Genomic DNA, 101,957 nt, shown 5'->3' on the forward strand with positions numbered 1-101,957 from the left:
CTGATGGGTGAGAATATTATCAAGTGCTTGACAAATTGCGAATGAGAGACTGATGAAGTGTGTGCAGCCTGCTCAAGAAACAGAGCAGAGCGCATGCCTTTCATGCAACCTTTTTCAAATCATCATTACAGCATTTGTCAGCCTTTGGCTATATGTTTTGATTTCTAATACATTCCAAGGTTTGTATCACAACTACAGTTGCATAAATAACTCTAAATGAAGCATATAGGAGGACTTGTTTCAGGTTATCACTTTGTTAACCGCTCAACACAGAATAGGGAGTGCAACACGTGTGCACTCCCTCGGACATCGTTTTGGGGAAATATCCATTCTATTTTATTCACCTATGTTCAGTTGTATTCTTCTTACTATGAAATAATATGAAATAATTCCACAAGAATTCTAAGCAAACCTTGTGTGTTAAATGAACTAGTGCCACAGCCATATGGCATAGCCAGATCAGGGGCGAACATAAGGATGACTCAGAATATACTATTCTGTTCTTCTGAAATAGGCTACATCTTCATATAACTTCTTTAGACCTGCCTAAAATAGGCTATATTACATGGATTTATACAACTTTTGAAAATGTAGATGTTCCAAAGGTCCACATCGGTGGCTTGTAGACTATGCGTGGAAGCCCGGAGATGCTAACCGTGTTTATGTTAATTAAAGGTCATTTTAACGTGAACCCAGCAATTATTTGCATGGCAGTTAGGCTGACAAAATTGCATGACTGCCACTGCCCTACACACAACACAACAGATCTCCCAACAAACTGTCAATGTCCTCCACTGAACAGGGGGCCCGGTCCCAAATCAACCTCTAGTCCTGGACACTTCTCCTAGTCCCACTTCTCCTAGTCCCCTAGTCTTGGACACTTCTCCTAGCACCCTATTCCTGGACACATCTAAATGCCCTCTCATAGATCTGAAAGAACTAGAATGGATGTATGGAAATATCATGGTAACAACCCTCCTGAAGGGTTAGTTGAAGCTAGTAGGCCATCACTTTTAATTACACCTGTCTGTTTCTTTCACATCCAGGAAGGGCCATGAAGAAGAGTCTAGTCCATGGGTATGAGCGAGTGCTGGGGAAGAGGGCTTGATTTGGGACTGGAAATGAGGGTCAAAATCGATATGTTCACCCAGTCAGCTTGCAGGCCTTACTGTGTCAGTATTATCTTTCGCATCTTTAACTACCACCACCAAAAACCAGCTCTCTCATGAACGCGTACTCCCTCATCCAGCTGCTGTTATTACAACTGGAATTTCAAGGTTGACTTATAAGCTGCTTGTAAGACATTATTGAATAGTTTAACAAGTAATACAAACACTTTAGCACGAAGCAGAATGCACTTGGATTTCTAGTTGTGCGATCACACCATTGTTTTTCAAATGTAGCCATTTTTTCTAACTCACTGATATCCTTAATTTTGCCAATGTGTGTTGGATGCATACTTAGACTAGTGTTTGGGTAGTGTTTGTCAGCACATGCATGGGGGTATAGGTGGTTTGGCCACTGCCCAGGCCACCGCCTGAGTAAAGATCATGCATGCTATGATTTAAGGCTTATGTTCAGAGTAACATCCGTGCAGGGTTTGCAGAGGAAGGAAGAGGAGAGACGCTCCACAGATTTAGCTAGGCAGATTACCAGAAAAAAAACTTATGTACCCAGATGCCTGACTGAAAGTGAGAAGTAGTGAAAGAAAAGAGAGGTGGTTTTTAAAGTGCCAATCGCATCCCTGATTTCTGTCCTGCCCTCTGCTCTGTCCTACTCTGCTACAGATGTCGGGTGGTCTACTGTTCTGTTCAAGTGAACATGTTTGATTTACAGACACGGCACCATAACAGTATCTTCAGGTTTAAGGGTGTGTAATGGAGGGGGTATTTTAAAATGTTTATAGGAGAGGGGGAGAGGGGTTGTGGCTGTATTATTATTATTATTATTATTATTATTATTATTATTATTATATATTTTTTTCAATGGCTCATAGACTGTACAATCTTATCCTGCACCTATTAATTACTATTATTGTTATGATTGTTACTAGAGCCATTGTTCATATTGTTGGCATTGTTCACTTATTTGTGAACAGTGTAAGCCACCCCCCCTCCCCCCAAATCCTCTCTCCATCCCTCATGTGTGGTAGAATGTTTCAGAAGCTGGGGTCAAGTTCATGTCAATAATTCACAACTGAGGGTGCATCAGAAATGGCACCCTATTCCCTATATTATGCACTGTACTGCATAAGGGATAGAATGTCATTTGGGACAAACTTAGTGTGATTGACACGGGGGCAACTTTTTGGAACCTCTGCTATGTGTGTTTGCACTGGAGTGCTGTGTGTTACTGTGTGAGCCATCATCCATAGAAAACCAATGGTTGACTGTTGAGGTAGGGTTGAATTGAGACTCCTTCTGGCCAGTGTGGTTGACTATCATAAGCCTACATGAGACTTAACAACATGAACAAGATGCACAGTTTCAGACTGAACCAAAATGCAAAAGAAGCACCTATCCTTTCTTCATTCTTTCTCAAACTATTTCCCTTGCTCTTCTATTTGCTGCACCAAAACAATGAGTGGGAGTAGTCACTGGTTCAGAAATGCAGACATTTTAAAAATGTTAAGTAACATTTCAGATTTACTTTGTTTTATCTTGTTGATTATTTGATTTAGTTATATTTAGTAAGAAAGTAATTGTTTAGTGAAATTTATGTGATGAGTATTTGTGTGCCTTATGCACAATGTCAGAAAGATATTTATCAGTTTAGAATTGACTTGTTCTGGCCCTATAATAATTTTCTGATTGTCCGTTGTTGCAGAGAGATCATGATAGTGTTAGTCTCCACAGGCAGCAGGTTGAACTGGACATGACTCCGTTAGGCCCTCGAACTAGACCTGGAGGTGTGGGAAAAGGAGAACACCTTGAACATTCTGCTCTAAACAGACTAACTATAGTCAGGGTGTGGAGAGAAGAGGATAGCCAATGGTTTTGTACCCGTGTTTGATATGGCAGCATGCTTGGTACTGCCTTCCTCTTCTCTGCTCCGTAGAGCTAGGAACAGTGGATAAATGGAATAGACCAGTCCTTCAACTTGCTCAACTACCCCTCCCCCCTCCACGCCTGCAGTGCAGATATGGTGTCCGTGTCCTCTCTGTTTAAGTGTACCTGTTTTCAAGAGAGAGAATGTCTGAAATAGCATGTTGTCCACTAGGGGAGTAGGGTGTTATTTCAGCTTCAGCCCATAGACCACCTCATTTGAAGCCAATGCCTCACCTCTGTATGAGCTTTAACTCATTCTCAATGTTAAAAACCATGCCCCACAAGCCAGGTCAAGGTATGGCCATGTCTATGACACAAAGAAATATATCCCTTTCAGTTATTTTGAAGGGGAAACTACCTGAAGAATATACATTTCTCTTTCTCAAGTGTTTTATCTTTTTAAAGTTTTTTTTTTTAATACATCGTTATGTTTATTACAGACGGATGTTTGTAAGAAAATGAATCATGCATTTTAATATTTTGTCATGCTGCAAAGTGCACCATTTATTACATTTTTATTTAATTAAAATAAAGAATACATTTCTTTCTATTTTTAATCTGTAGTTTGGTGGAATACTTTTGCTAGTTAGAATTTTTTTAATATGGTATATTTCCAACATTGCTTCCTGTTATCATGTTAATAAAGTGTTCATGCAAATTGAGAAACACCTGACAAACTTTAAACAGATGTATATATTTGTACATGTATATATTTGTACATGTATATTGAATTGAGTAGGCTACAGTGTGTGGAAAACTTCTGGACCAGGCAGTGTGTATACTAATAGTAGCAACAAAATGTTATATTCTTTGTTCCTTAAACTATTTAATAAGATGTTACATAATTAATGCTGTCTATTGTCTTTATTGTTAGTAGAAATCAATTAATTATGTTTAGACCTATCTTACTATTTCAGCCTAGGCCTATTATAAACACAATAGATCTGCTGCACAACATCGTATATAGTCTCAAGTTCTATTGTTTAAATGATCCATTGTTTAAATGATCCTCTTTCAATTTGTCCACTCTCTCCACCCCTGAGAGTGAGTGTTCGTGATCGTGAGATTAAGCATATTATTGTGTCTAGTAACATCACACACTAAACCATCCTCTTTATCGACGTCAGGGCGTCTGAGCCGCGCAGCTAGAGCAGATGTTACTGAAGAGATTAGTGGGACATAGAGAAGAGAGCAGCGGAGGAGAACGCCACTTAATGGCGCCTACTTTAAATACATTTTATTGACTACTATGTTTAGAATAAGAGTGATTACATACAGCCTAGGTTACTGCCATACAACCCCACATATCACCGGAAATCAGTCAAAGCACATGAACATGCATTAAGGGTTAAGTACCTATAGGCCTAATGGTTTTAATATTGAATTTGACCTACACAGTTTTAAAATGAAGATTGCAACTCTCACTTTAAGTAGGCCTAACCCTTGTGTATGCGCAGTGGGTCTAGTTCTTTATCAGCCCCTATGCATGTGAATTGGGGGTAGCATTGTTTTCAAGATTCACCCTCCTATTCTATTCACCTATTCAGAGAGTGAGCAGTCAGCGCGAACAAAGCTGCGGTAGATCGTGCGCTGATTGGTTACCGGGTACGGTGCCAGAGGTCCACTACAACAGATGGGGTTCTCCTCTCGTCGCGCAGACGCCACGCATGCAAACCCCTGTGCGTGCATGCACCGATTGTTTCCTATGCCCGGGTAGGGCGAACCGAGCAGGGAACGAACAGACTGGGCGACTCACGGTTTACGGTTAACGACTATCCCACCCGAAACCCAGGGTGGCAGAGAAGAACCAAGCCCAGTTGATCGTTTGTAAACATTAACAACTAAAGCCCGAAGAGGTCCTGAAAATCACCACTAGCAACTCTGTCCGTAAGTAGGCTATATGTTAAAGCGACATTAGTCTGCCATGCCTATAACGATCGATAAACTCACAAGGCAAACACTTTGTTAATTGTATTTGCATAGCTATTGGCTATAGTTTCGCCAGGTAGAGCAATTGTGACTGGAACAAGAATACGTGTGCGACTAATTTAGATCCATAAACAGAGTTTAGAAGTAATCGGAGATGAACGTTCTTGCATTGATAATGCAATGCTATTAGCCCTCAACTAACAGCAATTAGTACCAAATTATACTTTTGCTGGGAAACAAATTCACATGTTTTTCCAGTTTTTATTATGCCATTGCACAGAAATGAAACCGATTAGAAGCCATATCTTTGCTCTGCCTATACAGTTTAGTAGGCTAGTCTATAAAACATTATGTGTCTGTCTGGACAGATTACATAACATCAATATCAGATAGGCTACTTAAGATTCTTCTCACACAAACTCACACACACACTGGCCAGTGGTAGTGCCCAGAGACTGATCCTCTCAGACATGGATGTCCAAGCATGTGGTCATATTTTCCACACTAAGTTGTGAGGGAATTCATAATATTGGCCTGTACCTTAAATGATTAATAGACTATTGTGCTTCCTAAGGTCATATACAATTTCACAATAGTGGTGTGATTCTGAAGAAGGCCATTGAAGGCTGAAACGTCAATCTTTTAAACGTGTCTAATATAACAAAAATACGTTTTATGGTGAGTGTTGCACCTTTTCCAGCCTAATGACACCATAATGGTGTGAGCCAGATTGAAGGGGCATCTTGTCTATTTACAAACACACACACACACACAAAAGCTTTGGCACTGTGTGATAGAGTTGGTTGTTAGACATCAGATGTTTTTAGGGTTGCTATGACAATTTGAATAATAGTGGGAGAGCAAAGTTGGGGTTGAGAGGGAGGAATTCAGGAAGAGTACAGAACTGGAGGTTTGGACCTGCATTCATCCCTTCGGCTAAAGCAGTTGAGGACAGGCACGGGGCAAGAGATCAAAACGTGTGTGTGTGTGTGTGTGTGTGTGTGTGTGTGTGTGTGTGTGTGTGTGTGTGTGTGTGTGTGTGTGTGTGTGTGTGTGTGTGTGTGTGTGTGTGTGTGTGTGTGTGTGTGTGTGTGTGTGTGTGTGTGTGTGTGTGTGTGAAAGAGAAGTCAGGAAATTGAGGTCAGGAGTTTTAATGTCAGTGGATTAGTGCCAGTCTGTGGGAGGCGGGGGGGGGTGGAGTCAGAGAGAGAATGGTAAAAGGGATGGAGGAAAACAAGTTAGATAAAGAGGAAACAAAGGGAAACAACAGCACTAATGAGAATAGATATTTTACAACAAGGAAGCAATAGACCAGGAGTTCAGCGCAAGAGAGTGAAAGATAGAGAGAGAAGAGGATAGAGAGAGAGAGAAGAGGATAGAGAGAGAGAGAGAAGAGGATAGAGAGAGAGAGAGAGAAGAGGATAGAGAGAGAGAAGAGGATAGAGAGAGAGAAGAGGATAGAGAGAGAGAGAAGAGAAGAGGAGAGAAGAGGATAGAGAGAAGAGGATAGAGAGAGGGGGAAGAGAAGAGGATAGAGAGAGGGGGAAGAGAATAGGATAGAGAGAGGGAAGGATAGAGAAGAGAGATAGAAGAGGGAGAGGGGGAAGAGAAGAGGATAGAGAGGAAGAGGATAGAGAGGGGGGAAGAGAGATAGAGAGAGGGGGAAGAGAAGAGGATAGAGAGGGGAAGAGAAGGGATAGAGAGAGGGGGACGAAAGAGGATAGAGAGGGGGGACGAGAGAGGATAGAGGGGGGACGAGAAGAGGATAGAGAGGGGGAAGAGAATAGAGAGGGGGAAGAGAAGAGGATAGAGGGGACGAGAAGAGGATAGAGAGAGGGGGACGAGAAGAGGATAGAGAGGGGGAAGAGAAGAGGATAGAGAGGGGGAAGAGGATAGAGAAGAGGATAGAGGGGGGGAAGAGGATAGAGGGGGGGAAGAGAGAGGGGAGAGGGGGAGAGAAGAGGATAGAGTGGATAGGGGGGGAAGAGAAGAGGATAGAGTGAAGGGGGAAGAGAAGAGGATAGAGTGAAGGGGGAAGAGAAGAGGATAGAGTGAAGGGGGAAGAGAAGAGGATAGAGTGAAGGGGGAAGAGAAGAGGATAGAGTGAAGGGGGAAGAGAAGAGGATAGAGTGAAGGGGGAAGAGAAGAGGATAGAGTGAAGGGGGAAGAGAAGAGGATAGAGTGAAGGGGGAAGAGAAGAGGATAGAGTGAAGAAGGGAGAGAGAAGAAGAGGATAGAGTGAAGGGGGAAGAGAAGAGGATAGAGAAGGGGGAAGAAGAGGATAGAGGATAAGAGAAGAGGATAGAGGGGGGAAGAGAAGAGGATAGAGAGAAGATAGAGAGAGGGGGAAGAGAAGAGGATAGAGAGAGGGGGGGGAGGATAGAGAAGAGGATAGAGAGAGGGGGAAGAGAAGAGGATAGAGAGAGGTGGAAGAGAAGAGGATAGAGAGCGGGGGAAGAGAAGAGGATAGAGAGAGGGGGAAGAGAAGAGGATAGAGAGAGGTGGAAGAGAAGAGGATAGAGAGAGGGGGAAGAGAAGAGGGAGTAGAAAGCAACCTGCTTTCCATGCCAATGAAGCTTATTTCCTCCAGAAAGTATTCATACCTCTTTACCTATTCCACATGTTGTTGTGTTACAGCCTGAATTCAGAATGGGTCTAAAAACATGTTCATCTACACACAATACCTCATAACGACAAAGTGAAAACCTGTTCTATAGAATGTTTTTATGACGTGCACTCCATAAGAATTGCCGTGATGTTGACAGAGTGGCATGGGAGGTTTATTTCTTAGACTGGGGTAAGATGTCAATTTTTGGGACACATCCTCAGTAGTGTGCCTTCGAATCAGTGGGTGTTTCGGCCTTTAATCACTAAACACCCTCATCAAAGGTGGCCAGCTAAAGGGTGATCAAGCCTTAGCTTGTGTCCCATGCCCAATTAAGATGTCCCACAGGACTGTGCAAGGCAGGGGCGTCCTCTTCTCTGAGCCAGCCATACAGCTGACCGCATACCTCATATGCCCTCCTCAAGTTGGAGGGATCTGAATTGAGTTCTCAGGTGGGGGTGAGGGGTCATGAAGTTATAGCCCAGCAAGGGTCCTTCCGTTTGATCCAGATCCACTGGCTACCTCTTTCAGCTGCTTGAGAAACTGCTCTGACGGTCTGCCGCAGAGCCTGTCCATGGATTCCAAGTTCTTTCAGCAACCTGATGATGGAAGAAGCCACGAATCCTCTGCATCCCACTTCAACTGGCCAGACTTTTGCATTCCAGCCACGCTGAGTTGCGTCTGCTGCCAACTCTGTGTAACGCAGTTTCTTACGTTCGTAGGCCTCTTCAACAGAGTTTTCCCATGGGACTGTGAGCTCTATGATGTACACAGCCTTTCGTGAAGGGGACCAGAGTACCATGTCTGGCCTAAGGTTGGTAGAAGCAATCTCAGGTGGAAAAATGAGTTGCTGGCCAATATCGACAAGCATCTTCCAGTCCCGGGCCATAGCTAGGTGTCCAGTTTCTGGCTTTGTAGGAAGATACTTGGGCCTTTTCTGTCCCTCCCGGATGAATGTTGTTGTTTTGACGGGATTGCTTGTTTTTGGAGGTAATGAATTGGTTGCACTCCTCTTGGTCTCAAGTGCTGCAGCCAGGCTCTTGAGGACCTGATTGTGCCTCCAGGTGTAGCGGCCTTGTGAGAGGCTGGTCTTGCAACCTGTCATTATATGCCTGAGAGTCGCTGGAGCTGGGCAGAGGGGGCAGGTCGAGTCCTCGCCATACCATTGATGTAGATTTTTTGGTGATGGAAGCACATCATAAACAGCTCTTATGATGAAGCTGATGTTGCTTGCCTCCATTTGCCAAAGCTCACTCCAGTTGATCTTTCTCCTCTCCAGGCCTTCCCACCGCGTCCATTGCCCTTGTTTAGCAAGAGAGACAGCCTTTGCACTTCTTGCAGTCTCCTCCTGTCTTCGCACCTCCTCGACCACCAGCTTCCTGCGTTCAGATGTTGTTGCCTTATGGAACGTTGGTTTGCTTGCTGCCAGGCCAAAGCCTCCTCTTCCATGCTGGATATTCCCCACAATGTCTTGGTGTCTCAGGGCTGATGTTGCTTGCTGCACAGCATTGGATGATGTCCATTTCCGTCCAGTTTGTAGGGGAGGTGCAGCCTTGCTAATGGTCTGGTCTTTGGAGTCCTTCAATGTCATCTGAAGTCTTACTTTAGAGCACTTGTACTCCTCCGTTAGACTTGTAAGAGGTAGTTCAAGGACCCCTTTGCCATAGAGGCCGATGTTACTCAGGCATCGTGGGACACCCAGCCATTTCTTCACGTATGAGGTAATGGTTCGCTCCATCTTCTCCACTGTTGTTATTGGGACCTCATAGACGAGTGAGTGGCCACATTACCCGGGGAGAAGTCCAAACTGTAGGCACCAGAGCTTGAGCCTCCCAGGCAGTAGGGTCTTGTTGATGTTCTCAAGACCGTCGGCGATGTCCTGCCTTACTTGCTGCACTTGATCTTTATCCCGGAGGCTTTCGTTGTACCATCTACCCAGGCTCTTGATGGGTTGCTCAGACACCGTTGGTATCGGGTCATCTCCAATGCAGAACCTCACATCTTTAAGCTGTCCCTTGACTATGGAGATGCTTCGAGATTTGCTTGGCTTGATTTTCATCCGTGCCCACTTGATGTTATCCTGCAGTTTTGCAAGTAGCCGCCTGGTGCATGCTGCAGTGGTGGTCAGTGTAGTCATGTCATCCATGTATGCTCGGATAGGTGGGAGACGGAGCCCTTCCTTAGTTCTCTCACCACCGACCACCCATCTCGATGCCCTGATGATGACTTCCATGGCCATAGTGAAGGCCAGAGGAGAAATTGTACAGCCTGCCATTATGCCTACTTCCAAGCGCTGCCATGTTGTTGTGAAGTCAGGTGTTGTGAAACACAATTGCAGGTCTTGGAAATAGGCCTTTACCAGTGTAGTGATGGGTTCTGGTACGTGGAAAATGTTGAAGGATTCCCAGAGGAGTTCATGGGGAACTGAGCCAAAGGCATTGGCCAAGTCGAGGAAGATGACATAGAGGTCTCTCTTGTCCTTCTTAGCTGTTTGGATCTGGTGCCAAATCATACTAGTATGTTCCAGGCAACCAGAGAAACCAGGAATGCCTGCTTTCTGTACAGATGTATCAATGTACTTGTTCCTTTCCAGATAAGTGGACAGCCTCTGTGCTATTATACTGAAAAAGATCTTCCCTTCGACGTTGAGAAGGGAGATTGGTCGGAATTGACTGATGTCTGTCGCATCCTTCTCTTTCGGGATTAGCACACCACCAGCCCTTCGCCATGCCTTTGGTATTATTTCCTTCTGCCACACTATCCTCATGAGCCTCCAAAGAAAGCGTAGAACATCCGGGGCGTTCTTGTAGAGCTTGTATGGTACTCCATTAGGCCCAGGAGCCGAGGCCGCTCTTGCTCTTCGGACAACGTTCTCTACTTCCCTCCATTTTGGAGGGTCAGTGTCCAGATTGAATTCTGGTGGTTGAATAGGTGGGATGTCATGTGGGATGATTATCTGCTCATGCCTTTTCATGTCCTGGTGGACCTTTTCCAGATGTTCTTCCAGTTCAGGCTTTGTAGTTTTTAGGATTCCGCACTTTTCCTTTGCGAAGAGATCTTTGACAAACTTAAAGGGGTTTTTATAGAACCGTGTTCTTGAGTGTTCCTTTTTCCTACGAAGTTTCCTTAAGTTTTCTGCTCTTCGCAAGGTTGCCAGCCGACATTTAATGTCTGCTTGGAGTAGCATGAGACCTTCTCTCTCTGCATCAGAGGCCTTCTTCCACTGCTTCCTCAGCTGCCTTCTCTCTCTGACAAGTATCTCGATCTCCTGCTGTCTCCTAGATTTGGCTGGCGCGGGAGGTGTCTTGCCACTTCTCCTTTCGTTTACGCCAAAGCGCTCTTCTCCGTAGTGGTAGATAATGTCTCCCATCCTTTCAAGCTTTTTCTCTGCTTTTCCTACCTGTTGTTCCAAGATTTTTGTCAGGTCGTTGTTGATTGTTTCCCACTCTCTCTTTTCAACGGCTTTGGGCCACTTCACACTCGGTCTGTGCCCTTTGATCTTTTCCTCTTTTAGAGGTCTCTGTGGTTGGGTGAGTTCATCCACCGGCATTTCTGTGCTTGTGTTATCCTCCTCAGTTACAGGGGTGCTGATGCTCTGCGAACTTTGGTTTGCGTCCCGTCGCTGTGCTTCATTCGACTGATTTGACTGGCTGCTTCGTAAGAAGTACTGGTCAATGCGAGGTCCCTGTCTCTGCTTCTCTAACAAACACCTTTTCCTCCCTTGATGGATCCTTAACCCCCTTGCCGATGTTACTCTCTCCCAACCACAGCTGCACACCTGAAGTGTGTGTCCTGCTGCTGTTATGGTTGTCTCATGTGCTGTGTTCCTACTCGTAGTCGTTTCCGTTCTTGGGTCCGTAACCGTGTGATCAGTCGTTGAGCCATCTTGCGCCCCAGCTCTCGCAGGCTCTAGGGGTATGTTCCTTTGTTGACTTTCAGTAGCACTTAGTGGGTGTCTCCAACATACTGAAACAGCGTCGGAGACTGCCAACATGGGTAGCTAACCCATGACAGCCCCAGTGGGGTCTATTCCCTCCGGTCAGCTGTCTCTCCAAGCTGTCACACAGACTTTCCTATGTTGTCAGCTGTCCTTTCACAGCAGTCACTGGACTGGTCCAGATAATCAGAATCATAAAACACGGGACGAGATGTTAAAAACTGTCCATTGTGCCAATAGATGGAATGCACTCGCATGAGATTTGCCGTGATGTTGACAGAGTGGCATGGGAGGTTTATTTCTTAGACTGGGGTAAGATGTCAATTTTTGGGACACATCCTCAGTAGTGTGCCTTCGAATCAGTGGGTGTTTCGGCCTTTAATCACTAAACACCCTCATCAAAGGTGGCCAGCTAAAGGGTGATCAAGCCTTAGCTTGTGTCCCATGCCCAATTAAGATGTCCCACAGGACTGTGCAAGGCAGGGGCGTCCTCTTCTCTGAGCCAGCCATACAGCTGACCGCATACCTCATATGCCCTCCTCAAGTTGGAGGGATCTGAATTGAGTTCTCAGGTGGGGGTGAGGGGTCATGAAGTTATAGCCCAGCAAGGGTCCTTCCGTTTGATCCAGATCCACTGGCTACCTCTTTCAGCTGCTTGAGAAAAAAAAAAAAGACCGCTAGACATTATGTTTGTCTATTATGTTGAGCGGAATCACCTGGTTCATTCATCTGTGAACGTTGTATTATGTTATTGAAGGCTGCTGCTGTAGACGTATGCATTGAAGCCTGCTTAATTACCTGCCTACCCGCCGTGCTGGATTGTCATTTAGATAAACGGCACGTGAGCACTTTAATGATGGCTTATTATCGGTGATCGGAGAAAGCCACATAACTTATACAGTGCCTTGAGAAAGTGTTCACACCCCTTGACTTATTCCACATTTTGTTGTGTTACAGACTGAATTCAAAATTGATTAAATATATATTTTTCAAACATCTACACACAATACCCCATAATGACAAAGTGAAAACATGTTTTTAGACATTTTAGCAAATGTATTGAAAATGAAATACAGAAGTATCTCATTTATGTAAGTACTCACACCCCTGAGTCAATACTTTGTGGAAGCACCCTTGGCAGCAATTACAGCTGTGAGTCATTCTGGGCAAGTCTCAGAGCTTTGCACACCTGGATTCAATCTCTGTGTTGATCATTGCTAGACAACCGTTTTCAGGGACTTTCAAGTAGATTTATGTCAAAACTGTGACTTGGCTGCTCAGGAAGAGTCACTTTCTTCTTGGTAAGCAACTCCAGTGTAGATTTGGCCTTGTGTTTTAGGTTATTGTCCTGCTGAAAGGTGAATTCATCTCCCAGTGTCTGGTGGAAAGCAAACTCCCCATTCCTTAACGATTACAAGCATACCCATAATATGATGCAGCCACCACTATGCTTGAAAATATGGAGAGTGGTACTCTGTAATGTGTTGTTTTGGATTTGCCCCTAACATAACACTTTACATTCAGGAAAAAAAGTGAATTGCTTTGCCTAATTTTTGCAGTATTACTGTAGTGCCTTGCTGCAACAGGATGCATGTTTTCAAATATGTTTATTCTATACAGGCTTCCTTCTTTTCACTCTGTCATTTAGGTTAGGATTGTGAAGTAACTACACATGTCAGTTTTCTCTTATCACAGCCATTAAACTCTATAACTGTTTTAAAGTTATCATTGGCGTCATGGTGACATCCCTGAGTGGTTTCCTTCCTCTCTGGCAACTGAGTTAGGAAGGACGTCTGTATCTTTGTAGTGACTGGGTGTATTCATACTGACTCGCCCTGATCTTTTTCACCTGTCTTTGTGCTTCTCTCCACCCCCCTCCAGGTGTCGCCCATCTTCCCCATTCACCCCTGTGTATTTATACCTGTGTTCTCTGTTTGTTTTGTTCGTAGAACCTACCAGCATTTCCCCCTTGCTCTTGTCTCGTCTTAGTTCCTGTTTTCTAGTTTTTCCCGGCTTTGATCCCTCTGCCTGACCTGAGCCTGCCTGCCATCCTGTACCTTTGCCCCCCTAATCACTCAGTGATCCCACCTTGTATCTGATGAACTCCGGAAGTCCCCGGCATCTACGTCCCCGAGAGAGTCCAAGCTTACCTGAGTTCCACAAAGAGCTTCCAAAGACTGCAGATTCACCTCTTCCCGAGCAAGGGAAGAGGTCGGCAAGGCTAGGCTGTCTCCAGCCGAACTCGTACGCAGACTTTTTGTATCTACCTGTCCCTTCAAGAGACCTAGCTCATTCGTTGGAGTGAGTACTCTGTTGGGTCTTAAAGATAATTTTTCTTCTCTCCTTACTCGCCCCCCTCTCCACCCCACCCTGCTGTGGTGCGACCAGTCCAAGTCTCTCCTGATACTCATCGACTCTAGGGCCCATGTGAGGCTTATGGACGTTACCCTGGCGTCCGAGCTGGGCATCCCCACTCAACCCCTCTCCGTTCCCATGGATGTTAAGAGTGCTGGACGGGTGCTCTGTAGGCCCGGGTCACCCACCATACCACACCCATCAACCTATGATTGTCAGGGAACCACAACGAGACAATCCAATTCCTGCTAGTTGAGTCTCCGCAGGTTCCTGTGGTATTGGGATTCTCTTGGCTCCAGCGACACAATCCCTCTATTGACTGGGCTACTGGTGACATCATGGGCTGGAGCCCGTCCTGCCACACTCATTGCCTGAAATCAGCTCTGCCAGCCCCGGGACATCTTCCTGGGGGCTTGGAAATTGCGCCGATCCTCTCCACCAGCCCGACGAGTATCCAATAAGGTCAAGCCAGATGCGCTGGCATGCCACTCTAGACCCGCGGCTACACCCGCTGAAGCCAAGATGCCATGTGGCATCCCTTGAGGAGGGGGGGTACTGTCACGCCCTGATCTGTTTCACCTGTCTTTGTGCTTGTCTCCACCCCCCTTCAGGTGTCACCTGTCTTTGTGCTTGTCTCCACCCCCTTCAGGTGTCACCTGTCTTTGTGCTTGTCTTTGTGCTTGTCTCCACCCCCCTTCAGGTGTCACCTGTCTTTGTGCTTGTCTCCACCCCCCTTCAGGTGTCACCTGTCTTTGTGCTTGTCTTTGTGCTTGTCTCCACCCCCCTTCAGGTGTCACCTGTCTTTGTGCTTGTCTCCACCCCCCTTCAGGTGTCACCTATCTTCCCTGTTATCCCCTGTGTATTTATGCTTGTTTGTCTGTTGTAGGTTCGTTTTGTTCGTAGAACCTACCAGCATTTTCCCTCTTGCTCCTGTCTTGTCTTAGTTCCTGTTTTCTAGTTTTTCCCGGCTTTGACCCCTCTGCCTGACCTGACCCTGAGCCTGCCTGCTATCCTGTACCTTCCATAGTGTAATTGATAACTTTACCATGCTCAAAGGGATATTCAGTGCCCTTCTTTGCGAGGCATTGGAAAACCTCCCCGGTCTTTTTGGTGGAATTTGTCTTTGAAATTCACTGCTCAACTGAGGGGCTTTCAGATAATTGTATGTGTGGGGTACAGAGATGAGGTAGTCATTCCAAAATCATGTTAAACACTATTATTGCACACAGAGTGAGTGCACATTTTTACTCCTTAACCTTTCTGGTGCAGGCGTTCCGCTAGCTACCCACCTCGACAACATCTTATGAAATTGCAGAGCGCCAAATTCAAAATACAGAAATAGTCATAATAAACATTCATAAAAAATACAAGTGTTATACATCGGTTTAAAGATAAACTTCTCGTTAATCCAGCCACTTTGTCAGATTTCAAAAAGGCTTTACGGAGAAAGCACACCATGCGATTATCTGAGGACTGCGCCCCGCTTACAAAAGCATACAAACATTTTACAACCAAGTAAAGGAATTACAAAAGTCAGAAATAGCAATAAAATTAATCACTTACCTTTGAAGATCTTCATATGGTTGCAGTCACAAGAGTCCCAGCTCCACAATAAATGTTTGTTTTGTTCGATAAAGTCCCTCTTTATATCCCATAAACTCAGTTTTTGTTGGCATGTTTTGTTCAGTAATCCACTGGCTCAAAGGTGGTCAAAACATGCAGACGAATACATCTGTTTATAATTAATCGTCAGGTTGTCAATTGTCTAAATAATCGATTATATTTCAACCTGACAATAACATATTCAATAGAAAGGAAAAACAACGAAGGGCGCGCACTCGGTCACACACGCAAACCAGCACTGCATGATTCTACAATCCACTGACCAGAAAGGTCTCATTCTTCTTCATTTTTCAGAAAACAAGCCTGAAACAATGTCTAAAGACTGACATCTAGTGGAAAACATAGGAACGGCAATCTGGGTCCTAACCCATTAGATACTCTATAGGCATTCAATTGAAAATACCCACATCAAAAAATCCCACTTCCTCGATGAATTTTCCTCGATGTTTTTGCCTGCCATATCAGTTCTCTTATACTCCCATACATTATTTTAACAGTTTTGGAAACTTTAGAGTGCTTTCTATTCAAATCTACCAATTATATGCATATCCTGGCTTCTGAGTAACAGGCAGTTTACTTTGGGTATGCTTCTCATCCAGACGTTGAAATACTGCCCCCAAGCCATAAACGTTTTAACTTTATTAAGGTTTGCCATAACAAAGGGGTTGAATACTTATCGACTCAAGACATTTCCGCTTTCCATTTCTAATTCATTTGTAACAATTAAAAAATATATAATTCCACTTTGACATTGTGGTATTGTGTGTAGGCCAGTGACAAAACATGTAAATGAGGTATTTACATTTAACCCATTTTAAACTCAGGCTGTAACATAACAAAATGTGGAAAAAGTCAAGGGGTGTGAATTCTTTCTGAAAGCACTGTAATTGTGCGGAAAGAGGGAGGAAGAGAGAGCAATGCTTAGACTAGAGAGAGACAGGCTTGGCTGCTGTGGTTGGTAAGGGGTGGAGGAGGAGAGGTATGCTGACTTGGCTGCTGTGGTTGTTTAAGGGTGGAGGAGAGAGAGAGACAGGCTTGGTTGCTGTGGTTGTTGTAGAGAAGGATTCAAGGGAATGCGGAGGGAGGAGAAGACCGGGGGGCTATTTTTGGAGCCCCATCCAGACAGAACAGATCACATTATCCCAAAATCCATCATCCCAGCAGGAATGCAGAACAGAACACAGAGCCATGGGCTGAGCTAGCCTGGGTCAATGTTGGGTCAATTTGTCTGTTTTTTGATACGGATGGTCGTTTCTCCCCAAAACAACAGGCATGGTACGTTTTCTGCAAGCAGCAGAAAGACTCAATTGAGACAGATCAGAAGTAGTGTGTCAGTGTAGACACATCATTATTAATCTCTAGTGGACAGCTGTACGTAACATAAAGTAGCTGATGCAGTTACGCAAGATTTTCAATCTAGGTTTCATTATTGATGTAGAAATGCCAGGCTAGACCAGGGGATCCCACATGTCCAGTCTTAAACCCCAAAGCCTTTAAGAGGTTTCTTGGGCCACAGGCCAGTCTTAAACAACATACCAGTAGTGGGTCCTATTCCTAGGACCTTTGGCTTGGACCAACATACTTCCGCCCTCAAGGACTGAGCCACAGCCACCCATCCCTGGTCTTGGTATTAAATGCCCAGTGCTATCAAAAATTTATTTTAGGACAATAACCTAAAATACAAATATACACTGGAGTTGCTTACCAAGATGACATTGACTGTTCCTGAGTGGCATAGTTACAGTTTTGACTTAAATCAGCTTGAAAATCTATGGCAAGACTTGGAAATTGTTTTTTTGCGATGATCAATATCCAACTTGACGGAGCTTGAAGGATTTTTAAACGGATAATGTGCAAATACTGTAATCACTGCCAAAGGTGATTCTAACATGTATTGACTCAGGGGTGTGAATACTTATGTAAATGAGGTATTTAATTTTGAATGCATTTGTAAAAATGTATAAAAACATGTTTTCACTTTTGTCATTTTGGGGTATTGTGTGCAGATCCATTTTGAATTCAGACTGTAATACATCAAAAAGTCAAAGGGTATGAATATTTTCTGAAGGCATTGTATATTTCCACACTATGAGTTTGGAATAATATTGTGAAAACTACGAAAATGCCCTTTTAATATATGAGCTATTTGAAAAGAACGCCTGACATTTCAGCCTGCTTTGGTGGGATGGAGTTTTGGCCTGCCTGGTTAATAGAGAGTTCCAAACGTCTCTCCCAATAACAGCTAGTTTTCAACTTTCCCCTTCCCACTCCAGACAGTCCTAGCTAAATTATTGCTTGAGAAATTGCTCTTTGCTAAGAAGCTATTTTAGTTTGTTTTTAATTTTTTGTTATTTAAAACAGTCACAGTAACGTACTTAATTATTACCCAGAAATGATTTGATATTGAGATAAAAAATAGCAGCATTGGACCTTTAAAAGCTAATGTCTCCTATTGTGTTGTTCAGTGGTGCCTGACAGGGCCTAATGTAGGTGCTGAAATATTGATAGTGCTGCATGGTGTGTGGGTTGATTATGACCATATGAAAAATGTAATACCAATCATTAAATGTGTTTATTATGGTTGTGAGGTGTTGGCTGGACACCTGAGGTATGGTGTGGTTGTTGTCTGTTGCTTCGTACCTCTCAATTCCTCTCTGTCTGTATATGGGGGTACGTGTGAGCCTTTCAGAGAGAAGCTGTGTGTGTTTTTGTGTGTGTGTTGGTGCCTTTCTCCATGCGTGTGTGGTGTGTGTGTATATGTGAGAGAGCGATATCATATTTCATGTCTGTAGTTTGAATTGAGGAAGTCTCACTCATGTCAGAGCGGCAGCGTCAGTTTCCGCTGTGACTGAGGCTCTGAAGGAGGAAGAGATTAGCGGATGGGGATCGCTTCCTTTTCACCAGCCCCTTCAACCGCCACTCTCTGGTGCTCTCTCCATCGCCTCTCCCCTTTCTCTTACAAACACACTGAAGCCTTAGACTGAGGCACTGGGTCATCTACCCTGGGTACACAGCCACTGAGACAGACTCTGAAGAGCCACACTTAGTGGTGAACTCTCACTCTCCTCCACAGAACGGACACAGTAGCTTCATTGGGCTCCTGCCTGGCTGTCTTCAGGTGAAATCCTCTGACTGGACCCTGAGGACTAACTTATTGTGTGTTTTGTGCAGCTAGCGGATCTCTCTCTTTCCTGGCCTACCAGCATCATACATATCTTAGCACGGTAAGCCACACAGCGGCCTTATACACACGCACACAAACACACACTATTTCAGCAATGAAATAGTGAGGTAGTCTGCCACAGTAGTTGTAGCAAGATACACTGGGTAGCATAACAGTGTGGGTTAGAGTGTATGTGCTAATGGCAGTGATTTAAGAGGTCTTTCAAGGAGGAGGAACTTAGCTTTCTGGTACCTGGGACAAGGCTGAGACACTGTGTGTGCAACTGAAATGATTCATGCACCTGTTCTTGTCCATCTGGAAGCTTCTGTGCTGCCCCCTAACATACACACACCATTTCAGCTGGGCAGGAAGGAAACATGTGAGGGTGCTGGCAGCATGCCATATTAAATTAACATCTGTTTGTGTGATGGTCACCATGGAAGCTTCCGTGTGTGCTAGTGGTTTTCTGTGTGCGGTGTGTTTTAGACAGATGGGAGAGGAGGAGGCAAAGAGGAAGAGAGAGAGATTGTGTCCTCCATCTCACACTGACAGAGACTTGTGTCACAGAGACAGTTTGTCGAGTCACACCAGGAAAAGGAGCCATAAAAACTCACAGACCCATATCACATGGGTCTGAGCTAGAGGTCAACCGATTCTGATTTTTCAACGCCGATACCGATTATTGGAGGACCAAAAAAGCCGATACCGATTCATCGGACTATTTTTATTTATTTGTAATAAATACAACAATACTGAATGAACACTTATTTTAACTTAATATAGTACACCAATAAAATCAATTTAGCCTCAAGTAAATAATGAAACATGTTCAATTTGGTTTAAATAATGCAAAAACAAAGTGATGAAGAAAGTAAAAGTGCAATATGTGCAATATAAGAAAGCTAACGTTTAAGTTCCTTGCTCAGAACATGAGAACATATGAAAGCTGGTGGTTCCTTTCAACATGAGTCTTCAATATTCCCAGGTAGGAAGTTTTAGGTTGTAGTTATTATAGGACTATTTCTCTCTATACCATTTGTATTTCATTAACCTTTTGTCTATTAGATGTTCTTATAGGCACTTTAGTATTGCCAGTGTAACAGTATAGCTTCCATCCCTCTCCTCGCTCATCCCTGGGCTCAAACCAGCAACACAACGACAACAGCCACCATCGTAGCAGCGTTACCCATGCAGAGCAAGGGGAACAACTACTAGAAGGCTCAGAGCGAGTGACGTTTGAAACGCTATTAGCGCGCGCTAACTAGCTAGCCATTTCACTTTGGTTACACCAGCTTCATCTCGGGAGTTGATAGGCTTGAAGTCATAAACAGTGCAATGCTTGACGCACAGCGAAGAGCTGCTGCAAAACGCACGAAAATGCTGTTTGAATGAATGTTTACGCGCCTGCTTCTGCCTACCGCCGCTCAGTCAGATACTTAGATACTTGTATGCTCAGTCAGATTATATGCAACGCAGGACACTATCTAATATCTAGTAACATATCAACCATGTGTAGTTAACTAGTGATTATGATTGATTGTTTTTTCTAAGATATGTTTAATGCGAGCTAGCAACTTACCTTGGCTTACTGCATTCACGTAACAGGCAGTCTCTTTGTGGAGTGCAACGAGAGAGAGGCAGGTCGTTATTGCGTTGGACTAGTTAACTGTAAGGTTGCAAGATTGGATCCCCCGAGCTGACAAGGTGAAAATATGTCTTTCTGCCCCTGAACGAGGCAGTTAACCCACCGTTCCTAGGCCGTCATTGAAAATAAGAACGTGTTCTTAACTGACTTGCCTAGTTAAATAAAGGTATATAAAAAATATAAAAAATAAATCGGCAAATCGGCGCCCCCAAAAAAATACATCGGCGCCTGATTTCCGATTGTTATGAAAACTTGAAATCGGCCCAAATTAATCGGCCATTCCGATTAATCGGTCAACCTCTAGTCTGAGCTGGCATAGCAGAGAGAACAACATTAACCTTGCATATAAACTGGCTGGCTAAAAGATGCAGCTAACTAGCTACAGTTGAAGTCGGAAGTTTACATACACCTTAGCCAAGTACATTTAAATGTAATCCTAGTAAACATTTCCTGTCTTAGGTCAGTTAGAATCACCACTTTATTTTAAGAATGTGAAATGTCAGGATAATAGTAGAGAGTGATTTATTTCAGCTTTTATTTCATCACATTGTCAGTGGGTCAGAAGTTTACATTCACTCAATTAGTTTTTGGTAGCATTCCCTTTTAAATTGTTTAACTTGGGTCAAACATTTGTAGGCCTCCTTGCTCGCACACGCTTTTTCAGTTCTGCCCACACATTTTCTATAGGATTGAGGTCAGGGCTTTGTGATGGCCACTCATATACCTTGATTCTGTTGTCCTTAAGCCATTTTGCCACAACTTTGGAAGTATGCTTTGGGTCATTGTCCATTTGGAAGACCCATTTGCGACCAAGCTTTAACTTCAGTCTCCATCTATTGGTCTTCAGTATCTATCCACATTAATGTTTAAAAGCATCTGATCACAATTTCTCTCTTTCTCTCTCTCACACTCTCTAGCTCCTCTCATGCTGACTGAGAATGGATAACATGCAGGATGGGGTTCAGATTGGAGACAACAAGTTCATCAGCAAGTATGCCTCACACACACACACACACACACACACACACACACACACACACACACACACACACACACACACACACACACACACACACACACAGCTCAGCATTTAACACAATAGTACCCTCCAAACTCGTCATCAAGCTCGACACCCTGGGTCTCAACCCCGCCCTGTGTAACTGGGTACTGGACTTCCTGACGGGCCGCCCCCAGGTGGTGAGGGTAGGTAACAACATTTCCACCCCGCTGATCCTCAACACTGGCGCCCCACAAGGGTGCGTTCTGAGCCCTCTCCTGTACTCCCTGTTCACCCACGACTGCGTGGCCACGCACGCCTCCAACTCAATCATCAAGTTTGCAGACGACACAACAGTGGTAGGCTTGATTACCAACAATGACGAGATGGCCTACAGGGAGGAGGTGAGGGCCCTCAGAGGGTGGTGTCAGGAAAATAACCTCACACTCAACGTCAACAAAACTAAGGAGATGATTGTGGACTTCAGGAAACAGCAGAGAGAACACCCCCCTATCCACATCGATGGAACAGTAGTGGAGAGGGTAGTAAGTTTTAAGTTCCTCAGCGTACACATCACAGACAAACTGAATTGGTCCACCCACACAGACAGCATCGTGAAGCAGCGCCTCTTCAACCTCAGGAGGCTGAAGAAATTCGGCTTGTCACCAAAAGCACTCACAAACTTCTACCGCCTGGTACGGCAACTGCTCCGCTCATAACCGTAAGGCTCTCCAGAGGGTAGTGAGGTCTGCACAACGCATCACCGGGGGCAAACTACCTGCCCTCCAGGACACCTACTCCACCCGATGTCACAGGAAGGAGATAAAGATCATCAAGGACAACAACCACCCGAGCCACTGCCTGTTCACCCCGCTATCATCCAGAAGGCGAGGTCAGTACAGGTGCATCAAAGCTGGGACCGAGAGACTGAAAAACAGCTTCTATCTCAAGGCCATCAGACTGTTAAACAGCCGCCACTAACATTGAGTGGCTGCTGCCAACACACTGACTCAACTCCAGCCAGTTTAATAATGGGAATTGATAGGAATTGATGTAAAATATATCACTAGCCACTTTAAACAATGCTACTTAATATAATGTTTACATACCCTACATTATTTATCTCATATGTATACATATATACTGTACTCAATACCATCTACTGCATCTTGCCTATGCCGCTCTGTACCATCACTCATTCATATATCTTTATGTACATATTATTTATCCCTTTACACTTGTGTGTATAAGGTAGTAGTTTTGGAATTGTTAGCTAGATTATTCGTTGGTTATTGGTATGTGACAAATAAAATTTGATTTGACAGACACACACACACACACACACACACACACACACACACACACACACACAGAGTGTGTTCAGGCGTGTGTAGTAATAACAAAAAGTATAATATTAATGTATGTAAAGTAATAAATTGTTGTCAAGAATAATGTACTTCTGTCTTCAGGGCAACAGTCCTGTCCCACCTCAAAACCTACAACCTCTATTATGAAGGACATAACCTGCAGTTGAGACACAGAGAGGTGCGTCTCTCTCTCTCTCATATTACTTTGATGTATAATTTACCACAAACTGACTGTTCAATTATTCACCCTGCCCCAAAGGGGTAATAACTGTCTGTGTGTGTGTTTATTGATTATGGTAACTCTATCTCTACAGGAGGAAGGGGAGCTGATCGTGGAGGGCTTGCTGAATATCTCCTGGGGCCTGCGTCGGCCTATCAGTTTGCAGATGCAGGACGATCACGAGCGAATCAGACCTCCCCCCTCGTCTACATCCTGGCACTCCGGCTGTGCCCTGGATAATCAGAGGTAGGGAGTGAGCTCTGGTTACCATACCAAGGCAACATATAGAAATGTACTACGTACTGTATGTATAAAAGATCTATGTTTTTACCAAGGGTGTATCTTTTTGTTAATACAGTATGTCCTGATACCATGGCCATATTGATATCTCTTTATTATAACCAGGGTCGGTTACGGCGACCTAGTTATAGGGTTTTTAGTTTACTTTGACCACACATATTGTCTCCGGTCAGTAGTGCTGAGCGATGAACCAACCTTTCTGTTATTTGAATTCCATTTAGTTCGTTTTTATTCTGTGAGCTCAATACGCACATTGCAGTTTCTAGAGATAAATCAGATCCAGCCTGAACTGTGCAATGTAGTAGGGAGTTGTAGTTTCCAACAGACCAAAGTTCTGAGTAGTTTAGCACAGACAACCTGCTAATTAACTAGCATGACCACAATCCATTGCATGCCTGTTTCTTTTAGGCCTGCTACTGTACATAAGAGACAGAAGAATGCACAATCGAGGGATAGAGAGCAGTTGTTCGCAAGGTATCTCTACCTGAAACTCTAAGTGATCTAAGTGATTGATAGTTTGTATTCAGTCGTAAAAGTATACCTTATTTACTTTGAGGAACTAGTACGGGATTTTGTCAGACAGGATAGGCAGCAGCTCTATAGAGATAAAATAATAATAAAGTCATTAAATAAACAAATGTAATATACACAACAACTCGCTACACCCGCAATAGCATCTGCTAAACACTTGTATGTGACAAATCAAATTGGATTTGAACTGAAATATTTTATTCAAGTCATGTGAATCAATTCTGGATAAGTGACAGGCACTAATGATTACATAGAGACCATATTTCACTGTTCCTCTACCCGTCTCATTTACACTTTGATGTAGAACAACTTTTAAGAGAAGATAATGTGTCATAAATAATGTCAAGCTATTAAATATGGGAATATTCCTGTTTTTCTCTATGTCAATAGCAATGAAGGTACCCAGCAGACCCTGCCCAACATAGAAGTGACAGAGCACGAGAGCCAATCCGAGGACAGTATTGTGAAGGCGGATGAGGAAGAAGGTGGATCTTATAGAAGACAAGTCTGAAAACCTTCAGCATGTTATTATGGATAACTCAATTATTTATCCTACATTAGATAGCCATGTCTGTTCAACACAATACATTTTTAGAACATCCTGTGACATTCATAGGAACGTGATTGTCTGACTCCTCCCCTTTCTCCTATCTCTATGCTCTGGTTGGACAGAGGAATATGAGCGCTCCGCCCAGCTGCTGAGGACGAAGAGCGATGCCGGGATTCTGAGGAAGGCCCAGCGCCGGTCGCCTAGCGACCAGAGGAGGATACGACGACACCGTTTCTCCATCAATGGACACTTCTACAATTACAAGGTACCCATGTGCACACACACACACACACACACACACACCATAATACTGCAGCTACACACTACTACAACGACAACATAATACGACAAATAAATTCATTTTCTCTCTCTCTGTCTCTCATTCCTCTCCCCTTCTCATAATTGTGCTCCCCCCATCGCCCCTTTAGACTGCAGTCTTCACTCCAGCGTATGGTTCAGTTACTAACGTGCGGATCAACAGTTGTATGACCACGCCCCAGGTGCTACGAGTGCTACTTAACAAGTTCAAGATTGAGAACAGCCCAGATGACTTTGCGCTGTACCTTGTACACACCAGCGGGGGTGAGTGAGTGCGGTGTCGTGTCGTGTGGTTCTGTGTCTGTCACAGAGTGTGAAGCTGAATCGCGTTCTCCCTTTCACAGGGTCAATGTGAGCAATATCTGTGTTTATCCTAGAGTAGAGTATGCATTATTAACTGTTTTTGTGGGCGTGTGCGCGGGTATGAGAGTGCTGCAGCTCTGTGGCAAAGCATGGCAATCTACTGGCGTAACTTAAGCACACCCGTTGTAATGCAGTGGAAGTTTAACAATGTTTCTTCTTTCAGAGCGTGCAAAGCTGAAGCGCAGTGACTACCCCCTGGTGCTGCGTGTGCTTCAGGGTCCGTGTGAACAGGTCAGCAGAATCTTCCTAATGGAGCAGGACCTGGGCGAGGAAGTCACCTATGATGTAAGACTGCTAATGTATAACTGCCAAATCACTGCCTACATACCACTGTGTAACTGCTAAATCATTCCCCACTTCTTAGTACACATAAACTTAATCACGTCCTCAGAATGGAATATTCTGTATGTCCCCTTATCTATTACAAAAGGGCTCAGTTCAATATAACCTGCAGTGGGCTATTTAGGCACTAGACTAGAATTTAAATAGACCTTTTACCATAACACAGTCCAGAGTCAAACCAAAACCATAATTTACTTACCGTAAGTTAAGCAGCTTAGGGGTCTGCAAGCCAAGCCAATTAGTTGTCCTCAACAATGACTTGCCACCAGCTTGACAGTGTGAAGTCACTGCCCATAAACTGAAATAAGCTTTTGTGACTGTATGACCTCCTTTATGTAATTGTTATTATTACAGTATTGTGACTTTTTAATAGTTGAGGGTTCAGGCCAAGTCTGTGTTTGTAATTGCATTTCTTCCTCACCCCAACCAGGTGGCACAGTATATTAAGTTTGAGATGCCAGTGCTGCAGAGTTTCATCACCAAGCTGAAGGAGGAAGAGGACCGGGAGGTGCAGAAACTCAGGAGCAGGTGAGGTGCCAGCAACATCTACCTACCTCCCCTGAACGGCTGTGTTTATGGTGTCATGTACTGTGTATTTATGTCTCATTCTCTTCCCTCCCTCTCTCTCTCTCTCGCTCTCTTACTTGCTCTCGCTCTCTCTCTCTCTATCTGTAGGTATACATTTCTGCGGTGTATCATTGAGAAGCAGCTGCGTTGTCTTCCTGAGGGGACTGCCTGTATGTGACCCGGTGTAGGGAGGGACCACCAGATCTTCCCAAAGTCTCTCTGACCTCCTTAGCTACCCCTCCCAACCCCAGACGCCGTCCCAAGCCCCAAACAGGAATGGCCCTGAACCACCCCAGGGAGAGGCATCCATTCTAACCTCGCTTTAATCTCTTCCAAGACCTCTATAGGGACAGTGTACTAATTCTGTGAGCTGGGTTGTGTGTGGTAACTTCCTAAGTTGAGGTTGGGGTCATTATGAAACATGATGTCTGCTCTTTCCGTCCATACCATGAACAAACAGTACATATCCTCCTTGCTGTCCCAATCCCTCTGACACACCTGCTTCTCTGTCGTGATATCTGCATATTAACTGTATCCATATCAGCAATAATAATGGTTAATAATGAAGGTAAGGTTTGGCACTTTTCTCTTGTGGGTCTGTATGGGGCATTTTAGACTGTCCCATGTCCTATACCACTCAGATGCAAAATAACCTAAAGCACATCTAAATCTCTTTCTTAGTTCTACTGAGTTAGAGATATCTCTTTCCATCCATTATTCTCTCGACCTCTCTCTCCTTGCATATTTGTATTTTCTATTTTTGGCCAAAGCCCCATTTTTGCCACCTGCAGATAACTGATTGTCTCCCTCTCCAAACCAGAACCTGCCTTAGACTCGAGTGGCATCCCACACTAGATGAGATTCTCACCCACCCAGTCAGTCAGTAGGGGGGGTTGAATGACTCCTGTCCTGTGACAATATGTGGTGTTGAAACATGCCTGTCACACAAGTGTGGTACAGTACTATCTCCACGATCAGCTCTACAGAGGCAGGAACTGTAATGTAACTTCATGACTGTTCTTGCCACAGTTAATCTAAAACTGTCTCCTAACCAATTCTAGTGGAATGGAAAAAAACATGTATTTCTGCTACCTGTGTGTTATTTTTTTCTTACCTTTTATTTAACTAGGCAAGTTAGTTAAGAACTAATTCTTATTTACATTGACAGCCTACCGGGGAACTGCCTTGTTCAGGGGTAGAACGACGGATTTTTTTACCTTGTCAGCTCGGGGATTCGATCCAGCAACCTTTCAGTTACTGGACCAATGCTCTAACCACTAGGCTACCTTCCACCCCATACCAGGGTTATGCCAGGGTTATAATCACATAGTGTAGTATAGTGTGATATGACCGGTGTGTCTGCTCTACTAGCATAGCTAGAGACTGAAGCACAAAACATAGAGAGGACCAGAGTTCCTTAAGATTGTGAATTATGTACATGATGAATCAACTACAATAGCTCAAATGAGGGAATGTTTTGTGTGTGTGTGTGTGTGTGTGTGTGTGTGTGTGTGTGTGTGTGTGTGTGTGTGTGTGTGTGTGTGTGTGTGTGTGTGTGTGTGTGTGTGTGTGTGTGTGTGTGTGTGTGTGTGTGTGTGTGTATGTATGTCTGTCCTTTCAATTTCTATGGCTCTTTCAAGACTGACACCATTTATTTCATAATAAAATATTTTAGCTGTTTTAATGTTGCATTCTGACTCTCTCTTCAAAGGCACATGCCACTATTTAGAAATGTAGCTTTTTACAATAATGATTATTTATTTGGTCTGTATTGTCTAGCCTTTTTGGGTCTGTGGGTAGAAACCATATTATCTTGGTTGTATAATACTTACTTAATACAAAGCTGTATGATATTACTCTGTATTATTGCTGTATGTTTTGGTAGGCTTACAGTAACTGCAGGCTAAACACACACACAGGTCGTTTTTTGTTTCTACTCTGTTGGTGGGTTAGGGGCTGAGACACACACACACAGGTTCTCTTTGCCTAAGTGTACTGCTAAGTTTGTAGGTATTTCTGTGTTGTTGGGGCATGGGCTTACTGTAACACTACAGTGTTAGCAGGGATGAGCATCATCTGTTTATCCTGCTCAGCCAATGAGGAGGTCAGAGAAAGATCCCCTCTCTACCTGGCTGAGACCATTTCGGAGGTTGAAGAGACCCGTCCCACACTCTCCCTCTCCCAGACAGTCACAGGAATCCCTGACGATCACACACACAAAGGAGAGAGCCAAAAGGACATCCTCTTGACACATCTGTGATTTTCCTCTGCTCTTTTGTCAACTTCTACAGGTAAGAGTTTCAACTCTACTGCTTTTAGCTTTGCAGTCAAATGTGCATTATTGTTATCATTCTGTCATTTCTAAAGATGTTTAAATCTGTGTTATTGATGATGTAGCATCCTGTAACTGCTATCTGGGATTTGGAAAATACAAATACCAAGATGCATTAATGCAGGTACATCACGTGTGTCAATAGTGTTATTTGCCAATGTTTGACCCAGTTGTATCCTGTATAACTAATTCTATAGTGGTCAAATGTTAGTCTAAAGAGTTTTATATAGACATTTACACCATGCCTAAACAGTTACCAAAAGCTATGTAGAGCTGCCCAGATCAAGTTAGTAAACAATCAGAATTGGATCATTAAGAGGCTAAAGACAAACTATTAGCATCTGTCCAAACTCATACAATGTGTGAAGTATGAGCAATATTTTAGAAAATAAGTCTCTCTTTTTTTTTTGAATGAAAAAGGATTACATTTACAACTTTCAAGAACTCTGTTTTCTGAATGAACCCAGAGGGAAGTTATAGATCTCCGTGTTCTGTATGAACCAGGAGGGGTGTTTTAGAACTCTCTGTTTTCTGAATGAACCAGGAGGGAAGTTATAGATCTCTCCATTTTCTGAAATAATATCTACCAGTGGAGGCTGGTGGGTGGAGCTATAGGAGGATGGGCTTAAACATGTGGTTTCTATATGTTTGATACTGTTCCATTAATTCCATCCCAGCCATTACAATGAGCCCATCCTCCTATAGCCCTTCTCACCAGCCTCCACTGATCTCCTAATGAACAATGTAGGTAATCTTGGAAACTGGAACGCTACTGTGTTGGATTTATCTACAGACAAAAGGTTCAGGGATAAGGATAGTCTTGGCGCCAAAGGACACAGATTACACTGTAATGCTGTGTGATGATGATGGGGAGAGAGGAGGACAGACAAACAATCTTAGGGAGGACAGATTAGTGGTAAAGAGGTCTGTGTAAGAGAGACCGAGACAGAGGAGAGAGATGCACAGAGAGATGAGAGGTACAGAAATTAGAGAGATTATGGAGGTAAAAACCATATGACCGTTATTGAGATGTAGTAACATGGTACTCGTGAAGTTAATCTGTTATGGCATTGGTCTAGTGGTCATCTCCTGACCAAGTAGAACATGTATCTCTTGGGTTTTGAAACACAAAAAAAAGGGGATTGACAAGGACTATTGTCATATCTCATCAAAAAAGAGTTAAAAGAAAAAATGTTGACAGTAGAAACTCTCCCTTCAATCCCCTCGATGTTTTTCATACTAGAATAGAACCAGAGTTCGTACCAACTTGAGTTTATATACTGACTTGTCAATCCACTGAAGACTTAAATCCTATGTTGAGTTGTTAGATCTTATCTATGCTATTGTGTGTTGACTTCTCACAGCTCGTGTAACACTCTTCTGTCAAAGCTGGATTAGCAGCCGCAGCTCGCTCTGCCCTGCTCTTAATTTGTCTCTAGCGTAAAAATAACCTTTACTTAGCACATTCTCAAATCCAGCAGTGACGAAAACTTTAGTGCGTTAGTGTGTGTGTACGTTGTGTTCTACCATACTCAAATGTGTGTGTGTGTGTGTGTGTATGTTATGTTCCACTGTGCTAATAACTGGACAGACTGTCCAGACTTGCTGATGAATGCAGGCATTACATCACTGTGTGGGTCTTAAGGTTTGCAGCTGACACTAAACACAGATCTGGATCAGCTTTCCCTTGTCAATCAACCCAGTGAACCCACAGGTGGTTTAAATCCTAACTGACACTGGATTAGCTCGTAGGGTTATCCCACTTCACACACACACAGTCATGATCATGTCTTGTTCTTGTCTTGATAACGACCCAGCGCTCGTGTGGAAATGTGGGATATTCTCATCAATCACAAACTGTTCATGATCTTGTTTTCACAGAGAATGAGGATTGTTGGCCAACGGAGACTTCTCCTCACTGTGGCAACCTGCCTGTTGCTCCTAGCAACCGTCTGCCCCATCTCAGAGGCTCGCCGTGGTGGGGGCTTCGGTCGTAGTGGGGGCTTCGGTGGGGGGTGGGGCGGTAGTAGCCGTGGGGGTTACCCTCGTCAAGGTGGAGGCACAGGATACCGACCAATGCCTGCCCAGAGTGGACATGCATACCGACCAATGCCTGCCCAGAGTGGCGGCTCCAGTGCGGGGAAGATGGCAGGGGCTGCTGCTGCTGGTGCCGTGGGGGGAGCAATGCTGGGCAGTGCGTTGAGTCGTCCTGGCTACGGAGGGGGATATGGGGGTTATGGAGGAGGTTATGGAGGAGGTTATGGAGGTGGTTATGGAGGCTATGGAGGAGGCTATGGGGGGTACCCCAGAGCTGGAGGGTATGGCCCCAGGCCTGGTGGCTATGAAGGTCCAGAGGGCTCTGGGGATATGGGGTACTACTATGGAGCATCCAGTGGGCCCATCTATAACAGCATCATCGTCATCATCGGGTCACTAATGTCATTGGTGATGGGGCACTGGGTGGGAGTGATGTAGAGATGGAGTGAAGATTTGGATGGAGTCACGACTAAAGCTCTCCAGACCAAGACCATATGTATATAAAGGATCTTGAGACCCAAACCAAAACTAGGCTCTGACCAAGATCCAGATCAAGACCTTGGGCATTGAGTCGCAAACCATGACCTCGTTGACAATGAGATCACAGTTCCATCTGTTCTGACTCACAGGTGTCGTGGGGCAAATACACTTCCGATATAGATCCCTGATGCAGAAAGACTCTGATGTGGATTCTTTGTCAACTGATTGCACGAAAAAAAATGTACTTTTTCTTTTCATGAGACATTACATAACATCAAATATCTGGTGTGTGATAGATGACCTTCCGGTCAAGCACTTACTACCTCCATGAAGCAGTAGTACATGATTTACTTCTCTTTACCATGGTTGTTATCAACAGTTTAATATTGCCATGCTGCAGTAACAGTTTACTTGAAAGACTCACGCTATAACTCATGTCTCACTGATTTCAACCCTTGGTAGAATACTGGCAGCTTTTGGATGTGGATTTGTAAATGCTGTATATTGTTCTAATCTATTAATTATATTTTGTGTCCATTACTTTTCTTACTTTATTGAAAAGGATGTGATTCTGGGTGAGAGGAGTGTATTAACACCATTGTGAAGCAGGTGGTTCGAGCCCTGAATGCTGATTGGCTGAAAGCTGTGGTATATCATACCACGGGTATGACAAAAAAATCATTTTTATTGGTCTAATTACGTTGGTAACCAGTTTATAATAGCAATAAGGCACCTCGGGGGGGGTTGTGGAATATGGCCAATATACCAAAGGGCTGTATTCAGGCACTCCAAAACTGCCCTTAGCCGTGGTATATTGGTCGTATAACGTAACCTTTTTGTGCCTTGTTGCTTAAGTATAATACACAATAACTAGCTCCATGTTCTGTATTGGTGTCATTTGATGAATCTGATGTAGTTTTCCTTTCTGGCTACTCCAATAAAAGCGTGGGAGACAGAGATGCGTGTATCCATTCATGATATTGACCATAATCATGTCTAAAAAACAATACTATCATTAGATCATGAAATGAGAAGGTGACAGTTCAGATAGTAGTCATATTTAAATTAGGCTTTTGAGGCCAGACAAAACATGCAGTCACTTCAGTACCTGTGCAACAATCACCAGTCAGTCGAGCATAGTTCTAGTAGACATTTTGGATTCTAGAATGTGAAATCTGTTTTGGAGAATTTGTGAATGGCTGTATATAGGCCATTCATTGAAGTGGATCTCAATTCAAATTTAAGATTAGGAACCTGACTCACACAGTGGAGTTATTCATAGCTATGGTAAGTGGTTTCAGTATTAGCCCAGATCATTAGGCTGTAATGCTATTGTTGTGACACACATGTTGACGTGCACCAGGTATGTTGGTCAGCACTCAATAATAAATAGGATGTCCTATGACTAAACACCCTCACTGTGAGATCAATTATATTACTGTGGGTCTCCTGGCTGTCAGGCTGTAATACAGTCACTTCGTCAGCAGGTGGAGACATAAGAGAACTGGAAGAATACTGGTTACCCAAATGTCTGTTCCATTATGGAAATTATCCTCCGAACAAGTCTGTCTTATTCATGCAATTATGTATGGTAGACCTACAAGTTGCGACTTCCTACTGCCCTAATTGAGCTAACTGGAGGAGCAGTATCTTGATATTTATTGACATATTAATAATGTTGATTTTGATCATATAAAATAAATATAGAGAGAACTTTTCTCAAATGTATTTTCTCAGAACGAGAGAGCAAGATGAATAGCTTCTGCTTGACTTGTAGCCAGAATGTTCAGGCATCCTAATCTATGCAGATAAGGGCATTCACTGTTTCCTCTCCCTTCTTTTCTAGTTTTTCCTCACTCCCCCTCTCCTTCTTTCTCTACCTTTCACATTTAATAGTCACGCTTCATTTCAGGACCAAGTTCTAGGCTACCTAGCAACACCATGCACTGTGCAGGCTGTGGTTGTTATGGATATATTCCCATGGTCCATTACAAGAGATGAAGGCCTAGCAACAATAGTCATTCTGTTTCTGTATTATTCCCAAGGCTACTGATTGATCAAACAAAAAGAGAAAATGATTTGACAACGTATCCTACAGATAAAACTAATAACATTCCTGATTCTCTGAGGTCAGACTTTTAGTACAGAAATAGATGTGTTTATCGTTGGAAACTATGTTAGATTTGTCCAAATATAGCCGCCTTCACACAGCATAAATTACGTTATAAAAGACGGCTTAAAAGAAACAAATCCCAAAGATTCATTTTGTAAAGTAAAACCCAATTGAGCTTTCACCATCTTTTAAACCACATGTGAAGGACTCTTTGGTTTGGAATGAGGCTGTGCAAGAAAGTGTTACATTTCTGAACATTAATAGTTCTAACCCAGAGTTTATTATTAGAATCCAATTAACCTTTAAGTGGTGGTGGAAAAAGTACTCAATTGTCATACTTGAGCAAAAGTAAAGATACCTTGATAGAAAATGACAAGTAAAGGTGAGTCAGCCAGTAAAATACTACTTGAGTAAAAACCTAAAAGTATTTGGTTTTAAATATACTTAAGTATCAAAAGTAAATGGAATTGCTTAAATGTACTTACGTATCAAAAGTTTAAAAAATTAAACCATTTCAAATTCTTATATTAAGCAAACCAGACGGCACAATTTTATTTTTATTAACGGATAGCCAGGAGCACACTCCATCACTCAGACAAACAAAGTTGTGTTTAGTCCTTCAGATCAGAAGCAGTAGTGATGACCAGGGATGTTCTCTTGATAAGTGTGTGAATTTGACTTTTGGGTCTCAGGGGAAAATGTATGGAGTAAAAAGTATATAATTTTCTTTAGGAATGTAGTAAAGTAAAGTACAGATACCCCCAAAAAACTACTTACGCAAAACTATTTTAAAGTACTACTTAAATACTTTACACCACTGCCTTTAAGTTAGTTTCTCATTGCTGTAGGAATGAAGGGAACAGCCATGGTATCTGAATGGTTTTCTGCTATCAGACAAACATCAAATGGAATATATGGGTTAAATATTACATTCAGAGAATATGAAAACACAATATCTGAGGGTAAATACACAATGATTTAATGAAGACAAGGAGGGACATTGGTAAAGTGCAGGTGAGCATTGATCATAATGTTCTCACATATACAGTACCAGTCAAAAGTTTGGACACACCTACTCATTCAAGGGTATTTCTTTATTTTTTACAATTTTCTACATTGTAGAATAATAGTAAAGACATCAAAACTATGAAATAACACATATGGAATCATGTGGTAACCAAAAAAGTGTTAAAGTCAACATATTTTAGATTCTTCGAAGTAGCCACCCTTTGCCTTGATTACAGCTTTGCACACTCTTGGCATTCCCTAAACCAGCTTCACCTGGAATGCTTTTCCAACAGTCTTGAAGGAGTTCCCACGTATGCTGAGCACTTGTTGGCTGCTTTTCCTTCACTCTCCTGTCCAACTCATCCCAAACCACCTTAAGTGGGTTTAGGTCGGGTGTTTGTGGAGGCCAGGTCATCTTGTGCAACACTCCATCACTCCCCTTCTTGGTCAAATAGCCCTTACAAATCCTGGTGTGTTGAGTCATTCCTGTTGAAAAACAAATGATTGTCCAACTAAGCGCAAACCAGATGGGATGTTCTACCGCTGCAGAATGCTGTGGTAGCCATGATGCTTAAGTGTGGATTGAATTCTAAATAAATGACTGTGTCACCAGCAAAGCACTCCCTTACCATCACACCTGCTCCTCCATGCTTCACGGTGGGAACCACACATGTGGAGATCATCCGTTTAACTACTCTACATCTCACTACGGTGGTTGGAACCAAAATCTCATTTTGGATTCATCAGACGTTTTGGCCATTGCTCATGTATCTTGGCCCAAGCAAGTCTCTTCTTATTGGTGTCCTTTTGTAGTAGTTTCTTTGCAGCAAATCGACCATGAAGGCCTGATTCATGCAGTCTCCTCTGCACAGTTGATGTTGAGATGTGCCTGTTACTTGAACTCTGTGAAGCATTTATTTGGGCTGCAATTTCTGAGCCTGGTAACTCTAACAAACTTTTCCTCTGCAGCAGAGGTAACTCTGGGTCATCCTTTCCTGTGCTGGTCCTCATGAGAGCCAGTTTCATCGTAGTGCTTGATGGTTTTTGCGACTGCACTTGAAGAAACTTTCAAAGTTCTTGACATTTTCCGGATTGACTGACCATGTCTTAAATTAATGATGGACTGTTGTTTCTCTTTGCTTATTGGAGCTGTTCTTGCCATAATATGGACTTGGTCTTTTACCAAATAGTGCTATTTTCTGTATACCAACCCTACCTTGTCACAACACAGCATATTGGCTCAAACAGATTAAGAACTACTTTCCCACTACCCGGATAAAGCACCAAATAAACTTCAGTTAGTGCTAAACACGGCTGCTAGAATCTTGACTAGAACCAAACATTTGATCATATTACTCCAGTGTTAGCCTCTCTACACTGGCTTCCTGTTAAGGCAAGGGCTGATTTCAAGATTTTACTGCTAACCTACAAAGCATTACATGGGCTTGCTCCTACCTATCTTTCCGATTTGGTCCTGCCTTACATACCTACACGTACACTACGGTCATAAGACGCAGGCCTCCTTACTGTCCCCAGATTTTCTATGCAAACAGCTGGAGGCAGGGCTTTCTCCTATAGAGCTATTTTTTATGGAATGGTCTTCCTATCCATGTGGGAGACGCAGACTCTGTCTCAACCTTTAAGTCTTTATTGAAGACTCATCTCTGCAGAAGGTCCTATAATTGAGTGTAGTCTGGCCCAGGAGTGTGAAGGTGAACGGAAAGGCACTGGAGCAACGAACCACCCAGCTTTTTTCCATCTACGTAACATTGCAAAAATCAGAAACTTTCTGTCCAAAAATGATGCAGAAAAATTAATCCATGCTTTTGTCACTTCTAGGTTAGACTACTGCAATGCTCTATTTTCCAGCTACCCGGATAAAGCACTAAATAAACTTCAGTTAGTGCTAAATACGGCTGCTAGAATCCTGACTAGAACCAAAAAATTAGATCATATTACTCCAGTGCTAGCCTCTCTACACTGGCTTCCTGTCAAAGCAAGGGCTGATTTCAAGGTTTTACTGCTAACCTACAAAGCATTACATGGGCTTGCTCCTACCTACCTCTCTGATTTGGTCCTGCCGTACATACCTACATGTACGCTACGGTCACAAGACGCAGGCCTCCTAATTGTCCCTAGAATTTCTAAGCAAACAGCTGGAGGCAGGGCTTTCTCCTATAGAGCTCCATTTTTATGGAACGGTCTGCCTACCCATGTCAGAGACGCAAACTCGGTCTCAACCTTTAAGTCTTTACTGAAGACTCATCTCTTCAGTGGGTCATATGATTGAGTGTAGTCTGGCCCAGGAGTGGGAAGGTGAACGGAAAGGCTCTGGAGCAACGAACCGCCCTTGCTGTCTCTGCCTGGCCGGTTCCCCTCTTTCCACTGGGATTCTCTGCCTCTAACCCTGTTACGGGGCTGAGTCACTGGCTTGCTGGGGCTCTCTCGTGCCGTCCATGGGGGGGTGCGTCACCTGGGTGGGTTGATTCACTGTTGTGGTCGGCCTGTCTGGGTCCCCCCCCCCCCTTGGGTTGTACCGTGTCGGAGATCTTTGTGGGCTATACTCGGCCTTGTCTCAGGATGGTAAGTTGGTGGTTGAAGATTTCCCTCTAGTGGTGTGGGGGCTGTGCTTTGGCAAAGTGGGTGGGGTTATATCCTTCCTGTTTGGCCCTGTCCGGGGTGTCCTCGGATGGGGCCACAGTGTCTCCTGACCCCTCCTGTCTCAGCCTCCAGTATTTATGCTGCAGTAGTTTATGTGTCGGGGCTAGGGTCAGTTTGTTTATCTGGAGTACTTCTCCTGTCCTATTCGGTGTCCTGTGTAAATCTAAGTGTGCGTTCTCTAATTCTCTCCTCTCTTTCTTTCTCTCTCTCGGAGGACCTGAGCCCTAGGACCATGCCCCAGGACTACCTGACATGATGACTCCTTGCTGTCCCCAGTCCACCTGGCCATGCTGCTGCTCCAGTTTCAACTGGCCTGGGCCCTAGGACCATGTCCCAGGACTACCTGACATGAGGACTCCTTGCTGTCCCCAGTCCACCTGGCCATGCTCCTGCTCCAGTTTCAACTGACCTGAGCCCTAGGACCGTGCCCCAGGACTACCTGACATGATGGCTCCTTGCTGTCACCAGTCCACCTGACTGTGCTGCTGCTCCAGTTTCAACTGTTCTGCCTTATTATTATTTGACCATGCTGGTCATTTATGAACATTTGAACATCTTGGTCATGTTCTGTTATAATCTCTACCCGGCACAGCCAGAAGAGGACTGGCCACCCCACATAGCCCGGTTCCTCTCTAGGTTTCTTCCTAGGTTTTGGCCTTTCTAGGGAGTTTTTCCTAGCCACCGTGCTTTTACACCTGCATTGTTTGCTGTTTTAGGCTGGGTTTCTGTACAGCACTTTGAGATATCAGCTGATGTACGAAGGGCTATATACATTAATTTGATTTTGATTTGATTTGCTGTCTCTGCCTGGCCGGTTCACCTCTCTCCACTCGGATTCTCTGCCTCTAACCCTATTACAGGGGTTGAGTCACTGGCTAACTGGTGCTCTTCCATGCTGTCCCTAGGAGGGGTGCGTCACTTGAGTGAGTTGAGTCACTGACGTGATCTTCCTGTCCGGGTTGGCGCCCCACCTTGGGTTGTGCCGTGGGGGAGATCTCCGTGGCTATACTCGGCCTTGTCTCAGGATGGTAAGTTGGTGGTTGAAGATATCCCACTAGTGGTGTGGGGGCTATGCTTTGGCAAAGTGTGTGGGGTTATATCCTGCCTGTTTGGCCCTGTCCAGGGGTATCGTCGGACAGGGCCACAATGTCTCCCGACCCCTCCTGTCTCAGCCTCCAGTATTTATGCTGCAGTAGTTTGTGTTGGGGGCTCGGGTTAGTCTGTTACATCTGGAGTATTTCTCCTGTCTTATCCGGTGTCCTGTGTAAATTGAAGTATGCTCTCTCTTTCTTTCTATCTCTCGGAGGACCTGAGCCCTAGGACCATGCCTCAGAACTACCTGGCCTGATGACTCCTTGCTGTCTCCAGTCCACCTGGTCGTGCTGCTGCTCCAGTTTCAACTGTTCTGCCTGCAGCCCTGACCTGTCCCAGACCTGCTGTTTCAACTCTCTAGAGACAGCAGGAGCGGTAGAGATACTCTGAATGATCGGCTATGAAAAGCCAACTGACATTTACTTCTTAGGTGCTGACCTGTTGCACCCTCGACAACCACTGTGATTATTATTATTTGACCCTGCATCTATGAATATTTTAACATCTTGGCTGTGTTCTGTTATAATCTCCACCAGGTTCTGGTCTTTCTAGTGAGCTTTTCCTAGCCACCGTGCTTTTACACCTGCATTGTTTGCTGTTTTAGGCTGGGTTTCTGTACAGCACTTTGAGATATCAGCTGATGTACGAAGGGCTATATACATTAATTTGATTTTGATTTGCTGTCTCTGCCTGGCCGGTTCACCTCTCTCCACTCGGATTCTCTGCCTCTAACCCTATTACAGGGGTTGAGTCACTGGCTAACTGGTGCTCTTCCATGCTGTCCCTAGGAGGGGTGCGTCACTTGAGTGAGTTGAGTCACTGACGTGATCTTCCTGTCCGGGTTGGCGCCCCACCTTGGGTTGTGCCGTGGGGGAGATCTCCGTGGCTATACTCGGCCTTGTCTCAGGATGGTAAGTTGGTGGTTGAAGATATCCCACTAGTGGTGTGGGGGCTATGCTTTGGCAAAGTGTGTGGGGTTATATCCTGCCTGTTTGGCCCTGTCCAGGGGTATCGTCGGACAGGGCCACAATGTCTCCCGACCCCTCCTGTCTCAGCCTCCAGTATTTATGCTGCAGTAGTTTGTGTTGGGGGCTCGGGTTAGTCTGTTACATCTGGAGTATTTCTCCTGTCTTATTTACATTTACATTTAAGTCATTTAGCAGACGCTCTTATCCAGAGCGACGGTGTCCTGTGTAAATTGAAGTATGCTCTCTCTTTCTTTCTATCTCTCGGAGGACCTGAGCCCTAGGACCATGCCTCAGAACTACCTGGCCTGATGACTCCTTGCTGTCTCCAGTCCACCTGGTCGTGCTGCTGCTCCAGTTTCAACTGTTCTGCCTGCAGCCCTGACCTGTCCCAGACCTGCTGTTTCAACTCTCTAGAGACAGCAGGAGCGGTAGAGATACTCTGAATGATCGGCTATGAAAAGCCAACTGACATTTACTTCTTAGGTGCTGACCTGTTGCACCCTCGACAACCACTGTGATTATTATTATTTGACCCTGCATCTATGAATATTTTAACATCTTGGCTGTGTTCTGTTATAATCTCCACCAGGTTCTGGTCTTTCTAGTGAGCTTTTCCTAGCCACCATGCTTCTACACCTGCATTGCTTGCTGTTTGGGGTTTTAGGCTGGGTTTCTGTACAGCACGTTGTCACATCAGCTGATGTAAGAAGGGCTTTATAAATACATTTGATTGAAATTTGCTTGAAGAAGGAAATAATTCCAAAAAATAAATTTTAACAAGGCACACCGGTTAATTGAAATGCATTCCAGGTGACTACCTCATGAAGCTGATTGAGAGAATGCCAGGAGTGTGCAATGCTGTCATCAATGCAAAGGGTAGCTACTTTGAACAATCTCAAATATATTTGGATGTGTTTAACATTTTTTTGGTTACTATATGATTCCATATGTGTTATTTCATAGTGTTGATGTCTTCACTATTATTCTACAATGTAGAAAATAGTAATAATAAAGAAAAACCCTGGAATGAGTAGGTGTGTCCAAACGTTTGACTGGTACTCTATGCCAGCACTCTGATGCACAACAATGTTGTGTCCACAGAACAGTCACAACATGATACTTAAGCTAAACCTCACTGAAACATAAACCAGGGCCACATTCAGTAGCCAAACGTTGTTGAATGTTGCAGATAGAAATTCCATGAATAGAGCCAAAATGATTCCTTGGTCTACATGACAGAGGCAAGTTTGTTCTACATTACATATTACTTTTTGAACATTACAAAAACATTGTATCCCGCTGAACACGCCCCCGAGCACAGAGCGGTAGGGGACAAGTGGAAAAAAAAGAACTAACACGAGTGCTGAAGAAAGCCTTGAATTAGGGCTGTCCTGTCGAGCCTTAAATAGAGTGGAGGCCAGGATGAAAACTGACAGATCATAGAAGATGAATGGACACAAACACATTTATCTTTTATCACAGAGGAAGTATTTGCATTAACAGAGTATGCAGACCCATACATTCAAGGCTCAAGACAATGTAGAAATTGTTTATGACATGATGGTAAACAAGGTGCCCCCCCCCCCCCAATCGTCTATCCAATATATTCCAAAAGTATTCGAACTCCATTAAAATAAATCTGTTTACACCCCAACGCATACAGTATAATAATTTAGACTTCAATCTAGCTACTTCTCTCTAGAACCCACATCTAACGTTATAGTTCAACTTATATCATTGTCATATGCTTATCATTTACCTTAATATTACCAGGTACCAAGTTGACTAAGACCATTACTTTAAAGTGGACAGTGTTTGTCTGAATCTGTATTCCTTGACTTGTCGGGCTGCCACTACAGTGGCCTGGTTCAAAGCCTGGTTGGGCCTAGACAACAAGAGCCCTTAGAGTACAATCTACAGTCACTTCACCACCCCAGAGAGGAAAGCAAGACACCAGAAAGGGGAAGGAGGGAAGAAGGGAATGTACAAAAGAGAAGGGCCTTGGAGTCGGAGCAAAAGACAGAAATCAGTGTCTTTGAGCACATGCAGCTTACTTGACATATAATAACAATACAAAGCAAACTAAATCAATCCACGGAATAGTATCAAACATATTAACCACAATGTTAAAGACACATAACATATAAAGATGACATCAAGCCCCGATACAGGATGATTGATTCAGACAGCCATCCATTACATAGGATATCAGCTGGGTGAAAGACAAGGGATCCAAGCACACATCTAACAAGAGTCTCTTTAGTTTCTAAAGAATCTAAATTCTAGATTCTAAAGAAGCAGCTCCCACTGCTTACGTACGAACCCCCCCTCCATTAACATTTCAGTCTTCGGACCTCATCAGAGCATATGACCAAACTGTTAGCCCCTCCATAAAAAGGTGAAGTCAAGCTAACAATGTTTGTCAAATGGATTCTCTTTTGCCACCATAGTAAAATGTATACATGCTTATGCAAAATCACAGCCACCATGTAAGAAAAAGGTTACGTTAGAATGGTGTAATTAGTAGTCTTACAAGCAAAAGCCAGTTCAAAGTGTACAGGTATGTGTATTGTATTAAGCTAAAATAAATACAAGCCATAGTCAATAATATAAAGCTCACATTCATTGTCATGCATACTTGACTGTCATATTCAACAATTCCCCTTCCCCGGCTGATGTTAATATGGATGTCATCTTATCTCAATCAATATTTACACGACAGTCCTATCTACTTACTTACACACACACACACACACACACACACACACACACACACACACACACACACACACACACACACACACACACACACACACACACACACACACACACACACACACACACACACACACACACACACACACACACACACACACACACACACTAGTATTTCCAGTTCATGTGATGTAATGGAGTAAATGGCCATTTCTCTTCAGTCTGTCTGCCATATAATACAGCATCTAAATTATCCTGGAATCCCTGTTGGTGCTGGGAACTGGGCGTGATCCAGCCAGTCGCTGCTTAACCTTAATCAATACTTATCTTATTTATGAAATATGCTGTATATAATAGTCATGCTGCATGCATGAGCCTGTAGTACTTGGCTACAGCAGGAGCAAACTCAATGCTTTGGGGACAGCAGGGTTGGATTTTAAAAAGTGCCAACATTTTAGTAACACACGGGCGCATGATTACAGATTCATATAATGCAAGTAACAGTGCATGAGAAACAACAATACAAAAACAGAACAAAAATCCATAGAATTGATCAATCAAAAAAGTCCACTTATTATGGAGAGTCCTGAGGCGTCGATCAAAGGAGGATGAGAGAAGAAGACAGACTGTCCCAGCATCCCTCCATCAGCCCCATTCTTGACTCACATAGCGTGGCAGCAAACATTGTGTCCTTTCTCCTTCTTCCCTCTATTTCCCTCTCTCTCTGTTTCTTACTCTCTCTCTGCCTCAGTGCAGTAGTAGCATGTTGCTGTTCAGCAGCAGTAGTGCAGTAGAGGTGAGAACAGCTAGCAGTCCCTGGTATCCTCCTCCCAGTCTCTCCACTCCTCCTCTGGGTCTTTCCCGGGGCGTGTTCTTCTTGTCCTCCTTTTTTTCTCCAGGTAGTGTTCGGCGTACACCATGTAAAGCTCCACACACCTCCGGGCCTTCATCTGCTCTATCAGCGCTGGGTAGCCAATCTCAGAGATGCTCACTATATTTTCCTCATCATCATCCTCAGGCTCAGCTATGGCTGGAGAGAGGGGCTTGGCTGCAGGAGGGGGGGTTTGAGGGTTTGGATTCAAGGGTTCAGGGGTCACAGGCTTCTCAGTCGCTGCTGTACCGTTACTCTCAGCTGTGACATTACTCTCACTGGAACTGCCCTCTGTGGCAGAGCTGTTACTGGGGCCACTGCCTGGTGCTTGGGTGGAACCGGGGTCGGTAGTATTGCTGGAACCTCCAGGAACAGGGGCTGGCTCTTCACTCTTCTCCCCGACTGCAGGGCCTCCTCCACTGGGTACGACTACCTGAGTGCTGGGGCTGTCTGCAGCTCCCTGTGGTGGTGAGTTCTCCCTGGCTCCTGTTTCCGATCCACCATTCTCCCCACCTCTCAGCAGGTCAGTCCTCTTCATACAGTTCTTCATGTAGTTATCATAGGACTGTGGAGGCGGGCTGAAGTGGTAGTCCCTGCTGTAGTCATTGTCATCAGTGGATTTGGTGCCGTACCTCCTGTACATGTAGTGGTTATAGTAGTACTCCTCCTGGGGGTTGTGAAAGCCAAAGTGAGGCCGAGGAAACCGGCCCAGTCCATAACCCAGAGCCATCCCAGCCACAACCCCAGCCCCGGCCGCCATCGCTGCATTACGCCCAAACCCCCTGGACTGCTGCGAGGGTCCCATCCCCATCCCCTGCACGGAGCGGGAGAACGGGGAGCCACCGGCACCACCATACCCCCCATAGCCGTAACTGCCCCCGTAGCCAGGGCTAAGGATCCGGTTGTTGGGGTTTTGGTTCATGTAGCCCCCTCCATAACCGCCACCATAGCCTCCACCATAGCCTCCACCATAGCCTCCACCATAGCCTCCACCAGCTGGGTATCTGTTTGGATAGCCTCCTGCCGGGTAGCCCCCTGGGTAGCCTCCAGCTGGATATCCTCCAGCAGGGTAGCCACCTTGGTTAGGGTAGCCACCTTGGTTAGGGTAGCCACCTTGGTTAGGGTATCCTGCCCTGCCTGGCTGTTGAGGGTACCCCCCTGGTTGCTGTGGATAACCTCCTGGTTGCTGCGGGTACCCTGCTTGGGGGTTCTGTGGGCTCTGGGGCTGGCGAGGGTAATTCCCTGGCTGGTTATTGGTCCCTTGGTTGGGTCTGCGTTGGGTGTTGCTGCCTCCACGGTTGGAAGTGGAAGAAGGTTTCTTCCCAAAGCCTATGCTGGATTTACCACCAAAGCCTCCTCCCCCTCTCTTGGCCAGGGAGAGGTGGGCATTGAGCAGCAGGAGAGAAAGGCACAGCACGGCCAGAGGAGAGCTGAGCTTCATCATTACTGCACTGCAGAGACAGAGAGAAGGAGAGAGAGAGCAATAAAGGGGGAGAAGAAGAAAGTTAGAATTTCCATTATCTAATTTCTGTGGATGACACTCACCGGTTCCTTTTTAAAAGAAATTCTTACAGTATAACATTTTTCAGATAACCATATAGGTCAATACTGTAGACTCTACACAACTGTAATTTAGAGAATAAAAAATAAGAGTCTTTAAATAAGTGTTTATTCCTCCAGTCCAAGTCCCACCAGTTCCATCTGTGATGATTAGTAGTTAGAGGAACTGGCCCAACTCAAAATGTTAAGACAAATCATAAACCTACATAGACAATAGGACTGTACGTACAACTAGAAAATCATTTTTAAAAGTAAGCTAGAGAGTTTGAGAATGTGTTCCCTCATTCGGTCTCTGAGGTGATTAACCGAACTACCAGATACAGTAAACACCAAGCCAACAGGGTGGAAAATCCCCAGAGTGCCCAGTGTATCCTCTGGGTGTAAATAATTTAAAATGAGTCACTATAGCTACTTGGTTAATGATAAGAGTAGCGCTGACTGAAGAATGGTGGGGACCTGGGTCACAAGACACATTAGTTAATTCCATTTCCATCCAAAATGTTATAGAACCAAAAATGCTGTAGAAGCCAAAGCCCTTCCGTACTGCCCCACACATTGCCAAACTTGGGTTAGGCCTGTATCTCAATATTCAGATCTGTCTACATTACATAATAATCATGTAGACCGAGAGCCATATACAGTATATATTTAAATATATGGTTCTGTGTAGGCCTACTGCATGAATACATAAAACAATGGGAGCCTTGCCCAAAATACAGTCTTAAGCCAGTGGTCAATATAGGGATGTATTTCTCTATTCATTCTGTACCATGCGCGCACATCAATGTGGATGTTATGAAACTGATCTAGACGGGCTCACATACGGCCTTCATTTGCCCACTTCGGTGTGTATGCTATAGTTGACAAAGTAGCGTAAATAGTAATGTCTTGGGAAATTCTTTTGAGCATTCATCGTAAGTAACCCAGAGTGCCCGATAGCCAATGTTGGCTGTCTAACCGAGAACAAAAATAACATACAGTGCTCTCAAAAAGTATTCATTTCCCTTGACGCATTGCACATTTTGTTGTGTTACAGCCTGAAAATGGAATAAATAGATTGTCACCCATCTACACACAATACCCCATAATGACAAAGTAAAAACATGCTTTTAGACAGCTTTGTAAAATGTATTGAAAATAAAATACAGAAATATCTTTTCTCAAGCTATGTTAGGCTTCATGGGGAGCGTAGGTAAACAGCCATCTTTGTGTCCTTCCTTCCACTGATCTTCAATGGGATTCAAGTCTGGGCATTGGCTGGGCCAATCAAGGACTTTCACATTCTTGTTCTGAAGCCATTCCAGCGATGCTTTGGCTGTATGCTTGGGGTCATTGTCCTGTTGGAATGTAAATCTTCGCCCCCAGCCGAAGGTCTTTTGTACTCTGAAGCAGGTTCTCAAGGATTTGCCTGTATTTGGCTCCATTCATTGTTCCCTCTATCCTTACTAGTCTCCCAGTCCTTGATGATGAAAAGCATCCTCATAGCATGATTCTGCCACCACCATGCTTCACGGTAGGAATGTTAGACGGGTGATGAGCTGTGTCTGGGTTTCTCCAGACATAGAGCTTTGCATTTAAGCCAGAGTTCAATTTTTGTCTTAGCAGACTACATAATCTTTTGCCTTATGCTCTCGGTCTTTCACGTGCCTTTTTGCAAACTAAAAGGTGCACTGTCATGTGCAATATAACAATTGATATGTGCAAACTATGGCATAAGGGAAACATGAGCGGATAAGAGGCAAATCGTAATTTCGATGAACGTCTTAGAGAGAGTAGTCGAAACAACTATTTGTTCAGCACTCTTGAAATGTACAGCGACAGAAATCAGAACATGGGCCGTTCTTACAGTATTATCCTTGTACACCAAAACCGTAGCATAAATAACGGGGGCAATTAAGCACACAATGAAAGCTTTTACAATATTCAATGATGACATTTCCCTAAAACAGGCTATAGGCTACAAGTGACACATAGGCTACTAACAGCTTACTACACAACATACACTTAGTATTACTTTCTTAGCTCCAGTATACATATCTCCCTGGCATATTACATCTTTTATGCAGCATTATAAACTGGGTGGTTCGAGACCTGAATGCTGATTGGCTGACAGCCGTGGTATATCAGACTGTATACCACGATTATGACAAAACATTTATTTTTACTGCTCTAATTTCGTTGGTAACCAGATTATAATAGCAAATCAAAATGAAATGTTATTGGTCACATACACATGTTTAGCAGATGTTATTTTGGGTGTATGGAAATGCTTGTGTAGCTCCAACAGTGCAGCAATATCTAACAAGAAATATCTAACAATTTCACAACAATACACACAAATCTAAAGTAAAGGAATGGAATTAAGAACACATAAATATTTGGATGAGCAATGTCGGAGCAGCATAGACTAAAATACAGTAGAATAGAAAACAGTATATACACGAGATGAGTAATGCAAAATATGTTAACATTATTAAAGTGACTACTGTTCCATTATTAAAGTGTCCAGTGATTTCATGGCTATGTATATAGGGCAGCAGCCTCTAAGGTGCTAATGATGGCTATTTACCAGTTTGATGGCCTTGAGATAAAAGCTGTTTTTCAGTCTCTCTGTCCCAGCTTTGATGCATCTGTACAGACCTCGCCTTCTGGATGATAGCAGGGTGAACAGGTCGTGGCTTTCTGAGGTTGAAGAGGTGCTGTTGCGCCTTCTTCGCCACACAGTCTGTGTGGGTGAATCATTTCAGTTTGTCAGTGATTTGTACGCTGAGGAACTTGAAGCTTTCCACCTTCTCCACTGTGGTCCCATCGATGTGGATAGTGGGGTGCTCCCTCTGCTGATTCCTGAAGTCCACGATCAGCTCCTTTGTTTTGTTGATGTTGAGTGAGAGGTTGGCACCACACTCCCAGGGCCCAGGGTCTCATCATTGTTGGTGATCAGGCCTACTACTGTTGTGTCGTCTGCAAACTTGATGATTGAGTTGGAGGTGTGTGTGGCCACGCAGTCATGGGTGAACAGGGAGTACAGGAGGGGGCTGAGCACGCATGCTTGTGGGGCCCCTGTGCTGAGGATCAGCGAAGTGGAGGTGTTTCCTACCTTCACCACCTGGGGGCCGTCAGGAAGTCCAGGACCCAGTTCCACAGGGTGGGGTTCAGACCCAGGGCACCGAGCTTAATGATGAGCTTGCAGGGTACTATGGTGTTGAATGCTGAGCTATAGTCAATGGACAGCATTCTTACATAGCATTCTCTTGTCCAGACAGGATAGGGCAGTGTGCAGTGCGATGGCGATTGCAGCGTCGGTGGATCTATTGGGGTGGCAAGCAAATTGAAGTGGGTCTAGGGTGGCCGGGAAGGTAGAGGTGATATGATCCTTGACTAGTCTCTCAAAGCACTTCATGATGACAGAAGTGAGTGCTACAAGGCGATAGTCATTTAGTTCAGTTACCTTTGTTTTCTTGGGTACAGGAACAATGGTGGACATCTTGAAGCATGTGGGGACAGCAGACTGGGATAACTTTGTCATCAAAGTCTGGCATTCTCTGGATTTATGGTTCTTCCAAGACAACTGAGAACTCGGGGAAAAAACAAGGTCTAATGATGACGTCACAGATCTTCAGGTCTGAGTTTTAGAAAGAGGCCCAAGTTCGCAACTTGGAAATCCGAGTTGGAAGACCGTTCAAAACGTATTGAGATCTCAGTTGTCTTGAACGCACTGAAATCTGATATCCCCAGTTCCGAGTTTCAAGTTATTTTGAACGTGGCAGAAGTCATGCTGGATTGACAGCATGGCCAATGTATTCAATCTTGTCTGCCCCATGGTGTTGAGTGTGAATGCTTATCCTTTTAAGCTTGGAAAAGTGACCCTTTCAGAAAGATGTTTTAAATCCTTAAACCCAGACTTGGACCACACACCCTCTCCACCAAATAGCAGGCAGGGGAAGCAAAATAGTGATTGCTTTGTGACGATTGCAGTTCGCCATTGATTCCTTCCAACCCACTCATGGTTGAATTCTCAATTACGTTATGTGATGTTTATGTCCAATGTCCAATACATTTTATCTCTAAGTTATCTTTATATCACAAGGATTGAAAAGGATTTGCCAGTAGAGTGTCGACATGATTCAGACTATTTGTCTAGCTTGCTAGCTAAGATTGTGAAAGTATGATGTTGACATGATCAATCCAATCAAAGCTACGGTTGATGTGATTTGACGTCCTTTTATCTGTGGCCAATGACCTTGAGCCTTTGCTGGCTGCCCTGACACCACAGAAAGCACTGAGCAAAGCTGAAACACCTGCATTTTGGAGCTGCCTTACTCAAGAAAGAGACAATGTCTGTATGCAGCTTTATTAACTCAAGTATTGTTTTTTGTTTTTTTATTGTTTGCAAACTGATATGTGACACGAATTAATGCCAAAATAACATGCAAACAGGTGGGTCTCAATGACGGGTCACCACTGGCTCTAGGCAGAGTCTGGGTAGTTCCATATTCATGCCCAATGGAGACCACTGTGCTTTTTGAAACGTTCAACACTCTAGAAATGGTTTTATACCCTTCCCCAGATATACAGTGCATTCGGAAAGTATTCAGACCCCTTGACTTTTTCTACATTTTGTTATATCCTTATAACGAGAAACAAGATTATCTGGTCTGATGAAACCAGAGATTGAACTCTTTGGCCTGAATGCCAAGCGTCATGTCTGGAGGACACCTGGCACCATCCCTACGGTGAAGCATAGGGTTTAAGAGGATCTAAAAAGAAGAATGGGAGAAACTCCCCAAATATAGGTGTGCCAAGCTTGTAGCGTCATGCCCAAGAAGATTCGAGGCTGTAATCGCTGCCAAAGGTGTTTCAACAAAGTACTGAGTAAAGGGTCTGAATACTTTTTTATTTTTGATACGTTTGAAAAAAATGTTTTTGTTTTTGCTTTGTCATTAAGGATATTGTGCGTAGATTGATGGGGAGACGACAATTTTATATATTTTAGAATAGGGCTGTAATGTAACAACATTTGGAAAAATATGCCTCATCACAATTATATCTTGGAGATCTACGGACAGTTCCTTGGACTTAATGGTATAGTTTCTGCTATGACATGCACGGTCAACTTTGGGACCCGATATGGACAGGTGTTTCTTTCTAAATCATGTCCAAACAATTGAATTGGCCACAGGTGGATTCTAATCCAATTGTAGTGACATCTCAAGGATGATCAAAGGAAATTGGATGCAACTGAACTAAATGTGGAGTGTCATAGCAAAAGGGTGAGAATAATTATGCAAATAAGATTTTCTGTATTTAATTTTCAATAAATTTACAGCCATTTCTAAAAACACGTTTTCACTTTGTCATTATGGTATATTGTGTGTAGATGGGTGAGAAAAAAAGTAAATTGAGTCCATTTTGAATGCAGGCTGTAACAGCAAAAGTCAAGGGGTATGAGTACTTTCTGAAGGCACTAATCACTTGAATCGTTTCAAAATGGCGCTACAATGTGACAGTCACGCCACCTGGTCACATAACCTATACTAGCGTACTACACACATTATTCTAATCTTTACATAGCATTTGTGTATGCGATCCACAGATTATACAAATAACGGAGTTTACGACGTTGTTTGGCTACATTTATGTAAGGCGCGTGCGCCCTACAATTTGGTGATGTTTATCTCTGCAAAGGAACGCGTTAAAGCTCACCCCAAAATTCAGCGCGGTACCGAGTTTTATCATTGCGTAGAATATTTAAAACGTCAGTGTTGTCTACTCTTAATAGGCTATAAAGGCTATAAAAAGTCCGGTCATCTATTTCGGAAACGTCTGCACCTGCTCCGTTCTATCAAATCAGACAAGCACAATTCAAAAGCCAAACGTTCCCTATTTCATTGTATTTTAAAACTACACATTTTCTAAAAGAAATAGCATAAAATGTAGCACCTTACCGTTATTAATGTGCCAATGCGACGTTGATGACGCTTGTTTTGTCCGTTAGGTTGCCGCCGCCCTTTCTTGGATAGCAGTAGTTGAATAGGCCTACAGCGACTATTATTCTGCCAGCAGCACAAACGATAACGTCACGTTGGTATGGTAATGAGGAAACCTTCTAAATAAAAGCTTGCTTTTCAAAACATTGCATTCAAAATATATTACATTTTAATCACTGGCCACTTCTATTGTGACAACAAGAAAATGCAATGAGTAATTTATGAAAACAAATAAAAAATATGCTTTCAAAAAGTAATAATTATACCAATAACGAAAAATGCAATGTTGTCACTGGTATGTTGAGAATATTGGGTAGTATATATAACTTTTCAACCTATCTAATCTAAAGTGGGGTGGAAAATATCGGCCTGTTGCTGACTTTTCACTCCGTTCCCTCCATGGCTCCAAATGCAACACACTGTAATAGACGGGATACATATTGGCTTGTAGAGAGAACTTGTCAACCTTTCTCAGCTAAAGTGAGGTGGGGTCTCTATAGGGTCTCTCAATAGAGTCTCTACTAACCCAGTATATTGCATTGGGTGCTACAGAGCAATATCTAGACACTCAACATGTGGTCCCGAGAGTGGACTCTACAACACTGAATAAAATGTTGCCCTCTTGCTAAATTGACGATGAAAGCCATAGGGAAACAGTGCAAAACGGCTGGCTGTCAGGTCAATTGGTTATAATGATAGCCTACACAATAGCTTTCAACATACCAGTTTAATATTTCTAAATAAATGCTAGTATCAATAATACAATATAAAAAATAAAATGTCAAATTATCGTTTTATTTTTTCAGAGGTTGTTGCATGCTGTGAAAAACGGTTTCACTGCACTAGAGTGCAACAACTATCGATAATCCCAAAGTTTAGCATGTCTTTGCAGGGGTACTCTTAATTTAGACAAAAAAATATGTGATCATCCTGACATCATAATATCCTGCTGCTAGGAGAACGGTACATTTTACAGCGTGTCCTGTTTTTAATGATCCAGAGATAACTGGCAGGGGGAGTTTCCATTGACACGCTTACCAGAAGTTACCAACATGGACGCAAATATAACTTGGAGCCAGCAAGTGATGTCAATGTTGGGATGACAAACGAAGGACAAATGGATAATTAGCCCACAGAATGACTAGTTTTCACTTTTTTTATTTTGTAAGACTGTTCTTTGGCCTTATTAAGAGACCAATATTCAGCTTGCCATCATAGTTTTCCATTTTTGTATTTATAACACAACTGTCTACAACTATCCAGTGAATCCTTATCCTATCCTTTTTGGCACTGTCTCTATTCCTGCTTTCCCTCGAGCTGCACTCTCTCTCTCTCTCACACACACACCTTTGCTACTTGGGGAGCTGCAATTGCTTCCTGCCAAAGATTGTTCCCTGACTGACTCACCTCACTTTAGGGTTTAGATATACTGTACAGCATACCAGTCAGTCAAGACAATATTGTCATTGCAGATTTGATTCTATGAAGTAGAGATCAGTGCTAGACGTATCTCCTCTAAAACTGTATTCAATCAATAAATCCAGACTGGGTGATTGAAAGGAAACTGCAAGATCTTTTTCCTGTTAAGTCGCATGTTCCAACAATAAAAAAACAGTATGATAAAATGTATAATAAACTATTTTATCTCTTTACTTTTTATTGACTCTATTTCAATACATGAATCTATTCAGGTCCTATCTGGTTCTGATCTCGTGAGAAGAATGTAAACTTGCGAAATCAGGATGGTTCGTACGAGGCTATAGCGAGACAGGATGGAAAGTGGAAATGTGATAGGCTAAGCAATATCTGCACTTCACTGTAGGCTAAGTGCCAATCAGTTTATGCTATCATGCCAACTCCTTGTCAATCATTGTCATGCCAAGGTCCCCCTATCAAAATCCATGGTGTGCCATCCATGGTGAGTAACACTCATCCAGTGATTGCCATATGGTGTAATGTGGTCAATTCTACAAACCTGTGTGGTTAGAAACATTATTTATGAGTATTTATCTGGTGGGTGGTAGGAACATTCCATTTTCTCTTGGGTCAGTTGAGTAGCTTAAGCCAGGTATTCCCAAACTGGGGTACGGGTACAATGCCGACGGGGTACACCAAATACAAATGTGATTCACATTTTTTTTTTTATAATAGTACAAATTTAAATAGATGGTTTTGAAACTTTCTCTTCACATTTTCAAACAGTCCATTTATATATTTCAACAAAGCTATACATTTGGACGAGTTTTTTCTCCCTCGCCTGAGTAGCCTCGTTTCACTGCCAAAAATTAAATTAAACCATCTAGTGTTCAGCAAAATAACACCACAATGTCAAATACAGGTTGCCTAGTCAAATAATTAACATCCAATCACATTAACCATTGCTCTCTTGCGGGAATTCCACTAACGGTCTGTATGTAGCCAAATGTAACTGCTACTCATGTTGTTATCTGTACTGATGGCGCAAAAGCTTTGACAGGGAGATAGTGGAGTGGTAACGCGCATGCAAGCAGTTGCTCCCAACGCCACTTGGATACATTGCAGCATCCACAGAGAGGCTCTTGCTGCCAAGGGAATGCCTGACAGCTTGAAAGACATTTTGGACACTGCAGTGAAAATTGTTAACTTTGTTAAAGCAAGGCCCCTGAACAATCGTGTATTTTCTACACTATGCAATGATATGGGCAGCGACCATGTAGTGCTTTTACAACATACACAAGTGCGCTGGTTGTCAAGGGGCAAAGTATTGACACGTTTTTTGAATTGAGAGACGAGTTTAAAGTTTCTTTACTGACCATCATTTTCACTTGTCTGACCTCTTGCATGATGATGAGATTCTCACACAACTGGCCTATCTGGGTGATGTTTCTTCTTGCCTGAATGATCTGAATCTAGGATTACAGGGACTCTCTGCAACTATATTGAATGTGTGGGACAAATTGAGGCTATGATTAAGAAGTTGGAGCTCTTTTCTGTCTGCATTAACAAGGACAACACACAGGTATTTCCATCATTGTATGATTTTTTGTGTGCAAATGAACTCAAGCTTACGGACAATGTCAAATGTGATACAGCGAAGCACCTGAGTGAGTTGGGTGCGCAATTACGCAAGTGCATTTCCAAAACAGATAACACAAACAACTGGATTCGTTATCCCTTTCATGCATTGCCTCCAGTCCACTTATCAATATCTGAAGAAGAGAGTCTCATCGAAATTGTAACAAGCGGTTCTGTGAAAATGTAATTTAAGACACTGATGCCCTTTGCAACCATGTACCTATGTGAGAGTGGATTCTCAGCCCTCACTAGCATGAAAACTAAATACATGCACAAACTGTGTGTGGAAAATTATTTAAGACTGAGACTCTCTCCAATACAACACAACATTGCAGAGTTATGTGCATCCTTTCAAGCACACCCTTCTCATTAACCTGTGGGTTTTCCCCCCACAATGTTCGATTAAGAGATAAGGTTTTATATGTAAGATGGTTAAATAAAGAGCAAAATGATTGATTATTATTATATTATTATTTGTGCCCTAGTACTATAAGAGCTATTTTTCACTTCCCATGAGTATAAGAGCTCTTTGTCACTTCCCACGAGTATAAGAGCTCTTTGTCACTTCCCACGAGTATAAGAGCTCTTTGTCACTTCCCACGAGTATAAGAGCTCTTTGTCACTTCCCACGAGTATAAGAGCTCTTTGTCACTTCCCACGAGTATAAGAGCTCTTTGTCACTTCCCACGAGTATAAGAGCTCTTTGTCACTTCCCACGAGTATAAGAGCTCTTTGTCACTTCCCACAAGTCCGGTTGTGACAAAAACTCACACTCATTCTTATGTTTAATATATGTATCGTATAGTGTGTGTGTGTGTGGCAGGCTTACAATGATGGTTAAAAAAAAACAAGTTGAGAGTGCGCTGACTGACCCCGGTGCTAGAAGGGCTAAGCAGCTGGAGTGTAAACTAAGCCTCAATACCTCTCCATGCTGGTCTCATTTAGAAATGCAAAAACCCCCACGTTGCTCTAGTAATAGAGGTAATGGCGCTCTCTGGTGCCTATAGTCAGAAATGCATTGTTTTATACCATCATCCAGTCCCAATTAACTTCCTACCTGTCTCCCTTGGCCCTGAACATTTTTAATGTTTGCATGTGGAAATAATATGGTGGAAGATCCTCTACTACACTACTTTTACCTACCCAGACAGATCTGCAAGCGTGAAAGGGTTAGGACCTAGGGGACGGGATTGGGAGCAAATTGGGACTGTACCACATTTAAAGTGCTGGTCACATGTTTCATGAGCTGAAATAAAAGATCCCAGAAATGTTCTATATGCACAAAAAGCTTATTCCTCTCAAATGTACTCTTTGCAAATGTTTCCACAGGTGTTGCACTGTATCACGGATTGATATTATTCATATGACATTATAGACATTACAAGACAGTGAGGCTGTGTGGAGTTTGTCCTTTCTGAATGACTGTCTGCAACTTTTGTCATAATGGAACCCCTGTCCTCTTCAAACTGGCTTTTATCTTCATAGTTTACTAACTTATTTCATTTGGCACAACTCGTATGTGTTGCTACTATTAGCTAGCACTGCACTAACTATGAACATTATGGCTATGCTATGACCATGCATGAGTGCATTAGTGACTGATTGAAGTAGGTCAGGGATGGCCATCCCTCCTGAAGAGCTACTGGGTACACAGGCTTTTGATCCAGCCCATCTTCTAGCATACCTGATTTAGGTAGTCAACGTTCTGATGATCAGCCGATGAGTAGAATCAGATGTATGTAAGAACAAAAGCTTGCATAACCAGTAGATGTTCGGGAGAAGGGTTGGCCATCGCTGAAGTAGAGGTTACCCCGAACCACAGTTCTAGGAAGAGCATACCCTCCCCTAACAATAACCATTTGGGGGATGAAAACATATCTGACCGTGTATCAGTCATTATGGACAACCTCAGTCTCCTCCTTTGGGGGCTTTCCTTGAGTCAGACATTCTTCCTCTCATTTTAACCCTCCAGTCCACTAAGCTCATTAATGGAGGTCAGAAGACACTTTCAACATCATACATCATTGCTGTCAGACATGTACAGTATTTAAGTAACATTGAAAACAATACATCATTCTACTGTCAAATGACTGCTTGGGAGATGAAGTTCACAATTTATAGCATTAAATTCATAAAAACCCTTTACACTTGAGTCCTGTATTTTTATTTCTGGCAACAAACATTTGCTACCACGGTCTACAGATATCTGGCACAGCCACAGACCAGCTAGGAGGTTTACATACATAAAGCTTCAACATCTATCATGTGTGAGGGTTGAGTTCTCCCATGGATTTGTGTGGAAACTACCTCCAGACAATTCATATACCAATCCTATAATTTAAAATGTGTGACAAGCAGTGTGTGTGGAAAGGGGGGATAATTGAAACCTACCTCAAGAAACCAAAAGAAGAATATGCTCTAGTTCTATCCTAGTACCATTCTTTATCAGTAATGGACAAGGTAATATATACTGAACAAAATGATAAACGCAACATGCAACAATTTCAACAATTTTACTGAGTTATAGTTCATATATGGAAATCAGTCAATTGAAATAAATTGATTAGGCCCTAATCTATGGATTTCACGACTATGCCCTCCCAGGCCCACACACAAAAAGGCTTTATTACAGACAGCAATACTCCTCAGTTCTCATCAGCTATCCGGTTGTCTGGTTTCAGATGATCCTGCAGATGAATAAGCCGGATGTGGAGGTCTTGGGCTGGCATGGTTAAACATGGTCTGCGGTTGTGAAGCCGGTAGGACGTACTGCCTAATTCTCTAAAATGATAGAGGCGGCTTATAGGAGAGAAATTAACATTCAATTCCCTGGCAATAACTCTGGTGGAGATTCCTGCAGTCAGCACAGCATACCCATTGCACACTCCCTCAAAACTTGTCATCTGTTAACAAAACTGCACATTTTAGAGTGGCCTTTTGTCCCCAGCATAAGGCGCACCTGTGTAATGACCAATCTGTTTAATCAGTTTCTTGATAATCCATCCACCTGACAGGTTTGGCATATCTTGGCAAAGGAGAAATGCTCACTAACAGGGATGTAAACAAAACCAAATTTTATAAGCTTTTTGAGCGTATGGAACATTTCTAGGATATTTTATTTCAGCTCATGAAACCAACACTTTACATGTTGTGTTTATATTTTTGTTCAGTATAGTTCATGTTACTCAACTCCACACCAAACTCTAAGCCCACACAGACCACTTGTTGATCTGAAAGGTATGCCATTAGCAATATGGTTCTGCTTTCCACTATACTGCTTGTACCAACAAGGGTTTAGGGGTAGGAGCTAATATTTGGTATTAGGCATGTGAGTGAAAGGGCAATTACACAGGAGTTTAAATGAATCGAAGTATGTGTCCCAATTCTCTCCCCCAACTTCCTAATCTCCTTGCCTCCATGATCAACTGATCCAAAATAACCACAAAAAAAAGGTAACAGTATAAGCAATAATATGAATTCCTTTCACCAATCTATCAACATGAAGGGAGCCAAAGGAAGGAACAAGGCAGGGGAATTGGGACAGTGTAAATCTCTTCCAGTAGTCATTGGGGAACAGGCAGAGGAGACATTCCACAGAGAGCAGAGCTAACAAAGCACCTTTTTACAGATTTGGCTGTACATTAATTTGCATAACAATCCTTAAACCAAGTAGAAAAAATAATGGAAAGGAGAATCCCCGGTCTCATAGTCCTCTCTTCCCGCCCTTGAATTAATCACAGATCTGAGAGGATTGGATTGATCAAAGCAGAAGGGTGGACATCTTGGTTTCGCTTATACACTCACCTACAGATCAGTGATTGGGAGAGGAAGATGCACTATGAAGTCCATTCTATTCCGTTCAGAAAGGGCGAACGGTCGGCCACTGACTAATCAGTGAAGTAATGCAATTCAGTTAGAGGGGTTCATAAAGTTAATCCCCTAACTCAGGGTTTCCCCAAACTTGGTCCAAATAATCGAAGCTTGATGAGTTGGTTATTTGAATCAGCTGTGTAGCAGTAGGGCAACAACCCAAAACATGCACCCAGCGGTGGCCCAAGGACCAAGTTTTGGAAACCCTGTCCTAACTTGATGCTGAAAGAGGTTTTCCTCAAGGCTAAAGCAACACCAAACGCACAAACTCTCATACAGGCACACTGAAATATGAAACATACACAGTACACATACTATATGTTTATGTGGTAAACCTTCCAAGAACCTTCTCGATCACATAATTGTGTTAACATACGTAAGCAGGATAGGTACTAGGCAGTTCATCATCAAATAGCGGCCATCTTTCAAGTTCTTTGAGAACCACATTTCAAAATAAAATTTAACACCTTGTGTAATCATATAAGAGTTCACAAAACCTGCATTTTCATGCCGTTTCGCTCAAATAAACTCTTTACACACTTCTCTAGTTGAGTTAACAGTGGGTATGGATCATTTCCAATAGCTGTCAGTCAAGTATTTGCTTTTAAATTTGTAAATCAAGGAAGAAGAGCATTAACACAACATATACAGTGTATAGTCCATTTGTCCCCAGACTGGCAGTTGTGTTGACGATCAGGACTTAGGTGCTCCTACAGCCTCTCCTGTGTATCAGGAGTGAACTCTATCGCTAGCTTACAATTAAGGGCACTCGTTTGATTCCCCGAGCTTACTAGGGCACATCGACAGAGGCACTTTACTCTAATTGCTCCTGTAAGTTGCTCTGGATAAGAGTGTCTGCTAAATGACATTGGACCACTCAGTCATAGTGTCACGCTTCACAATAAATTGCACAGATACCACGTGTGTTACATTTTCTGTTGTAATTAAAATGCAACTACCATTGTAACTAGCTAGACAATTTACCCGATTTCCTTTACACATCAATCATTGCTTATATACCTTACTTGCAAAGAGCATTTTGAGCTAAACAATTACATTGTGGTTACCAGAGTAGTTGGAGAGTAACTTCATGGTATGAAGGCAAGTTAATGTAAAGAGTTGCCCCGTCTTAGATTCAAATATTCAACAAACAAGACAAAATAATAGGAGGGTAAAAGTTCATAGAACTCTTTAGTTGGGAGAGCTTGAGGGCGTGGCATAACCAACATACAGAGCAGGTGTACCTTTTCTGCCAGACACGGAGAACCATTTACAGGGTATTTACAAATATACATGAGGGGGTTGGTGGTCTACGTTAGTCTGATCCAGATCTGGAGATGAGCGGGCCAACTAAGAGAAAACACACCTTGAAGAATGGTTCAAAGCCAGCAGGTGACCCCGAACACACCACAGCCACCCCCTGCTTTCGCCTTTGCGGTGTTTCTAGTCAAGAGGATTCAGCTTCAGCACCTAATGAATCTGAGACCAGGCTAGGTCTCAATGCAACCGGAAGTGAAACAGACTAAAGTTACACCAAAACCAACCAACCAGAACACTGGGCCAAACGGTACATCTTGAGAGGATGAGTCTACTCTTCAAGGACATAATATTTGTTACATCACTGGGTAACTGTGAACCCTAAAACAAAACGAAAGGTAATCCCAGTTGAGGGAATTTTACATAACAGAGTTTACGTAACAGTGTCCTGCTGAGATGGAGTGTGAAGCCCAAATGGATGGAGTGCATTACATGTAAACCAAATAGATGCAGGCGAAAAGAACCAGAGACTAATCAGACAAAGGAGAGGTGGGTGTCCCATTTTAAACCCCTGCCAGCAGCCCTCACTCCAAGTGTAGCCAGAGGTCTGATCCTGAGCAAAGTGGCATTTTAGCCAAGCGTTGTCTGGTCTAATGACATTATCATGTGATGATCTTATGACCTTTTCATCACACAGCGAGCCCCCATTGGCTAGACAGTGAGGACTGGGGATACAGTCTCACGCCCCCTGGTCTTTGGGATAAGGAGAAGGTGTTAAGGGGGGCAGAGGGGTGATTGGGTTGACTGATCCCTCTTGGTGTAGATAAGCTTGATTGATAGCCCCCCCTCAACCCTGAGGACACAGGGTTGTGGGGTCCGGTCAAGCCCTTTCAGTCCTCCTCACACTCCGTTGACACTTATCTTGCTCTTTTGGGACGCCTTTGCTTCTTCGGCCTGGAGGAGAGGTCAGAGGGCAAAGGTTAATTTACAAACAAATTATGAAAAAGAAAACAGATGGCACTCATTGAATAATGGTGAATTTCAGACATGGATATTAACAATAATGGAATAAAACCCGTTATGGGCACACTGTAATTTAACTACTCATAAATACTATATGGTTAATGAATGTGGCAAGTAGGTGGATTGATGGTTAAATAGCTATGATATCATGTGGACATGATCATGTTTGTTTATCTTTTAGCCCACAATGGTGCTAATCTTCCAAGAGTCCATGGTTGGTTGGTTGGGCAGTTTGTTGTGTGAGCGATTAGGATGTGGTGAGAGAAAGGGAGACAGTATTGGGGTTAATGTAATTACCACTAACACTAACCTTTAACCATCTCTAAGCATAAATCAAAACCAAAAAGCTAATTTTCATTTTTCACAAGTTATGAAGATGTTAAGTGAAGTTGTGAACAGTCATTTGCTTCCCAGCAGCCTGGCCATCTCGTTACTACAGCTACTCTGTCATTTCTAGCACGGCCATCTAGTCACTACAGTGATGCTCCCTGTGGGTATCACATGACTGAGGGTCAAAGGTGGCTGACCTGAACAATCTGGGCAGGGGTGGGAGGTTTGTCTGAGACAATGGCAGCCTGGTCTCTAACCTCTTCCACCTGGAGGAACAGAAACACACACCAGAAATTAGGACTTTCTTTACCAACACCATAGGTCATCCTGGAGAAGATACTGGACCGGTCGGTCTTTGACCATACTCTACTGAGCATTCTGTGACCGGGTTGTGTGTGTCTGCATACTAACCAGCCTGTCTTTGATGACCAGAGCTGGGTCCACTAGTAAGTCTGAGGAGGAAGAGGCTGTTCCCTGTGGGGTCTCAGCTAGAGGAGTGGCCTTCTGAAACATACAACACAATGTTACATTATCAACATACATACTTAAGACAGTTCTCTTATGACCTCTCGGTTTAACAAAACACACACAATGACCTCCCTGAAAACAAAAACACATAAATAGAATGATCAGGCCAGTTATGTAAGCAGTGGTGATGCCTTCCACAGAGTGTCCGGAGACTGGTGTAAAATCCCCTTTTTTTCTACTGTGTTATTGACTTGTTAATTGTTTACTCCATGCGTAACTCTGTGTTGTCTGTTCACACTGCTATGCTTTATCTTGGCCAGGTCGCAGTTGCAAATGAGAACTTGTTCTCAACTAGCCTACCTGGTTAAATAAAGGTGAAATAAAAAAATTAAATTAAAATTAAAAACAGAGTGTTGGCAGCAGGAACATACTTCAGATGGCTCATCTGCATTTCTATATCACTATGCTCAAGAGTTGTAGAATAAAACAGGTCTCCATGGTCTGATGGTCAAGCCTTAGTTCGGAGGGAAACCTGTGCTTCTGTCAGAATCACTGGAGGCAGAAGCCCTTGACCACAGACCTAGAATCAGATCACCCTTCTCAAATACGAACTGATCTGGTTGGGGTGGGGTGGGGGTTCTTACCTCTAGTATGTGGTCCATTTCATAAGAACAGAACGCTCTGCGTTGTCCTTACGTTAGCTCCTGAACTGGCTATACCACATGGCTGTGGGCTACACTAGTTCATTTGGCAGACAAGATTTGTTTAGAATTCCTTGGCATTATATTATAGTATGAAGAATACAATTGAACATAGCTGAATGAAATACAAAGGACATTTTCTCCAACCGATTTGAGGGAGTGCGGTTAACAAAGAAACAGGTCCTCCAATATGCTCCATCTAGAGTTATTTATGCAACTTTAGTTGCGAAATAAAACATGTTTATATGTTTTGATTTGTAATACATTCTAAGGCTGCATGATGAGACTAATGCTGATTTGAAAAAAAGCATCATGAAAGGCATGGGCTGTTTTTTTACGCAGGCTACACACACTTCATCATTCTCTTATTCACAATTTGACAAGCACTTGATCATGTCTCAAATTTCCCGGCAGCATTCCCTTTGTGTGATATTGTCCCCCATCAGATTATTCTTGATTTATTCTTGTCTTTCCATATTTATATTTTAATTTGATTTATTTGACCTTTATTTAACTAGGCAAGTCAGTTTAGAACAAATTCTTATTTTCAATTACGGCCTAGGAACAGTGCCTGTTCAGGGGCAGAACGACAGATTTGTACCTTGTCAGCTCGGGGATTTGAACTTGCAACCTTTCGGTTACTAATCCAACGCTCTAACCACTAGGCTACCCTGCCGCCCCTGAATATACTAAACAAGATATTTATGAAATTTAAGAATAGAATGGACCATTATCATGCACCTGTCTCGATAAATATCTATGCACTTATATCTATGCACTTGTGAATGGACGACGTATTTCCCGTGATTCATTTTCATGCCAGCCAGGTAACCTATACTGCTGTTGTAAAGAGAAGAAATGTGCTTAATATTAGGAAAGTTGAGAAATAGTAGGGCTAGCCTATAGAAAGCTGATTGGGTACTATTTTTAATAGAGGCCATCAAAACTCTAGTTCTCTCACGCAATTGCAAAGCCTAAAGAAATGTAGCGCAACATGAGCTTGTGATTGATTCGATTTTTGATTACACTTGCAATGATGTCAGAGTCATTTAGAGGGATAATTACAGGCAATTAGCACATTTGGTAGGCTACTAATGCAGCATCAGTGCTTGAAGCGCTAGGTACAGGGGGTATGATGTCTTACCTCTAGTTTGGGTACAGGGGGTATGACGGGTATAATGGGTTTGACGTCAGTCAAGTACATAGCTCTGGAGAGCAGCAGCAGAGAGGGAGGGACATTCTCCTTCAAATGCAGGTCCAACCACTGGAACAGACAGAGGTTACAGGTCAGAGGCCACTGAAGAAGCTAATCCTTTTTCATCCCTAATGGCACAACAGGGTGCCATTTTGGACGCATCCCTTATAATACAAATAAATATATTGAATCCTTTAGTGGCTCGACATAACGCATCTTTAACAAGGTGGGCTATACGTTTTGATTTTGAATATATTCTATGGCAGCATGATGCAACTAATGATGATGACTTGTTTACAAGTTGAGTGTCTGACCTGTTGCATCTGCTGGCGTAGCTGGTCAGTGGTCAGACCCAGTGACCTCATCCCTCTGCTACGACACGCTGCCTGCAGCTCTGACACACTCAGAGCAGACACACCCTCAGTGGCGATCACCTCGTCGTCTGCTTTGATGGTTCTCAGCTGCATCATCAGCTGGAAGCGGAGCAGGTTATTGGTTCCTATGGGCTGGAGCTCCAGCAGCTTACACAGGGCCACCAGCTGGGGGCGCTCTAGATGCTCCAGCGTTAATTCGTCTTCAAACAGCTTGGAGAACTTAACGATGTCCTTAGTGGTGGGCTGCTCCCCTGTGTGACGCACCTGGAGATGACACAGGGAGGACAGGGGTTAGTTAGAGCAGTCTGGGGACTTTGGAGACAGACTTGGGAGGGACACATGGGCAAGTGAACGTTATCACATGTTGACCATTACCACGTCTGTATGACCAGGACTAGACAAACAACGGGATGAAAACTTGAAACACTCATGACATTATGAACCAGAGGTGTGGATGCAGGCTTTGCCCTCTGGCTAAATTACCTTCTGTACGTAGGTGGAGAAGCGCTGCGTCTCGTCCTCTGTCAGAGCCTTGGTCTTGTTCCTCTTGGCCATTTCTGCTATGGTCTCCTGGAGGAATTTAGCCAGTTCCAGCTTAGCAGCCAGACCCTTCTTCTGCTTCTCTTCCTTAAAGAGAAAAAGGGCAGAAAAAGAGAGAGGGAGAAGTCATTTCTCAAATGGTCCTCATGCATAAACTAGTATTAGCTACTTGCGATTGGTTTTAGAAAAAGAGTAGGTAAAAAAAGAGCCTCATGGCATTCTATGAAGTTGCTAGGTAATGTTAAAGATGGTCTATTTGAAAACAAACTTTCAAAGTGCGCCAGTTGGCTAATGGTGGTCACTACCCTTGCTTCCTGTAGGTATCCCAATGGCCATGATGTGAGCGGCCAGGTCAGGCACCTCTTGTTGTACAGGAGCACGAGGACATGAAAGCCATTCAGAGTGACCTACAACTAGCCAGGGCCCGGCATCCCAAAAGCATCTCAAGGTGAAGTTCATCGTTACAACCTTCATAGGAGCATTGTTAAATCTCAGAGCGGTTTCCCAAAACCATTAACGTTGCACTTGAAAAAGATCGCAATCTAACGCCCGCCTTTTGTAGAGCAGCTTATTTCATGATGTGCGATTTAGGGCATTTTTATTGGGTAAGCATTAGAATAAGCCACCTCATGAAATAGCCTTCAGGTTATTACAGAAATTATACTCAATGGGGTGATATGTGAGAGTTGCGTCTGTTTTGATCATCTTACATTATGTGTAATAAATGGTGTATGTTCATGTTCAAAGAGGTTGCTTGTGAATGAGACCACAGTCTCAACGGTGACCCACTCTGGTCACCAAAAACATAAATACAAATACATTTGTAGCCGTAGTTGCTAATCTCTCTCTAGGAGCTGATCTGTCGTCAGTATTGTGAAATAATTCAAATTTAAAAGGTAAGCTTTGCATTGAGAAAGCTGGTCCGAGAGCAGCGCTGCCTTCCCCCCCAATCATATCAGTATCAGCACTTTCTCCAACAACGCACTGGGAGACTGTTCTCTCTGCGTGGTTTTGGGGAAACGCGTGTTACATAGTTAGCCGTTGTAGGAACGATGCATCGTTCACAAAAAAAACACAAAAAAACACAAGCCTGAATTTCATCACTATTGGGAAACCAGGCTCAGGCCTATTGGGTCTAATCCCACTCAAAGACCTGGGGTGTCCCAATAATCAATTTCCTCCTGGGGTGTGCACCTGTTCAAATCTATGAAGGGGAGGTGAACAAGTACACACTTCAGGAGAAAATAGATTGGGACACACTTCTGCTCATTCTAATGGCCTACAGGTCTAACGGAAATATATCCCTTGCTTGGGTGCATCTCAAGTGTGCTTTTGTCTCCTTTCCTTTATCTGCATAAGTCCCTGGTTTGAATCCAGGCTGTATCACATCCAGCCATGATTGGGAGTCCCATAGGGTGTCACTCAATTGGCCCAGCGTCGTCCGGGTTTGACCGGGGTAGGCCGTCATTGTAAATAAGAATATATTCTTAACTGACTTTCCTAGTTAAAAAATAAATATACATTACAAAAATGGAAGAACAGAAAAACAGACACCTAGTATATCATGACTAGATCAGTGCAGATGAAGGAGAGGAGACAAGGAAGCAAGTTTAGACCATTGAGACACAGTCAGTCATCAACAAGTCAAGGACATTAACATTGCAACAGTGTGAAGAACGTGCCTTCTTGGTCTCGGTCTCGAAAGTGGAGGGCAGCATCTCAGGGAAGAGCTTGAGGAAGACAGGAAGCAGGAACTCCATGAAGGGAACGATGATGAAGACCATGAAGGGCAGCAGGCGGAAGAGGTCAGCACATGTCCTCATCAGCTGGAGAGAAAACGGAGGGTTAGCAAAGCAAACAGTAACAGGTCTCACACAACAAGGGAGGGGAGGAGAGAGATTAAAAATATGGCAGATTACTTATGTAGGCTACAGTTTTTTGGTATTATAGAAAGCTGCAGTGATGCAATGTGAGTTTTGCCCTGTGATTGCACCAACACCTATAGAAATAAAATGCCAACACTCAAGTCAATCCCAAACCTTTTGAAATTTGACCGACAAAAAAATGTTTTCTTTAAAAAAAGAATGTTCTCTTTGAACAAACAAAACCAATGGCTGTGGCCACATCTTAGGTGAAACTCCCATCTGATTCTTGTTCATTTTATATACTCTAGTCCATCTGATTCTTGTTCATTTTATATACTCTAGTCCATCTGATTCTTGTTCATTTTATATACTCTAGTCCATCTGATTCTTGTTCATTTTATATACTCTAGTCCATCTGATTCTTGTTCATTTTATATACTCTAGTCCATCTGATTCTTGTTCATTTTATATACTCTAGTCCATCTGATTCACTCATTTTCATGTAGCTGACCTGCGGTAATGTTAAATAATGTTGTCGCTGCCTATAGCTTTCTTAAATTATTGTGATAGGCTCACGTTTTACAGATACAGCATACCCCCACTATTTATTTTGCTGGGACGCCAAACCCGGATCGGCTTACTTTCACTCCTGGTCTTAAGCCACAACACAAGAAGGAATCCCCCTTGACCCACCACGGGCAACAACACTATGTTAGGATTCTGTCCCTCCGTCTCTAGCAGACTACTAGCACTGCCAGTCCCTTTCTAAAATAGCACCGGTGCAGAGTAAAGCTCTACCATGGCATTCAAACAGCAAGGGTCACACGGCGGTGTGTTTGGATGTGTGCATGTGTTATTGCACTCATCTTGTTTCAGAGGCAATAGGCTAGATGCATCCTTTCAATCAGCCTTACTAATAAACATGGAGCCTGAAGTCAACTGAGGGTGGGTGGGTGGGTGTGTGTTTGTTTGCCATACTGTATCTACATGCCTGCGACCCGACATGTACTGTGTTTCATTCATCAATCCGTCTTATTTGCCTATGTTTCACCAGACAGTCTATTAGAGACCGTTCGGTACACCATCCACATGAATGTCCTTTTTCAGATAGCAGATTAACCACAACACTGGCACTGTGGCAGGCAGCATTCTGAAATGTTTATAATCTAAGGGCCAGATTGGGTGACTCAGACCTAAGAGTTTTGTTCTTAGACTGAGGGTTAAACTACAATACCTCACAACACGTGGCTCTACTCCTTCGGTTGTGTTCAATAGGCACAATGAGAGAAAACATGAACGCAAAAATGAGCAACAGTGATATTGGTTCAATAAGTTCAAAAGGTAGTACATTTCCATTTTCGTGCGTTCTTTTCAAAACATCCCGAGATTTGGAGGTGATCAGATGATCATTAGTTCCTGGTACTCCTTACTACTAATCAAAGAGTATTCCTATAAATCCTGCCCTCTACCCTGTTATTTACTACTTAAGGAACAGGTTAAACACAGAGCGAACTCAGCCTACACTTCCTGACTTACCCGTCTCCTCTCCCTGCGTGAGAGCAGTTGTCCGTGCAGCAGTCTCCACACCATCCTCCCTGCAATCTTGGTATCAATCCCCAGCAACCTGAAGCCATTGTAGTAGTGTTTCAGCTCATCCACTATCCTCTGGCCAATAGATTTCCTTACTACCTGGACCGTAGGGGCAGCTGCAGCCACAATAGTGGCAGCAGCAGGGGGAGCAGGGACTGGAGGTTGGGGTGTAGGGGGGCCATTCTTAGGGGTCCCTGGGTGGTCATCCTGGGCTGGGGTGGCAGAGGCCTTGGTGTCCTGCAGCCAGACACAGGAACTGTGCAGAGATCTGGCCAGCAGGGTGGTGCTGTGGTTCTTGAAACCGTGGAGCCGAACACAGTGAGGGTAGCCAGACCTGGAATGGCTGAGGGAGGGTAAGAACGACAGGCGGCTGGGGGGGTCCAGGTTGTGGTGGACGTAGGCTGTGGAGGGGAGAGGGCAGCAGCTGTGCCTCTTAGACAGCAGGTAAGATCCCCTAGACACAGAACACATACATACATCAGTCTGGTCAGTGGCTGCCTGGTCATATTTGACATATCCTTTCTTTCACTACAGCAGTCAGCCAGGCACACTGCTGTTCTAATGTAAACTAGACTAATGGTCTGTGTGGTGCCACCTATGCAGAACAGCTTGTTTACATAACCGACTCTTCCAAATTACTTCCTGGAGAGTTAAATGACTGATTTAACTAGCAGGGATCTTGTGGACACCTACAGTGGTGTGTGTCCCCACTGTGTGGTTGAGGTAAGTGCAGGCCTAAATAGTTTCTAATATAGAGCCGGTGACCTGGTCTCCTACCTTGATCTTGTTACTGCCAGAATCACCTGTGCACTGAACACTGCCATTGTTGTTACGCCGGCAGATCGAGGCCTCCTGTATGGTGAACAATAAAACCAGTGAAATACATTACATTAAGATATTTCCAACCGTCGTTTAATGGATTCAGTATGATACGATGTAATGTTAACGATGCGGATTACAGACAGTACTGTAGATCATTAGCTAGCTAATTAGCTAACATCTACAGTCTTGAGAGATTGAAACTTTGATTTGACAATAGAACATTAAAATATCTGATGACTTAGCAAACCTAGGAACATACAGAGATAATGCATGTTCCTAGAGCAAACACGCAAACAACTGAAAACGGAAGTTGACTGACGAACTTTGCTTGCTTTACCTCGAACGTCAAATTGTTCTCGAGCGAGCTATGTTATGGCTGCCGACAGGGCGTCGTAAAGATTGTCTAAAAGAGCAAAATAGTAACGTTACAATCCATTCACAGTTGTGTGCTGATTGAAGATGTGCGACGAAAATCAAGACTGATGAGATAATAAACCCATTTCTGATTGAAGTATTACTAATATTCCTTTGAGAAACGTCGTGTACCCTTTTGACCAACTTCGCCTATTTGGAACAGTGACCTAACGCTGCTCCCGGGTCGTCACTAGTTAAATGAACAGTCATAATTATGGCTAACTCCCGCCCATTTCTACAATTTATCTTATTAAGACCTGATTTTAAACCTAACCTTACGCCTAACCTTAAATTAAGACCAGTTTTGACTTTGTAGCTATGTTATTTAGTGGAAACCCTGTTACTTCACTGAAAAGGTTATTGCGAGTCACACCGGGCGCGTTCGAGTGGATCACTTTTGTGAAGTCGGTGACTTCTTTGGTATTATTGCGGGCAACCACCAAAAGATATAAGTGCATTCCGCCACCTACTGTATTGGCTGTGTATCAGCATGCTATTCTGTAGTATGAATTCATTACACTTTGTGGAAAAAATTGCCCTACTAACTAACCCTGCACACATTAAAACCTCACAACTATGGCCCTATCTGATCCTACTCCAGGCCAGCAGCCAGGGAGGACAGGACCCTATTGTCCAAAACATTTTGTAACCAAATGGCGGGCGTCAGAGACACTGGGAATCTTCAACTTCAGTTGATCATCCTCCACACTTAACGGCACTCCAGTTATCACTCCTTTCAACGGCGCCCTGCTCCAGAGAGGAAAGCAAGTCACAGTTCTTGTCCCCAGTTGCATGGTACTGAGTGTATGCTCCCTCTGGATGGCAGAAACACACAAAAAATCTAAACAATTCCACTTCGAGTCACTTTCACTGATCCAACATATCACAACCTGCTCTCCACCAAACCTGACACCACATACGGATCTGCCAGAAGGCAAGGATCCATTCTCTCCAAAAAACCTCATTCCCACTGGGCCAGAATCATCTTTGTCATCATCAGGATGAGGCTCATACTCTGTCTTCACCGCACCTGCCACCGCAGTTAATTCATCCTCACTCTCGTCATGTTACATTTTCTTCTGTAGCTCTACCACAAGTTCTGTGTGATCCACCACTCCATATTCACTCAAAACATGTTCCACTTTTCTCCAGTCCGCCATCTTACCCCCACCTCATGGCCACACCGGCAGCCATCTCCAAAGTCAGAGACCTTTAAAAGTTTGTTGCATTATAAGGATAAAAGTGTTCATACTAGAGCCTACATGTCTACTGCAGGAACTTTACAGAAATCATGTGATCAAAGGTCATGAACTTGACTGTAAGTTTCTGCAGTTGTTCATCACCAAATTCCTCCTGCAGCCTTGCCTGGATTGTGGGAGGCTCGATTGTCAACCAATCATTAGGGTGTTTTTGTTTGACCCATGCAAAGGTGACCAAAGACATGACTAAAACGGGAACCAACTTCATGTATAAATTGGATAGCCTATATACAAATTAATGTGATATTTGAAGCTCTCTCTCAGTAATTGATCTTACAATGACCACATTATACACTGCTCAAAGGGAACACTAAAATAACACATCCTAGATCTGAATGAATGAAATATTCTTATTAAATACTTTTTTTCTTTACATAGTTGAATGTGCTGACAACAAAATCACACAAAATGTATCAATGGAAATCAAATGTATCAACCCATGGAGGTCTGGATTTGGAGTCACACTCAAAATTAAAGTGGAAAACCACACTACAGGCTGATCCAACTTTGATGTAATGTCCTTAAAACAAGTCAAACTGAGGCTCAGTAGTGTGTGTGGCCTCCACGTGCCTGTATCAAATCAAATCAAATGTATTTATATAGCCCTTCGTACATCAGCTGATATCTCAAAGTGCTGTACAGAAACCCAGCCTAAAACCCCAAACAGCAAGCAATGCAGGTGTAGAAGCACGGTGGCTAGGAAAAACTCCCTAGAAAGGCCAAAACCTAGGAAGAAACCTAGAGAGGAACCAGGCTATGTGGGGTGGCCAGTCCTCTTCTGGCTGTGCCGGGTGGAGATTATAACAGAACATGGCCAAGATGTTCAAATGTTCATAAATGACCAGCATGGTCGAATAATAACAAGGCAGAACAGTTGAAACGGGAGCAGCAGCACAGTCAGGTGGACCGGGGACAGCAAGGAGTCGTCATGTCAGGTAGTCCTGGGGCACAGTCCTAGGGCTCAGGTCCTCCGAGAGAGAGAAAGAGAGAATTAGAGAGAGCATATGTGGGGTGGCCCGTCCTCTTAAGGCTGTGCCGGGTGGAGATTATAACAGAACATGGCCAAGATGTTCAAATGTTCATAAATGACCAGCATGGTCAAATAATAGTAAGGCAGAACAGTTGAAACTGGAGCAGCAGCATGGCCAGGTGGACTGGGGACAGCAAGGAGTCATCATGTCAGGTAGTCCTGGGGCATGATCCTAGGGCTCAGGTCAGTTGAAACTGGAGCAGCAGCATGGCCAGGTGGACTGGGGACAGCAAGGAGTCATCATGTCAGGTAGTCCTGGGGCATGGTCCTAGGGCTCAGGTCCTCTGAGAGAGAGAAAGAAAGAAGGAGAGAATTAGAGAACGCACACTTAGATTCACACAGGACCCCGAATAGGACAGGAGAAGTACGACCTCCCTACAATGCCTGGGCATGCTCCTGATGAGGTGGCGGATGGTCTCCTGAGGGATCTCCTCCCAGACCTGGACTAAAACATCCGCCAACTCCTGAACAGTCTGTGGTGCAACATGGCATTGGTGGATGGAGCGAGACATGATGTCCCAGGTGTGCTCAATTGTATTCAGGTCTGGGGAACGGGCGGGCCAGTCCATAGCATCAATGCCTTCCTCTTGCAGGAATTGCTGACACACTCCAGCCACATGAGGTCTAGCATAGTCTTGCATTAGGAGGAACCCAGGGCCAACCGCACCAGCATATGGTCTCACAAGGGGTCTGACGATCTCATCTCGGTGCCTAATGGCAGTCAGGCTACCTCTGGCGAGCACATGGAAGGATTTGCGGCCCCCCAAAGAAATGCCACCCACATTTACATTACATTTAAGTCATTTAGCAGACGCTCTTATCCAGAGCGACTTACAAATTGGTGCATTCACCTTATGACATCCAGTGGGACAGTCACTTAACAATAGTGCATCTAAAACTTAGGGGGGGTGGGGTGAGAGGGATTACTTAACCTATCCTAGGTATTCCTTAAAGAGGTGGGGTTTCAGGTGTCTCCGGAAGGTGGTGATTGACTCCGCTGTCCTGGCGTCGTGAGGGAGTTTGTTCCACCATTGGGGGCCAGGGCAGCGAACAGTTTTGACTGGGCTGAGCGGGAGCTGTACTTCCTCAGTGGTAGGGAGGCGAGCAGGCCAGAGGTGGATGAACGCAGTGCCCTTGTTTGGGTGTAGGGCCTGATCAGAGCCTGGAGGTACTGAGGTGCCGTTCCCCTCACAGCTCCGTAGGCAAGCACCATGGTCTTGTAGCGGATGCGAGCTTCAACTGGAAGCCAGTGGAGAGAACGGAGGAGCGGGGTGACATGAGAGAACTTGGGAAGGTTGAACACCAGACGGGCTGCGGCGTTCTGGATGAGTTGAAGGGGTTTAATGGCACAGGCAGGGAGCCCAGCCAACAGCGAGTTGCAGTAATCCAGACGGGAGATGACAAGTGCCTGGATTAGGACCTGCGCCGCTTCCTGTGTGAGGCAGGGTCGTACTCTGCGGATGTTGTAGAGCATGAACCTACAGGAACCCCACACCATGACTGACCCACCACCAAACCGGTCATGCTGGAGGATGTTGCAGGCAGCAGAATATTCTCCATGGCGTCTCCAGACTCTATCACGTCTGTCACATGTGCTCAGTGTGAACCTGCTTCCATCTGTGAAGAGCACAGGGCGCCAGTGACGAATTTGCCAATCTTGGTGTTCTCTGGCAAATGCCAAACGTCCTGCACGGCGTTGGGCTGTAAGCACAACCCCCACCTGTGGATGTCAGGCCCTCATACCACCCTCATGGAGTCTGTTTCTGACCGTTTGAGCAGACACATGCACATTTGTGGCCTGCTGGAGGTCATTTTGCAGGGCTCTGGCAGTGCTCCTCCTGTTCCTCCTTGCACAAAGGCGGAGGTAGCCGTCCTGCTGCTGGGTTGTTGCCCTCCTACAGCTTCCTCCACGTCTCCTGAGGTACTGGCCTGTCTCCTGGTAGCGCCTCCATGCTCTGGACACTACGCTGACAGACACAGCAAACCTTCTTGCCACAGCTCGCATTGATGTTCCATCCTGGATGAGCTGCACTACCTGAGCCACTTGTGTGGGTTGTAGACTCTGTCTCATGCTACCACTGGAGTGAAAGCACCGCCAACATTCAAAAGTGACCAAAACATCAGCCAGGATGCATAGGAACTGAGCATTGGTCTGTGGTCACCACCTGCAGAACCACTCCTTTATTGGGGGTGTCTTGCTAATTGCCTATAATTTCCACCTGTTGTCTATTCCATTTGCACAACAGCATGTGAAATTTATTGTCAATCAGTGTTGCTTCCTAAGTGGACAGTTTGATTTCACAGAAGTGTGATTGACTTGGAGTTACATTGTGTTGTTTAAGTGTTCCCTTTATTTTTTTGAGCAGTGTTTTCAGTTTGTGAGTGTGTGATATGGGGGGTTGGAGCCATGTTTATTTCAGCATTATAAAGAAAAACTTGTATAAACAATGGTAACACTGCCATGTTGATCTGAGCCTTGCTGTTGGAAACCACATTCGTGTCCGGTGGCAATGTCCGACAGATCTCAACTCCATAAAAGGAGGAAATTGCCATCGCCTGATCTTGCTGCTTTCTCTTCCTTAACTCCATCTGATCCAGAAGTTATGTGCGTCCATGAATCCACCGACTCTGTTACCTTTCATCTGAACTATCTGTTGCGATCCGGAGATGGGCCATCAGTTATTGTTTATAGTTATTACCACGGAGCGCGGCTTGGAGCGCACGCTTCAAACATATTGTGTAATGTGAATTGTCAATGATCACGGCCCTACGGATCCTCATAGGCCAATTATGCAATCAATATGGTTCATATGTATTGAAATGAATTATATGTACACATGAAGACAATTGAAAGAGTGAAATGAGAAACGTCATTGTTTGCTAACTGATCGACTTTGATCATGGGGATTATAGATTGAATAACCATTCACTGTTTGTATTCTTTCATGATTTATGATAAATAGTTACGAGCCTAAATGACTCACGGATGATTACTATTGACTTCTTAATGAACTGGACTGTTGAACTCCCTAAATGATGTTAATAATGAATGATATGATTTGATCTTTGATTATGAATTTGATTGGATACATGTTATCTGTTTCCTTTGTGATGCAGCACAGACTACTCAGTAAATATAGTAATATACACTTTATGGTTAAAGGAATTCCTGCCTCAGTCTCATCCATTCCTCTGTCACCTGACACGTGACCACCTGTTCACCTTCACTGTCAGTCATCCTACCTGTCCAGCTACCCACACAGATTCCACTAATCTTTCATCTACAGTCGGTTGCTTTTGCCATACCACTGAAACACGCCCACATACTTGATTGTTGTTGACATACTAGATCAGATGAGGATGGGCTTGATTGACAGGGCTGAGCACCAATAGATGAAGTAAAACATTTTCTAGTGGGATTGAATCCGCTTAAAGGAAAGAACCACTCACTTGATTAACCTAATGTAGCAGGCATAAAATAGCATTTTTATTGACAATCAACTTACCTGGAAAATGAAATTGCACCATTGATAAATAATTAACAATAAACTTATGACAAACAATCCATGGGCCCTCTCACAGTGGCAACTACACTGAGTATACCAAATATTAGGAACACCTTCCTAATAATGAGTTGCACCCCCTTTGGCCCTCAGAACAGCCTCGATTGGTCAGGGCATGGACTCTACATGGTGTCAAAAGCGTTCTACAGGGATGCTGGTGTAACAGTATAACTTTAGACCGTCCCTTCGCCCATACCCGGGCGCGAACCAGGGACCCTCTGCACACATCAACAACAGTCACCCTCGAAGCATCATTACCCATCGCTGCACAAAAGCCACGGACCTTGCAGGGCAAGGGGAACCACTACTTCAAGGTCTCAGAGCAAGTGACGTCACCGATTGAAACGCTATTTAGCGCGCACCGCTAACTAAGGTAGCCGTTTCACATCCGTTACACTGGCACATGTTGACTCCAAATCTTCCCACAGTTGTGTCAAGTTGGCTGGATGTCCTTTGGGTGATGGACCATTCTTGATACACAAGGGAGACTGTAGAGCATGAAAAACTCAGCAGCGTTGCAGTTCTTGACACAAACCAGTGCTTCTGGTACCTACTACCATACCACGTTCAAAGGCACTTACATTTTTTGTCTTGCCCATCAACCCTCTGAATTGCACACATACACAATCCATGTCTCAAGTCTTTTGATCTGCCTCTTGTGGTGTGGGAGCTGGGCTTTGGAAAAGTGGGTGTGGTTATATCCTGCCTGGTTGGCCCTGTCCGGGGTTATCGTCGGACGGGACCACAGTGTCCCCTGATTTCCCCCCCCCCCTCTATGCTGCAATAGTCTATGTGCCGGGGGGCTAGGGTCCGTCTGTTATATCTGGTGAAATTCTCCTGTCTTATCTGGTGTCATGTGTGAATTTAAGTATGCTCCCTCTAATTTTCTCTCTCTCCCTCTCTCCTAGGACCTGAGCCCTAGGACCATGCCTCAGGACTACCTGGCTTGATGACTCCTGGAAGTCCCCAATCCACCTGGTCGTGCTGCTGTTCCAGTTTCAACTGTTCTGTCTGCGGCTATAGAACCCTGACCTGTTCACCGGATGTGCTACCTTGTCCCGGACATGCTGTTTTCGTTTCTCTCTCCCTACCACACCTGCTGTCTCGACTTCTGAATGCTCAGATATGAAAAGTCAACTGACATTTACTCCTGAGGTACTGACCTGTTGCACCCTCTACAACCACTGTGATTACTATTTGACCCTGCTGGTCATCTATGAACATTTGAACATCTTGAAGAACAATCTGGCCTTAATGGCCATGTACTCTTATAATATCCACCAGGCACAGCCAGAAGAGGACTGGCCACCTCTCAGAGCCTGGCTCATCTCTAGATTTCTTCCTAGGTTCCTGCCTTTCTAGGGAGTTTTTCCTAGCCACTGCGCTTCTACGTCTGCATTGCTTGCTGTTTGGAGTTTTAGGCTGGGTTTCTGTAAAGTCCTTTGTGACATCTGCTGATGTAAAAAGGGCTTTATAAATACAGTGCCTTGCGAAAGTATTCGGCCCCCTTGAACTTTGCGACCTTTTGCCACATTTCAGGCTTCAAACATAAAGATATAAAACTGTATTTTTTGTGAAGAATCAACAACAAGTGGGACACAATCATGAAGTGGAATGACATTTATTGGATATTTCAAACTTTTTTAACAAATCAAAAACTGAAAAATTGGGCGTGCAAAATTATTCAGCCCCTTTACTTTCAGTGCAGCAAACTCTCTCCAGAAGTTCAGTGAGGATCTCTGAATGATCCAATGTTGACCTAAATGACTAATGATGATAAATACAATCCACCTGTGTGTAATCAAGTCTCCGTATAAATGCACCTGCACTGTGATAGTCTCAGAGGTCCGTTAAAAGCGCAGAGAGCATCATGAAGAACAAGGAACACACCAGGCAGGTCCGAGATACTGTTGTGAAAAAGTTTAAAGCCGGATTTGGATACAAAAATATTTCCCAAGCTTTAAACATCCCAAGGAGCACTGTGCAAGCGATAATATTGAAATGGAAGGAGTATCAGACCACTGCAAATCTACCAAGACCTGGCCGTCCCTCTACACTTTCAGCTCATACAAGGAGAAGACTGATCAGAGATGCAGCCAAGAGGCCCATGATCACTCTGGATGAACTGCAGAGATCTACAGCTGAGGTGGGAGACTCTGTCCATAGGACAACAATCAGTTGAATATTGCACAAATCTGACCTTTATGGAAGAGTGGCAAGAAGAAAGCCATTTCTTAAAGATATCCATAAAAAGTGTCATTTCAAGTTTGCCACAAGCCACCTGGGAGACACACCAAACATGTGGAAGAAGGTGCTCTGGTCAGATGAAACCAAAATTGAACTTTTTGGCAACAATGCAAAATGTTATGTTTGGCGTAAAAGCAACACAGCGCATCACCCTGAACATACCATCCCCACTGTCAAACATGGTGGTGGCAGCATCATGGTTTGGGCCTGCTTTTCTTCATCTAGGACAGGGAAGATGGTTAAAATTGATGGGAAGATGGATGGAGCCAAATACAGGACCATTCTGGAAGAAAACCTGATGGAGTCTGCAAAAGACCTGAGACTGGGACGGAGATTTGTCTTCCAACAAGACAATGATCCAAAACATAAAGCAAAATCTACAATGGAATGGTTCAAAAATAAACATATCCAGGTGTTAGAATGGCCAAGTCAAAGTCCAGACCTGAATCCAATCGAGAATCTGTGGAAAGAACTGAAAACTGCTGTTCACAAATGCTCTCCATCCAACCTCACTGAGCTCGAGCTGTTTTGCAAGGAGGAATGGGAAAAAAATTCAGTCTCTCGATGTGCAAAACTGATAGAGACATACGCCAAGCGACTTATAGCTGTAATCGCAGCAAAAGGTGGCGCTACAAAGTATTAACTTAAGGGGGCTGAATAATTTTGCACTCCCAATTTTTCAGTTTTTGATTTGTAAAAACGTTTGAAATATCCAATAAATGTCGTTCCACTTCATCATTGTGTTGATTATTCTTATATCTTTATGTTTGAAGCCTGAAATGTGGCAAAAGGTCGCAAAGTTCAAGGGGGCCGAATACTTTCGCAAGGCACTGTACATTTGATTGATTGTGTGCCAAATCATCGTCTGAGCAGTTGGGCATCAGATTGCTATATCATATGGGTCGCGTTCCCCTGCTCAGACGTTGCATGCATCAGCCAATGGTTGATACTGTAGTTCCAAAGACCGAAGTGAACAACTATTTTTATGAAATGCGACAGTACGGCTATATTACATTTTGTGAAAGAAAAATAGCTTAAAACTTGTTTACCGAAAAATATTCTGAAATACAGTCAAACTCTTGACGTGGTGTAAAGTATTCATTTTGGGATGTTTGTGTGGGTTTTTATTGTATGAAGGTGAGTGAATGTGCTTTAAAAGTGGTAAGATGTATTGATTGTGTTCAATATACTAGGCCCATAGATGGTTTAAAAGGATAGTTCACCCAAATTACTAAATAACACGTTGGTTTCTGTACCCTGTAAGCAGTCTATGGACAAGGTATGACAGCAATCAATTGGTTTCCACATGCTAACGTTTTAGCATTTGTGGCACAAATCCCATTCAAGTCATGGGATGGATGCTAGCATTTATCTAAAATTGATTGTGAAGCTCAGCAAAGTCACATATAGATGTTTTGAATAAGATGCGGGAAAAATGCTCATATCCGTCCCATGGTTTAAAATGATTTGTGCCACAAATGCTAAATCATGGAAACAGTGCCAGGGAAACAAAACCAAAGTATGGATTGCTGTCATGACTTGTCCATAGATTGGTGTAATTACCCTGTAAGCAATGTAATATTCTAATTTGGGTGAACTATCACTTCAAAATGGATGGCCACACTGTAATATGGAAGGAAGGGTCTCAAAGGCTCCATCTAGTGTAGAAGACTTGAAGAAGTCCCAAATTATACTTCATTTAAACGCAGATGGTTGTTATAAAAGCAACCGTCTAGGAGCTGTAAAAAGTTCAATTACACTGAACAAAAATATGTACGCAACATGTAAAAAGTGTTTATCCCATGACCTGAATTAAAAGATCCCAGAAATGTTCCATAAGCACAAAAAGCTTATTTCTCTCAAATGTTGTGCACAAATCTGTATACATCCACTTAGTGAGCATTTCTCTTTTGCCAAGACAATCCATCCAATTGACAGGAGTGGCATATCAATAATCTGATTAAACAGCATGATAATTACACAGGTGCACCTTGTGCTGGGGACAATAAAAGGCCACTGTAAAATGTGCAGTTGTCACACAACACAATGCCACAGATGTCTCAAGTTGAGGGAGCACGCAATTGGCATGCTGACTTGTAGAATGTCCACCAGAGCTGTTGCCAAAGAATGTAACGTTTATTTCTCTAACATAAACCTCCAACATCTGTTTGTTTTAGAGAATTTGGCAGTATGTCCAACCGGCCTCAATGGTTAGAACTTTCGATATGAAAACAAATGGTAATATCTCAAACATTTATCGCGTCCTCGCTCCTCGTCTCCTTCTCAAGACCCATTGGATGAGAAAGCCAGAAGTCCCTCTAAATGTATCCAATGGGGAAAGGAGACGACGCGAGGCGTATGTATTCAGAGATTTCAGAGAAAGGAGATAGTGATCCTAATGGCAATTACCGGAAGACCATCATAACGCCTCACCAGCAGAATGTCGACCAATCGTGTTCACGTTCTATGGTGCGTCACGCGGTTGCTAAACTAATTGTAACGCAATCCATCCTTAACTTGGCTATTTTCCTCGAAAGTACGCATTGTCACGATTCCAAAGCTATACGATATTACAGACAACAAGTTAATTATCTCAGATCTATGAAAAGATTTTCAATGTTGTACTTCTTGTTGACGAAATTCATGCTAATGGCTGTTTTTTGGAGCTGGCGCTCAACTGACTCCTTGAAGGAGAGTTGTAATTGTCACATAATCGCCCAGAATGCAACGCGCGGCCCATTGACGACGGGTTGGCAACGCACACAAGGGGCCTTAATACGGTACCAACGGAGTTTCCCATCTCCTCACAAGTATATCCTCCCTACGGCTGCGGACGTAGCAAACAGGAAAAAATAGAAGTTGTGAAATGACATCGAAAATTCACGGAATTATGATTTAAACACGGTATTTTAGTCGTATTTCTGTACTACTTTAAACTGAGCATACAGTACATCGTTGACATGGCAGGAAAGCGGCGGGAACTACCGTCTTGGATGGCAAGGAACGATGAGGACAGAGTGAAAGATAAGAAGACACTGAAGAGGATAACTTCAGGCAAGAGAACGAGGAAACGAGTTGAAAGGTGGGCAGTGCAGTTTCAAGGACAAATTAACCTGATATTCTTGAGATATGAAATAATACCTATACAATAGGTGGGCAGTGCCCTTACGAAAAACATTGCAGTCAGAATCAGTTGCGGTCAGACAGTGCCGTTTAAGATTAGGACGTTTTTTTTTCATGAGCTTGGCTTTATTTCTATTACAGAATATTGGATGACTCATTCTTATTCCATTCACCCAGTGCAATGTTAGTTACAGCGATAGGTTTCGGCTACTACATGATACTCGAATTTCCCCTATATCCACCATGAGGTTGCTACAACCTAGGGTGCACACAGGTGTGACACCTCTTCGCTTGTGGACTTCAATGCACAACACATCAGCTGTATGTGACCAGACGAAAAAATATTTCCAAGCCAAACCCCTACACACAGCCTACATCGTTGTCACCATATTAGCTGGAGTATATTGGCTAAAGTAACGTCATAGTCAGCCTAGCTAATGGAACTAAGGCGTTAGTAAACCCGCTACAATCATAGAGTAAAGGCACAGTCAGTAAGCAGTTACAACGGTGGGCCCTGGTGGCAATAATTTATAATACCAAAAGCTTACCTTGATTTGGAAGAGTTCCAGTGTTGTGTTGGAAAGCAGGTTGTTTAGGTAGGCTAAACTATCTTGCTGCATTTGCTAGCTAAGTAAGTGAAACTGAAAGTGAAAAAATGACAATCCCCCTCTATATATTTTTTTCTTGCTTCTCTTTCATTTTGGAAGAAATGTATTTGTTAACTGTTGTCTTTCTCTCTGAGTCAACTACTCACCACATTTTATACACTGCAGTGTTAGCTAACTGTAGTTTTATTTTATTTATTTTATTTATTTCACCTTTATTTAACCAGATAGGCTAGTTGAGAACAAGTTCTCATTTGCAACTGCGACCTGGCCAAGATAAAGCATAGCAGTGTGAACAGACAACACAGAGTTACACATGGAGTAAACAATTAACAAGTCAATAACACAGTAGAAAAAAAGGGGAGTCTATATACAATGTGTGCAAAAGGCATGAGGAGGTAGGGGAATAATTACAATATTGCAGATTAACACTGGAGTGATAAATGATCAGATGATCATGTACAGGTAGGATATTGGTGTGCAAAAGAGCAGAAAAGTAAATAAATAAAAACTGTGGGGATGAGGTAGGTGAAAATGGGTGGGCTATTTACCAATAGATTATGTACAGCTGCAGCGATCGGTTAGCTGCTCAGATAGCTAATGTTTGAAGTTGGTGAGGGAGATAAAAGTCTCCAACTTCAGCAATTTTTGCAAATCGTTCCAGTCACAGGCAGCAGAGTACTGGAACGAAAGGCGGCCGAATGAGGTGGTGGCTTTAGGGATGATCAGTGAGATACACCTGCTGGAGCGCGTGCTACGGATGGGTGTTGCCATCGTGACCAGTGAACTGAGATAAGGTGGAGCTTTACCTAGCATGGCCTTGTAGATGACCTGGAGCCAGTGGGTCTGGCGACGAATATGTAGCGAGGGCCAGCCGACTAGAGCATACAAGTCGCAGTGTTGGGTAGTATAAGGTGCTTTAGTGACAAAACGGATGGCACTGTGATAAACTGCATCCAGTTTGCTGAGTAGAGTGTTGGAAGCGATTTTGTAGATGACATCGCCAAAGTCGAGGATCGGCAGGATAGTCAGTTTTACTAGGGTAAGCTTGGCAGCGTGAGTGAAGGAGGCTTTGTTGCGGAATAGAAAGCCGACTCTTGATTTGATTTTCGATTGGAGATGTTTGATATGGGTCTGGAAGGAGAGTTTGCAGTCTAGCCAGACACCTAGGTACTTATAGGTGTCCACATATTCAAGGTCGGAACCATCCAGTGTGGTGATGCTAGTCGGTCATGCGGGTGCAGGCAGCGATCGGTTGAAAAGCATGCATTTGGTTTTACTAGCGTTTAAGAGCAGTTGGAGGCCACGGAAGGAGTGTTGTATGGCATTGAAGCTCGTTTGGAGGTTAGATAGCACAGTGTCCAATGACGGGCCGAAAGTATATAGAATGGTGTCGTCTGCGTAGAGGTGGATCAGGGAATCGCCCGCAGCAAGACCAACATCATTGATATATACAGAGAAAAGAGTCAGCCCGAGAACTGAACCCTGTGGCACCCCCATAGAGACTGCCAGAGGACCGGACAGCATGCCCTCCGATTTTACACACTGAACTCTGTCTGCAAAGTAATTGGTAAACCAGGCAAGGCAGTCATCCGAAAAACCGAGGCTACTGAGTCTGCCGATAAGAATCTGGTGATTGACAGAGTCGAAAGCCTTGGCAAGGTCGATGAAGACGGCTGCACAGTACTGTCTTTTATCGATGGCGGTTATGATGTCATTTAGTACCTTGAGTGTGGCTGAGGTGCACCCGTGACCGGCTCGGAAACCAGATTGCATAGCGGAGAAGGTACGGTGGGATTCGAGATGGTCAGTGACCTGTTTGTTGACTTGGCTTTCGAAGACCTTAGATAGGCAGGGCAGAATGGATATATGTCTGTAACAGTTTGGGTCCAGGGTGTCTCCCCCTTTGAAGAGGGGGATGACTGCAGCAGCTTTCCAATCCTTGGGGATCTCAGACGATATGAAAGAGAGGTTGAACAGGCTGGTAATAGGTGTTGCGACAATGGCGGCGGATAGTTTCAGAAATAGAGGGTCCAGATTGTCAAGCCCAGCTGATTTATACGGGTCCAGGTTTTGCAGCTCTTTCAGAACATCTGTTATCTGGATTTGGGTAAAGGAGAACCTGGAGAGGCATGGGCGAGGAGCTGCGGGGGGGCCGGAGCTGTTGGCCGAGGTAGGAGTGGCCAGGCGGAAGGCATGGCCAGCCGCTGAGAAATGCTTGTTGAAGTTTTCGATAATCATGGATTTGTCGGTGGTGACCGTGTTCCCTAGCCTCAGTGCAGTGGGCAGCTGGGAGGAGGTGCTCTTGTTCTCCATGGACTTCACAGTGTCCCAGAACTTTTTGGAGTTGGAGCTACAGGATGCAAACTTCTGCCTGAAGAAGCTGGCCTTAGCTTTCCTGACTGACTGCGTGTATTGTTTCCTGACTTCCCTGAACAGTTGCATATCGCGGGGACTGTTCGACGCTATTGCAGTCCGCCACAGGATGTTTTTGTGCTGGTCGAGGGCAGTCAGGTCTGGAGTGAACCAAGGGCTGTATCTGTTCTTAGTTCTGCATTTTTTGAACGGAGCATGCTTATCTAAAATGGTGAGGAAGTTACTCTTAAAGAATGACCAGGCATCCTCAACTGACGGGATGAGGTCAATGTCCTTCCAGGATACCCGGGCCAGGTCAATTAGAAAGGCCTGCTCACAGAAGTGTTTTAGGGAACGTTTGACAGTGATGAGGGGTGGTCGTTTGACTGCGGCACCGTAGCGGATACAGGCAATGAGGCAGTGGTCGCTGAGATCCTGGTTGAAGACAGCGGAGCTGTATTTGGAGGGCCAGTTGGTCAGGATGACGTCTATGAGGGTGCCCTTGCTTACAGAATTAGGGTTGTACCTGGTGGGTTCCTTGATGATTTGTGTGAGATTGAGGGCATCTAGCTTAGATTGTAGGACTGCCGGGGTGTTAAGCATATCCCAGTTTAGGTCACCTAACAGAACAAACTCTGAAGCTAGATGGGGGGCAATCAATTCACAAATGGTGTCCAGGGCACAGCTGGGAGCTGAGGGGGGGTCGGTAGCAGGCGGCAACAGTGAGAGACTTATTTCTGGAGAGAGTAATTTTCAGAATTAGTAGTTTGAACTGTTTGGGTATGGACCTGGAAAGTATGACAACTTTGCAGGCTATCTCTGCAGTAGACTGCAACTCCTCCCCCTTTGGCAGTTCTATCTTGACGGAAGATGTTATAGTTGGGTATGGAAATCTCTGAATTTTTGGTGGCCTTCATGAGCCAGGATTCAGACACGGCAAGGACATCAGGGTTAGCAGAGTGTGCTAAAGCAGTGAGTAAAACAAACTTAGGGAGGAGGCTTCTGATGTTGACATGCATGAAACCAAGGCTTTTTTTCGATCACAGAAGTCCACAAATGAGGGTGCCTGGGGACATGCAGGGCCTGGGTTTACCTCCACATCACCCGCAGAACAGAGAAGGAGTAGTATGAGGGTGCGGCTAAAGGCTATCAAAACTGGTCGCCTAGAGCGTTGGGGGCAGAGAATAAGAGGAGCAGGTTTCTGGGCATGGTAGAATATATTCAGGGCATAATGCGCAGACAGGGGTATGGTGGGGTGCGGGTACGGCGGAGGTAAGCCATGCTGGTTGTAATGGGTGAGGTCACCGCATATGTGGGAGGTGGGACAAAGGAGGTATCAGGGGTATGAGGAGTGGGACTAGGGGCTCCACTGTGAACTAAAACAATGATAACTAACCTGAGCAAAAGTATACAAGGCATATTGACATTTGAGAGAGACATACAGTAATCACAGGTGTTGAATTGGGAAAGCTAGCTAAAACAGTGGGTGAGACAACAGCTAATCAGCTAGCATAACAACAGCAGGTAAAATGGCATTGACTAGGCAACGGGGCTGACAGAATGGAGTACCGTGATTAATGGACAGTCCAGCGTGCATCAGCTATGTAGCCAAGTGATCAGAGTCCAGGGGCAGAGGTGGATGAGGCAGGGGGGCTGGACTGGCGGGTGTTATCCAGGTTTTTTTTTTTAAACAGTGACTAAGTAGCTTGTAGCTAGTTAGCTGATTCGCTTCTGGAGGTTCTTGAGTGTGATCTAAAAATTTAAAATAATAGCGATTCCGTATCACATTGGGTGAGGCAGGTTTCCGGAAGGTATAAACAAATTTTACAAATCGGGAAGAGATAGAAAGTACATATGGGCCACTGCGATGCAGACGGTTAGCAGGCCTGTGCTAACAGATTAGCAGGCCAGGGTAAACAAGGTAGTAGTTAGCGGACCTGGGCTAAACAAGCTAGCAGTTAGCATGCCGAATTAGCAAGCAAGGAGATAGCGAGGGCTAGAGAGTTAGCCTTTGGAGGACGTCGCGATGGGGTGAGTCTGTTTATTCCTCTTCATGCAGTGACATCGGTAGACCGGTCGTGGATCCGGGTATAGAAACCCAGGAGTATGCTAGGAACACAGGAGCTCTGGCCGGGCTAGCTTCAAGCTACGTGGGTGGAAACGCTAGCCAGGAGTAAACAACCAGGGTTGCGGTTTAGCTCGATAGCTAGTTGTGAAGATCCAGCTGAAAAAAATGTTCCGTTTGCGGAGAGAATCCGGGGGTAAAAAATAAATAGGTCCGTTATGCTCTGGTTAGCGTCGCGTTGTTCGAACTGGCGAGAGCTTCCCGAGGTAAAGGTTAGCTGATGACCGGTTAGCTGAAGACCGCTAGCATAGCTGGTGGTTAGCTGGCTAACTTCAGTTGAGGGGTTTCAGTTCCGAAGTAAATATAAATACTCTAGGAAAAGTAGCTACATTGGGTGAGGCGGATTGCAGGAGAGTATTTGGAAGCTTAGGTTTAGCAAAATGTTTTTAAAGATATGTGAAGAAAAATATCTAAAACGAAAAAGAGACGGTATTTACAGATATTTACAGAGAGACGATACGAGAGGACGACTTACTGCTACGCCATCTTGGAACCCCATGCTTTCAGTACTAGATTAAATATCTGATCCATTGATTGGGTGGACAACGTGTCAGTTCATGCTTCAAGAGCCCTGATAGGCTGGAGGACGTCCTCCAGAAATTGTCATAATTACTATGTAAATCAGGGGTTCTTAAACTTTTTTTCAGGGGTTCTTAATCTTTTTCAGCCTGGGACCCAAATGAGAAATTCACGCTTAGGAAAATATGCAACTATAAATAAATATTGGTACATTTCATTGCCCTTATTCCTAAAACAAATGCAATATAGACAAAACAAATAACATTGAAATTAAATATCCATATATCTATTCGGGTTTATTTTCCACCATTAAAAACACTCTTACATATCTGTCTCAGTTGGAACTTTTCTAGGTTGCTTTTCTAGGTTGCTGTTAAAATACAATAAATCCTTTTAATTCTGAACTGGAATAAACTTATTGATCACATCACACAGATGTACAACAGAACACACAGACAGGCAGTTTTTGATTTGTAACAGTCTCGAACCAGGGACCCTCTGCACACACCGACAACAGTCATCCATTTACATTTACATTTAAGTCATTTAGCAGACGCTCTTATCCAGAGCGACTTACAAATTCTCGAAGCATTGTTACCCATCGCTCTACAAAAGCCGCGGCCCTTGCTGAGCAAGGGGAACAATTACTTCAAGGTCTCAGAGAGAGTGATGTCACCGATTTGAAATGCTATTAGCGCACACCCCGCTAACTAGCTAGCCATTTCACACCGGTTACACAACCCTAAGTAACAGTACAGATGAAAAATAATCAGGCCTACTGTACATTTTACTGTGTACATTATTGTTGAAAGAAAGTCTAGGTTGGAACTGTTGCTGTTAAAATACAATACATATTTTTTCATTCTAAACTGGAATAAACTGATTGATCACATCACACAGATGTAGACCAGAAAACACACACACACACAGTCCTAATGAGAGGTGTGTAGCTGGTTGAAGTTTTCAACAAGCATGTATATTCTGGGCTCCGTTTTGAAGTACAGTAGGCCTGATCATTTTATTTTAATCTGTACTGTTACTAGGGTTGCACTAACAGTAGCTTGCTTGCTTTGGTGAATGTTAGCTATTAGCTGTATACAAGGCCAGGGGATTGTTTGAAAGAGAAACTCACATCTACTACAATGAGAGATAGTTAGTACTCCCTTTTTTCTGATTATAATCAATCACCTGTTATAAAATGACAACAATGCCTTGCTAGCTGACTTACTTTTCCATTGTCGAATCACTGTTTCCTGAAGCATTCTGCTCTGTTCTCAAAGAACTCCCTGGGTTTGCCATCATGCTGTGGATGTTTGGTCAGGAAGTGTCGTTTTATTAATTTGTTAGTTTTGAGAGACTCATTACTAAGCACTTCCCGACACAAAACACATTGTGGTCGCTCCTCGTTACAAGTTTGTATGAAATAGAGAGAAACTCATTGCTGTATATGCGTTTCATGACAATTGAGCTCAGTCAGAACTTGTGGCTAGCATGAGTCCATTTGATGACAGCGGTGAGTGATGGCAAGTGGGAATGACAAGTCAGTGGCAGACAGCGCATCATCTGCTGCTGAACGACAGCGCTGCATTGTGTGTGTCGCGGAGTGATCTTCAAGAAAACTACAGAAAAAAGATCTGGTAAACCGCGAAGCACACAGGCATCTCCCTGTCACACTTGTGCAGCTGCCAAACAGAGCAGAGACCGCTGCTGAGCAGAGACTTGGCCATATCAATTCCTGTAATTAATTATACATTTAGTCTGACACGTCGCGACCCACCATTAACAGGTCTGCGACCCATACTTTAAGAAAGGCTGGTGTAAGTCTATGGAAGGGGGTGAGAACCATGAGCCTCCCAAGGTTTTGTATTGAAGTCCATGTACCCAGAGGAAGGTGAAAGCTAGCTGTCCTCCGGCTACACCATGGTGCTACTCTACAGAGTGCTGCTGAGGCTACTGTAGACTTTTTGCAAAATGTAAGGGTTTCGTCAATTCGAATCTGGTATCAGGATAAATATGACATTGAGTCACCGATTGTATGCTATATATTTTTTATTAGCTAAGCAATAAGTGGTAAATGCAATTTTCGTATATACAGGCTCTCTGTCACACCTCGCAGGGCAAACAGAGAACTGAACTTGTTCCTGACAAAATTATTATAATATACTCTGACAGAAGTAGTTCCTGCTTCCGAGACGGCCTGTCGCAGAGTAGAGACTGGGCGTGGTTTAGACTCACCCAGCCTATCGTTGATTGTTGGCACACGAGCTGGTACCAGCCCCCGGGCGCTCCAGTTGATAGATGTACGGTAACTGTTGCTGTGTAGAATATCCATGCGCTCACACCCTAGACACCATTATCTGGTTCTTGTTATTTCTAAGTTTGTTTAACTGCCTACGTTCTGTACGTGTCTCCCACAACTCATGATAGCTGCCTACACCTCAAGGCCAGCCACAGCCTTTCCACTAGTCACACCATATGTTGCAAAATGTAGCTTTTAACATACACAGACACCCCCATGATAGGCCAAGCATATTTTCAATCCTCACAAAAATAGTGTTTTAATCAATTATTTGATGTGATTATATTTATAGTTTTATCTAAAAATGATAACTTTTCAAATGTTTTACAATTGTAATTTTTTATGAAATTCACTGAGGAGAATGGTCCTCCCCTTCCTCCTCTGAGGAGCATCCACTGGTCAGAACGCAGTATAGCTGCAATACACTGTACTGCAGTTATATATTGCTTCCAAAATAAGTTTTTTACTGCAGTAATTTTGCACTTTATTCTGAAAAATACCACAGTTAGTGCAATTTTACTGCATTTTCAAAACGGCAATTGTTTTCTGTAGAGTGTGGTTTCAACCACTAACTTTTCTATTTTTCAACTAAAAGTAACCTGATGGCTATATGAAAAGCATTCGTTTTCTGCACATAGGACTTAATTTTCCCTCTCTTGCTGTCCAGAGTGGGCTTCTACTGCATGAATGAAAAGGAGCTGGTGGAGGCAGCTGTCAGTTATTTGAATGATTTTGGAGGTGGAGAAGATGGAGCTCGTCATGATGACAAACAGGTGATGTTCCATAGACTGGGCGATGATTCACTGAGGGGTAAGGGGGGGTTGCAGCTAACTAGCTTAGACCACAGTATGAAGGACCTCTAGTGGGGACCCACAGCTGTTATTTGATCTAATCCAGAGCCAGCACACCTGATTCAACTCATCAGGTAATCATCATGCCTTCGAATAGGTGGCTCAGGTGAGCTAGTTCAGGGCTACAACAAAATTGTGAAACATCTGGTGGGGAGGTTTAAATCATTCCTAGTGGATATAACTGAGCTATTTCTGTCTTATCCAATTCACCCTGTATATTGCATTCATTCCTACAGGTCAAAAGGAGTGTGGTGGGCTGCTCTATGAATGCAAAAAACAACTGTGTCAAGGAGAAGAAGAGGAGGCTGTCTGAGTTGGACGTGGTGGCCCAGTCCTCAGACTCTGATGCACAGGAGAGGACGTATGTCTCAGAAACGGACATCGATGTAGCCGAGGACACTCTACTGTACGCTCAAAACAACAACACAGAGCAGGGCCCTGAGGGTCAGTGTTCAGGACCAGGTCATGACGATGCTGATAGTCCAGGGGATTTGGCTCAGGATGTTGGAGCAGAGGACCACTCACGGTCACAGTCTCCCACAGCAGACGATGATGCCCTCAGGCTTGTAAGGGAGATATTCTTCACCTGATGATAAACCACAGAACACTTTGAGATGCTTTCCTTACAAACTGAGATGTAGACTAGAGTATATTACAAATAGTCAATTGGTGCAAATGGGACCCATAACATGAATGATTTCCTTCTCTGCTAATAGTGGGTTCTTGCTAATGTTAGTAAATACATCTCCATTGAAAGCATTTATGAATACAGGATTAGAAAAGGCATTGGGGCTAAAAACTCTCACTAGGTGCAACTAATGACGTGTACAATATTAGGCGCAACTGCTCAAGATATAGTTTCCCCTTTAAGAGCAGTAAAAGGGCAATGACATACTTTGTAATAGAAACAAAAATATATCATTTTGATTAAAGAATAAAATGTGACTACTGGGATATTCTAAAGATACTTCTATTGATTCAATTTATTTTATTTTTAAAGCTGCAATATGTCACTTTTTGGTGACCTGACCAAATTCACAGAAATGAGAGAAATCTTTGTTGACCATCAACATAGGCTTATGATCAACAGGCATGTCATACACTTCACAATTTTGATGAATAAATCATGTACATTTGAGACTCGTGAGCAAAATTGGTGGTTTTAAAATTAACAATGATTATAAGGTAAAGTAGGTTCACACTCTTACTGGAACATGACAGTTATCCAAAAGGTATGCAATATCTTTTTAATTACTTAGGGTAGTGGTCAATTTATTAAAATGACTGTAGCATTTTTGTCGTCAACATTACCGACCACAGTACAGTAGGACTATAGTAGTAGTCAAAGAGCAAAGTATCTCGGTATCAGAATTTATATTGGAAACTTAATTTGATTTAAAATATGCATCCATGTACAGAACAGAACACAAACATGAAAACAGACAAAATAAAGTTATGAATAGTATGTTTTGAAAAACATTATATAGACAGTCATAAAATGTACACCCTTTTGGTTGATCATGTTGAACACATTGAAAAACTTGAAATAAACAAATCAAAAGTTAACATGTTTTTCCTGACCAGCAGACAAATGTTTGAAGTCAGTTAGGGGTTGCTGAACATTTCCTCTTATTTGAACACTAGGGAGGACAATCCCTTGTTGGTTACCAGCAAGCCTCTCCACTGGGTTATTAGTTATCATTGGGATGTCGTCTTCTCTTAGCTGCCGCCTCCCTGTCATCCAGGTGAGTACAGCTGCTGTAACCAGCTCAGCATTAACAAACACACAGACATAGTACCCTGCTGTCATACCAGCCAATGACACATAGTTAAAGTGGAGCCCCACAAACACACAGAGGCCCACAAGCATCAGTAGGCTGGAAGCAGCGAGACAGCTGACACTGAACCACAACACCCCTCTGTCATCACAGCAGACTGCAAACAGAAAGGCCATGAGGGCAAAGGGCACCAGCACCAGTGGAATATACAGACTCATAATGACCAGAACCCTGGGGATATCCACTAATACACCAGCGGTGGTAGCCATGTTGTTGTTTTGATCATCACAGGTAACTCCAACATCTTGTCCCTGGAGGCAGACGTTGAAAGGGCTGATGTTGGCCTCACTAGAGCTGACCAACTGGCCGTGTAACACGATGAGGGCGTAGAGCTGCTGGGTGAGGATGAAGACGAGGAAAAGAGCCACCGGAGGCCAGTAGCGTGGAGGTCTTCTGGTGCTGTGCTCCATGAGAACCATCACGAGGAGCCTGTAGGAGTCAGTGCACTTTCACTACCTCTTCTTGCCTCGAGTTGGGGTACTGTGGAGAAAGTAAATAAACAAGATAGAGGGGTCTATCGTTGGACATGAGAAAAAGTTAAACCTAACGTTTTTCTCAGTCTCAAAATGTGCATCAACCAATTACAATCCTGAACGTAGTTGTGTGCGATGGGACCAGCTACAATGTAGTGTTCTATCAGATAACCTGCCCTATGCTAACCTCACCAGCTGACAGTAATTTCCTGTAACAAATTACACATCAGCCTATCAAAGATCTTAAAGGCCCAGTGCAGTCAAAAATGTGATTATCCTCTTTCCACACTACGAGGTCAGAATAATACTGCGATTAGGATGATAATGCCCTCAGTGTACGAGCCGTTTGAAAAGACCAACAAAAATTTCAACACTTTTTGGTGTGATGGAGTTTTGGCCTGCCTAGTGGCCAGTGATGTAGTGCAATTCCTTTAGGTGTTGTCATCAAGGCAAAGGCTGGCTACTTTGAATAATCTCAAATATATTTAGATTTGTTTCACACTTCTTTGGTTTCGACATGATTCCATGTGTTATTTCATAGTTATGATGTCTTCACTATTACAGTGGTTCCTCCTTTAAAATTTGCGTCATACTGCGGCACACCTTGCGGGCTGCTGCAGCATTCCGTGGAACGTTATCTATTTGTCAGCCATTTTTTCTGTTAACGCAAGTTATTGCTAGTTTGACCACCAGAGGGCATCTTTGAGAAGCATTTGGTAGTCTTCCGTATTGACATTACCAGAGAATTTAAGACCTTTTTTTGTAATAACATAGTATATGGGATTGATTAAGAAATTGTGCTTAATTAATTTGCTTAATATTGTGGTGTTTCTATTCAGAGAAAAACAAAATCCGAAACCATTAGGGTTTCCATTAGGATGGGAATGGAAAATATGGTGCTGTACAACAGGAGGATGGAGAAGGCTGTCCTTGTAAATAATAATTTGTTCTTAACTGACTTTCCTAGATAAATAATGGAGCGTAAGAGCATAACATTTCTGCACCCTAATTTTCTAATTATTGTCTAGCCAATACCCAAACAGAGATTAAGTGAAAATAAAAATCTCATTGATGTATCAAGACTAGTCCCCATGCTTGCCCCAGAGCAGAGCGAAACAGTGCAAAAAAAAGGTTAACCTCAACATCCTCTTTAAATAAATACCATTTAACAGCACATTACTCAACACTAGTGAGACTAATTTCCCCTACAGAATATCGAGAAAAAAACTGTTTGTCAATGACATGACTCTCCTCCATAAAATTACATTTAGAGGATTGGAGGACACAATTATCTATATTCTCAGATATTCCCACAGATCTTAAAGGGGTGTTTATATAATTCTAAATTAATACATAATTATAAAATCGCTTTGTCTAAAAAGTAACAATATTTTGGAGATTTCGTTTTAATTTTAGAGTGAGAAAAAGGCCATTCTTGAACTTGGGGTGAGACAGTCTCACTAATTTGTAAATAAAGGCAGTTTGTTATTTCAAATTATTTATTTCAGGAGAAACCTAAATGGATTATTTAGCAGACATCACTTACTTATGTTCATGAAGATGACGGGCAATCTGTAATCTGCTGGCATTATGGCACAACATCACTCTAATTACAGTCAGAAGACACTTGAAGAAACTTGCATGGACTCATGGAAAAGCTCAGTAAGACATGATAGATATATTTTTTTTAAATCAGAACATTAACCCTGTGTGTTCGCTTGTTTTGTACGGTTCTGTAGTTTCAACCCTACGATTTGTCTGACAAACAAAGAACTTTGCGTCCTGCAGGCCCAGATCAAAACTTGCGAGACATTCAAGAATGTCATCCTCACAGACGAATCAACCGTGGCCCTTGAGCAATTTTCTCAAAATTGCTTCAGAAATAAAGGGAAAGATCAAGAAGGTTAACGAAAGCATAAAGATGTTGAAGAAATGCTGTTTTGAGTTAGATATGTAACACTTTAGAGTACTTAAGCATCGAATACATTACATTGCAAGTTGAGAGATTTCCACAACAGTAGCCGGGGCTATAAAAAGTATTGTCCTGCTCATAGGAAACATTTGCATGATGGGCTACATTCTTTGTGTTTACACAAACTTTTAGAGTTCAAGATTTACAAATGTGCGCTTTCATTATTAGTTACATTGTTTCAGTTCGAACGTGCAGACTTTTTTTCTTTAAATTATCGTTTTATGTAGGATGCTACATTTTTGACCAGTTGCAATTGTAAGTAGGACAAATTTAAAAAATCCTACTTCTATTAGGCTTTTATGCATCAGACTACCTCAGCCAGTTAAGTTGTTTTATGTAGGTCTAGGCTCCAAAGAAATAGACACCAATTAAGCCCTCTTGTTGTTTGTAAAGTAAAATTAAAATGAAGATTGTTGAAATGAAATGCTCAACTGGTGTAGGTTCTCCATCTGTTGGTGTGCAACACCTGCATAAAAGAAGTTATCTATATTTTTAGGCACCAGCCACTGTTCACCTCCTATTGAATGTGCTGCAGTTGCCACCAGTTGTTTTTATAAATTGAACATTTATTTAACTAGGCAAGTCAGTTAAGTACAAATGCTTATTTACAATGACGGCCTACCCTGGACAAACCCGGATGACGCTGGGCCAATTGTGAGCCACTCTACGGCACTCCCAATCACGTTCGAATGTGATACAGTCTGAATTCAAACCAGGGACTGTAGTAAAGCCTCTTGCACCAAGATGCTGCGCCACTCGGGAGCCATGACAAATATACAGTTGAAGTCAGAAGTTTACATAAACTAGTTTTAATGACTCCAACCTAAGTGTTTCAACAACTCTACAAATTTCTTGTTAACAAACTATAGTTTTGGCAAGTCGGTTAGGACATCTACTATGTGCATGACAAGTCATTTTTCCAACAATTGTTTACAGACAGATTATTGCACTTATAATTCACTGCATCACTCCAGTGGGTCAGAAGTTTACATACCCTAAGTTGACTGTGCCTTTAAACAGCTTGGAAAATTCCAGAAAATGATGTCATGGCTTTAGAAGCTTCTGATTGACTCAAATGATATCAATTAGCCTATTGGAGGTGTACCTGTGGATGTCTTTCAATACCTACCTTAAAACTCAGTGCCTCTGCTTGACATCATGGGAAATAAAAAAAATAATCAGCCAAGACTTCAGAAAAAAAATTGTAGACCTCCACAAGTCTGGTTCATCCTTGGGAGAAATTTCTAAATGCCTGAAGGTACCATGTTCATCTGTACAAACAATAGTACGCAAGTACAGTGCGAAAGTATTCGGCCCCCTTGAACTTTGCGAACTTTTGCCACATTTCAGGCTTCAAACATAAAGATATAAAACTGTATTTTTTTGTGAAGAATCAACAACAAGTGGGACACAATCATGAAGTGGAACGACATTTATTGGATATTTCAAACTTTTTTAACAAATCAAAAACTGAAAAATTGGGCGTGCAAAATTATTCAGTCCCTTTACTTTCAGTGCAGCAAACTCTCCAGAAGTTCAGTGAGGATCTCTGAATGATCCAATGTTGACCTAAATGACTAATGATGATAAATACAATCCACCTGTGTGTAATCAATCTCCGTATAAATGCACCTGCACTGTGATAGTCTCAGAGGTCCGTCAAAAGCGCAGAGAGCATCATGAAGAACAAGGAACACACCAGGCAGGTCCGAGATACTGTTGTGAAGAAGTTTAAAGCCGGATTTGGATACAAAAAGATTTCCCAAGCTTTAAACATCCCAAGGAGCACTGTGCAAGCGATAATATTGAAATGGAAGGAGTATCAGACCACTGCAAATCTACCAAGACCTGGCCGTCCCTCTACACTTTCAGCTCATACAAGAAGACTGATCAGAGATGCAGCCAAGAGGCCCATGATCACTCTGGATGAACTGCAGAGATCTACAGCTGAGGTGGGACACTCTGTCCATAGGACAACAATCAGTCGTATATTGCACAAATCTGGCCTTTTTGGAAGAGTGGCAAGAAAGCAATTTCTTAAAGATATCCATGAAAAGTGTCATTTAAAGTTTGCCACAAGCCACCTGGGAGACACACCAAACATGTGGAAGAAGGTGCTCTGGTCAGATGAAACCAAAATTGAACTTTTTGGCAACAATGCAAAACGTTATGTTTGGCGTAAAAGCAACACAGCTCATCACCCTGAACACACCAACCCCACTGTCAAACATGGTGGTGGCAGCATCATGGTTTGGGCCTGCTTTTCTTCAGCAGGGACAGGGAAGATGGTTCAAATTGATGGGAAGATGGATGGAGCCAAATACAGGACCATTCTTGAAGAAAACCTGATGGAGTCTGCAAAAGACCTGAGACTGGGACGGAGATTTGTCTTCCAACAAGACAATGATCCAAAACATAAAGCAAAATCTACAATGGAATGGTTCAAAAATAAACATATCCAGGTGTTAGAATGGCCAAGTCAAAGTCCAGACCTGAATCCAATAGAGAATCTGTGGAAAGAACTGAAAACTGCTGTTCACAAATGCTCTCCGTCCAACCTCACTGAGCTCGAGCTGTTTTGCAAGGAGGAATGGGAAAAAATTTCAGTCTCTCGATGTGCAAAACTGATAGAGACATACCCCAAGCGACTTATAGCTGTAATCACAGCAAAAGGTGGCGCTACAAAGTATTAACTTAAGGGGGCTGAATAATTTTGCACGCCCAATTTCAGTTTTTGATTTGTTAAAAAAGTTTGAAATATCCAATAAATGTCGTTCCACTTCGTGATTGTGTCCCACTTGTTGTTGATTCTTCACAAAAAAATACAGTTTTATATCTTTATGTTTAAAGCCTGAAATGTGGCAAAAGGTCGCAAAGTTCAAGGGGGCCGAATACTTTCGCAAGGCACTGTATGTTTTGTTTGATAAAGTTCATATTTATATTTTTAAAAATCAGTTTACATTGGCGTGTTACGTTCAGTAGTTCCAAAAACATGCAGTGATTTTTGCATAGCCACATCAATTTGACAGAAATACTCATCATAAAATGTTGATTAAAATACAAGTGTTACACATGGAATTATAGATATACCTCTCCTTAATGCAACCTCTGTCTGATTTCAAAAAAGCTTTACGGAAAAAGCAAACCATGCAATAATCTGAGTACGGCACTCAGAACAAAAATTTAAATATCCGCCAAGTTGGAGTCAACAGAAATCAGAAAAAACATTATAAATATTCCTTTACCTTTGATGATCATCATAATGCACTCCCAGGAATCATAGTTCCCCAATTAATGTTTGATTTGGACTATAATGTCCATTATTTATGCCCAACTAGCTACTTTTGCTAGGGCGTTTAGTACACAAATCCAAACGCTCGTGCTCAATACTGCCCCTGCAGCCATAAGAAGTTTTTAAACATGTGTGTAGGTAGGTGTGGAAAGATAGATACAAATGATTTGTTGCAAATTGGGGAGGTTCACACCAAGCTCGGCTATTAGACAATTATTTAGTAAAGGTTGAATAGTCTATTGTTCAGCTAATAGCCCATCCTGCTACACTTGTGAAAAACTAATAATACTTTTTCCCCTTTCCAGATGTTCAAGATTCTAATTGATAAAATGTTTTTAGCCACAATCGGCCCCAATCAATACATTTGGGCATAATCGATAGCGTGCTGGACATCGGGCTAGAATGTGAGGGTTCGAAACCTTCTCCCTGCTTGTTTCATTACATTATTATGCTGGTCTCAGAGCAAATAGCCTGGATTGTTACTCCCATCTCGTTCCTCGCTCTCTTCCACGCCTCATTCTTCGCCCGAGTGGCTCGCTTGTGGGCGTGCTGGCAGGATGTACTGTACGGTTTTTATTCTGTATATATGAATTACAAATCAGCCTTCACTTAAATCATGTTTTTAAATTCATTAAAAATCCTACAACGTGACTTTCTGGATTTTTTTTCTCATTTTGTCTGTCATAGTTGAAGTGTACCTATGATGAAAATTACAGGCCTCATCTTTTTAAGTGGGAGAACTTGCACAATTGGTGGCTGACTAAATACTCAACTCTATGAGCTATTCTTCCAGGGCCCGGTTTCCTGATAGAGTTGGAACAAAGAGGTAGACCGATTATGATTTGTCAACGCCGATACCGACACAGATTATTGGAGGACCAAAAAGCCGATCCTGATTAATTGGCCATTTTTATTTATTTATTTGTAATAATTACAACAATACTGAATGAACACTTATTTTAACTTAAAATAATACATCAATAAAATCAATTTAGCCTCAAATAAATAATGAAATATGTTCAATTTGGTTTAAATAATGCAAAAACAAAGTGTTGGAGAAGAAAGTAAAAGTACAATATGTGCCATGTAAGAAAGCTAACGTTTAAGTTCCTTGCTCAGAACATGAGAACATATGAAAGCTGGTGGTTCCTTTTAACATGAGTCTTCAATATTCCCAGGTAAGAAGTTTTAGGTTGTAGTTATTATCGGAATTATAGGACTATTTCCCTCTATACCATTTGTATTTCATTAACCTTTGACTATTGGATGTTCTTAGGCACTTTAGTATTGCCAGTGTAACAGTATAGCTTCCGTCCCTCTCCTCCCTGTGGTCGAACCAGGAACACAACGACAACACCCACCCTCGAAGCAACGTTACCCATGCAGAGCAAGGGATACAACCAATGCAAGGCTCAGAGCGAGTGACGTTTGAAACACTATTAGCGTGCGCTAACTAGCTAGCAATTTCAATGCTTGACGCACAACGAAGACCTGCTGGCAAAACGCAACAAAATGCTGTTTGAATTCTTGTTTACGCGCCTGCTTCTGCCTACCCCCGCTCAGTCAGATACTTAGATACTTGTATGCTCAATCAGATTATATGCAACGCAGGACACGCTAGATAATATCTAGTAATATCATCAACCATGTGTAGTTAACTAGTGATTATGATTGATTGTTTTTTATAAGATAAGTTTAATGCTAGCTAGCAACTTACCTTGCTCCATTCGCGTAACAGGCAGTCTCCTTGTGGAGTGCAACGAGAGAGAGGCAGGTCGTTATTGCGTTGGACTAGTTAACTGCAAAATTAGATCCCCCGAGCTGACAAGGTGAAAATCTGTCGTTCTGCCCCTGAACGAGGCAGTTAACCCACCGTTCCTAGGCAGTCACTGAAAATAAGAATGTGTTCTTAACTGACTTGCCTAGTTAAATAAAGATTACATTTAGGTGTAAAAAATAATAATAAAAATTGGTGTCCACAAATCCACAAATATTGTTATGAAAATTTGAAATCATTCCCTAATTAATCGGCAATCCCGATTAATCCCGATTAATTGGTCGACCTCTAATCCGATTACATAGGTTCGGTTTGTTCCTAGCAGAATTTGGCTAGGTGAAGTGAACGTCTGTGCTCGCAGACTCCATTAAAATACCTTTGCTTGAAAAACAAGGAAATATTACTGCCGTAGCCAGCACACTTCCTCAAAATAGTCTGATTTAATCTAAAATAACTCAAGAAATCTAATTGATTTCAACGTTTTTGCAGAGCAGGTCTTAGTCGCTCAATTTCCATCTAACTAAGATGTTTGGTGCAGTATTTCTCAAGTGAAAAAATGTGCATGAAAACTAGTCATCTGCCGTTGAATGAATTGAAGAATCCCTACTGTTGACCAATCACCCACGAAGGGGCGTAGACTTCAGCTACTGAAATTCAACAAGCCTCAAAACAGTTGAAGAAACCCCCTGCCGAACACCAAAACGCGTCATAATATATGCATTAACTGTTCTGACTGGGAAGCATGCGGTAAGCTTTAGACTTTTGAGTGTTTTAACGATGCATCTTTCCTGCACTGGCTGAAGATGTAACCAGCTTTTCCCAAAACACCACACAGGAAGAACGTTCGCTATGTGTCGTTGAGTCATGTCTCGATACTGATAGAATCGAAAGAAAGGCAGCACTGCTCTCAGATGATCTTAATTTAAATCTTACCATAACATTATAATTATTCCACAATGGAAACAGATTATTCAGACATGATTTTACCTCGTTTTTATCTGAGTTTCTGAGAAATGCTGCGTTCATGTGCTTAGTCCCAACTAGGAAACTCTGACATTACCAACTTCCTAACTGGTTGTAATTATACACGTGCCGCATTCAATGAATCAGCAAGTCAGAAATGTCTCAGTTCTGACTAGCATGTGAGTGCGGAAATGGCACCATAAGGAGGATCCCACAGATTTTCTAAACCCAGAGGAGCAACATCACAAGACTTACGGGAACACTTGCGAAGCAGACCAGGGTTTGGGGTTAGAGAAGTCAATATGAGAACTGAAACATTCTTCCGCTAATACAGGAGTTGTGTTTGTCCTATCAAATGAGAAGAAAAAATGCATCTCCAAATTGAAGCTCTTGGGCTGCATTGGTATTTTGACCAATCAGGCTTCCCTGTGTAAAGGCAGCCTTAGAGCCACAGTCTGTATGATTTTCAGTCACTTCATAAAAAATATATAGGCAAATCACTTTATATATCCCTTGAAAATGCCTACCAGGACTATTTGCATTGTCCTCCCTAGCAGTCAGAGACCACTATGATGACGCACCAAACGGGTTTGATGGATCGCGGGAAAATAGCAGGAATAGGTTTTTGTAGGCCACAGTCCAAGCTCATGTCTTCCAATGGTACGACTGCTGTTGGCATCCAAACATTATCCAACATTAATAAATGCTTGGAGTTAAGTATGACAGCAGTGGTGTAGTCTATGGCGATAAGGATGTCACTTATTATTGCCATCTACATAGCACATTGATGTGAATCACTGCTGCTCTCATTTAGCTATTTGTGCCTTACGGATTGTGGTTGTTGTGGATGGCTGTTCACAAATATAAATATTTGAACCCAATAATGGTTGATTTCAAGAAGTTGACGGCCTAAATGAACGGCCTACCCTGGCCAAACCCTCCCCTAAACCAGACGCCGCTGGACCATTGTGCACCGCCCTATGGGACTCCCAATCATAGCCGGTTGTGATACAGCCTGAGATCGAACCAGGGGCTGTAGTGACACCTCGAGCACTGAGATGTACCGCTGCGCCACTCAGGAGCCGATCAATATTTTTTTTAACCAGTGGACAGCCAGTGAAAATTGTGCTCTTACAACAACTGCACAGTGCCGATCCCAGCCTGTGGAATACAAGTGGGGCTTTTATTGCACAATCTAATTCATGCTGACAAAAACATTAAATCCATAGGCCTAATGGACACATGTTCAAACTCGCACACTTTTGATAGACTTAAAAGGGCAATCTGTAGTTGCTACATCCATTTCTGGACTTGGATATATTTTTATCCATTGATTCTTGAAGAATATAATTTATAAATGCCTCATGCGCTTAGTTCAACTGTCACACACCATGAGAACTCAAAATATATGCCTGTTTTTCTTCAATGTTTGTAAACATTGTAAATGTAAACAATGTATAACATGGTTAAAACAATCATTTTGATATCATGGATGGTCAGTCATTGTATCAATAGCTCTGTCTATTCTCAAAGCATGCCATTCCATAAGAGCAGCATTTATTTTTCAACTCGAATCAATGAGCCCAAATCCGTCCTCTGTAACAACAAAATCAAAAACAACAGAGTAGGGCTGGCTAATAAATCCTTAGTTTTGGTGATATGCTCAGATAAAACAATTTGGCTAATCTATACTTCCAGTCATTCCAATAAATGTTATACTCCTTGAGCTTGTAAATATGGAATTCTGATAGATTTTTGGTTATTAATGTAAAGATATAATGTAATCGTATTATTATTATATGTAGAAGCTTACGTAACCAACCGATGTGTCACGTTCGTCATAACGAGGAGACCAAGGCGCAGCGTGATTGGAATACATCCTTATTTTATTTAACATAGAACACTTAAAACAACTAACGTCACACTATAAACAACTAGTGCTGACATGCAACTACACATAGACAATAACAGACAATAACACACCAAACCAAAATGGAAAATGGCAACCTAAATTGGATCCCCAATCAGAGACAACGATAAACAGCTGTCTCTGATTGGGAACCAATTCAGGCCACCATAGACCTACATTTACCTAGACAATACCAAAACCCCATAGATATACAAAAAACACCTAGACAAGGCTAAACACATACCACCCTTATCACACCCTGACCTAACCAAAATAAAGAAAACAAAGGTCAGAGCGTGACACCATGAAGTTAAATTTAACTTCCATATATGGCCAGCTATGTAAACTTTAACATTGATTTATCCTACAATAGATGTGGTTCAATTGGTAACATTCGTGTGTCTTCTAATGTCGCTTAAGGGGAAAGTAATCTAAAAGTAACTGAATGTAATCAGATTACGTTACTGGGTTTGGGTAATCAAAAACTTTTCATTGACTACAATTTTGGACAGGTAAATAGTAACTGAATTACATTTAGCAAGTAACCTCCCCAACCTGGCTATCAATCATGTTAATATTATTCAAGCATGTGATAAAATGCCATATAATAATAGCAATGTAATAAAATACCAATAATGCTATTGAGTTATCGGAAGCTCAGAGTTCATACTGGAAAGTTTCACTTGAACGACCTTCCAAATTGTAATTACAAGTGGGAAACTTGGAGAAAATGTTGTTATCCGAGTTGCCGAGCCGAGTTGTGACGTTTCACCTTTTTAACGGGTTGACAACAAATCGTTTTTTAACAGTGTAAAGAATTGCTATTCTCTTATGCAAATGTTGAAAAAGTCGCAGGCTTGCTGATGAGAGTAATATCATAGAATATTGAGGGGGTGTGCATGACTGTTGGAAAAGGTGTTCAACTCTATTAACGTAAAATTCTGTGTGTAGAGTTATATTATGAAGTTTGGATTATACTAAAATTGTAGAATTACATAATCAACATCTGAACATACTTACGATAAACATTAATTGAGCCACTGAGTAATAGATAAGATATACACTAGGTACGGGGCGACGGGTGTGGTCGATGTAAGACGGGAGTGGTGTTTTAACCAAGTGATGAGAAATAAGGTAGATTTATTTTGTTCTTTTAATTAGTTTACACAAGTACTCCCCGGTTATTGATTTTGGTTTGATTCTTCAGATAACACAAATGAAATTAAACAGGAGGTTAAGGTAGACTAACATTAGAATCTGTTTTCATTATGGGGTACAATGAAAGGCTCGCAGAGGGGATTGCAGACTGAGGTTTTTATGTTACAGGGACAGTGCACAATTATCACAGTTGTGTGTGTGTCTAATGGCTGGGGATTTAAGAAGTATTTTTGGGGAGACAATTTGGAGAAACACGAATAAAACATGAAACACCGAGACAAATTATTTGAGTATGAGGGGATTATCATAATTATTAGGTTTTGTTTTTGTAGTAAACATTTGGGTTAAGGGGATTTTCACGCACTGCAAAGACCTTGAAAGTTGGAGAGAAGTGAGGAGAGTTTTGGAAGGGGGGCCAGAACAGGCAAAGATAGCAGTTGCTGAGTGGAGACAGGGGGGAGAGTTGGACATGTAGAAAATGTAGGGGGCGCTCCTACAGGATAATGTCAGAACATAAGGATACTATACTAATCTTACCTAAGTCATTATTTAGAGTAGGTAAGGTTGATACCTGGGCAAAGCCAGATATCAAAAGGGGGATGGGGACTATTGGATAAGAAACTAATAATTGGGCATAGAAGTTAAAGATATAATCAGATAAAACATATGAGAAATTGTTTGTTAACCAAGCCTGTATGTCCAGGATTTTATGCATTACAGGTGAACTACAGGTGAAGTCACTCAATCCAGTCCCAGAGGCTTGGGGACCATAGAAGACCCCTGGTGACAGCTAGCTGAAAGAGCTGCCCAGATTCATATCGCACGGCGGAAGGGTAAGACACCTTTTCACTGTCGGACAATAAACAGAGTTCGGGAGAAGAACTGGAATTAACAGAATTCCGGGGGCTAACTCCCGAATGAAGTAACCCTACCTGTCCTATCACCCCTGTTTTTGTCCATAGGAGTGAGGATGTGTCTGGCTCTGGCTAAGTGATGTGTATTTTGTTCCAAAATGAACATAAGAGATCCCTAGATCTGGGTAGACAGGAAGTTAGAGTAGAGATTACATGATAACCGACTTCGGACTGTTCTAGGATTGGAGAAGAGGGCATCCTTATAGCATAGAGGGTCCCACAAGGGTGGATAGGTTTTCCATGATATGGGGGAAACCTGGGAGCAATGTTGAACTTTGTAAAGGTGATGAAATCCTACTAACCATCAAAAATATTAAGCTCTATGATGCAGGCACTCACACCCTCGGACTACAAAGGACGAGGACAGACATGGGTGTGTTTTCTATTAAGGTACTGCCAAGACCAGAGGTAATCGGACAAACTCCTCTACCACCACTGTGTTAAAAAATACCATTCAGATAATTAATGTTAGAGACTATTCGGCTATTGATCAATTAGG

General features: G+C 43.1%; 5 protein-coding genes across 9 annotated transcripts; 3 read left to right on the plus strand and 2 right to left on the minus strand.

The window, feature by feature from the left end:
* The first annotated feature begins 4,584 nt into the window (after positions 1–4,584).
* Positions 4,585–27,539, plus strand: LOC124034198 (ras association domain-containing protein 2-like). 3 transcript variants are annotated; one of them, XM_046347068.1, is made up of 11 exons: positions 4,585–4,934; positions 18,570–18,720; positions 21,222–21,295; positions 22,771–22,846; positions 22,983–23,134; positions 24,110–24,204; positions 24,392–24,534; positions 24,698–24,851; positions 25,114–25,235; positions 25,723–25,820; positions 25,968–27,539. In XM_046347068.1, exons 3-11 carry the CDS (start codon positions 21,243–21,245, stop codon positions 26,035–26,037), a joined length of 963 nt encoding a protein of 320 aa, XP_046203024.1. In that variant the 5' UTR covers positions 4,585–4,934; positions 18,570–18,720; positions 21,222–21,242; the 3' UTR covers positions 26,038–27,539. The 3 variants fall into 3 exon arrangements, with proteins under 3 accessions (XP_046203024.1, XP_046203026.1, XP_046203025.1); XM_046347070.1 differs by having other exon boundaries at positions 18,668–18,720; XM_046347069.1 differs by lacking the exon at positions 18,570–18,720.
* A 2,536-nt stretch (positions 27,540–30,075) lies between these two features.
* Positions 30,076–30,666, plus strand: LOC124032995 (ctenidin-3-like). The gene has a single exon (XM_046344931.1). The coding sequence runs from the start codon at positions 30,076–30,078 to the stop codon at positions 30,664–30,666; it is 591 nt and encodes a 196-aa protein (XP_046200887.1).
* Positions 30,667–39,997: 9,331 nt separating this feature from the next.
* LOC124034199 (RNA-binding protein FUS-like) lies at positions 39,998–49,776 on the minus strand. Its single transcript, XM_046347071.1, has 2 exons — positions 49,642–49,776; positions 39,998–43,587 (listed from the first exon to the last, which is right to left on the minus strand). Exon 2 carries the CDS (start codon positions 43,578–43,580, stop codon positions 42,072–42,074), a length of 1,509 nt encoding a protein of 502 aa, XP_046203027.1. The 5' UTR covers positions 43,581–43,587; positions 49,642–49,776; the 3' UTR covers positions 39,998–42,071.
* A 7,139-nt stretch (positions 49,777–56,915) lies between these two features.
* Positions 56,916–67,554, minus strand: LOC124034200 (LETM1 domain-containing protein LETM2, mitochondrial-like). Of its 3 annotated transcripts, none has more exons than XM_046347075.1 (11): positions 67,536–67,554; positions 67,110–67,175; positions 66,728–66,802; positions 65,897–66,404; positions 64,178–64,321; positions 62,439–62,582; positions 61,896–62,219; positions 61,531–61,650; positions 59,629–59,721; positions 59,415–59,483; positions 56,916–58,818 (listed from the first exon to the last, which is right to left on the minus strand). In XM_046347075.1, exons 3-11 carry the CDS (start codon positions 66,772–66,774, stop codon positions 58,765–58,767), a joined length of 1,503 nt encoding a protein of 500 aa, XP_046203031.1. In that variant the 5' UTR covers positions 66,775–66,802; positions 67,110–67,175; positions 67,536–67,554; the 3' UTR covers positions 56,916–58,764. The 3 variants fall into 3 exon arrangements, with proteins under 3 accessions (XP_046203031.1, XP_046203030.1, XP_046203029.1); XM_046347074.1 differs by lacking the exon at positions 67,536–67,554 and adding an exon at positions 67,319–67,529; XM_046347073.1 differs by lacking the exon at positions 67,536–67,554 and having other exon boundaries at positions 67,110–67,529.
* Positions 67,555–78,023: 10,469 nt separating this feature from the next.
* On the plus strand, positions 78,024–88,282 carry si:ch211-127m7.2. Its single transcript, XM_046347076.1, has 3 exons — positions 78,024–78,367; positions 86,979–87,084; positions 87,399–88,282. Exons 1-3 carry the CDS (start codon positions 78,246–78,248, stop codon positions 87,750–87,752), a joined length of 582 nt encoding a protein of 193 aa, XP_046203032.1. The 5' UTR covers positions 78,024–78,245; the 3' UTR covers positions 87,753–88,282.
* The last annotated feature ends 13,675 nt before the right edge of the window (positions 88,283–101,957 follow it).

The sequence above is a fragment of the Oncorhynchus gorbuscha genome, linkage group LG04 (assembly GCF_021184085.1).
Source record: "Oncorhynchus gorbuscha isolate QuinsamMale2020 ecotype Even-year linkage group LG04, OgorEven_v1.0, whole genome shotgun sequence".
NCBI classification, from domain to species: domain Eukaryota; kingdom Metazoa; phylum Chordata; class Actinopteri; order Salmoniformes; family Salmonidae; genus Oncorhynchus; species Oncorhynchus gorbuscha.

Bases quoted from the DNA above. Each gene is read 5' to 3' on its own strand.
- LOC124034198 (XM_046347068.1), top strand. From the start codon at position 21,243: ATGGATAACATGCAGGATGGGGTTCAGATTGGAGACAACAAGTTCATC. The intron at 24,852-25,113 runs GTGAGTGAGTGC...TTCTTCTTTCAG, and splicing joins CCTTGTACACACCAGCGGGG to AGCGTGCAAAGCTGAAGCGC. The intron at 25,821-25,967 runs GTGAGGTGCCAG...CTCTATCTGTAG, and splicing joins GTGCAGAAACTCAGGAGCAG to GTATACATTTCTGCGGTGTA.
- LOC124032995 (XM_046344931.1), top strand. From the start codon at position 30,076: ATGAGGATTGTTGGCCAACGGAGACTTCTCCTCACTGTGGCAACCTGC.
- LOC124034199 (XM_046347071.1), bottom strand. From the start codon at position 43,580: ATGATGAAGCTCAGCTCTCCTCTGGCCGTGCTGTGCCTTTCTCTCCTG.
- LOC124034200 (XM_046347075.1), bottom strand. From the start codon at position 66,774: ATGGCAGTGTTCAGTGCACAGGTGATTCTGGCAGTAACAAGATCAAG. The intron at 66,405-66,727 runs GTAGGAGACCAG...TTCTGTGTCTAG, and splicing joins CTGGCAGTAACAAGATCAAG to GGGATCTTACCTGCTGTCTA. The intron at 64,322-65,896 runs GTAAGTCAGGAA...TTTTCTCTCCAG, and splicing joins CACGCAGGGAGAGGAGACGG to CTGATGAGGACATGTGCTGA.
- si:ch211-127m7.2 (XM_046347076.1), top strand. From the start codon at position 78,246: ATGGCAGGAAAGCGGCGGGAACTACCGTCTTGGATGGCAAGGAACGAT. The intron at 78,368-86,978 runs GTGGGCAGTGCA...CTTGCTGTCCAG, and splicing joins ACGAGGAAACGAGTTGAAAG to AGTGGGCTTCTACTGCATGA. The intron at 87,085-87,398 runs GTGATGTTCCAT...TCATTCCTACAG, and splicing joins CTCGTCATGATGACAAACAG to GTCAAAAGGAGTGTGGTGGG.